The sequence below is a fragment of the Labrus bergylta genome, chromosome 21, assembly GCF_963930695.1.
Source record: "Labrus bergylta chromosome 21, fLabBer1.1, whole genome shotgun sequence".
In the NCBI taxonomy this organism is placed as follows: Eukaryota; Metazoa; Chordata; class Actinopteri; order Labriformes; family Labridae; genus Labrus; species Labrus bergylta.
In genome coordinates this window covers 8,365,210-8,497,467 of record NC_089215.1, presented here as the reverse complement: position 1 = coordinate 8,497,467, position 132,258 = coordinate 8,365,210, and the positions used below count along the sequence as shown (strand labels likewise).

Below are 132,258 nucleotides of genomic sequence, written 5' to 3'. Positions count from 1 at the left end.
GATTACAAAGCTTAGCAAAAACATGGAAATGGAAACTAAAGAAAACAGCTAGCTTGGCATTGGCTAACAAAATTTGCTGAACAGCAGTAACTATAAACATATAAAACACCTAAAAGTGACTGTTTCCTGGCTGGGAGAAGTTGGGGAGACTTTTTTTTTTTAAGTTAGGCTACTGCCTTTTAGCCATGCCAGGTTAGTATGATAAGCTAAGCTAGCAAAGCAGCAGCCGCAACCCCAAGATTGGTTGACCCATGTAAAAGACAAATCGATATTGAACTTTGAGTAGTGGTCAAGTCGTGGCAGAAACATGAATTGGCATATACTCACAAAACATGGTTGCAAGCATGTTGTATTGTTTTGATTGGTTAACAGGACGGGGATCTTTCAAAAACAGGAGATATTCATGTTTTATGTTTTTTTTTATAGGACTTGGGACACTGAGCTTGAAAACAGGACAGACAAGCAGGCAGTCGGCTGTATGAAGTGATTTCAGTCTTCTCGATTAACTCGTCACTAGAATGTGTAAAAAAAACAATTTCCCCAAACGTCTTCGGTTGTTGGACCACACTCCCTCGGTCCTGTCTTGGAGAGAGTTCTGGTTAAAATCCAGTTGTTAAGAGCTGTTCAAATAACACAAATCCATTGGGTTTGCTCTTCACATCACAGCTAACAGGAGGAGCCCATTTTTGCCCAAAAAACACCTCTGACCACATTACAGTTCTTTGAAGGTATGGAACAAGATTATGTGTGTTGTGGATTTACTCTTTTAACTGAAAATACAAATAAGTATTTGATTACATTAAAACAAAGAACAATAACTGTGTACTCCGAGAGCCAATGGTGTGTTTTCAGGTATTTTCATACCATGAGAGTTACAGATTTTACATAAGACAACTGAGCTGATATGCCACATTCACTTACCTCTGAGTTAATGAAGGAACTGAGAGTGAAATGGAGCTCATTTTAAGCTAAATTTAACCTCATTTTCGCAGAGGCCACTTGGGAGCCTCTCAGTGACCCCCAGCAATCCATGGGGCATATAGTTTTAGCATCACTGGCTTATGGCATTAACTCAATTAAGCAATCTCCTCCCTCTTAAATTTCATCCAACTTAATCTTTATTGTTTTTTAGACTGACTCATTCACTGACATTGGCTTCCTTCCAGAAGCATTTTAATATGACAAATAAAATGTGATTGATCATCAGCACAGCAATAAACATCTGTTCCACTTGTATGATTCATTTGCAGTGAGCTGATCAGAATGTCTGCGTGTGTGTGTGTGTGTGTGTGGGCTGCTAACAAACAGAAAAAAATCCCCTAAAGAGAAGAAAATAATGAAACCAAGTGAGCAGAAATAAATGATTAGTGCAGGATCTGATCTCCCCTTTAACTCTTCCTCACTCCCTCCCCTCCCTCCCCTCTCTCTCTCTCTCTCCCTCTCTCTCATTTCCATTCAGTCTGTAGAAGCAGCAGCAGCAGCAGCAGCAGGAGGAGGAAGGAGAGGAGATACATCCCCATAAAAAAAAACAAAAAAAAACTGCCCGAGCAAACATGGTCGTTGTGCGGTTCGTCGCGTGCCTGTGCCTGCTCGTGGGCTTCACGCTCCAGGTGGACCTCGTCAAAAGTGGGAAAGAGGAATCAGGAAAAGCTGGGAACTTTATGGAAGATGAGCAATGGCTGTCAACCGTCTCCCAGTACGGCCGGAAGATCAAACACTGGAATCGCTTCAGAGACGTGAGTGTTCAACGTAATGAAACGAGCGCGTGCTGTTTCTCAGGTGCTTCGCGCGCAGTTCACTACCACTCTGAAGTGCACGCGAATGCAAAAATAGCAGTTTGTGTGGAAAATATACTTCAACTATTTTTCAATTCATTCAAATTCTTGTATGTCCTCGTGTGTCAAGAAATTATTGATTATTTGTTTTTACATGGCGCTTTATTTTTTTTATTTGTATTTAGTGAAATAGCAAACCAAACATGAGACTACAAAATTATGAATTTGAACATTTAAATCTACAATTTATTCTTATATTAATGAGAGTGAATGAATTACAATTAGGCTATAGGAGAATCTACAGCCAAAGCCATTTTCCAAGCTTCTTGTAGGAAACTGATTTTCGAAGCAATGTTTCTATTTAGCCTACTAATCAATACAACTGATCTTACCATATTGCACATAAGGGCTCACAGTTAGGAAGCTTCCAGAGCTTTCATTTCCGTAAAAGCCACACAGCCAGAAACAAGTTGTGTGTCCTAAATCATAAATATGAAGTATAAGGGGGGAAAGATCTTGTACCCCTGTGGCTATATGGCCGGAAAAGAGACACCAGTGTGAGCTCTGTTTGGCCACTGTTCACTAGATATGCACACAAAATTAATAAAAATAATTATAAATCTTGTACAGATTTACTGAGATTGTCATTAGAGCTATTACATAATTCCTCATTCATTCACAGAATCAGCTCCTCCTTGATCATCAACCTTATTGTCAATGGATATTTAAAGATATATGTTTGGACTTTTTGCCTTTATTGGATAAGATAGTGAGTGGATATAGGAAACCAGGGAGAGAGCGAGTGGGGAATGACATGCGGGTAAGGAGCCAGAGGCCAGACTTGAACCCGGGGTTGTCTGCCCGGTGGACTATAGCCTCAACACATTGGGCATGACCTAACCACTTGACCATCTGCGCCCTATGTCTCTATATCTATAGCAGATAATATTAGTATTTATACACTTCTAGCGGCTCACCAAAAGGGGATATGCAGACAATGGGGAGGCCAGGTTTCACTCATTGGTGTTGGAGTGTTGCCTTACTGATACTAAAAGGACTGACCACCATATATGTCATGAACCATGATGTTAAAGATCAAAGTCAGGTAGCGTCAGCTCTCATAAGGCCTCATCTTGTAGAACTGAATGTTCATTTGATCTTGTTGCGGAGACATATCACCTCAGACAGAGTTGTTATCAATGTCGACCAGACGGCTGTTAATTCGGGCTATGCTTTGTGGTATGTAGTGTCCATCTGCACAGGAGCCCCGAAGGTTCAGAAAGCTGGTAATTGAATGCAAATGTCTTCTGTCATGCAAAATTATATATTATCTTTGCTGGTTTTTTTTTTACCTAACCTCTCTGATGGAATCAGTTCTGGACAGATAAAGATGAAAGAGGCCTCTCTGTGTAGCTTTAGGACGCATGTCTTTAGCATGGACAGCACCTGCTCTGTGCTGAGAAGTCTTTTAAAGTTAGAATGCAACATCAATGCATTTCAATTGATCTGCATCATGTTTGTAATTCAAAAAATGCAAAACAAGTGGTAAAAATCGTTACCTCATGCAAATCCACCCCTCCCCCTTCCAAATAAAGACTATTGCATTATTAACAATGAGATGAAAAAGTGGCAGTGATTGGACCGACCAACAGCTTAACCTTTGATGGATTAAATTATATATTTTGATACTTAACAAATAACATTATTAATAACATCGGGCTTCAAGTAATAAAGTATTCGGTCATCACATTTACCAAGCTCAAATTTAAACCTTAAAATGAGGCTATTTATTTTTCCAGTATAGCCTATTAAACATCTGAACCCAAATGATATTTAATTATTCATTTTATATCAAATGATTTCACCAATATGTGTCTTTACTCCTTAATGCCAAAGTGAAAAAAAACAACTGTTGACCAGCTTCATAAAAGTTTAATTAATGCGCTGTGATTTAATATGATAAAAGGATAAATGATGAAAGAGTCTCATCATTTATCTTGGTACACTCGTTCTTGTCAATAGAAGAACATGGAAACTATCTTGCATCTTTAGGCTAGTTAAATAGATGAAAATAGCATTCAGCTTAACCCTGACAAGAAACAACTGGAAACAGCTAGCTGTACCCTTGAAAATGATCAAATCAAACACTGAAAAAAAGTTGTGGTCACAGTTTTATGCTGTATCCTACATTTCTTGTTGCAAAGCGGACTAGTTGCGGCCTAGCTAGCTTTACTGCTATGATCTGTGTTAATCATCTCATTTAATTGTTGACACGAAAGCTAAAATATATTTAAAAAGAAGGTTGAATAAAGATGCTAGAGCTAGCAGACAGTTAGCTAACCACAGAGTCTATAAAGGAGAGAAGGCGTTGTTGCCACTAAGCTAACGACCTTTACGCTGTATTCTAGCTAAATGCTATCTTTACACACATTTTGCTTTGATCATCACTCTTGACAAAATAGCTAATTTAGAGAAATGTTCAACTCTTAAAGATGAAATGTGTGTTTTAGTTTGTAATTTAGAACTGTTTTACATTTTTTGTTTTGGGCCTTTTAGCTTTGGTTAAAAAGAAAAGGCTTACATTGTTCGTCATGGTCATCAAGCATGGAAACGATTTGGTGGTATGGCCCTTGTTCATTTCTATTTTTTCATGTGGATCTAATGAAAGCAATGTTAAACGACATCAAGGAGAAGTGTGATAGTATTGGGAGACAGACAGCTGGTTCTGCTCATATAGGATTATTCTTTGCTGTATATACAACATCTGAAATGTGAAAGGTTGGTATTTGTTTACGAGATGTCAAAGGAAACAGGTGGCTGGAAATCAAAAAGCTAGAATATTCAAACTGCATCTAAATAAAAACAGGTTGGAAGAGCAGTATGTGGGCTATAGAAAAAAACTGTGAAGAGTTTGATTGATCTGACTGGGGTTTCAATCAGACTCATGTCGCCTACATATGATTATCTGGTATGAAGACATAATGAGGAAACGTTGACAGTAGAACAATAACGCCAATAGCTGTAGAGGCTAAATGTGTCCAGATAATCCACAGCAGGTTAAAGCGTTAGTGTTATACAAACTCTGCTATGACACCTATAGTGAAGTTGTAATCATGGCAAGGAAAATGTTGAGACGTCAAAACTCCCGCTACAGCTTCCCCCTGCTTTCACGTTAGCTTTAAATCCGCCCACACTGTGGACTAACAGGTTACTTAATACAGAGGTTATGCGCATAGAATTAGCTGGCTCTTCCTGAATTAATCATCGAAATCTTCAGCTAAGCCTACTTGATGTAATTTTTCACCACTTTGCATTGTGGTGTGTTCAGGTGGATGTACTCGACGAGAGCTCAGGCCACCGTTCATGTGAACAATACTGTGCTGTTCATTCACAGCCATCCCTCTGAGCAGGGCAAAGAGGGAACTCATTAAGGAGCCGCACAGCCTTTCTGCCAACCCCAGAGGTCCGTTTAAATTTTGCACCTGCTCTCCTGCCAGTTTCATCTTTTATGAGGGGAAATTGCTGTATTTGTTTCTCAGCTAAATGGCTACACTGCTCCTTTAGTTGTTCAGATTAGCCCTGATATAGGCAAAAAATATGAGGGCTCATTAGCTCTTCAAATTAATTTCATATAGGACAATGATAAATGCATTAATTAAAGTACTATGTACTATCACAAATATTCACCAGAAGTTCATATCTGAAACTGCCCAAATACACTTGACAAGATTACAATGGAATAAAACGTTTTTTTAAAAGTTGAAATCCTGCAGAAGCTGGAATCAGAGAATGGACACATTTCTTACATTACAAGATTGGATAATCAGCTATTGAAAGACTTGACTTTTAATTTTCCTTTTTTTTGACAAATGGAGCAGCTTACATCAGCAATAGAGACGTATAAGCACTCTAGCATTTACAGTCTACAGGGACAGTAACAAGCTTGAGTGAACCAATTGAGCTCTAATGAGCACCCTGGCCCTGATGACACATCCAGTGATAGATCAGCTTCATTATGTATCCATGCTGCTGTGGACAGGATGATGGTGATAGCCTGGTCACTGATCCTACATTAATACAACTCCTCTGTGAGAGCTCTCAGATAAATTCAAGACCAGGGTTCACTCTATTTTTCTGCTGAACAGGATGTTTGTGCATCTTTAGTGACACTGAGCTCCTTTACTGAGCTCAAAGACATGCTGCCAGCTGTGTGCTTTTCTGCTCCTGTCATCAACCTCAGCCATTTACAGTATTAGCCTCCCACAGGATTTATGCTGTAGCGCTAACAACCAGTGTAATTACGAATATGAAAATGTGCAAAAAATTAGAGCAAGAGGATGATGTGCAATTGTAGAAAATATGATAATGAGGCCTATTTCCAATTAAAAGCAAAAAGACAGAGCGGGGGTTGAAAATTAAGACGAGAGAAACCGTAATGAGCTAATTGTTTTCTGTATTTCTCTTCTATCAAATCAACCATCAGTGGCAGCCTCTTCGTTGCACACTAATGAGTCAAAAATGGCTGAAGTTGTGGAATAGGAGCCGCTTTCTTGTCCTCCTTGTCGTTACCATGCATGCCACTTGCTGGAGGTTAATTTTGAGGGGAAATTTGCTGCAAGTGCTTGGACTGCTCAGATACGATTCAAAGTGGAAACAGAGAAGAAAGGAGATCCTTTTGGCTTCCTAACACAAGCGTGGGTGACTCCTAATTGAGCGGAGAGGCTGTTTTGTGTTGTTGGTCCTGTGGAGAAGCTCTTCATGCAATTCATGCCGCTGCAAAAAAAGGGCAAAAGAGAAGCTCAACAGCTTCCTTTAACACTGGGACAAGCTTTTTGTGAACAAAGTGTGTTCCACAGCTTGTCAAAAGATACAACATCCCTTGCTCTCTCTACGGCTGAACCCTACTTGTTGTGTTAGGACGGTATATGTTTAATGTGTTTTATGATGGAGAATGGCTTCACCTTCTACATTAACACTCCCACCCCCGTAGCATACAAGGACTGAATTCATCTTTTTTTAGCCATTAACTTCTCTCTGAGTCGCTGAAAAATGTTGGACTGAATAATTAGCTGTTCCAAGGTTCTTCTTCTGGCTTTATTGTTCATGCATTATTTATAGTGGCATCTGCCTGAGAGTTGTCTCTGTACCGGTGAAGCTCCTCTATGTCGTGCTGCAGGCAGAGCGATAAATGCTGCCAGTCTGCTGCTGTGTCCGTCTGAATTCAGAGGAAAAGCCAATGCTCAATCAATGATAAAGCATTTAAAAAAAACAAACAAAACTATATCATTGCTTGCTGTAATTTGGGAGGATTGGAATTGACAAGTTGCTGGTATGCCTTCACAATAATATGTTGATAATTAGAATTCATTTAAAACATATATGTACAGTATACAACCATTTATTTACACTCAGCATGAAAACAATCGTCATGTCAGATAAAGCTCCAAATTACTTTTATGTAGATGAAGTTAGAATGGTATATTTAGCTATCAATAGGTGGATGAAAACCTTATAGGGAAGAGAAGAGCATTAGTGTACTGTGCTATATTTCCTTCAAAGGTACTATAAAATATGATCCATGAGGCTGCAGAAAGTTAAGCTATGCGAAGATCCTGCCAGTGTATGCTTTTTTCCGTACACTTTTTTTCTTCATGCACCACTGAGAAAAGTTTGAACCAAAGAAGATCAAAACATATTTAGTAAAAGAAAAAAAAGCTATTTTAATTCATCTTGCAGATGACATTTTAATGGTTATCAATCCAATAGTTGTTGAGTTGTCCCAAACGGAATTTAAGTATAGGGAAAGACAAAATAACTGTTAGTTCTCAATTTCATGTCCAACCCAAGCGGCAACCTCTGGCGATGAAAAATGAAGCCTTAAATTAACATGTTTACAGCCCGATTCAAAAAACAAAAGAGCTCTGATTAGCTCATGTCGACTGGCACACACTGTACGGGGGTTACATTTTTTGACATGTCATCTGTTTTGATTTCATGAAGGATAAGCGTTACTCTCAATAAGGTGTGTAGCTGACCTGAGTGACAGGTGGGCTCGGTGTAATGGTTTGTCGAAAGGCTTAAAACCCTCAGCTTCAGCTCTGAGTCTGTCATTAGGTTGACTGAAAGTTGGGCTGAGACAGCATTTCCAGCATGGCGATAGCCATCAATGGGTCTCTAAACACCCCTACAGTAACAGATGGGTGTCATCCCTCAAGTTCCGTCCATTAATATTTACAGTCTATGGTCCAACCATACAGTAGTTGTTGAGAATTGCCATCCCTGGAGCCGCACTGCAAGTCTAGTTGAAAAAATGAAGGAAAAAAAAATGTAAATGACCACATATAAAATAATAAATCCAACTTGCATATGTCTTGAAAATACAGTACATAATGTAAGAGGTTACAGGCTCTGAAGAGCTTTCAGATAATAATTCAGTAATTCTTTTTTTATATTCCATATATAATATCCTGTATATAAAAAGCAAAGGTAGCTTGATGATAAGAAATACCCCTTCCTTTCTGTCAACTGGAAATTCAAATGCCACTTGACAACAATGACATCTCCTATCTGTTTATCTGCATTGACCTTTTGCTCAGAGACAGGAGGCAAAAACCCCCGTTTACCCTTCTTTGAGTAAACACTTCAGGATGGCTTCACCTGCTACATTCACATCACTCTCCAGTAAAAGTAATGTCATGGGACCTGTTATTTGAGTGTAAATTATTAAAACTGAAAAATAAACACTGCAAATATAGCTGTGCATATAAGCCAGTTGGAAATATATTTATCCTGCGGAAAGGAAATAGTGGTGTTTATGAAACGAGTGTGTTGTGGGGCCAACATGATTCACCATGTTCACACAGGAGCTCTTATCTTCTGACATCACGCACGCCATGGAAGCTTAAATAATATAAATTGTGTAAATATCAGGAATCAGAAAAGTCCTTTTCTTTTCAAAGATCTCACATTGACCAGAAACTTAACAGACAATGAATAATGAAAATGTAGAGGGACATCTGGCCATACAGTTAGACAACCAGCCATTTCAAGCTAACTTTACCAATTTACCCCTTTTCTATCAAACGGTCATGCTAGCCTTTAACAGTTAATTGTAACACTAGCTGTAATAGTAGCTAATGAAAACGTTTTACTTGAAGTTTATAACATTACAGTGAGATGTAGTGTAACATGGTAAAGTAGGAGAGGTGTGTAGTTGTTGCTAACTGTAATGTTAGCTTGGAATAGGTTTAGCGCTTACCAGATGTTCAGAAGCTGGTGAGTTTTACCTGAAACACAGCAATGTATTTACAATTTTTTTTACACTAGGCCTATTAATTCGCTTTTCAGGTGCACTCCAATCTAAACTGATGAAATTATATTGATTTATAAAATTCCCTAAGCTAATACTTTCAACAACTTGACAAACAGGGTATTTAGGCTTTCCATCTTTAGCTTGCCGTCAGAGCAAATTGGCTGCCAAAAAAGTGAATATGTTGCAGAGTGGATGGACCTGCACTAAACTCACAGCCTGAGCAAACAGAGCCACATCTTATGTTCACTTCTACTAGAGAAATAATGTAAGGTGCTCAGGTTCAACCTGGCATTGATCAAGTCTTTGCTTTAGGCTACAAATCACTCACCGCTGTAACAGCAGGGCAGGTATTGTACAGTAAAAGGCCGGGCAGCTGCAAAAAAAAATCAAGGACGAGCTCTCGCCTGAGGAGAATCTCCCTCTTTGACTGTCTTCTGTGTGTTTGATTTTAATGTTGGACACGACGGGTGCCTTTTCGTCTTTGGCTCGACTGTCCCAGAGCTGCATGTGAAGGCGCAGGGAGAGCCGAGCCTCCTCTCGGTATTAACTGTCTGAGAAAGAAGGAGGTGTCAAGGACATGCTTGGAAGGGACTGTGATCCTGTCTGTGAACAAGCTGTATTTAGCATGTGAGGCATGTGAAGGATATTTGTGTTTGTGTGTGTGGGAAGGACACTGTTAATTTGTGGAGTTGGCAGTGTAATGGATACAAACTACAAAGTCATATTGAAATGACCTTAATCAAGGAATTCATATAGAAGAGATCGTGTGGAGAGCAAAAGTGCTAATAGCTTTTTTCTCAGTTGAAAGAACTCAACAGAATCTCATTTATGTGAGATGTAGTCCTTTTCTAAAGCCATAAAGTGACATCTCAATGTGGCTCCCTGTTTTACTGTAATATCCCATTGACACTGCTGGAGATTAGCATTATCAGCAGCCACAACAACCCAATTTGTTCTCATTGCCATGGCAGACGGGGGGAATTAAATGTAATCAGCCAGCTAGCATATTTAACTTAGCTATACCCCCTGTGAGCTGTCTCATGCAGATCCCCTCGGCATTTCAACCGGCTTGGTAATCATCAGTTTCTTCTCCTAACCATGCTGCTGGTTTCTAGACTCACGTGTCTGACAGTTTAAGCAGAGCTGGTTGGCTTCAATGGACCTGATGTCTTTGTCTGACATTCAAACAGCAGGGGGGGATCTGTTTTACTTAGGAAAACTGAAAATACATTCATAATCACAGGATCATGTATATTGTCATTTTTGTAGGATTGCTGACACATGCTGGTATTGCAGAACAGCACATTCAAATGGTTACACAGCTGCTCAGTATGAACGTCTTTATGCAGGTTCTGTTTTTTTTTTTTGGCAACCACAGATCAATCCAGTTTAAGGAAAATGGATGGATGGATTGATATAGTATAATATCTTGAAGAGGCTTGGAAATCCCTCAAACATATTGGCAACAGTCGTTTATATCAAATGTAAATCAAATCAAAGAAGCAATTGGGACTATTTTCAACAGTGGATTAATACACACTTGTTTTAGCCTTGTTTAAGGCTCTGAATCACTGCCCACATATTAGATTTTTTTTTATTGATTATGATATTTCTGGATTGTGCCCACTGAGAACCAGGTGGGGAAACAAATGACCAATCAAAGCTCTTAGGGGGGGCGCTGGAGGCGCAGTGGTAAGTGTGCGCCCCATGTACGGAGGCTAAAGTCCTCCAAGCGGGTGGCCCAGGTTCAAATCCCACCTGTGGATCCTTTACCGCATGTCATCCCCACTCTCTCTCTCTCCCTGATTTCCGACTCTATCCACTGTACTATCTCTCCAATAAAGAAAAAAATAATAATCTTTGAAAAAAAAAAAAATGCTCTTAGATGGGATTTAATTGGACAAACATGCATTAATTGCTATCAACCTATAGCTACATTCATAAAAAAAAAAAAAAGCATGGACAAAATCAATGCAGCTGTCGAGCTTGTTGGTGGTACATTGACAGAAATAACAACTTGCTTGCAGAAGCTTATTGGTAACATATGAAAACAGAGAGATTCCAATCAAAAAAGTAAAACTAATCAAATCAGTTAAAATACTCAACTTTTGTCCATTTAGATTTTTTTCTTTCTTGCTGCTTTTCAGTTTCTTTATACTTTGAATTAAGATTCGTAAAAGAGAAGAAGACTGTCAGCATGTTTTATTTTAATGCCTGAAAAACATCTGAATCACTCACAGCTCTGTGGTAGCTTGTATTTTAAGTTGTAAAACTTGCCTGCATGGCTTGTTTTCTTCTTGACGGCAACAAAATAAATGTGTTCATCTATTGGAGCTGAATATATTTTCTTTGCCTCCCCTAGATTCAATATTGATTTTAGTTTCCTGCTGTGGATAAGTATGCTAACACTAAACAAGATTGAAGCTCATTTAAGTATTTATGTATGCCAGTAGGTTTTTGTGTTTGGAGATCGATGATGATAATAAATGCCAAAGTGAAAAATAACACACTGGCATCAGGTATTTTTGTTTTTGTGGAGCCACATGCTTCAGCTTATCTTATCATATTTTTATGTCCTGCTACTCTCGTATGCAGAAGCAGCATGGCTCAGCACAGCAAAAGACGGCCCTGCATAAGCTGTGGGTTCCCTGGGGCATCTGTGTGGAGCTCAACCTGAAGGCTCGCCTCTTCTCTTTCTGCTTCTTTGTTTTGCAAATGTTGGGGAAGTGGGGGAGGTAGCGCTAAGATGCTGCAGAGACTTCAGGGTTCTGCTTGGATCAGCAGCAAGGTCCAACAGAATCCATTTTTTCTGCATCTACTCCATCCTCCTCCTCCTCCTCTCCAATTACTGCATCTCTCAGAGCATGCAACGCCTCGATTCAAATTCAGAGTCTGCTACAGCGGTGTGAGCCCCGGCCACTGTTTGATGTGTCTCTTCATCAGTGATTGGAGACCACAACTAACGGGCTCCTGAGAATGAAAAAAAAAAAAAGGTTCTTTTTTTTGTGATGCAACTTCCTGAAATATGGTCTTATTAGTTAAAGGCATCAGCTTGGAATAAAATAAAATCCTCCTGTCATGTAGTCTTAATAATTTCAGACTCTTGTTCCAGGTTGGAAAAAGGCTTCTTTTACATGATCTTTCCGTTAATCTTGCTGTGCCTTAATAGAAGGAGTCTTGCCATAAAGATGAATCATCTGCATTGTCTACAGTCAGCCTGATTAATTCTGCATTTCAGCACAGTGCAAATGTCTCAGATGGATGCACACTTGACAGTCGGCTACTCTGTGGCTTGGGCTCGAGAAAAAAATTTGCCCTTCAGTGTGCAGAGACGGCTGCAGATTGTGCTGTGTGCTGTACTGCATTGCAGGCAAGCGTCTTACCTTGTGAAAAAACATGTGTCCTTTTTGCCTGCAGGCCCCCAAGCGCTCCAGTTCGGATGATCAATTTGATCCAGCTCTATGTTGCTCGGCTGCGACTTAATCCCGTAATGCTCTGGTGTTTGTTGCAATCAGGACACCCGTTTCTCTATGTGGGTTTCTTATTTTTTTCTTTAAATTGCGATGAAAAATGGTACGCTTCTGTTGTTTACAGGGCATGTAATCAAGTCAAACTGCCTGTAATACAACCCCTTGATCGTGTCAGCGTGTGTCAGAGCAAACATGGTGCAGAAATCTTAGCCCTGTCACAGCACCATTACAGAGAACAGTGGAATTGTTTTCTATACATACAAAGGGGAATCATTATTGATATCCAGGGGTGTGAAAATGCATCCTTGGCTGTTTCTTCTGATTCCAGCCTCATGTTAAAGTGAAAAGTCTATGTTTTGCCACTCTAAAGCCAGCAGGTTCAAGGCTGAGAGACTCCCAGCATCATTTTGGAACACTCTAATGCATTTCTAAGTGGTTCAATCTGTGGTGGGCCTTCGCACATTAGTGTCTCTCCCCATTCCTCCCGACGTTTTCAAAGATATTGGTGGGAAACAAACAGAGAGAGACATTACCTCCACCACTCAGGGCCCAGCATGCTGACTCCGGCTGCCATAATGACATGGCAAAGTCGAAATGCACTCCCGCTGCTCCCCGGTAACTACAGAGCCGCTGAGGGTGGATAGTAGATTGATGAAAAAAAAAAAAAAAAACCTCAGCCTGTGTGCCCTTTTAGCTATGAATTTAAAGTTACACACTAATACAGATACATTAATCACAGAGACTCTTTTGCGGATGGCGCGCGGGGGAATGATGAGCTGACAAATGTCCTGCCTGTCAGAGAGCACACACACCCGAGTGATGACACAGCAGAGCGGAGCAATCAGCTGAGGAGAAGCGTCCCGTTCATTACAAACATGACCCAGATCATCAGTCCATCCATCGGCCCTCGTTTACCCAGTCACAGCCGGAGTAAATGACTTCATGAAGCTGACAACTGGAGGAAATGCAAAAATGTCCAGATCGTCGTTTAACCTCGAACTAATACCCTGCTGCTTCAGTGATGTCTCAACTGCAAATATCACCTGCGGAATATCAATGAAGAAGGATGAAGAAATGCCGTTATTGCCCCGAGAGAGAGCTTTCATGTGAGAAGCGGAGCATCTCATATAACGTCAGAGTTCAGCGATATTGGTTTTTTCAAGATAGTTCAAACACACTGTAGGCTGTTAGGACAAATCTGTGCAGACATCTGAAAATCTGCATTAAATTAATAAACTTGTGGTAGACATTTGAGTTTGCAGACATGAGTATCTTAGACAAATATTATGGCTTTGTAGATGAGCACTGATATTGCCATTGAAGTTCTGAAATTAAATGGTGAGACAGCCGAAATCCAAATGCCATAATTTATTAGTAAGATTTTCTGCTATTTGTGGCAAAGTACAGAGACCAACAAAGTCTGTTCTGGGTGGAAGTCAAAGGGTGATCGATGCGGTTCAAACAGCACAGGACCATAACACAGGAGTTAGTCAGGGGTTTGAGTCTTGAAGTCAAACATATTAATAGTATTTTGTACTGAAGTCAGCGTTGTAGTTTCGATGTGTCCTTGGGAAAGACACTTATCCCCAAGTTGCCCTTGCTGCTTCGGCGATGAATATGTATGAATGGGATTAGTTACTTCTGATAGTCACTTGACAAAGCAGTGTGTGAATCGGTGTGATGTGACCCGCGGTGTAAAAGCGCTTTGAGTCCTCAGATGACTAGAAAAAACGCTATTCAAGCTCAAGTCCATTTACCATTTACAAAATCCAGAGATTCCATTCAGCGGTTATGAATATAGTTTTTCAGAGGGATTAGTTTTGGAAGCAGAAATGACATAAAGGTTGATAAATGCAACTACGAGCTTGCCAAAAAGATTGCCTTTACTCCTGTTAATAAATTCAAAGCGTTGAATGAACAGTTAACCTTTGAATAGAGCCACACCAGCTGACTCCACCTGTAATCAGTCTTTGGGCAAAGATAGGAAAACCAGCATCAATAAGCTCTCAGCCAGATAATAAGTAACCAAAAAGAAACTCTTATTAAGGCAGATATCAGTCTGTTTTGACTTTGTCAGTAGATTAGGATTAACTTAACGAGAATGTATACTATTCTCTGTGAATAAGATCAGAAATATGATGTTCTGTAAAGGATGAGCTAATCAGCTGTCGATGATCACGGTCTCATACATAATAATTATGTCCGTGTGCGTATGCAGATATTTGTGTGGCGGTGTTGTGATCTCTAAAGTCTCCTGTCCTTTCAAAAAGCTCTTGACACCGGCTGGGTTCGATTTCAGATGTTTCCTCCATTTCCAGCACATTCTTAACAGCAGACACAAGCTGAAGCTGTGTGTGTGCGTGTGTGCGTGTGTGTGTGTGTGTGTTTAAGTGTCCTTTAGAAGATAGACTGTACCGATCCTGTCATATTACAGGGACAGATGAGCTGCGGTGATAGAGCGAGCGAGCTGCGTGCACGTGATGGATCATTGCAGCAGGGCGAGCAGATGCAGATTTTCACCGTGACATTTCTTTTTCTCTGCGGGCGTCTCCATGAAGTGAGGTCGAGCTCCTGCGGCTCTCAGCTTCAACACTATAACAGACTCTCACAACCTTCATGTTTTGAGTTTTTTAATTCATCTTTTGTAAATCCTCTCTCTGTAGATTCCTTTTACTAATAGATCACTGCTTTGTTTGTATGTTGAGTTAAGAGGAGTCAAGGAGGCAGGGCGTCTTCTGTGAAAAGCACTTGACCTCTAATGTTGATGCAGTGAAGACATGTGGAAATATAACACCTCCTCAACCATTTCAGACATTTTTATATAACATTGGGATCGTTCTTTATTGAAACATGCAGTACTCCTGTTTTCTTCTACTGATTTGTAAATGAGCCACAAAAACACTTTCCTTATAAATAGGTGTCTGATAATGTCATGAATACATTAAAGAGATCCCAATACTGGAGTGTGAATGCAATGCAATGCAAAAAGGATCAAACAAATTAGAGCAAAGTATTTTCCAAGGTTACTTTGGCTACTTGGAAATATCCAAAACCAACAACTCAGAGAAGACATCTCAGATGTGCAGCTGGATTGGAGCAACAGGTTTTCAAATGCAGGCATGTTGCCCATGTCCCTTCTGTTTTTTTCTGTGCTAAATAAGTAAAACATCAGTCCTCAAATGTCAGGGGACTTGACATTTTTATAGCCTGAACCAGTGAGGCTTCATCAGAAAATATAAACTGTGAGAGGACTTGAGAAATAATGGTGAGAGAAGAACAACGAGGCATGTTGAAAGGCGTGAAGTGTGAGAAAATCCTCCAGACAGCCACAGCTGAGAAAATAGTATTTAATTATTTATTACAGTACTAAAGAAACAACCGGCTCCATCTTTACTCATGTAATGTTGCCTTTAGTTCTATACATTTTCAATTACAGCTTTAAATGATCTGATCTCTTGACTGTGGACACACATTCTTTCTGTTTTGAGCTAACTTTTTAACCATTGTTTTCCAACTCTATCAAAGCAGATTAACCACCCAACTCTGACCAAAATCTTATGTTTTATCTGCCATAACTAGACTAGTTCCCCAACCTTGGCTATATTTTGTTTTCTTGTATCCATTTTTTTCTCGGCCTTACCCCTCCATCCTGTGCTGCAATTGGCTCTTACTGCAGTACTTTGATTGGCAAGCAAAGTCAATAGTTACATGTATAGCACAGGACTTCAAAACAGGAGACTGCTGTTCTTGTACCGTGTGAAAACCAACCTTCTGTATTTCAACCTAACCATGATGGTTTCCAAAACCTTACCATTATACATGGTGAACTGTGTGGAGCAGTTGTAGTTTGTGAGGTATAGGTACCAGCATTACTTAGTTCAGTTCATGAAATATCTCAGATTTGGATACTGTAAATCATTAAGTCATTTGTGAGACAGTACAATGGTGATTTCCTGCTTTCATCAGCAAAACTGAGTATTTCTCTAGAATGACAGAGCTCATTGGTTTTGGCAAACCTTGAGGCAATGAGCATCAGCCAATCATAGCACAGTACTATAAGCCAATGACTGCCCATCAGGAAAAGATTTGGTAGAGATCATAAAGAAATGGTGGGGATGGTGCATGTCACTTACTCATATTAGAAAAAAAGCAGAGCTATAAGCCCGCTAAGGAACAGATTGACTCAAGAGGTGGACCTCTTGTTTTACCAGAGGATCCAATGCTGAACTGCCCTAAACTGCATTTTGTCTAATGGTCAGCAGGGGGTGGTTTCAATGATAGAAGAAATGCAACAGGAGTTTAACGTGACCCCACTTGTCATTGTTTTTAGACTATTTCTGTGATAATGTTGTGCTCTCTATTGCCTGTTTCAAGTTCTCTTCAGTCCAGCATCTTTTTTTATTTCGTGAATTATGATCTCGTTCAGAGTAAAATTTACCATAAGGAGTGGTATTCTTCCGGGTGTGTATACCTGTGATGGACAAGTAGATACCATGATGACCTGTCAATCAAAACATAACTGGGTATATCAATCCTGTGGTCCAAATATGGTCAATTCTGGTTCTAGAAACAAAGATATTGATGGGCAAAAATCTAAAGTTGAGGCTTTCAAAAGGAAGGTTAACAAACCAATTAAAACCCACTTCTTATAAACAACAACAATGGTGTAAGAATGAAAAGCTGAACTCACCCCTGTGGTTGTTGCAGAGCTGGTGTGTTTGGATTGAACATTTTGGCAGCAGGGCTCCTGATAGGTGTGCGCATGTGACGTCGGGGTCGGGTGGTTCAGGGTTATCTGTGGTATTTATGTCACCAGCAGACGGGGGCTCGGTCTGGTTGAGATAGACGTTAACTCGGAGGAACGCAGTCAGGCTCGCGGCCAAACGCTGTCAGCTTAATACCAGCGAGCGGCCCAGGAGGAGCAGCCACAGCATCTGGATAGTCAAGCTCCATTAGCCTCCAGGCTGTGTTTTACACCGGCTGCATTACAGTCCTGTTGACAAATGGCATAGAAGGTGGTGTGCGTGCTATGAATCACATAACTCAGGGGACCTCCACCATGAATAACATACCCCTGGTCTCCCTGATCTTTCCCACCCTGCGTCCCTTCTGGGCTGTTGTCTGGGCTCGTAGCACCAGTCTGGCTGGGATTCAGTGGGACAGCATTAGTTCTCAACCTTGGTGAAGGACTAAAAAAGCAGCCTGAGCCTGGTGTCCTTGCTGTCACACTGCTGCAGGGAGAAGATAAGCACTGAAGCCTTTAGGACATACTATGAGGCCCCTATCCCATTGGCCCCTGCAGCAAAGCCAGCAGGACACTCAGAGAGCACTCATTTTGGGTGACTCTCTGATTCTTTACCTTTTTCAGAATCTGATTTAAGAGCTTGGCAGTTATTTAACTCTTTTTTTTTTTTTTTTTTTTTTTTTTACTGCTGTGCCACCCTGAAAGTCCAACGTCACAGCAATAACCTTTAAAAATGCCGTGTAATGATGCAGATCTAGAAAGAGGAAGGGGGGTGTTGACATATTCAGACTCTTTTTTTTTTTTTTTTTCCCTCTTCTCCTGTGACCCATCAGAGAAATCCTGCAGGTTTTAAAGACCAATCTGCGATATTGCGTCCCGTATATGTTGCACCTGGACATTTTCACTGCTGCAGAGAAAACATTTACCTCCAAGAATCGGCCCTCGGAGGTGAAATCTAAAGTCTGCCAGCGACTCTGTGATGAATTCCCGCCTTTAAAAGCCTTCTGCCGGCTCTTTGGCTCGTCCTTGTGCGGCCTGTAAATTGCATGGAGTGATATATTAAGGAGACAGGTATGTGCGGGAGAATTAGGGTTTATTTACTGGGTTGAGTTGCAAAAGTAAAACCATGCAGTGCTATATTTCTCTCCAGCACAGCGCAGCATTGAATGATGAAACACATGGGAAGAGAGAGAGAGAGAGAGAGAGAGGTTGTGGTAGGTATTGATGTGTAATGCCCTTGGACCGAAGCCAAGACAATGAAATGAAATGAAAGGAAAGCAGTCACTCCCCCTGTTAACTCAAGGTTGTACTTAACAGGAGCTATATCTGTCTGCCTTGTCAATGGTACGCTGAGTAAATGTACTCTGCGTGTCTATGAAAAAACCTTTAGATCACATCCCCCTGTTGACTTTCAAGATTCCCAACAAATTTTCTTGTATATTTCCAATCCTGATGCTACATGTCAAAGCTCTGCAAAACTTCTAAGCAGGCAGGAAGCTGGCTTTTTATTTTTTTTAAAAAAAATTTACAGTTTTTTTCTTGTAAGCACAGCCGCAAAATGAGCCTTTTCCTTTTTTAGAGATCAGGACCCCTGCCAGCTCATAGAAGTGGCAGCGGATCATCCTCGGCTAATAGGCGCTCATAATCTTCTGTGAATGTCTTATGTCGTCCCCGGAGAGGAGCGAGACTAAGGCGTGTATTTGCAATCAGCGTGCATTAAGGGCTGACAGTTTAACTGCTGCCATGACTGTAATAAAACAAACCCCTGTTTGCATACTGAATGAAAACTGCAAAGTGTTTTTATAAATCTCTTACAATGCCTCTGTCTTTCTCTCTCTCTCTCTCCCTCACTGCTGCTTGTCCCCACTACAGGAAGTTGAGGTAAGTTGAACAATAAACTGACTTTCATTTGACATCTTCTTTATGTTGTAAGTGTCACCTGCTTTATGAGTAAAAGTCCATTTTAGAATAAACACCGGTCATTCCACCTCATTGCCTATACATTTCTTTATGACTAAGGTGAAATTCATTGATTTATTCATGCTTTTTTTTTTATCTTGAGGATTGAGCGCACCTTTTAAATGACATCTAGAGTGCATTTACAAGAAATTAAACTCATACACAAAAAAATTAAGCAACAAGAAACCGAATGTGCAGCGAAAAGCAGAGCACAGTCAAGAACATTTACATTTTATGTGTAGAGTAGTTTGTAACCATGGTTTAAAATGGACCTGCAGGGATGATTGTGTTGAGTTCTAATGTGTTGTGGGATATTCTAAGTGCACAGCGTAAAAAAAAAGTATTAGGTTTTTCTCCTAAATGTAGTGGGGACTTGGAGCATTAGCTAATCTTGAATGCGCCGACTAATGACTGTTTAATGAGGAAGTGATAGTGTGCAGAGCTGATATGTCCTTTGCAACATAAAAACCAATGACATTTGAAACAAAATTAAACAGATGAATAGCGACAAATCTACGTGTACAGCAATATAGTATTTACTGCTTCCCAGAAAATAAGCGGAATTAGCCTTAATAATAATAGATGGTTTCAGGATTTGAACTATATCATTCTTTTTACACTGCTAGCGATCAATTCACTCCAGTAAAACAAGTATAAGCACAAAAATACCCCCTTAACTCTTCGCCCTCTGCACAATATTTAAGATGCCTTTGGCTCTTCTTGTTCAGCCTGACTTGAGAGCTCCGTCTTCGCGCACCCTGGAGCAGAATAAGACGAACAGACCTGATCCTCAGGGTCCTCTCTGGGCCCCGTGCCCAGTAGTAACCACTTTATAGTTGATCCTCTCCGTCCTGAAACACACACACACACAGAGAAATGGGTCAGAATGGATACACAGCAGAGGGACACTGAATTTTATCATCGTTCCAGCGCAATGCCGCAAGGGACACAATCTAAGAAATGGAGTTAGTTTGCAAATATTCCCTCTGCAGCAGTGCAGGAGTGAGTTAGTCCAAGTCTTTTATGATTCTTTTAAGTTCTCAGAGTCTTTCCATTTCCCTCATACTTGCATACTTAATGCTAAAAGCTAGTTCTATAACCACAATAACTGAAAGCAACATTTTGGATGGGGATTTATGTAGAACTTTTCAAAACAAAAAAGGTTTAAAAGTCTGATGAGAAGGCAAGTTCTTGTAAACATGTTAACACTTTCTTACTTTCATTTCATTTCACAGTGTGTACTTCATGTTGACAACAGCGTTTGATAGAATATTGTCAATTCAGGGTCTTTTTAGTGGCTGTCCTTGACTTGTACTGCTTTACATGATTCTAAAGTAGCATTCGGCTATTAAAGATTGGCAAAAATATAGAAAGCAAACTATTTAGAAAATCATAATGTCTGTAATAAATATTTTTAAAAACTTCCTAAGCTACGTAAAGCTGTGTGATTTATTTTCATGAAATTCCTAGAAGTTGTTAAAAATGGTTTGTAAACTAAAGAGGCATAAGATTGTAATTATGCTGTATGGAAAAAATTCAGGAATAGTTTGACAGTTTGATAAAGACTGTTGCCACTCTTAAGCTAATTTGATAATTATTCAGCTGTAAACTCAGTTTGGCTCAATATAATCCCTGAAAACCTGCGAGAAAGAGGCATCGGACGCATAGTGGTTAGTGATCATGTACCGTGTACATAGCTGTGTTACTCCATGCTGGAAGCCTGGGTTTGAGTCCTACTGTCCCCATGGCTCCTTTCCTGCATGTAATTCCCCACTCTCTCCCTGACTCCAACTCTTTCCACTGTTCTGTTCCTACAATAAAGGCAGAAAAAGGCCCAAAATAAATCTTAAGAAAGACAAAAAAAACGGATGAAAATAGTTTTGGGCCTGCAGCTGTGTAATGGCTCCAAAGGGCCTATTCAGACTACCGATTCAAGGCACAATGTTTACGTCCCTGTAACGTTCCGCCTTCACTTTGAATGTCACAGAGGCTTTATGTGGGGGATGAAGTGTTCCCCCCTCTGTGCTGGCATCACACTCTGAAAGGGCTATAGTCTGCATAGCACAAAAAGCCAATTCATTAACACCTCATATATCTTTCTTATGTATATGTATAACAGATAATTTGTCATTATACAGAGCTAGGCTTTCAGGCTTTATGCTAAAGTAAGATTTTCAGGGTTCAGTTGGAATTGTGTCACTCTTTTCATTTAAAAATCGACCAAAACCTGTTATCTCCGAACTTGATGATTCACAGTTTTCAAGTTTCCACTTGACATTGAAAGTATTTTACAAGAAAACAAGTTTTTCATAAAAAAATGTAGTGCATGGGAAAAGATAGGGAAACCTTGGATGCCACAAAGCTTTTAAAGAGGATCTTGCAAATGTCTTACAAAAGTCTTTTCCAGAGTTTCTTGTAAGAGCACACTGAGTCTGTCTGATCTCCTCAGAGAGTTCACACTGAGTGTACAGGCCTCTGGGGGTAAAGTCACCTCCAGGAGTAATCCTATAGTGGGGAAGAAGGAACATTTATGATGATTTCAAGCTGATCCCTGGCTCAGGTGAGGACATCAGGTCTGAAATCAACTCTGCATTTATGTTAGTACACTTAAAGGCAAAGGTCTAGCCTTTAATGATCAGACAGAAAACAAGTATATAGCATGATCTCATCTGCAAATCGTTGTAGAAGAAGTAAATGCACATTTTACACTTTTTAAAAACTGAAAAAAGTGCTACATTTTTGTTTGAATTAGAAAGTGCACACAACAAAAGATCTATTAAGTATTGTTCAAAACTTACATTTGAAACAGAGAGATGAAATCAATTCATTGATCCGAATATTTAGTTCCATTAAACAAAAACAGAAACAAACAATATATCTGGGAAAAGTTAACCAATATATTCATCCAATGTTTTTTCAATCGTTGAAGATTTTGGAAAGTAAACTAGAGGGTCATCTGCAAAAAGGCAAACTACTGTATAAAGGAGAGATATTAGCAACAAATGACTTGTGCAAGAAGCACGGCTGACTATATTTTAATCATAAAAACCATACTTCACATTTACATTGTCATTGGTTGTGTGTAATTAATTTTCTGTATTATAATGCACCTCTGTTAACTTCTTCCATTACTTTGCTCTTCTGCAACAGTATTCTTCTTCCATTGCTTTACCCAACATGAATTATTTAATCCAAGGACACAATAATCTTTTGTCTCCAGGATGACTACATCAAGAACACAGAGGAGAACATGGGCTCTGATGAAAGTAAGTCAGAAAAACAAAGATTTTGTGTGTGTTTAAAAGGTTTTTCTGAGGACAAATGACGAAGGCTTTGCGGTTTTGTTTGAAGTTAAGTGTATTTTCCACTTACAGCCTTGAGTGTTTCCTATTGTATTTTATGTAAAGACAGTTTGCGCAGGCTTTCAATATGTAAATGGTTTTACTTAAATGGCATGTTTCTAATGCATAGACAAAAAATGCTGTATTTTACATTCAAACAGCATAATCAACGATAAGTGCTGTCTGTCTTTATATATCGGCTCTACACAGTAAAATAGTAGAACTCATTTATTGGAGTGCCAGCTTCTCTTAATTGCAGCAGTTGTCTGAGGTCATCCAGTGTGTGTTGAGCACTGGTCGGTGGTTTCACAGCTTATAGAGGCTGAGAATGCTGTTGTGATTCAGGGAAAGGAGAGGCTGAGCCTTCAGTCGGATCCATTAGCTTGAAAAGCCGCCTATAATTGCCTTTGTTGCTGAGGGCTCAGCTCAGAACTCCCACCAGGCGCCACTCACCTCCAGAGGGTCCGTTTCCTGTTTGAAAAAAAGTGTCACTTTTAGAAAGCTGTGGAGGATGAATAAAGAATATGTGTCAACGTTCAACAGCATGTTTTTTTTTTAGAAAAGCGTTCCTGTTGTATCGAGCAGAAATGATAAAAGATTGAAGAAAGCACCACATTTGGTCAGTTTAAATGGTCAGTTAACAAAAGCCATATATCATTTTCAGCAGGGCATTTCAAAAATTTCAAAGCAAGTTTTTCCCAATTATCTTGCTGGCTTCTCTGAAATCCACTTTTTTGTATTACATTCATTAGAAAATATATTACAAACAGAAATTGCAGAAGTCCAAAACATGACCTGGGTATCCTCTGGGAAAAAAATATTATTCCAAACCTATCTTATATATGTCTCTCCATAATTCTTTTATGTTTAAACAACCAAAGACCAAATAAGCCATACAAACTATAAAAGTCAAATTTGACAATGATGTTTTCTTAGCCTGTTTCTTCAGCACCGATGGGACCAAAAATTTAGTTGTTGAATGTGCAAGATTTAAAATAACCAAAAATGACAGAGGTTCATTTAGGACCTGTTTTTTTTTATAAAACAACGTGTGAATACAACAATACAGACACAAGTGTTCAATAATATTAAACAGATATAGCCCAGTAATAGTCTAGAAAAAATGAAGACAAACCATTGTTTACAGATTTAGTTGTACCATTTTAAGTTGTGTCTTAAAGAAACCAGCAGGGGAGTTTTGCAGACCAAAATTCTGGAGGGGCACAATTAGAGCAGGAAGCACAAGGTTTAATTAAAGATAAAGGGAAAAAAATGTATTTTTAAATTATTTTCATGTAAAATTAACGTTTTAAGGACAACAATCCAAGGATAAGACTATCCACAACATATATTAATTAAAAGAAGACAGATGATTAAGCCGCCTATGAAAGAAACCGGTATGTAACCTACACTAATATGTGTTAACTATTCAGTTGTTAAGTAATTGTTGGAGTTGTTAAATACAGTGAATATGTTAACATGAATCAAACTAGATTGCACATTTGTCTGGTTGACAGGGATAGGGCTCTTTGGGTGAGCAGTGTGTACTTGCTGATGCAGGGTCAGAGGTCAGGCATGCTACCACAGCCACATTGCTTTACTTAAAAGACACTAGTCGTGTATCAAAGGAGTAAGATGTTGGAGAAGCAGCTCAAGACATCATTCCAGTCCTCTGTTCTCCCAGCAGTGGGAATAACTAATGTATTCTGAAGAAAACGCCTCGCTTGCTGTAGTGTGGGCGATGTTCATTTGAATACCATTGATTCCATCCCCGTCCCAACTCCCATTGGGACTAATTCTGCAGACCTAATTGATCCAGGTCCTCTTCGTTGCAAATTCAACGAGACAGAAAAATCTCAGACGAGGTGTAGGACTACCTGCAAGCCCCGGATTGAAAACGACCTAAAAGTAGACTTCAGACACCTGCTGTGCTTGAATTGATAGAGACATCAGCTCAGCTCTGCAGAGGCTGCCTGTTTTTTTTAAAGGTACCATTTCAAAAAGATACCGCTCTGACTTCTCCGAATTGCTGCCATGTTTGACCTTGACATCCTTTGTGTAAGCAAAATCATAAAGCGTATTTTGTGCAGGGAGAACATAAAATGAAGATAGTTGTGCTTCAGTTTGAACAACTTCAGAATATAATTCAGACATGATCTTTCAAAAACTGTTATTAGTGTCCAATTAGCATGTTGAATCCTTTATGATTTCAAGTAAATAATGTTACTGCTTCATTAGAGTCGAATAAAAGCTATGGGCTGCTCGAACACTGCAACCACCAATTAAATCTGACGGTATAAAAAGTCTTCTAGGTTGACAGTAATTGCAAATCCAGTTGAAACTAATTTACTCAGAGCTGTCAAATGGGTCTGACTTGCTCATGCTTTTAATATTTATCGGGGCTAAATCTTTTCGGTGTCAGACAGCTGGTACAATTTCTCTGCAGCCCAATAACGGCTCTTTTGCGGATTATCTTTTCTTTCTGTCCAGAGCCACTTATAGGTAAAAGCTTGTCTGACAATTTGAATGTAGAACAAATGGTTGATGAAGGCCTTGATGGAGGATTCTGTCTTATCTCCAAGTCTTTGTCCTCATTGATGTGATGTGAACACAGACAGCAGGGAGAAAGCTCACCATTGACCACATAGCCTACACACAGTGGTAATTTTCCTCTGCATCAAGCTCAGGTTGGAAGTATTCTGACATATTGTTACAACAGCAACTGAAAAGAGAGTTACCCATAAAAAACTTAGACAAATTGGATTATATTCAAAACAACATAGCTCACAACAAAGCTAACATTAGCCTTCTATTTGATAGTGTTGCATCATAAGATAGGAAACATACATAATAGAGTCCTTGCTATTTTTAATGTTTACTAGCTAATGCTATTGTGCTAGCTAAGGTAATAAGGAAGGGTTTGAATACTGACATTAGCTAATGGGTTATCAGATATGTAGCCTACTTTTTACACATGTTGCTTTTCATGACATGATATATCTTAAATCCCATAGTAGTAAGGAATCTAACAAATTGTAATAATTTGACCTATTCCTCCATCAACATACTGTCTCTAATCATTTAGCGCGGCATATAGGTAACAACTAATGCTAGCATTCCAAGCTATCATAACAGTTAGAAAGGTGTTGCTATTGTATTTTGTAACATTACTTAGCGTTTTTTTGTTAACATTTAACAACTTCCTACATTAGCTACGTCAAGGTTAAAACTAAATATTTGATAACCCATTAGCTAGGCTACTTTCACAACATTTATCTTATATCCTGTTAGCTATCGTTGCTGAAAGCTAACTACCGTTCCATAGGAAAGGTGAAGTACTTGCTAACTAAATTTGCAAGCTAACAGAAATGTTCTAACTTTTAGTAGCCTAAGTAGTTGATTGATTTTTTTTGTTCATTGTCTTTAGGGATTAATTAACCTGGACGCATTACACGATGATGACGATCAGACTTTGCAAATATAGCCTATCTTTTGAGTCCAGACATATGAGGATAATCCATAGCGCTTTGCAAACTGTGTGTGAAGTCAGAGGATAATGACTGTGAATATGGTGAACTGAGGAGAAGGCATCCATGTTCTGTGTTTTTCCCCCCAGCATTATGATAAAAAAAAATAATCTAGGAGAGAGTGGACACGCGCTCAGTGCAGCCCACCTTTGTTGACAAGATTTCAGGTGGATTTAAAGCCCTGCCGATCCAACGTGCAGGATATAATCAAAAACCAGAAGAGCAGGCGAGGTGGAAAGCACACTTAATCTTCAATGCAAATTACAGCTTGTGTTTGGTTTTCAAATTCAGTATGTAGGAGTCTTATAAGAATACTGCATGAGAGCCGTCTATGATTTTAAGCGCTTGCCTGGAGGCAGACTTGAAGGTGCTCATAAATACTGAACATATGAGAAGATGGCGCATTTGAAATTATACTAAAAGTACCAGGCTTAGTTTCTATGGGAACATACAATAAAGCAATATTGTGCACTTTTTTATCATTACTAAGGAAATATCAGCCAGTGAAAGGTTAAGATGAAAACGATTAATAGGATTATTTGCAGTGAGTATGAGTTGTGAGTCATAAAATTAGATTCTTAGTTTCCTGGATACCTCAGTTTAAGACTGCTAAATTTAGAGATGCTATAACCTATATGAATATATGAATATAAATATTAATAATGAGGAACTAATCTACTGACCTGTGTGTAATATATATATAAAACAGGGTGTTACAATTGACCAAGTGAGAACAATGATTACAGCTTCTCTTAGCTCTGCAGCCTTTAACAATTTTTAGTTTGTTTTGGTTTTACCAGAAGCAACCGTTACAATTTTGTGTCATCAGGAAACCTTTTGGAAAAAAGGGTGAGCATTACCTGCTCAGCACTGAACTGCAGACAGTTAGAGTTAAAAGCTTGTTGGTGGACATAGTGGACGATTTAGAGGCTTAAAAGCTCCAATGCTTCTCACCTCAGTTGGAGGAGACCAATGAAAAGTCATTTTAGCCTCTAAATTCACAGGTGGAGCTGGAGCAATTTAAAAATGTGACTGTGGTTCTGACTCATGGTAAACACAATTCATACAAAGTGAAAATATTCTCAGAAAGGATTAATTTCTAAAAAATGATGTCTTCCTTGAGCTATTGAGGATTTTTATGAATTATATGTACATTCATCTTAATTGAAAGCTGTCTTATTCCTGGAGTGCATTCATTAGGTCTCACTATGGTAACAATCCAGATTCAGATCCATATTTTTGATTATTAAACTGATACATAAAGAGGATTGTGGAGCTCTGGTACCTGTGTGTGCTCTGTGAGTTGGTTCTTCATAAATTAAGTCTTTTCAGTGAGATGTGTGGTGCACAGACAGACTCTGCTTTCTGTGGGAGTGGACAGCAGGTACAGCGGCTGCTCAGTGGCCTAAAGATAATAAAATGGCACAAAAGAGAGAGGGAATAAGGTAAAACAAAAAGAACCCATAAAAGTTGGTTCCCTGCCACCATAAAGGTTTATGGTCCATGACTGTTAACAAAATGAAATGCTAAACCTTACATGACAGTCCCTGTAAGATGAACCAGGAGAACGCCTGTGGAAAGCCTGAGTGATGACTTTAACTAAAGAGAAATGATGTGATCTATTGAGGCGTACATAAACTATGAGACATCATTACTCTCTAGAGTATAAAAAGTCACAATAGTGTGTATGGCGACAGTTTGAGGTGAATTGTTTGTGTCCTAAATCTAAAGAGAAACGGCAGACAAATGTACCAGCAGCAGTACAGCCTGAGTATAACTCTCCCGCTGGGGTTAAATTATGACTGAGCAGATATCCAGATAAAGAGAATAAAAGTCAAGCTGTGACAAAATATGGTTTAAGAGCGACTTAAAAGTTTTATTCAGGAATCAATTTTTCTGTGAAGCTCTTTGCTGAGCTCAAATGCTCCTTCTTGTTTTTGTCTTGAGTTCATTCCCAAACCAGAAGTAGATTTTACTTGAATGGATTTTCAATTCAATTACGTTAATAGGAGAATGACACTCATTGATATGAATTCAGTGTCTCTTTAATATTTACTAGTCATTGCTTTTGATATGGGTCAGTTACTTTGGGAGCTTCTTTTAATGGTCTACTTTGGAGTAAGCGATCGTTTGTGTCGCTCTGTGGTTGAAGCTATTTTACAAACAGCACATGGTTTCTTTGAACCATTTGTCTGTGAAGATAAGCGGTGGGATTTTCTGCATATATTATAACAGCACTTACTGGTAAAGTTTAACCAACTTAAAATAATTGATATTCCCGTCACTACCGTCGGCTGCAATCTCTCCAGGCTGGACTAACAACCATGCTGGCTCCTTTGCACTCGCCGACAGAATCAAAATAATAAGCTCTGAACCAGGGTTGGGCAATTAATCAATTTTCAATTTCAATTACAAGTTAGTCTTCCCATGATCATGAAAAAGATAATTGAGATTAAACAATTACTGTGCTGCATGCTGTGTTGCGCTCGTTTTGTCCAAAGGCTTTGTCACGCATGGTAAATGTTTCAAAGAAGTTTGTTGTTACAATTTTGACCACAAGAGAACATCATGACTACCTTAAAATCATAGTTAATTCATTATTCATTTATACTGTGTATATTATTATTTTCAAGCCAGTCTCAAGTGGACAATAGAGGAACTGCAGTTTTTGTTTTCCACCTTGGTATTTTTCAACATTGGAGGTTGCCACTTGGCTCTGACAACATGTCTTTTCAGCACCCTGTGCAGCAGTGCTGAAGCATGGTTTCTATGTGGTACCATGTCACATCAAAGTATGCTGGAGTGGATCACAAGCTAGCTGGAAAGTTGAGCAGAACTCCCGTCTTTTTATGAACTCCAGTCCCCTGCTCAAACTCATACCTGCTCTTACAGAACAAAACCGCGCCACTCGCACTGAGTCTCTTGCAGGTATTTTCGGATTCCCTCTGAGTTGTCATGTCATCCACTAATTCCATACAAGTCCACTGTTCCCTCACACCTCTCAGCTGTAAGCATCGGAGTATCACCTCGTCTTGGGCTTTGCAGGGATGTGGTTGGCAGCAGCTTCGTCTGTTGACCGTGTTGACTACAAAGCAGCTGCTCAAAGCTGACTCAGGATTTCACAGCTTAAATTTCTCTGGGCTACCGCCGCTTGTCACTCACTCTTAGATTTATCAAAGCTGAGTTTTTTCCGAGGTCTCTCCGGCAGGGTGGTAAATGAACTTGGACTGTGTGACATCAAGTTTCTGATGGCATTGACCAAAGGCACGAAGAAGGTGGAGGACGCAGTTCTATTTCCATCTCAATCCATCAGTAGGAAAGAGGGTGGCATTGAACATTTCAACCCTCCAAAGACAGAGAGGGAAGAGAGGAGGGGGAGGAAGAGAGCGAGGAGGACAGAAAGTGGGGGGGAGGGAAAACCAGGGAGACAAAGATAGAGTGCGTGTCTATGTGTGAGAAAGAAAAGGCACGGCAGGGAGAGACAGGGATAAGTTGACACGAGGGAAGTGAGATGTGACAAACCGAGAGAAAGAGATGCTCAATCAGTGCTGTCAGGTTTTCTCGCAATCACAGACAGCCAGTGGAGACTGCAGGTTGTACTACTGACGACGAGCTGCCTCGCTAATGACAGCAAGGCGTCCATGTTTTCAGCTATAAAATCAATGGGCTCATTTGTGCACTACAATTTTCAATACACATTTAATGATATTTATTGCACACAATTGTGTAGAAGATAGTTTCATGAGGATGGGCGATGATATTTAATGGTGTTAATGTACAGAACTTGCACAAAAGCACATAAAAATGCTGCTTTTTTGCCACATCCTATCAAAAGCTGGTACGAGTGCTTGTGAAAGGACGTGTTAAAAAAACAGCCGTGAGCTCTGTATTTTTCTCCTGCAGGTGACAAAAAAAATAGAGAATTACAGCAAAACACCTTAGGTTGGACTGACACTTTGGTTTCTTAGTGTTTTTCTTTTGTTTTTGCAGCCGTGGACACCACCAAGGACCCTTGCCAGAACGTGAAGTGCAGCCGCCACAAGGTGTGCGTTGCTCAGGGCTACCAGAGGGCCATGTGTGTCAATCGCAAGAAACTGGAGCAGAGGTAGGCGGGGTGTTTTGCCCTAAAGCAAGAGGGAGAATTGTATTTGTTGTTGTTTGTTTGCAGGACATGTTGCCACTCTTCAGGTGATTTTCATGTGTACAGGACAGACGTTTCTGTGCTATTCATGTCAACAACCTACTGTAGAAGTGTGTCAGTTAAAGGTTTTCAGTGTCTGCTTGGAGAGGTATTGACTGAACTCAACAGTGGCAGAGAGTGTGAGGAGTCCAAAGTGATGTCAGCTGGAACAGTCATGCTAAGCAGTGACTAGTCATTATGGGAATGGAAAATGACTAAATTGAACACATACAATTGACCCTTTGTTGGCTCTCTGATTGCTGACCACCAATCAGAGAGCTCCCTCACATAGCAACCGTTGCTAAGTTACTTCCGGTTAGACAATCTTTCGCCTGGGCCGAGTCTTTTCAGTGCATCACTAAAAAATTGTGATCTTAATTTTGTTACTAAACATGCAGCTCAAGGGTTTGCTTGGTGAGTCACTTGACTGCTGTCTGCAGAGCTCTGATTTTACCAAACTAAAATGAATACCACTTAATTCACAGCACTGAAATGTTTAGCTGAGGTTAAATATTTTGACCTTAAAGCCAATTTGTATAACCAGATATTTCACTTTACTTTATTTTTTGATCTAAATCATGTGTAATATTTTAATATTGGCAGTAAATACAGGCTGGTTAATTTTTTTTGTTTGAATTCATAAACCATACAACAAACCCGAAATGTTTTTGTTTATGTTAGACCAGTTTCTTTAAAAGTTTAGCTTAATTTCATTATACACCAAGTTGGACCTCATACCGTAAATCATTTTTAAAGTAAATTGTTTTGGGGTTGTAAATTCAGAGGTATTTAAATTCTAACATGAATTATTCAGCATTCATTATATTATGAAATCGGGCATTATAATGGACAAATTGAATTTGGATGCCTCGCTTCCAAAAAGCAATCACTAGACTTCTTTGAGTCCAAAGAGATACAAGCTTAATGGGTAAATGTCAAGGGTACAAACCTTATGATTTATTAATTCATAACTAATACCTGGATCATCATGATTTAATCTAATGCATGATGTATCATGAACTCCTGTGACTCAGTTTTGATTAATAATGAAGCCACAATTACTTGGTTTAATTACTTCAAACTACATGGATCAGTAGTTAGTGAGCTCATACATTTATGCACTTAACTCTGATTTAAACTAACATCATCAACAAAGATGAAAGTGGACCAAGGCTCCTCAGCTCAGTGCGTTTGAGAAAAATAGCCCATAGAGTTTGAGGGGCTTTGATCAGCTTCTTCTGATATTCTGTGTTTCTGTTTACCCCCAAACCTTGTCTTAGGTCTTTGTTTATGCATTGGTGTAGTGTGTTTACAAAGTGACCAGAACTGAAAGCAGAGTTGATCAAATCCTTTGCTCATGTGTTATACCGTAAATATGATTGGCTGAGGGGTAAAAAAAAAAATCCATATCTGCTTTGTAGGCCAAATATAGGATTTTTGGACAGCTTGGATATCTCCCACATGACCAAAAAAAACTGCAAAGCTGTCAACAGTGTGGTGCCAAATTGGCTGCCATAGTCGAAGTAAATAAAACCTCAAATATATAACACAAACATAGTGATGCCATTTTTTTTTTTAAAAGCAGCACAATATCCCACCCAATTAATTTGCACCCAGTTTTAACATGATAAAGAACGGTTTTATTAAGTAACATAGAATTTACATTGTGATTGCTTATTTCTATACAATATTATATTGTTATTTCTTGACAATAAATCAAGCTGTTTATAAAGGGGTGAGGAATCAAGAAATACAAATGGATTGACTCCCATCAGCGACACGCTGAGTTTATGCCATTGGTTTTGTTTCCCAGCCTGCTACTTTGATGTTTTCACTGTGAGTGAACCTCACAGTGCTCTCACAGTGTCTTTTCAAAAACAGGGGGGGTTAAGTTGTCTTAATTGAATTCACTGAATGCTACCTGCTCAGCACCAAACAGCAGGCAGACAGCAAATACATAGCAGAACACTTAGCAACTGAAGGACCAAGAGACCAAAAATAGAACGTAAAGAGAGTGAATATGGGCCTCAAGATGCCCAGAAACATGACTGCTAAAGTATGCTTATGTTGCTACGTGCCTGCTGGATGTATGAATATTAAACAACAGTTTGCTAACAACCTCGTCATATCTACTTAAAAGGTGATAATTTGCTGGGTTTACAGTTTGTTTTCACTGTCCCCAAGTGGCAAAACATTTTTCATCACGTTTAGCTAATATGGACTGGATTTCCATTAATTTGGTATGAAAGAGACCTAGCTGTGGTGGAACCATCTTTGAACGATATTACATAAACAGAATGATTATCCTTAGCTATAGTGATTTTTATTTTGGGCCCCCCTAAGCATTATATTATGTGAATGCAGTTGAAATGTTTCTTTCCCAGTTCTGAACCACCACACAAACACACACACACACACACACACACACACACACACACACACACACACACACACACACACACACACACCTGTAACACTTCTGCGTTAAGTCTCATGATGTGTGAATCAGGAAGCAGAACAAATGAGGTAAAAAAAAAGAAGGTATTTCTGTGGTCAGATTTAAAGTCAAAGTCAGGGTTACCATAGTGAGGTTGAAGAACAAAAGGCTGTGATGAACAAAAAGTATTGATTGGAAACAGACAGCAAGTCTTAAGAACAGGTAAAGACGAGCACAACTGGAAGAAGACAAGAAAATGAAGGCAATGTAGGTAGTCTGACAAAGACTGAGTCAGTGCAGAGCAGTGTGTGATTTGACTTTGCGTCACAAACACTCAGAGACACATGGCACGCAGAGACACAGCACTATTTTCGCCCCGCTGTCTCTGAAGCTTTCCCCCTCTGTTTCTACCTCCGATGCCAGCTCCGCAGCGGAACATCTTTGCCCCACTATTTCACCTCTGTGACATTCACATTGATGGTGGGACTCAACAGAGGCGTAACGGTCCTGCCTTAATGCAAAATAGTAAAATGGTCATGGACTTGAGTTTGTATAGCGCTTTTCTAGTCTTCTACTCAAATCACTTTTGTAAGGTGCATGTCTTTAGCTTATAAGCTAATATTCAGTACACTCATCAGTGGCCATTTTTCCTCTGACGTCATGCTGTATGGAGGAAAGCTCCATTTTTGTATTTCAATTGGAAGTTATCACACGACTACTTGATTGATTAGCAACTACAAAAAGCTTCTGATAGTGTTAATCCAGAGGGACACTGGGCAACACTTTAACTTAAAACAACATTATGATAGCTCTTAAGGTAGGCTATGTACAGCTAAGTCACATCAGCGTAGCATTCAAACAATTCCACGCTAACTCTACTGTTAGCTAGCTAGCATAACTGTTAGCTATCGTATCCTGCAACACTTTCAAATGGTTATTTTAGCTCGAAAGTGGATGAGTGTTGTTATTTATTTATTTATTATTTGTTATATTTGACCTTGACCTTCATACAACCCTTGATTTGTTAACTAATAAATGTAGAAGCTTTTAAAAAGTTACAAAGAGTTCATGTTGAAATGACCTCAAACTGAATAAGCATTTTGATAAAAGGTGAGTTTTAGAAAAACAACACATAAAGACTTATGAGTTGAAGTTTTACACATTAGGCTTTTAAACCGTGTTATATAATTCTTGTTATATACTTTGGTTTGAAGGGTTTCAAATGTGTGTCCTTCACAAAGACCCTTTTTATTCCTCTGATGAATCCAACTGAAACGTATTTATCAGCTCCCTTTGCCCATTCATTCTGCCCTGACTGAAAAACAAATGAGCAAGGTTGCAGTCTGAAAAGAATTAATGGAGTGAATTATTACTACCTGCAAAGTCTATCTGCTGCGACAGGCATTTATCTTTCTCTCTTAAGTGCTTCATTTACGGAGTCACTCCAGAGATGAGAGAGACTGTGTCGAATAATGGGGTAATAAGCACGAACACAGGCACGCTAAACCATCCCGGCGTCATTAAGAAGATACCCGAGAAGTCGTGCTGCTTGTGCTCACTGAACATGCAGTCAGTCACCGATTGAGCGGAAAGCAGGGGAGATGGATTTTAAGAAATTCATCCAAGTAATAAGTCAATGGAGACTTTTTTTTCCTTTTTTTAATCCAGGATCTTTGAGTTCAGCCCATTGATCAATTTACGTGATCTTACTCTTGACAGAAACACAAAAAAAAAAAAAAAGTTTCTCTCTCCATTACTTTTTGCTTTATTAAGACCTTTATGTGTCAGGATGTAGTCTGAAAAGGTGAGCATAACCTGCTGCAGTTCCTCTGCTGTTCTATCATCTTTAGAGGATAAATTCAACCGCTGTAGAAGACTGATCTGTTATTCTTCAATCCAAAATACCTCTCTGTCAACAAGTTTCTCGGAAACGACTTTCTACAAAAGAAACAGTCTGAATCTAAAAAGCTGTTGACAGAGTGAATCAAGGTTACTTTTTCTACAAAGACTGTGAATTTTTAGCTTCACTGGCAGCATGAATCCTGGGGAGGTGACGGTCGTCAGTCATTCCATCACTTTGAGCTAATAGCTCAACAACATTTGGAGTAATTGCAAAAACATTTTGAACAAACATTCAAGATCCTCTGTGTATAAAGCACCCTGACAATGATCCCTACATTTACTCTCGTGCAACTGTGAGAATTATATTTTGGAATTTTCTAATGAAATGTCTGGGAATCTTTAAGTTTGTGCTGCAAAAATTATTATTGTTCGATAAATTAGTCATTTAAAATAAAAATCTCTGGATTTTCTTCCAGCATCATCTTAAAGTCAAAATCTTACCTTTTCTGATATTTTGGTTGATACCCATAAATACTCCCATCAGCATGAGCTTACTTTATGCTGCTAATTGGCCAATATTATCACACTACATTTAGATGTGTAATTTGTTAAACAGGTCGTGTTAAGCAGGTTTAAGCCTCCAGAAAAGACTACCACTTCTTAACATTAAATTCCTGGTGGTAGCCTTGTCACTGTGAACTTGTTGGCATGCTGACGTTAGCATTTAGCTTCAACATTTACAGCCTTGTGGAGCTGCTGTCGTGTGTCAATTTGTATTTCCTTGTATTTTGTTGTTTGTAATTTTCAGAACTGCAAGCAAAATACACAACAGTGATCTTATCTTAGAGACATTATGTCTGTATAATTATTTAAAATGATTTTTTCTTACTTTTTCTCTTTCATGTTCAGAGTAAAACAACCCTTGCTGTCGGAGGCCCATGAAAGCAGCTGCAAGCCTTGTCCTGTTGTTGCCTCCACCCCCGTATGTGGCTCTGATGGACACAACTACGCCTCCAAGGTAAAGAAAATATTCCCCTCCAGCACACCTGTTTGAAAGCATTCACTTCTATATCAGATCATTCTTCTTTTTTTGCTTTATTACTGAAGCCTGTCGCCATAAAATCCCTTTGAATAGAAATGGAAAGTAGCCGTGTCATCGCTTTAAATAATGAGAGGAGCCCAGTCAAGTGCTGTTTCCTGCTGGGCTGACATATACGTGGGCGCAGCGGGGCAGCACAGTTCATCACTGCTCGCGGGAGGACAAGTGCATCAGCTCAACGCGTCCGCATGATTAATGACCGACGCCGTTTTGAGTGGCATCACCGAACACTGGCCGCTGCCAGGACTCTTTATTGATTTATGTATGGTTTTTAATTTTGACCTTGCATGAGAAGGCAACGGAAAATGACGACTCATTCTCGGTGCCTTTCTCTAAGTGCAGTGTCTCATCTGAATGAGCAATCTCTCTTTTCCTGCGGTCACCCCCATCAATATTTTAACTGCATCCCTCTCTCTCTTTCTCTCTCTTTTCTCTCTCTCTCTCTCTCTACAGTGTAAAATGGAGCAGCAAGCTTGCCTCACAGGCAAAGACCTGAGCATCATGTGCACTGGCTTTTGCCCCTGCGCCACAACCCCTGTTTCCACAGACTCAAAGCGTGGCAAGTACCATTACTTTACCTGCTTTTATGAAAACATCTCAATTAAGTGATTTACGCCTTCCTTTCTCCACTATGCCAACACTTTCATGACTTAGAGTTTCAAGAAAAGAAAGTTCTGATGCATACTGTCGGCAGGAATAGCTTCCTATTTGCCCACAAAACCAATCAACCCAATGCTCAAGGTTTTGGATCAATACTCAGCAATGTCCGAGATTACTGTTATCCAAACATCCCCCATGTGGGTCAACTGCTCTTTCAATCATGTAGTAATTAATTATTTAGAGTGTACACTATCTATCATTGCAGCCAAACAGTATTGATTGTGCAGGCTCTTGGGTATGTGGAAATGCCAATTGATCAAAAGGATGAAATTCTGCTCCTGTTTTTCTTCTGTAAGTGCTTAGCCTGCGACTGAAAGTGGATTTATATTGGATGACAGGAATTTTCTGCTGAAGAGATTATTGCAGAATATTTTCTTTGAAAGGATCATAGAGTTGTAAATATGGCAGCATGAAAATTCCACCTCTAGAGCTGTACATCGAGGGAAACGTTTCATTCTGCGCACTATGCTTCTGTAAGAGCCGTATGAAGCAGCGCCACTTTGTTGGAAGGTGAGTCAGATTGCTGTTAAGTGTCTGCCAGGGTTTTGAGTACATGGTTTCCTCTTCTTTTTTTTTGCTCCCTTAGAGAGCTGCACAGGCCAGGACCTGGCAGACCTGGGCGACCGCCTCAGAGACTGGTTCCAACTCCTTCATGGAAACGCCAAGCAGAATAACTCTGGCAAGCTGAGAGCTGGCACTGCTTCAGGTTAGAAAACTCACAAAGCAGCTTTATTCTCTCGAAACCTACAACTCAATAGTCTATGCAAAGAAATGTGGTATAAACACAAAGAAACTAAAGTGCTATGCTAATTGTTTCTGACAGCGTTGGACAGGAGCCTTGTGGCAAGCTGCAAGGACTCCATTGGCTGGATGTTCTCAAGGCTGGACACAAACAGCGACCTGTATCTGGACCAAGCTGAGCTGGCTGCTATCAACCTGGACAAGTACGAGGTTTGCATCCGACCCTTCTTCAACTCTTGCGACAGCTACAAGGACGGGAAGGTCTCCACGGCGGAGTGGTGCCTCTGCTTCTGGAGGGAAAGTAAGTAAAGGAAACTCCACTGAAGAATCATGAAGGCTCAGTCTATTTTAGGTCTTATCTCTGAATGAATGAATTAATAGCAAGGTTACGTCACAGGGGAGCAGAGGGTTTGCTTTGGTTTCACCTTATTTAACCCAACCTACCATTGAGCAGAAAAAATAGCATGATAGAGCTGCTATGAACAGTTCCAAAGAACAAGTATTTCACAAACTGATTAACTGGGTGTTTATGACTAATTTGTTTTGATTTTATGAGGAATAAGAGTTACTCATGATAAGGCATGTGGTAGAGTGTAGCTGTTTGTCAGGGGGCTGAAGATCCGCCTCAGATCCAGCTTTTTTACCTGGTTTTCGGTTGAAGCGAAAGTTACTTAGGTTGAGAAATTTCCAATGTGGTAACCCTCATCAGCAGGGTTCAAAACCGCCCTTCAGTAACCAATGGGTGAAATCACTGAGACATATGCCATATTTAGATCAGTCTACGCTAAAAACTGGTTGTGATTAGTTTAGCTTAGCGAAGCTAGGTCTAACTCCTCCTAAAACATGAACTTTTATTTCTAGAGTTCCGATCCTTTACAAATCAAACAGAGTAGATACATTTGTTCTTTTAGTAGTGACCTTTAAACAAATGTTATGATAGAGCTAGGCTAGCTGTCATCTCCTGTTTCTGTCTATATTCTCAGCTAATTGCCTCCTGGTTCTGTCTTCAGATTCATTACAGAGATATGAAAGTGGTATCAATCTTTCTATCAAAGTCCCTGCAAGAAAATGTTCAATCTTGTTTTCCAGAAATGTCAGACTATTCCTCCTGGTCTGAAAGCCTGCAGGCGGTTATGTTACAGCAGTATTTGCCAGACTAATCAAAAACTTTAAAGCACATTCTGGTTGTCTGTTGCCTCTCTTCTCTTCAACCTTTTGGCAGTTTGCACTCATGCTTGAATTCTCTCTACATGCGTCTATATTCCACCAACTGTCCAGGTCTGATGATATTCTGAGATGTGATCAGCCGCTCAGCCCCCCTGCTGAGAACAATCTCGGCGAGGCGTCTTTGATCTGACTCATCTGTCAGATTGCCAGAATCGCTTTCTGGCAATTCGAGAAGTCCTTCTTCGCAGCTTCTCTGAACTCTGCCCACCACCGAGTTTTGTCTCTCCAATTTACTACAGAAAAGAAGACTTCACCTAAATTTAACGTTCCCCTGAAAATACTTCTTCAGCTAGACAGATTCATTTGTTACTAGTTTAAATCAGTGATTTCTTTGGATGTGGCCACAACAGGCACCAATGACTTTCAGATCACAACATTGAGGAGTCACCTCAGAAATATTTCAACAGTGTTTTAATGTCCTTCCCAAAGATGCTGGTGAAAAATTAAGAACAAAGTTTACCCTCACCCGCTTGCTTTGATTCGCCTCTACTGTACACATCCCTTTGGACAGCCCAGTAACAAAAAGCATCATTGTGCTCAGATCAGACAAACTTAAAGAACTACCTCCTGGTTCCTTTGTCACTTTTCATGTGGGTGTTGAAGTTCCACACAAACATAGTTGTCTTGCAATATGCAGTCACACAGATGTTTCTTTAGCGAAATAGCTTCAAATCTAATGTTTTAATTTTCTTTTCCCTTTTACATCTAAATGCACGATGGAAGAATGTAGATGGGTATATCATGTTTTAATTGCTTATTTGAGGTCATATAATTCCCCAAGATTTAAGGGTTGTAGAATTCATAGATGTCTCTTCAAACTCTAACCCTTTAAAGGAGTAATCTGTAAGATATCTACTGAATTAAATCATAAAATGACCATGCTATATCTTCAGACATTAGGGAAACATGCTATGTTGAAGTGCTGGCTTTTCTGACAACAATGCAGCAGCCAGTATGTCCTCCTTCTATGTTTCGATTCTGGTCCTGAATGGTCTGTATTTGTTTTGACCAGAGAAGGTAGGCGGTTTTAAGGCTCCCCCACACGGCCGTTTTGGACACCCCTCGGTTTGCCAGGCATATGACAAGCCTGCAGGTGTAACATAACTGATTCTACACAACCTATAAAGTCTTAGCAATGTGGTAAAACTAATCCAAATATTTTTTTTAAATGCAGAGAGGTTAGAAAGCATTTGGACTACAGTACCCATTTTAAACTCTAGGTGTGAGTGTTACATATTGCGCCTTTAAATACAGACTTTTAGTACTGGAAACACCTTCAATAAAACCTAAAATGTGTGACTGGTTTACAGCAGATACACCAGTTTGTGTACCAATTCTTTAAGGTTGTTTATTTCCAAAAAATAACCTGATTTACTTGATTTCAGACTTTAATGGCATGTTCTTCTCGCCATTAATCTGTAACCCTAGAAAAGTTGTACTTCTCTTTATTCCCATAAAAAAACATTGAAAGCTTTGTTCACTTTACGGCTGCAGGGATGTTGAAAGCACTTTCTCGGTTACATGGAAACACTGTAGAGAAGAGAAAATGTCAGAAATGTCAGACACAATGATCCCAGAATGAATCTTCAAAACCCCCTTTGAATATTCATGTTGAAATGAAGTGGTCTAAAGAAAAAAAGCAGTATTCCTGACATTTTGTGTGTTGTTAAGTGTAAAATGATCAGTTATCTTCATGGACTCAGTCAAACCTTCATTCACACTCACAGGGCTATTGAAGCTTTGCACATGTGCTGTATCTACATCTGTGCTATTTGACCTTTGCAGAGCAAACACAGGATATTTCTGGCAGTGATCTCATTTGCACACTGATTATGCCATCGATCAGGCATTTAACCTGCATGCAATAGATTGCACTGGCTCCCTAATCAATTTTTCATTATGAGCTGGTGATATTTAGAAACTGCTTCACACTCAGGCTTGAAATTGTAATGTTTAAATGATAATGTTTGGACATAAAACGTCACACTACACGTTTTTTAAAATTCCTTTGAACAATGAGGTGTCTATAAAGAGATCTTTTTTTTTTTTTAGGGGCTCATTACAAACTGTTTCATCTTCTTTGTTTCTTTTTTCTATCTATTGTATCTGGTCAGCTTGTTCCCTTGTCTTTCTCAGACTATACTCAACACCTAAGCTCTCAACAGTCGATTAGGCTCTTGAGGGAATGAAACACAAGACTTCTTAAACAAATCAATACATTAAAAAAAAGGATAATAATGAAGAGCATTGATTGGGATAATGTTCAAGCAGAACAGATTGAAGTAAGTTCTGTCTGTCATCACTCTCTTTTGTTTGATTCTGACAGAGCCGCCGTGCCTCGCCGAGCTGGAGAGGATCCAAATGCAGGAGGCAGCCAAGAAGAAGCCAGGTAAATGCATCGATCATTCAAGCAGGGGCGTGTCCAGAGAACGACCTGGGGTGGCATGGGCCCTCCCTGAGAACTGATTTGCAACCCCAAGTGCCAGCCCATAAACTAGTACATGCTATCTGCTTGGTTAGAGGCAGGACTAATGATCAGACAAACTGATTGCGTTAGGCCCTGTGTCCACCTAGCAGGTTTTTTTGGTCGAGCAGAAAAGCGCTGTCTGTGAACATGAATGTACCAACTGGATCGACTCTTTCACGCAAACACTGCACTCCTGAATTTTTCTGACATTGTCTGGGTGGGCTTCATGTGAAACTAAATCTGATCACCTTGACTTTTTTCAGCCAACCCCCTTAGTCTGCATTAAGTCAGGATAAATTGATGTGTGAATACAGCAGGTAATAGCCTGGAACATTCACTGCAAGCAAGTGGGTGAAGCAAAGTCGTCATTCATGTTGAGCAGAGTTTCATATTTTATACTCTATTATTATTATCTATAATATTATTATATTATACTATATTATTTTCTACTGTTGAGTTTGTCCTGTAGACAAGTTGTTCATGTTTAAGTCATATTAGCCTAGAAACAATGACCACTGTGGAAAACCAATAATCTAACACTGTGACGCATACAGTATGTATTTCAGGAACCTAACGTGCTGAAATTAAATTCTTTAATGTGTAAAAGGAGCTTATGATACCTTAATGTGAGTACTGATATGATTATTTGAGACAGAATCTGTAAGAGAGTGCTAATGGTATAATACGATGTGCGCACACATACTGTATGCCAGCAATCACCTTGAAGTCTGCGCTCAAAGTGGGCCACCCCAGTCAAAAAAAGGGGACACACCCTTCCATACGACAATCGGAAGATCAAGACATGTTTGCGTGAACGTTTTAAATATAACCCTTGCATAAAACACCTTTAAGGCAGGAAATCACCACTGACTCATTCAGAAGTCAGACTGTGCTACCATGCGGTGCACCGTCTAGGAGCTGGTGTGTGCCCCCGCACTCGCTCCGGGTCTCAGGTGTACTTGCGTAACAAGGTGCATCGAGCAAGCGAGAGGAGCAGGACGAGGCTCATTTAGGAGATCAAAAGTGCACGGCTATAGAGGGATTAGACCTTAATCAGGCTGATGGTGGGGGAGGGAGGATGCAGTGGTGTTGGGGGGGGGGGGGATTAGCTCTCTGAGAAACCCTGGTAAAGTATCTTTTATTTATCCCGCTCTACATTCTGCACAGCTGCTTTTCAGTTTTCGGCTCAGAACACAGAGATGTGAACTTCCATCCCTGAAGCCTACTTGTCTCATTGTTTGTGTTTTTCGCTAGATTTCAGAGTCGGAGGGGGGGAGGGGAGGGGGGAGTCAGGAGGGGTGTTGGTGCTTGTTAGAGAACTTTGCTTCGGGTTTGACAAGAGGGTCCTGAGGGAGGCTAAAACAGAGCAGCACTGTCACCAAGGCTGTCCCTGCATCTCAACACGGCACTCTTAAAAAAAGAAAGAAGAAAAAACATGCAGACACTCCGTGTGAAATAACATCCAGCTGCATATGAGAACTTTTATAAAACAAATGGCGAAGCTTTCTCTGTCTCCATGGTATTCTCCCCATCTCTATCTCTATCCTAACTAAGAAGTCAGCATGAGGCTGCTACGTGTGCTAAGTATTCAAGAATCATTCCTGTGTGTGTGTGTGTGTGTGTGTGTGTGTGTGTGTGTGTGTCCTTGCAGGGACATACATCCCCAGCTGTGACGAGGACGGCTACTACAGGAAAGTACAGTGTGACCAGAGCCGAGGGGAGTGCTGGTGTGCCGACCAGCATGGGGGAGAGATGATGGGCACCAGAATCCATGGGAATCCTGATTGTGGTAATAGAGGGGGCACTTTAGGAAACAGATATTTATATTTCTATCAATGTCCACAGCAGGAAAATCCTTCTTATTAAAGACATTTTTTGTTTGGAACTGATCATATTGGTGTCATTTGGCTCTTTGATAAGAATAATTGAGTATCATCTGCATAACAATACATTTAAAATATAGTTACTATTGATGAACAGAAAGTATTTGCATTTGCGGGACAAATGATGCCCTTTATACCTAAATATGATCTATATTTAGCTTATTTTGAAGTATTATCACAAAATCGATATTTGCATACGTTCCATTTTGCAGATGAAGTCGCTGGATATTCTGGAGATTTTGGGAGTGGAGTGGGATGGGAAGATGAGGAGGAGAAGGAGGCGGAGGATAACGGAGAGGAGGCAGAGGAGGAGGAAGAGGAGGAGGGCGAGGCAGACGATGGAGGATACATCTGGTAGAACTGTCTGACCGCTCGTAAGAGAGAGAGTCAAGTCGCAGCTGCTGGTCTGAAAAATCTACAGGGACGGCTCTCTCCTGACAGCAAAGGATTTTTGGGATGGGACTGGGGTGTCATGGAGCTGTTTATCATCCTGGTGCGATACGTGGTGCTGGTCCAGTGATTACACAATGACCAGTTTTTGTCTTAGATATGTGTAATTGCTTCATTATCCTCTCTGTTTTTTACTGACAGAGCTTTTTGTTTTGCTGTCCTGAGAAGCAGGACCCACCGACTACTGCAAAATAGGTAGCTATAAAGTCCATCAGAGTTCCTTTCTTGTCCAACGGCCATCTATGCATATAGAGATTACCAGTAATTTTGTATCGTGCAAAAAATTCTCTGAGTATTACAGACGCCGTCACACTGGGATCGAAAGAGATCAGAATCAAGTGAGGATTTGACATAAAGGGAAATATGCTTGTTTGCTTTTTGATCTAATGTTTGATGCAACCTGTGGTTTAGATATGAAGCTAAAGTTAGGAGAAGTGTAGCTCAGCTTAGCTTAGCATTGTTGAGATCTTTAAAAAAAAACGAAAAAACAATCCAAGCATTGAAAGCTCACTTATTAACTTTTTCTCATACCTTGTGTTATCAGTACAAAAGCATCATTTTGTACATGCATGCATGTTGTGTTTTCTTGAACTGTTCACTATACAATACAGGAAGTCTCTGCATCGGGAAAACGAGAGAGAGAGATGATCCACTAAAACACTACCCACAATTATTTATTTTTTTTTACAAATCAGACATAAAAAAAAAGGTGTTGGAGAAAGGCTCTAAAGATACTTTGAGGTGCTTTCTGTTACTTTTGGATAGAGCTATGCTAACTGTTTACCCCTGGTTAAGTTCATTAATGCTAAAGTAAGGGGATATTTTTAGGCAAAGGAATTTACCAGCTTTCAAAGGGTCGCTTTGGATGACGAATGGAAAATGATCATCTTTATCTGAGTTTACTCTTGGCTGTAGAAATCTCTTATTTGAATCTTTCTGCTCCCAAACATTATTTTCAGTAACTTTCAGTAACAACCTCACTATACACTAAATGCACAACTAAATGGCAAGCAGACAACATAGCATCAAACTGGTCAACGAAGCGACGCACTTAGTTGCTAAAGAGATGGATACTTTCTCCCAGGAACTATATCAATAATTACATATATTAATGACGTTTTCCTTATGGCTGTAAAGATGACCCCGAGTCAGTGTGAGAGTTGCTCCATGCATGCTTGGTGTGTAAATGAGTAACTCTATGCTAAAATATTTAAATTAAGATGTTTACAATATGGCTTCATATCAACCACACAGACCGAGTTCGATTGAGCTACTTATCCGTGCCAGAGAGTTAATGGGCATATTTCCTAAATGTCAAACCTTTCCTTCAAAGCCACTCTGTCTAATGATGTTATGTATTTCCAAACTGATTCTGTAAATAAATCCATTGTAAATGATCAAGTTAAGCAGATTTCAGGTAACAACGGTTTCGAGCTACCTTTACGTTTAAGGTGTAGCTTACAAAGCTCTTACAAAGTTTTTCAAGATTAGCCTAGTGTACATGCTTTACAAATTAAGTGGCGACACAAACAGGACCTATATTTCCAGTTGGATTTCTTTGATTGAAAACCTGTAGAATGTAATTCAATGACCCCCAAACTGCACCTACAGTAGAATCCACTAGCTGCTGTCCTCTGCTAACTCTGAAAATCATGTCAAAGAATGTGCCATAAATATGTTTTCTTCTGTTTGCAGCTTAAAAAAAAAACTGTATTTTGTGTTTATAAAAAAAGAAAAGTGTGCATTACTTGAAGTTCTTTGTGTATACTTGAATTCACATTGTAATTTTTTTCTATGAGATTATCGTTGCCATGGCTTCATTCATGCTATTAGTAGGTCAGACATTTAGTAGTTTTTAGTATTGCATGTTAGGAAATAAGAATGTACTCCTCGGCTGAGCACTTTACTAATAAAGGCACATGGAGCCAAGCTGTATGTTCCCTTCAATCTCTTCTATCACAGGAATGAAAGATGGTCACCCAGAGAGAAATTAGATTGAGTTTATCGCTCCTGCAACAACCAAGTCACACTCTATCATCCCCTGTATTTAATTATGAGGTTTTTTTGCAATAATCCTGCTAGAAAAAGAAAGGAATGCTGTGCTCAGGGGTGCCTGGAGGGAAATTAAATGAATTTGATAAAGGCAGGTTGACACACTGTAAGGTAGTGAGGAGAGGATATGTATCACAGACTGCAGCTTTCCGCTTTCTCTTACCTCAGGAGATCAAATTTATTTTTTGCAACTTTAGCGTAGGCGCTTTTAAAACAGATGTTGAGCACTCTTTTTCCAAGAAATAACAATCTTCCTTAAGTAGATTATACTTCTTTTAAACTGGAGTGTAAATATGAATAATTTTCTGTTCTAAAAAACTTTCTCAGGACCTTTGTGTCCCCACCAGGTGTGCGAGGCTGATTACTAAAGTGTATTACGGCTAAAGCTGCTAACAGCCGCAATTACATCTGATTATGTTTGACAAGGCATTAAGGAAATACAGTTTCATCATCAACGACAATAATGGAGCCTGCTGTGATAAACAAGAAGCAGAATCTGAGTCTCTAGCAAGCAGGTGGGGATATTAGCAGGGGTTGTTTTGGTGCTCAGATGCCACCTCATGCTAGAAGACCAAAAAACAGCCACATGGCAGACTACTAAATGACCATCAAATCTGTAATGAATGGGCCTGTACTACTTCATTTTAGCACAAATAGCAGTCCAAAAGTCCCAAATTAAAGTGCACGACTAATATTCTTATGTCAAACATTGTAAAAAGTAAAAGTAAATGCTGGGTACATGATTGTATTTAATTAAAACTCAGAAGAATTGTTATTAGTGCTAATGCTTACATCACTTAACTGCAATTTATTCAAAACTAGAACTTGTATCATTTAATATCTAAATTAGATGTACGGCAGAAACAAATTTCGTGTTATAGTTATTGTTTTTCAAATTCAAAATTTTAATAAAAACCAGTAGTGCTGCAAAAAAAATAAATCCCTTTGAAATGTAGTGTAGGAAACTAAACGGTTTCTTTCAATTGAATTCCAGGAACTCTAAACAGTTTTGTTAATGCAAAAGTTGTCCCCAAACATCCTGGTACACCATCCATTAGACAAAAGGTGTTATTTACATTTTAACAAGACCAAGAGTCCAAAGCCATACAGCCTTCTGTGAGATAGACTTCCATAAACCAGGCGTTTGAGCTGACTCCTACTGTCTGCATGCTAGGAAACACACTTGTGCTTAAATTGACCTTGTTATAACAATTTATGTCAGGGAGTTCATAAATTTTGGAATCCATAAAAATTCCATGGGAGTCCTCCAAACAATTGTCAGTCTATCCGGTAGATGTTGAAATATTTGCGGTGACAGGCAGACAGTGAAGGGCAGCTAAGAGTTATGCAGTAACTTCTCTTCAAGAGTCTAAATAAGCCTAGAAGCAGAGTGATACACATAGTGCAGTTTGTTGAAATAACAATGCACATCAATATTTAAGCTTGAAGATAAACAATTGTTTTGGCAAGTGAACAAAAAATGTGGAAAGAGATTGTAGAACCAAACCTTGTTTCACCTGTTAAAATGTTTTTTCCCCCTTATCTGTTCATACCAATGAAAAAGTAATGAGCTTGAACTATTAAGCAATATCCTGCTTTTTTTAAATTCCATTTTCTTTATTCATAAACAACATTGTAGTGAGCTTCAACATTTTGGTTACTTATTCTTATACCGTCTGGAATTAAGAGAGGTGACCCAGGATAGAGCCTTGGGGGACACCACAGCAAAGTGTGACACAAGAGGACAACTGTCCTCCAAGCACAATAGAGACAAGCCGCAGTATTGGTCAAAGTTTATGACCTATTGTGTCAGCTTGTTTATTTTAAGATACACCCCCCTCAGGTTTTATTCACACTTTCTTTTTCTTTCAGGTCCAAAATCAGATTCTGAGCAAATGATTGGATGTGACAAGCCCCGAACAATGAGCAAAGGTCATTAATGCAGTTTCTTTTTACCAATGAAGATAGACAGTGTTGATTACTTGAAAACCCTGCACACAAAAATGACACATGGCCAGTTGAATCCAAAAGAGGTTGATTTTATTACAACACTTAAACACTCATCAAATAGCTTTATCATAATATGTGGATGCTGTTTTCATGTTTAAAACATTTGCACAGGCCAGTGCTACATATAAATAATTTCAATTTATATTCAGTTATAAATAACTCACATACATTATTATTATTACAGCTAAAGGACAGCTACTGTACAAACATTTACAACTGTGTTATACATCATTTACAGGAGTTGTGCTACTGGCACAGAACACTTCTAAAAGGAAAAGCAGTTTGTTTGCATGCATACTCTCCAACACTCTTAGTATAAATCAGTTTCATATCTTCTAATCTTAGTTACAATTATACCTGCATTTTTCAAAAACAGAAATGTTGTCCGTAAACAAGTGATGCACAAAACAGATAAAAGTGTCTGTTCCCCATAAACATTTCTAGTTTAGCAAAATAAGGATACAGGCCATAAAAATATGCATGTTCACATAAAAGGGCGCAAAGGACAAAAATATGTTGGAATCCATAAGATTAAAACACAATTTCAAATTTTAACAAATAAAGTTTAAAAGTGCACTCTCATATCTTCACAGATAATCAAAAAGTACACCTTCTACCTGCAGCACTCAACCCTGCTGCAGTGTTTACAAGCTGAATCCATTTCTTCATATTGCTCAGAATAGAATAAGGAACTAAATAAAAAATAATAATTAAGAGTTGGTGTTCATGAACAGGCTCGTAAATAAGGTCGTTATTACTCAAAGAGTGGAGTTAGATTGTCTCTTCTACATTACCGTTGGCCATTCCACTATCTGCTGTTTTAAGGGTAATGCATACTTCCTTCATATTATAATAAAACAAGAACAGCCTGTTTAAGGTTTCATCTCTGAGTTATCAAAACTCGAAATGAAGAATTATTTTAGTCAAACTAACACACCTCATATTAGCTGCCTTCAACGCAACATGTAACAGCACTGAACAAACTCCATCATGACACTGACACTGAGGTGCAGATTATCAAAACGCATCAGTGAGTGGCTTCATTTGGCTCAGTTAATTCCATCCGTTTTGCCTGTATTTGTGCGATGTTCTGTCTTTTCTCATTTTTTTGATTAATTTCCGAATGATTTGTTTTGACTCAGTGTGAAAGAAATCTTTTGTGCAGTCTAATTGTTTCCCCTAGCAATTCTTAAGTAATTACCATACATCTTTGGCTCTGTGCTTTGAAGGCAATGGCTTCTATTAAATTAAATTAATCATGTGTGTTTAGTTATTTATCTTTTTTTTAAATCTCAACCTGATCTTATTTATATGATGTCAGATAAGCTTTAAAATACCCAACGAAATAACGACTAACTTGATTCTTTAGATAGCTCAGTTCCTAATGAATCCAATAAAGGGCTGTCAGTCTGTTCCATAATAAATAAAGCAACACGGATATGTACATATCTACATGGTTGCATAATGTATGACTTCTCATTTACATTTCATACAGATTTCACATTAATAACACAGAAAGGACAGACAGTTCACCATGAACCACTTTTTAAAAGTTTGCATAGAAACCTTTAAATCCCGAATAACTGCTTGAAGTATTCAAAAGAAAATATGCTCTTCATTATGCTGTTTGAATTTTGGGCTGAGTGACACTATCAAAGGCTCAAAGTCTTTGTCATGCTTTGTGAAAACGTGTCAAGAAAAATCCCCTCTGGTTACACTTCAATCCGGTGTCAGTCGATGTACTGTGATAACCATCTGAAACCTTCCCCGTAGCCTTGCTTTTTCAACACGCTGCACATGAAAATCTCCAGCGGTCGGGCATTCAGCTCCTTCAGGGAGACATTTCCCTGTCGATAACAACACAGATAAATTAAGGCTCAACACATCAGGCACCACACAGACACACAGTGATTCTTACTCTCTGATTAAAAGACCGGCTCTGTGTTATACCTTTCCTGTAACTTGACCATCAAGAGCAAAAGCGCCTCTTAGTCCTCCTTCACTGATGGCCTCAGGGCGGTCAATTTTATTACCCAACACCAACACTGGGACATTAACTATAGTCTCATCTCCAAGAAGAGCCTGGGGAAAAAAAGCACAGTCATCAACATCAATCTACTGTTAACAAAGTACAGATAGTGGTCCGTGGTGGAAACAGCTTGTATCCGTGGTGTTTAAACTTACATCGAGTTCAGTCTTGGATTCTGTGAGCCTGTCGTGATCTGCACAGTCTACAAGAAAGACGACTCCGTTTATAGCCGGGAGGTAGTTCTTCCAGACTCTTCGAGCTGTCCGCAAAGGAAAAACAGATTGTGAATTAGCTAACTAACAGCAATATGACAGGAAGCTGTGTCCTTAAATGTTCCTGTGTACAATAGTTAAGAGATACTAGAGTAGTGGTATGTTTGTATACGGGACGTTTCAATGAGTACATTCGACTAAATACCCATCCTGACGGACATCAGGCCAAGTTTAATCAGCCTAGATAGAACACGTGTTGGAGCTTTTTCTTATTTCAGGATTTATATTTGTGTTTACAAGGAAATACATTTTTATTTTCCATGATATGTAAAATCCAGTCACAGTTACAGCATAAGAACTCATCCCCATTCCTATGCCTTCTCTCTTCCTGCTCATTTCCTGCAGCATTGGCACATCCTTTATATTTCCATTCAATGTGCTCAACGATCTAGGCTCACTAGTTCCATTACAGCTGATCTGAAATCACACATCGACACTGCGATGGCTGCAGAGACACCATGTGGCAGCAACGAGAACTGAGATTGGTCCTGCTTTTCTTCAGCACGTTTACTGATCACTATAGAGATGACTTGTGCTGAAGGCAACAAAGAAAAGGTGATGATGACTCTACAATTGAAAAGTCCATTACTATTGGCTAAAATGAAAAAGAAGTCACCTTGTACATGTCCTCCCAGATCAAATGTAGTGAAAGTCATCCCACCGATTGTCAGCTCTTCAGATGCTTCAGGGAAAGATTAAAAATTGTTTTTAATTCAGGTGCTTTTTGGTCTGCACAGAGGAACTTGCGAGGCTGGAAATGTTGAAGGAAGTACCGATATATCACTATCACAATGTTAACACATGCAAAGATATCAGGCAATTCTTTAACATGACACATTTGCAGTACAGTCATCTGCTACAAAAGATGTGTAACGGGCAACTAGATGAAATAACTTTCGCAAACTAGAATCAAACATTTAGTGTTGTTGGTATTCTTTAACAACAATCACAGCACTATTGCAATGCTTCCTTACTTGGATGCAGCGTCGGCACGTGTTGGCCCAGTCGGTCATCTTTCAACATGTGTAGAAGAGTTGTTTTGCCGGCATTGTCCAGGCCCAGGAAAACCAACTTCCCACTCTTTTTGTAAAGACCTGGAAGAAAGATTTCACAAATGAAAGAACAATAACCTACATTTTTAAATCAAAGGCTTAATGCCCAGAGGGCGAACGTGACCAAAATATTAACATTTTCCTTCTATAAATACTGGTGGTGCTGTTACTTCTATTCTTACAAAACTTAAATATTCTCCAACACTTTTTACTCAGCGCAAAGCAGAAGCCAGAACTTACCTAAGAACTGTAAGACACTACTAAACCCTTTGTAGATCCAGTCAAATAAAAACGACATCTTGTTGGTTTCTGACTAAAACAAGAAAGAGGAGAGATTAGCAAACTTCATTTGAAACTATATGTGAAAACAAAGGGAGCATTAATTTGGTTTAATATTTACGTCACAATGCAGACTATACGGGCTGTAGCCGCTGATGTTGTACTCGACTAATTACACTTCTCATGACATAGTTTAACACTTGATGTGATTGGCTGAGTGTGAAACCAAACTAACAGTTTTTTTTGGCTGAAAAAGAATTGAATGTAGGTCTTGTCTGACAGGAGAAGTCTCCATTTCATTGGAGCTGATGTTTCAGTATATACCTCACATATAATCAGTACACCCAGCTCTAATTATAACACATTAGATTGTATGGTAAATCTTTTGTGCAGTCTAATTGTTTCCCCTCGTAATTCTCAAGTAATTACCATACATCTTTGGCTCTGTGCTTTGAAGGCAGTGGCTTCTATTAAATTAAATGAATCATGTGTGTTTAGTTATTTATCTTTTTTTTTTAAATCTCAACCTGACCTTATTTATATGATGTCAGGTAAGCTTTAAAATACCCCCCAAAAAAGATATATTTGCAACTAATTACATGTAAGAATGGGGAATAGAATACCAGAGTTATTCATGAACTAAGCTAAAAAAAAAATAAGTCAGAAAAACATGCCACAGTATTATTTTAGATACTAGGAAGTAGTATTTTGCAGATTAATAGTCCGGCTTTCCAGCACACCTCTTGGCTAATCGTAGCAGAAAGGACAACTAACAACATTAAGACAGATGGAATCCACTGAGGTGCTACTACAGTGTTCGTCCTTACTCTGTGAAACTTCATTGAACTGATTCAATTTATTTCAGACATATCAAAAAAAAATCAAACATATCAAAAATACAAAAGAAAATGAAAAGCACGAAAATACAATAAACAAAAAAAAAACAATGTTCAAATTATTTCACAAAAAAAAAGAAAAAGAAAAAGAACATATATTCAATTGATATGCCTGAAAAGGAGTAGTATAAAACTTATTTAATCCTACCCCTTTTCCACAGCTCAATAATTATTATCTATTAAACTAAATTCCTGTGTTCCTTATAAGCTCTCTATATACACAATTCGCAATACTAATATTACTATTATTATTTATATATATATTTTTTTCCTTCTTAATGGAACTGAGCCACCTTTAACTAAATCTATTTCTTCCCGTGTTTATCTCCTATAACAGCGTCATAGCTGCCAAACGAGTATATGGCGTCTTTACCACCTGCGAGCAAAAGTGTGGCTATTGTTTGCAAAGCTTGGATAAAAGCAAAGGTAGTGCATGCAAACACCTGAGGGGGTTGCACATGTTTTCGACTGTGCATAAAGCATTCGACCATTTGGACGCAACAGGTTCTGTTAAACGATGGACCTGTGGTGAGATTATCTAATTTAAGGTAGAAGTCATCATCGCTCCTGGCAGCTATGATCATCACTTTTTGTTTGTTTTTGTTTTGCTTTGCAGCTACATTACAACAGCTGGACGCATGATGTTTACAGGCGACAAGAAAACTGTGAAGCCTCTACTTTAGTATGCTGTAGCATGGTTTAGTAAATCCACGGTGTTTATCGAGATACCTTCTCTGAAGCACATTAGCTAACATTAAAGCTCTGGTACTTTCTACAGTCTGACATGTGTTATCGTTTAAAGCCACACGGAACTCTCGCACAGTTATTTTTCAACTACTGCCAATGACACAATGTGTTATATTGTCCTTCTTCAATCTGAATTTGTTCTCTACCTTTGACGTTAATTGACTTACCCTCTCTGCACGCCCCGGTAGCCTAGCAGCTCGGTGGTGTTGGTGGTCTCCTTGGAAACAGTCAATCTCAGTTCCGCTTCTGCTGCTGCTTCTTCTTCTTCGTGACGTGAGATTTAGCGTTCAGCATCCGTGTACTGCTGCGGTAGCGCCCTCATCTGGACGGCGGGGAGATTATTCCTCCAGTGGATAAACTTGTGTCGCCCCTCTTATTTACTAGTCTGGTGCTCCAGCGTCGTAGGAGAAATGTGAACTGGTGAATTCGTAGTACTTCTCAGGGAATGTGTGGAGGTGGAAGTGTTCAAAACTTTTACTCAAGTAGAAATAGAAATACCCGACTGATGAAAAACTTAACCACTGTCCCGAAGTTATAAACCTACTTAAAAAAGTATTTGGTTTAACAGAAAAAAATTAAATTCCTATCAAATTAGCTCTGAAGTTAAACACATACTTTTTTAACATCACATTTTATCGTTTCGGATTAAATTCATGTCAGAAAAAGAAAATGCAATTCACAAAATCATGTGATAATTTGGTGTTTTTATTGTAATGTAAGTCTGAAATCAAAGTACGGACCCTAAAATGAATGAAACATTGAAGTAACACACAAAAAACAAGCAATTTTTGACAACAACGGACATAACAGACGAAAAACGTGAACAAAAAAAGCGACTAAATGAGACATAAAGCGACATAGACTCAGTTCATTCAGATCATGGAGTGATGTGTTGATTTCATCAGATCAAGGAAGGAATGAAGGATTTTCTTCTTACTACTCATAGTAGAACCATTTGTCAACTGAAAAACAACAACAACGAATTACATTTTATTTTCAAAAAGTATCAAAATATGAAAGCTGAGATTAAAAAAAAAGAATGTACAAATGCCCACCTGAAGTTGGAATGGGATCTTCAGCTCCAAATTCAGATGCCTGTAAAAAAAAAAACATCAGATGGTGTTATTTTCTGCTGATCATGAGGATTACATGTACATTTCTGTGATATAATTCATAAAGTACAGATGTTGCAAGGCTGTTTGCTATATTATAAATGCTAGTATCCGGTTTGTGGAAAAACTGGTGTAAATTGACAGATTCAGTCTTCAGCATTTCTCTGGATTTTTACAATTTAATCGTGCTCTCCTCTTGCTGGAGGACTTTTTTGTGTTATCAGTCCATAGAGCACACTGTTGTGAATTGGTAACACACCATATCAATATTACATTTCAAGCTGGTAAAATGAATAAAAAATTAAAGCAGACTTACAGACTTAACCACAGCCTCTGCATCCCCTGTAGAGCAGTGGAACGGACTGTCTGAGACACTGGTGTTCATGCTGATTTAAGATACAGACAGAAAATGAAATCAGTTTTAATACCAAAGGACCTCAAAGGCATTGCTCACATTACTAAAATTCAACTTTTTAATGCAGAAAGATCAGTCTATTTCAAACGCTCGCGTCTGTGTTCCATCAATCGATGCTTGAAAATAATGTTAAAGCTCCTGTGAGGAACTTAAAGCTTGTTTTCTCTTTCAAAGCAGTGTTATTTAACCAACATGCTCATCCTCCTTTTTTTTTAACAGTCAAAGGTATCACTCACTTTACAACTTTGCTGTGTAATTTTTTTTTTTTTTTTTTTTAAAGGGCTGTTTCATCAGCATTCAGTTAATCACCTAGTTTGACACTCGTCCAGCAGTGGTTTCAGGTTTTAATAACAACAATATAGAATTTGTCTTTCTTAATGCTGATGGTCTTGTTTACTTTTGAAGATCATAAAAAGACATCAGTGTTAAGTTTAGTCTACTTCATAACCAACCTGAAACAATGATATACATAGACATATGAACAATATGGAGCTCACTGTATGATGTTAAGTTAAATTCTGAACATGAATCAAACACACCAATTTAGCTCGCCAGCGTTGGTCTTCTTGGATATTAGTGCCTTCCAAAACTCATGGGTGCTCTTGATTGTTTGAATAGCAAAATCCTGCAAAAACAGATTACAGTCAGAAAAGACATACTTACTTCATCAAATAGATATGCTCAAAAGAAAACATCAATATTCAGGCTATATCTTGTGCCATCTTTTAAAAATTGTTGATTGTAATCTTCCATTTGTGATTTACTTCTTTATTCGACACAACTGTTTCATCATGTAAAGTTTAAAACACGTTCTAAAGCACAAAAACACGATAAAGAAAGTTTTAAAAGTGTACCCTGTCCTTAAACTCTCCGTTGAAAGCAAACTGGTTTTCAGGTTTCCCATCTGGAACTTTGTATCTTTTGAACCAATCAAAAGTTGCCTCCAGGTACCCGGGCTTGAGTCGTCTCACATCGTCAATGTCTGCGATGAATCAATGAAAAGCAGAACTGTTAAAGTCTGAAAACAAACCATTGTAAATGAAGGCATACTTTTAGTGCTAGAAGCTTGTATTGTATGGCGTCTCAATAATGAAAAAAAGAAATCTAAAAAGGAATGAGAAAAAACATTTGAAAATAAAAAAAGGAGTAGTGTTTTATTAAATCAATAGCAGAAAAACTAGGTTAAAGAGTTTAAAAAAAGGGAAATGTTTGAAACCCTTAATTTTACATTACTCTAAATAAAAAATAAAAAGATTAAGAAACAAACAAAACAAAAGAAACACATGCCCCAAAAAAATATACAAAGAAGAAGAAAGAAGAATAGACTCATTTGTATGGATTATGAAGATTATGAAATCATATACTTGAAATAGACATTTAAATCTTTGCATGAAAAAAAATAAAAATAAATTCATATACTTTGATATTTGTATTTACGTTTCCAAATGTGTATTTCTCATGTTTTTAATTTGTGTTGTTTTTACCACTCAATACCCAAATGTATTTTTACTGTTCTTCGTGAAGATGCATTCTCTTTTTTGGAACTCCTTTGACTCCGTACTTTTACACGTTTAGCCATACCATTAAAGTCGGCGGCTTCAGGGTCCTCTGTGTTGATCACAATGACCTTCCAGTCTGTTTCCCCCTCATCGATCAAAGACAGAGTTCCCAACACCTTCACTTTGATTATTTCTCCTCGAGAACACACCTGAGAATTAAAGACTTGTTTAAAAAAAAAAAACATTGAAAATGACTCGGTCTCCCCAAAGCCTGTAGTCAAAGTTGTTCCAGAACCTTATTTCCTATGTCACATATATCGATAGGATCATTGTCTCCACAGCAGCCCGTGTCACTGTCCTTATGGTTGGGGTCTTCCCACGTCTGTGAGAGGGAAAAATCACAGGTTTGATGGAGCAGAGAAACAGTTTTTTGTATTTTGAGTCTGATCAGAGTGGAGACTTGCCTGTGGAATAGCGCCATAGTTCCAGATGTAGCCTTTGTGAGGAAAAACATTAGCTACAAATCTGAGATTCCCCTTCTTCAGGTCTTGTTTCAGTGGGTTAAGAGGATCTTTGGTGGCAATCTGATAAACAAAAAGACCACCATTAGACTTAAAACAGAAGCAAGCAATGACCATGTGGTCACTGTATGATTTGAAGTCATAATCATTTAAAATAATACAACATATTGCTATTAAAAGAAAAAAGTGTTATACAAAATATCAGTATTGGAGAGCAGATTCTGTCACATTTATCAGCACATTTACAACAGGTAGAATCCTATCATTAAAAACGTTTAATTAGCACATTTTCTGATTTACATTTTTTTTTAGGGGTACATACCTCCATTTTTGCATTTGTCCATCTTGGGACCTCGATAACGGCGTGGAAAATATTCTGCAAGATCAACCGAAATACAGCATTGTCACACCAAGAATGTCAAACTTATCCTAAGACGACTTAGCCGTGATTATGCATTGAAACATAGACCAAAGCTTCGCAACACAAAATAAGAATGAAGCTGAAAGGAATAGCTGATGTCAATAGTGCTGACAGTGATTAAAAAAAATGTTTAACCAATGGAATAGTGTAACTGGAAAAGTGAATGAGCCCTAGATAAATAACTTATTGCTTGAGAAGCATTAAACTTTCTGCAGAGATAACTATATCCCACATTTAATCTATAGCAGTGGTTCTCAACTGGTGGTTTTGGACCCAAAAGTGGGTTTCTGAGCCATTTGCAGTGGGTCACATATGTGTCCCTGGAAAAACACGTGTACAAAACAATGCAGCAGTGCTTGAGGTCTGAGGTCTGAGGTCCAAACTATAATATTTTTCATTAAATAAAATCTGATTGGTTGAAAAATATCAGAGACTTTTGTCACAGTTTGTCATTGGGGAGTTGAGAACCACTGATCTATAGAAGGCACTTAATGGACACTCTTAAGCCTATGATGTGTATTGTATTTCACCCTAGAGGCCCAGGGCAGTAATTTAATGGTGCCATCTTTGCCTGGACTGAACGTACAGGTACTAAAGTCAGTTAAGGACACACACACTTTGCCCCCAAGGTGGTGCTGAGAAAAATCAGCTCTCTACCACTGAAGACAAATTGAAAATGGCTTTTTGCTGAATGTCTCCTGAAGCAGGAATTGCCACAATTGCAGGGCAGAGGCATAAAAAGCCGTGCAGATTCTTCCATAATCGCCTAAAGTGACTCTCTTTGATTACCTGGAGTAAATTACTATGCTTTAAAACTACAAAATGGTGGTTGCAGAGCAATTGCCTGCGATAAATAGTAGAGAGCATGAACACAGCACGAATCACTCAACAAGCTTTTTGTACTTCTCTAAAGGTATGAATACAGATCTTCAGAAGTTACACGTGATGCTCACCTCAGCTTCATTTGCGTAGACAGGTATGTCATGGAATGGAGAGATGTATTCACCTGCTGAGTTTTCTAATGAAAGAAAAATCTGTTTTTAAACAACTACATATCTTTAACACTCCAGTGAACTAAAAAGTGAGAGCTCAACAATTACTTGTCAGTTGTCAATACAGCTAGTAGTTATTGCTAAAGCTACAAGCTAATCAAGCACCCATGCATAACCCAGGAAGGAATACTGTAAGTCCCCACTAACAGAAAATATAAGAAGTGGTCTTACTGAAAAACACCCTGTAGTCCTGAGTGTTTGGCCTGCCTCTCTCTTCGATGGTAAAGCTCATGTCTGTTGTTTCTGAAAGGACTCCCTCTGCGGTCTGAGCACTAATTCAGGGAACTAAGAAGCTCCAGACTGACAGACAATCACTGAGGCTGAGGCACCAGGCATGCGCCCTACTTACATTAAGCCATGGTTAGAGACCTGACACCTGCCTGCAGGTGACCACAGGACTGCAGTATGGACAGATGATGCAGCAACGTTAGCTTCAATATGCAGCTCTGTGGTTGTTTTATTTGTGGCAAGCTCAGTTAACATACCTCTGAGAGAAGCACAGTGTGCTCAGAATAGGATTCAACCACTTATCCTTACTTATTACAACTTTCTCTGTGGCTGCCACCGGTTTCCTCATGGCATGGTTGTAAAGTGTGTACCCTCTTTGCATGTTGAGTGATTTGTTTCCATTTCCATCATGTAACCCCGAGTGGCTCTTGAGAGCTCTTTTCAGGCAGAAACAGATGGAGCTGACTGGTGTTAGCAGTAAACCAATTAACAAGGCAGGATTAGCTAGCATGCTTGTTCTTTTCCCTGAAGTATCACTGTAACTACTGGATAACATACTTATTTGCCATTTTTAGAAAAGTGTAAAATGATGTTACCTAATCTCTTTTTGTCTTTAATAGCCTCTACCTTGGAAGCATGGTTAATACTGGTAATGACTGGCCTTTACTTGATTCAAATGTTGAATAACAGTTAATCCGGGTACCTTATGTGGCCTATCGGTTAGCTTTTATTATATATATATATATATATATATATATATATATATATATATATATATATATATATGCATTATCAGGACACACAAGCAGGGCTTAAATAAGTGACTTGAGAGGTCATCATAAACACAAAGCGATCTGGCAAAGGCTTGTGGGAGCCACTACACATCTAACATGGTGCCATTACATTTGACGTGTGAAATACATGTTTATTATAGCACTCATTTACGCCTCCAATGAATACTGCCTGTTAATGAAGTGTTTATTACATCATGTCAGAATGATTACCAGGAAGCTGGCTAGTTGAAGAAAGTGCAGTTTTTTTTGTAGCTAAATCACATTTCATCTAAAATTAACTGCTGAATACAGTTAAAAAGTTGCCACAAAGAGAGAACCAAACATTTAGATCTGTAAACTACGAGTGAAAGGAAAACGTCAAGCACTTTCTTTGGTACTGTTGGTACAGATCAAAGAACTGTGAGTCAGAGAGGTTATTATTATGCCCACAAGGTCAAAAGCAGGGCAGCAGAGGAGTCACGTGACACTTTAAGCTTAAATATTACTCTTGAACACAACCTGTTCCTCTTTTGCTCATTTGTAGGTTTTTAAGATCTGAATATTATAGGACTTCACCCAGAAAGGGCATGTGAAAAACAACTTTAATTACTAAATCTCCCTCAATCTCTCACAGTGCTGCCTTACTCTTCTTCCACAAAAGCTCTTAATAGCGAGCCAAAACATCAGCTTATAGCAGATCCAGACGCAGCAGATTTGCTATTTAAAGAATTCCTGAAAAGCTCGAGCAAAACACTTAAAGCCTGTGACTGTGGAGACTTATAAGCAGAGTTATTCATTTAAGGAGAGATTAAGGGCTTGATATGTATTTAGGTGGCTTTCAGTCCAAACAAATGTCTTCAGAGCTTCTGGTGTGCTACTGGGCACCAGACAGTTTCAGAAAATGTTGCTTATATCTGGATTTGGTTCACTGTTGTGAGTATAAAGTGTTCTGATGGCTTATTTATGCCTTTATTTAGAGATAGGACTGTCGATAGAGTCAGAAATCAGGGAGAGAGAGAGAGTGGAGAATGACATGCCGGAAAGGTGCCACATGACAGATTCGAACCTGGGCCGCCCGCTTGAAGGACCACAGCCTCCATTTATGGGGTGCGCTCACGAGGCTACCGTTGACCCAACTGTTGAGATTTTTTTTTATCAAAAAATATTTCATTTAAAAGCTTCTCTTTAGGTTCAGATAGATGAGGTGGACCTCTATGACTTTATTTTAGCTGTCATTTTTATATTGGGGGTTCCCTTGACAAACCTCTGGAAACACATTTAATCATTTTCCATATTTCCAAACAGTCCCTGGTGCCACCTTTTTATCTTGACGATGAACATATCTGGTATATCTGGCATATCTATTAGTGGTTCAGGAATGTCTTTCAAACTGAACATTTTCAGGAAAGCACTTGAAAGATTGAAGTGATGATTTTCTGACACTTTTTTGTACAAAGTGAATCATTCACTGTAGATAATTATTTCTCTACTGATCGAAACTGGAAAGAAATTAAAAGTTGAAGTCCTATTTAAAACATTCACTCTCATATAAGCCACTTATGTTTCTGCTCAAAATATTGACTCAAGCGCACTATAGTTTCAGCGATATAGTTTGATCGAAACTGGAAAGAAATTAAAAGTTGAAGTCCTATTTAAAACATTCACTCTCATATAAGCCACTTATGTTTCTGCTCAAAATATTGACTCAAGCGCACTATAGTTTCAGCGATGAATCTCTCACCAGTCAAAAAATATGAACGTCAGACTGCATTGTTTCAAGTCCATACATTTTAATTGTAAAAACCGTTTAACACTATCAAAAGTAATAAATAAGTCATTCTTTCTGGCTTTTGTCTGAACTCAGATAAAATCATGTCAAGAAAGAGATGTAGAAAGATGAGATTGATTTCACCTCAAACAACAACTCCAAAATTTTGTATCTGAATCGAAGAGGACGCCATCTTTACACACCTCTGTTTCCCTTTCTCTTGTAAACTAGCTTTGATATCTTCAGCTCATCATCTTAAAGTATTGTGTTTTTATCGTCTTTCAATCTTTCAGGCACACTTAAGCATTCAAATGAAGTAGTTAAAGGCACGCAGCATCCAGCCTGTAGATATGTAGAGACATATTTTAGGACTCTCTTGTCATCAAGATGTCAACACTGTTGGATGATTGTAGAGCAGACTGAGTGTTTGAGTCCAAAGGATTCGACTTCATGTTGAGCCACTTCAATGCTGGCATGTTAAACAACTTATCCACTGGTATCTCTGTAGGAGAATAAGAATAAAAAATACACTCAGACCATGTCATTTAACAGCCGAAAATGCTTTGTGATACTATATTATTCTTACCAGAGATGCTATTTCCCTCCAGGTTAATCCTCTCCAGTGTGGCTATTTCTGTGAGTTTATCAGGGAAGATGGAGAAGCTGTTATTAGCCAGATTGATGCTGGTCAAGTGCTCCATTTCTCCCACGCTGTCAGGCAGTTTGGTGAGGACGTTGCCCTGCAGGTCCAGTTCTGCAAGACAGTTGAAGATATTAGTAAATTGGGGGGATTGCTTGACTGTTCTGTAATCAGGGAATAATTTCAGCTGGCAAACACAATCTTGTCTGAAGAATTCACTACTTTAATCAAATATCTGCAGTCTGTTATTATCCCCCACCTCTCAGCTCAGTGAAGGTTGAAAAGACCTTGCTGGAAACGGACTTCATCTCATTGTCGGCCAACGTGATAACACGGATGTTTCCTGTGACACTCCTCAGCACCTTGAACACACCGTCAGGGAAAGAAATGAGCTTGCACCTGGAAAGGTCTGCAGAGAGAATAACATAATGATGGCATTATTAAGAATAAAATAAACAGTTAAATGTTAAAAAGTATAACTGACCAATGTTTTTTTTTTTTTCCAGACTTGTGGTTAGTAATTTGAGCAAAAATAAATTAAACCTCTGTCACCACCTGCTGGTGAAATCCAAAATAACATTTATCAGGATAGTGAATCAGGGTGTTTCATTCATGAGAATAAGATATATAGAGAAATATGTGATGAGAAGAGTCTTACCCAAACTATCTTTCCCCTCCTCAACTGTTGCATTGATCCTTCTGGCCACATTTGCTACTGCCTCAGCCATGTTTCTGTTGGGGCTGTTCCTGGAGGTGGGGGGGGACAAAACACATTTTATACACATAAAAGATGTATCACAGACATGACACGACATAATTACACACATGTATCCACTGTCAGCTCCATTTAACACATTCAGCTACACAACAGAAGCACCAATTTGTGTCCATTTATCACATAAGTCTGCTGACCTATTTCCTGTAATTTCCAGGAAGCTGCACCGACACACAATTCAATTATTGAAGACAACAATGCAAAAACGCCCAAATAGAAGCTTTTAATCAACTTTTTCAGGTTCACAATATGATACATAGACTACTTACAAAAAACACTAACAACTTGAAATGATTAGGAAGTGCCCCCTGTAGGCCTGTAGCCTGTTCTTTATTGCAATGCTTTCAGATAACTTCAAGGATAATAATAAAGGGAGTACTATGTAATATTCTGAAGAATAAAAAGGTTTCTATCCCAGTCAGTTCAGTAAAGTGTAGAACTGGAGTAATAGAAGGATGTCTGTCTCCAAAACACGTTGTTATGGGTGCCAATTTATTTCAGTTCTGGTTTACAGAAGTGTGATATGACAGTATGTTATAACACAACAGCCACAGGCCAACACTGCTATCCTAATACAAAGACAACTTGTTGACTACTCACAGCCATTATTTCGTTTCTGTTCGGTTTAAACCAAGCCAAGAAGCCACTTACCCAAACTAGCAGCTAAGCAGTGTTAACAGAGCAAGACAGCTGCCAGAGTTAGCTCCGGCAGCTAACCGACAAATTTGGTGAGAGTGTATTTTTAGACCCGGAGAGGCAATTCAACTGAGTGTTGCTCCACTCATTGGAAAGTTTAAAAACAAACAAACAAACAAAAACATCACTAACACCAAATGCAGCAACGTTAGCTTACACTTGCGTTGTACATGTGAGGCATATGTAAGGCTACTAGCAAAAAAGCCGGCGTTATGGTCGCACATTTCGATGGGTAGCACTATTCGTCATAACACCGGCTCGAAAATATTTATGCAACTTCATCAGAGTCAGTGCTGCGCTTTCAAGTTGCAGAAAATGAAGCTCAACTTTGACAACGCAGTAAGTTATAATGATTAAGTTAATTGTATAATGTATTACTTTACAATTAGTATTTTTTCACACATTAAGTTTAATATCCAAATCCAGCTTTAAAGGAAATATAGCCTATGTGGCACTTAAACCAGGTCGTTGTTAAAGACATAAGGGATTAAATGAAATGCAATTTGACATGCCAATGTCTTTACATTAGATCTCTGACTATTTTTTGTTTTTAGATATTTACCTTCAGAAAAAAAAAATTGCCTTACAGTTAGTTGCATTAGGAAGTTAAATGTTGTCTTACCTCTGAGTCCTGTTTCAACTAGCCTATTTCCAGTTTGAACACTGCCATGGTTATGGCTGTAGCAAATTCCTGGTTCGTCAGTGTATTATTCAAAGGACAATGAGTTCTCTGGCTTCACAAGAATAGTTTACCATTGTTACAACTAACTGCCAGTTTATAGTATTTGCTGGATATCCCTGTGCTGGCCCATACAATGCTGTGTTTTTTGTTGTGGGGTGTGAGTTTGACTATGGCTCAATGTGGACGACTGAAACACTCTAAGACTGGAAATGTCCAATGTGTATGTGTTTTGGTGTGTTTTCTTTTATATGACACACAGCAGTTTCAAGTCAAGGTATGACGTGATGTTTATTTGTGGAAATGTCTGTAAAAAATGTGTGTTATATTGTGTTAGGACTGCATGCACTAAACCAGTCAGCTCTGAGGAAGCTGAGCGATTGGATGGATTTAATTATACTGCAATTCCTTACTTTTAGGAATACATGACATAGCTATTTTTTCTTACCAAAACATACTGAATTTTAGAAAATAAATCAAGTTTTTAAACCTTAAGACAAGCAGCTTCACCTGAGCTTGCATCAGGAATTATTAGACCACAAAAAGGCCGACTAGAATCTCCCAGAAGAAAATCAATGCAAGCTTTTAACACTTTCCAGTCTTTGATAAATACTTCTCAAAGCAACCCTTGATTAAAAAAAAAGCCCAAATCCATATCCAAATGTACATAAATACATGTTTTTAATATATACAATAAATATACATTAATTTACAGTCAAACAAATGGCAGTGTACAATAAAAAACAGTGCTGGAATATACAACAATATTGTCACATCATTTACATTAATCAAATTGATAGGGCGGGATAAAGTTGTACACAACTGCACACATAGGTGACATGCTGTTGTTGAGTTTGAATTTCAGCACATTTTAAAAATACTAATTTCTTCACAAATCAGAGCCCACATCACAGCTGGTAATTCCATCTCTGCACACAGATCCATTCCAATCTTACAGTGCACAGTGAGAAATATCAAAGAGCATTTTTCTTTATTTTGTTTTTCAAATCAAGCTAAGTGTTTCCTTTTGTTTCTTCAGAGCTGGTTGCGTCTGCAGGCTGTAGAAGCTGTCACTGGCAGCCACACTCATCCACAATCATGTCCTCGTGATGTCGAAGTAGCATCTCTCCGCTCTCGTAGTACAGCATACTTAATGGGCTCATTTTGGTGGGGGCGCAGCAAGGCGAAGCCACTCTATCAGGGTGGTAATGTTTCAGTAAACTCTGGTTTAAAAAAAAAGAAAAAAGAAAAGAAAAACAGAAGACATTTAAAGATTATTCCAGTCTCAAAACATCCACTTATTGTTAATAAAGATACCAAGACAGAAAAAGCAGATTCTAAGACAGATAGATAAAGGGCTTCAACGTATGGATACTTCTGTTATGTATTGACTGCTCGTTGTTGCTGGATTAATAGTTTTTTCTACAAAGTATAATCTTAACATAATTCCTTAAAGTCACAAGCAATAACCCAAACAGGTTCATCAACAACATATTTCATCAAATTGGGATGAAACCATGTGCAACAGCGGTTTTTCTAGTGTGTGTGTATCAGAGGTGACACCCTATCTGTAGCAAAGTATATCTGTAGTAAATCTTAGATAATGCAGTACACTTGGGCAGTAAATAATACATGACTGGGTGTTCAATGCACAATTTGCTTTCACACAAAGATTTAGCTACATTTGATCTAAACACATCCCTGGATGTCTTTTCAGCTCACCTCCTCACCAAACCTCATTACCTCAGTGTTACGGAGGATGATACATACATGGATGATAGATCGATAAATAGATACATAGATGGATAGGTAGGTAAGAAGGTAGGTAGATGGATAGATACATAGACGGATGGATGGATAGATAGATACTCACTTGCATGTAAGCATGATTTGTTGGATTGAGCTCTTCTCCAAGGGGACCAGGGCACGACCCTTCACAGCGGTAAGCGTTGTATCTTTTAGGAAAGATGATCCAGGACCCCCAACCAATTTGATTAAAGTCTACATGCAAGTCCACTCTGCGACAGAGGGGTTTTTCACCCTCTCTTTTGGACGCCTGCAGACTTCTCCCTGTTTGTTCTCTCTGACCCCGCTTGCTCCTGCGCCTTTTTTGCCTGCGGGCCTTTTTGATTTCAGCAGGGGACAAGAACTTGGATTGTTCAGCTGTGTGGAGTAAGCTCGCTTTGACCTTCGAGTTTTCATCAGAGCCTGTGTGTGAGAAGATGACCAGCAAGGCCCGGTCGCTCACTTCCTGCTCTCTTCTCGAGCTCGCCACATAGACAGAAGGATCATGAAGCCACAGGCCCCTCTTCGTCTCCACCGCCTTCCTTCTTCTGGACACTCTCTTGTGTCGTATCCTGGCTGTTGATTTTTGCCTGAGCCAGCTCAACAGAGGTCTCGTCATGTTGAACACCTTCCAGCTCTGCGATGAAGTGACCAGTGAAGACTCGGTGAGCAGCCCCACCAGCTGCTGCTCCTGGCAGCTCTTGTGCTGATGGCACGTCTGGTGATAAACCTCCACGCTGATGTTCGCAGGACTCTGTGCCTGAGGAAGTCTGATTCTCAGCTCTGCTGCCTGGATCTGTTTGTCAGCCAGCAGAGCATGGAGGTCAAATGTTGCAGCCCAACGCTTGTGTCTATACGTCAAACCTAGTGTAGAGAAAAGTGGAGAACACATTATAGGAAAATTATTATTAAGGCCAACAAACATGATTAATATCAGAGTCATAGCACGGTGTCTCTCTGATAAGAGAAAATAAATTAAAATGTATCATTCCAGGGAAAGACAAATCCACCTGTTCTGCAAAGGAAACACAGAATCATGTTGTATTGTCACAATGAACTCAGTTACAGCTAGAATTTGAAATGTGTTTTCCACATGCTATTTCCTTCAGTGATTTAGGAATTAATCGGGACAGTATTTGGTTGTAAAAAAAGAGACATGTAGAATAGCAATGTTCTTTTTTAAAGCGATTGTGTAACTTCAGAAAAAGGCCCACCCATGGTGCTGAGATTGAGCAATATGGCTGTACATTTTGTTTTGTCTTTATCGAGTAAAAAGTGGTAATCTATGAAATGAATTAGGACAGTAGTAGTTGTCATTTGGAGGGGGCGTCTATGCTGCGATGAAAAATTCATTTTGAGCCCACCAACACTTGGTGGTATTTTTTTCTCAGTTTTTGTCAACACATATCAGCAAATGTTTAACATTTGTTTAGAACTGTTTTTCTTTCAGGTTTAAAACCATATAAGGATGGTTGTATCCCGAGTGAGTGCTATTTTGAGGATAATTATGATGGAAATTGATGCCATTTTCTATCCAACCTCTCTTTTGTGATGCAAAAAAAACCATTGCAGAGAATTATAACTTCCTTTGATAACTCCTCTGACTTCATGATCAATGCTTGTATTAATGCATTTTGGGCTTCTTTAAAACAATCCATTGTTCTACAGTAGGTAAGCCTGTGCTGCACCCACATCTGCAAAGAGCTCCATTGTGATTTAAAGAACAGGTGTGGCTCAAATTAATCTGAAGGATTAAAGCATGTTAAACATTTCAATTCTGTATTGTCTAGTGCATTGGCCCATTTAGCTTAGACCGTTGATCAAAAGTGCAAACCGTGCTCGCTATTAATCCACTCAAACCAAACAGCACGGTCGAAACCAATCATTTAACACATGCCTGCTTGTCCTCCTGGCTTCTGCATATCCTCAGTCAAACAAATAGGTAATAACTCTGACACCTAGCAGCGATGTGGAATTAAATTCAACAGCAGGGAGGGCTGTCCTCTCGTTGGCTGCTTGTGCCATTAAATCCCGAGCTCTAATCTAATCAAGCCAAGTGTGAAAAAGAACTAAGGGAAGTTGTTGATTTGCCTTAACAAGAGATTTGTATAGGGGGATGTCTGGCGAGGTATCTAATCAACATCACCTATTTAAGCGAGAGGAGGTTTGCTTTGAGAATTAGACAGAAAAGCGGCCTTTTCACACGCTGATCCCAGCATGGTTATTCAGATACTCGACTGGGATGTGGATTCAGACCCTCTGAGGTCGTCTGGCACGCAGCTTTGACAGGACAACACCTCACACTCACCACCAACAACAACAAAAAAAAACAACTAACATTTCAAGATGCTTTTTAAATAATCTGATTTAACAACACCTCCATAAAAATGACTATTTCTTCTCGTGTTCTCTACTTTAATCCACCATATTCCCCCCACCCCACCACCCTCGCTCATGTAGACTATGTCTCACTTAATGCCTCACTTTTTGAAGAAGAAATAAACAAATTCTTACTTCTAGCCATTACACTCTTCACTGTGTCTGCTTGCTTTGAGGCGACTTGCTCCATAGTATCCAAAGGCCTGGAAAAGTTGGACTTGAAGTTCCTGTACAGATGCATCATGTAGGTGGGCAGGTGGTGCCCGGTTGCTCGATCCATGAGAGAAAACCGCTCCAGCGACCTCATGTTTGAAACTCCATCTTTGGTTTTTTGGACCCCATGAGCCACCAGCACGAGCAGAGATGCGTTCAGCGCGAGAGCCAGAGGTCCCAATGAGCGCATGTTTCGGACCGGTTAATGACAAATTCCTCTACTGGGAGATTAGGGGTGTCTTATATACCTTCACCCACCCCCTTTCATGTTTAACAAGTAGCTGAGAACATTAAAGGAAATTGACATGCGTCCTCAAGACTTGTTACCTGACAGCTCATCAACCATTCCCTTGGTAATGAGGCGCCTGGGTGCTTGTTTACAAGGAGAAAACTCCCTTTGTTTGCACCATGTTCTGCAGCCCCATGCCCCATCCTTGGATACATTGTTCCACTTATTTAACTAACACTAATTGTTAGGCTTTCCCAAAGTGTTTAAGGCAGTCTGAATGTAGTCTGAATTGGAAGGAATTGACGACGAATGTATGTATGAAATACCACAAAAAAAAACATTAACACAAAACACATTGTTGGGACAGGTTTCGAAAACAATTTGTAACCATCGTTATCATATCAGTAGGCTGTTGTAAAATAAAACGTAGAAGCCTACGTTATGACATCATGCGCAATTATTCTCTTTCTTTAGGCTACATCAGGCTATTTTATATAGACTAACTTTAAACTAATGTGTAGTAGGGCCTACCAAGATAAAGGATGAACATCTCGTTAAATACAAGAAGTCACTGCTCAATATAAGTCAGACCTAAATATCATTATAAGCAATGTTAGAATTAAAGCATTATATCGCTGTTTAACTTCACAATGTTCACATGTAGGCTAACATTATACACAGTTTATAGAAAGGTATGGCAGTAGCCTAAACATAGATCAATACTGAGTTTTTAATCACCTTTTTATGCTTTATATGATGGGGGAAATTCTAAATGTCCCTTACACATTTGAAATGGACATTGGTATTTATTTGTATTTTTCAAGGGTATGATACTCTAAATTTAAATATATATATATATATATATATATTTGAAGCTTTTCACAACTTTTGTCTAATGTTCTTACACACAAAAAAGGAGCAATGCCAAAATATTTTCTGTTTCATGTAGGCATATATTACAGTTATTTATAGTACATGTTTTATAATATATTTGATATCTTTATTATGGGTTTCATACTTTAAATTCAAGTTTATTGACTGTTTTTTTTTTCAACAACAAAAAAATTAGTGACTCAAAATTGAGTAAAGATTTGGACTTTTTTTTTTTTTTCTTTCTGTGAGACCATCCGAGAGCATCCGAGGATGACCGTAAGCTGCGCATGCGCTGTCCGCCTTGCTCCACATAGCGAAAATCTTTCCCCGTAAATGTCCTGAGAAAGGAACGAAGAAAAAAAAAAAAAAATCAATGGATGCTTTTTTTCTCGCGGTGTAAACAGAAGGCGGTGCACCTCGGCGACATCATCCGAACTGGAAAAACCTACCGCTGAAAACATGACTGTTACTGGGCCGGAAGCCTTCCCACCTACCGTGTGCTGAAATGGTGAGTTTAGCTTTAAAGTTTTTAAGGGTCTTGTTGCACGAGCCAGGGGTGCCTAAAAGTTTCACGTTCACACCTGTTCGGATGCTAAGACTCTGTACGGCTTGAAATACGCCATTGTTGATTTGCATTTTTGACGTTTTTACAGCAGAACTCTTTGACCAGGAGAGGATATGTTCATGGATGTGAAGTGTTTGTGTGGTTGGTGATGGGGGGGGGCATACATGTGCTTGGCCCCCCCCCCCACTCTCCATGCCTGCACTGAATCGAGCCAGTGGTTTGGGCCAAAAAAGCTTCAGGCAGAAATAAACGATAGCATGCTAGGTGACACAGGAAAAGCTCCATAGAAACAAAGACACTTGCAGAAAAACGTGAAGTTATCGATGTGTTGTCTTTAATAAGACTCAGCGGGTTTCTCTTTTTACTGTTATGAAAAGTGTGCGTGAACACAACATTTGCACACATGCGCAAATAACGGATGTACCCCTAATAAATATTAGAGTGAAGGTAAAACTTCAAAAGAGACATTGAAAACTTCAATTAGCAAATTCACATGCACTAACAAACTTTACATATAACCAAGAAGGTTTACCAAAACTCCACTGAGAAATAGTAAAAAAAAACTTTGCAACAGTTAATAAACTTGAATTTAAAGTATGAAACCCATAATAAAGATATCAAATATATTATAAAACATGTACTATAAATAACTGAACTATATGCCTATATGAGACAGAAAATATTTTGGCATCTATTGCTCCTTTTTTTGTGTGTGAGAGAACATTAAAATATGTTGACGAAAAGTTGTGAAAAGCTTCAAATATTCTTTTTACACACTGTTTTAAAAAACAGCTCCAGTCTCGCAATGTTACAGCCGACATGCAGATACCTTTTTGGTCCTCAGTTATATGACTATAAAGTAGTTTTTTTCTTTTTAGAAATCAGGGAGTATTGTGAATCAAAGCCATATGCGCAAACTGATTCTTTTATCTATTTTTTTATAAAACCAGGATTCCTGACATTTTGTTACATAAAGTAGAAGAAGTCTATAGAGGACAGTAAGACAAAGCACATGATCCCCTTTGATGTACTGCAGCCCCGGCCCTTTTGTTTGATTCAGCCGTGTGCAGCTGGGATCAGTCTCCTCTCTTCATATCACTTTACCTCACATCCTGGGGGAAGACAGAAACCGGCAGATCAAACTGGAACGTCACAATTAATCAAGAGTGAGAGCGTGAAACTCCTCCATGAATGGACACCATGGATCATAACTGATTGAGCTTTTTGGTCACGCTTTATTCAGGACGAAGTTAATCTTCCCAGGGTTTGCTTGAGAAGTTTGCATGTTTATGCGTCACAACCTTTGCTTTATTAGGGATAGATCTTTGAAACCATTATGTCAAAACAGGCAGCTATTTTGGCCAGATAAACCCCCTCATATAAAGAAAAAGAGCTAATAATTTCAAGTCTTTTATGGTTGAACCAAGCCTTAAAGTGTCCGCTGAGTAGTGACGAGCGCCTTTAGAAACAGATGTATGAAATAGTCGATTTGCAATAACAGTACTCTCTCTCACTGGCTTCATTTATTACTGCAATAGAATACTCTTACCACAAGGTGTCATATTTCATCATTGAGCTGATCTTTTTATTTATTTTATTTTTTTTTATCACTTTATTGCAATGGTCAAACACAGTCATCATTCCACACAGTTACCTTTTCAGAATGCGTTGCCATATATGTACATCTTAGCTGAAATTTAAAAAAATGAAGAACAAAGCAAAAAAAAAAAAAGACATAAAAGACAACAGAAGCACAAATGAATGGACTGAATTGAATGTTAAAGACAACCTAAATATATCTGATCTCTCATTGCGGTTTTTTTTTGTGGTTTTTTTTAATCATAGGAAAATTGAGGATTTCTCTCGTAATGCTTCAGGAAAATAACCAAAAGTGTTCCACACATTCTGTATCTAAAGAACAGAAATGTAAACACGCTCAAACTGTTCTAAGGAGTTGTACTCGTGCTGAAGGGAGACACTGCATTTCCTTAACTATCTCTTCTTTCCTGTTGCTCTTAAAAGCTTTTAACAAATTGGCTTTTTTTTTTTTTTGCTGGGGCGGTAATAAGACAGACACCAGACCTGAGGAAGGATTTGGACAGGTGATATTAGCAGCATGCTCCTTTTTTTTTTTTCCATTCTGGTCGTTTAGCAGAGGAAGTTTCCTCTCGTGTCACAAGAACATCCTCCTTATATTTCAAATCGTGTTCTGCTTTATCGCCTTCAAATAAAGATATGGAAGGAAATGAGATCTCCCAGTTAAGTGACTTTGACGACTCCTTGCCCCCCGCCCCCCTTCCCTCTTAAAGAAAACGAAATCAAGTGTCAAGATTGATCGCTCGTAATGATTCATTCATGCTCTTGAGGTTTTTTTTTTTTTTTTTCACAGCCGTTGTTTTGCAACAACATCAGAGTCTTGGGGCCTGCATGCCGGAAGGAAGGAACAGGTGTGGCAGCTGTAGATTTGACATCCATATCTTGAAAAGAACTCGTTACTTTTGCAAATAAGCTTATTTTGGACTTCAATCTTGTGACGGACTGTTGAATACACGTACTTTAGTGAGAAGTAGTCCCACAAACAGCCACTCACAAGATAGCCTTGATGTTGCCTTTAAGCGATGTCATTTTTGCAGAAACCGTGATTTCGTTTTATTTTATTTTTTCAATGTAAGCTTTTGTCTGTACAGCTATCATATCAATGGCCTTTGTTGTGTTGCTTTATAGCGCCCACAGGCTGTAACAGGACACTCAGTGCATGATGAGGTCCTGTGACATCAGGGTTAAAAGAGCACACATCCCTCTGCAGCTCAACCTGGAGCTTAAAATGGAAGTATTTGCCCAGCTGTAAGCCTGTGTTTGCCTTCCACATTGCACGTGTTAACTGCTAATGAATGGAGTAATTAGAGCATCGTAGTGAATTAGGCTTACGCGACGTCCTCTGTTCTCACTGATTGTCCGCCTCCCGTCCCGGCGGGTCTACGGATCAATGCGAGGTGAGCAGCTGCAGCCGAGTGTAAGAAGTTGAATAAGTGCAGGTTTTTAATTTTCTGTGTTTCGAGTGTTGTTTAAAGGTCTTCCATGTGTGGGAGGCACTGTGCTGCCAGGAGGCTCCGGTAGTGATTGAACTGATGAGTAAGCCTCTCTCTCGGCCCGCCTCCACATCCTCTTTACACACACGCACACACACACACACACACAAATCCTGGCATGAGTGAGCAGTATTGCACCTCATGCACAGGGGATGCACGCAGAAAAGTAACAACAGACAGGGAGCTTTGCACCCCCCCACCCCCCCCACCACCTACCTTCCTCCTCCTGAGTTGCTGTCTGGGATCCGTCCTCACTGAAGGACACCCTCATTGACTCGCTTTACGAGGACGCCTTAATGAAGCGAGACCGCCGCCTGCTGTAGTGTGACCGCGGAGAGAGATTGGCTCACAGATCAGAGGGAGAGAAACCAGCGAGGAGGATGTATGACTGAGAGCGGTGTTACAGGCTACAGGAGGGCTGTCATTTTTCTTTGTTGATCTTTTTAGCCAACAATTCATTTTTTTTTTTTTTTTTTTTTACTGTGTTCCTTTAGAAACTCGAGCGACTCTCAGATGGAGGACTGATCAGCTCAATGTAAGGTATAGTTTTGATACTCCTGTGTTATGACATTTGAGTCCGGCTGCCGGCTTGTGGTTGCGAAAACATGTCATCATTTTTTTTTTGTCTCTGAAGGCTCAGAAAGGAAGCGTACGTTGTTGTCTAAATAACGCTTCAGATTACGGGTGTGATTTCTCACTGAGATTTTGAACAGAGCTTTGCAACCTTGTTGGAACTAAACGCAATTTACTGAATCATACTACTTCCGTTTTTTTTTTTTTTTTTTGCAGAAATATCACATCGTTCACTTCCCCCAGTCATGTTTGATATCCACATAGCTGCACAGATTACATTCTTCTTGGCATGTGATGCCTTTATTCGCTCCTCTGAAGTGTTTATCAGCTCTCATTCCTGCGCCTTGTTTGACAGGATTCAAGTTTCCTATGCAAACTTAGCAAACACAGCCGCCAGTTTTAGAATGTTTTTGCACACAGAAACAAGTTTGCTGCTTCAGTGTGAGTGGCAAGCGAAAGGAACAAAAAATGCTAACAAGTCGGTGTGAGATCTGTCCGTGGAGAGGGTCTTTGACAAGCAGGAAGGCTGTCAGTTGGCAGGCTGGTGCTGACAGAATATTGCAGCCAGACAGAAAAGCCACATTTCTGCAGCCTTGAAATCACAAGGGGGATACAATTGTCGGCTAAAATTGAAATAAATTACAGGCAGGGCGGGCGGGGGAGGGTTTAGAAATAGATTTGCACTCCATTTTTTTGCAGCCCAGTGTAAGGCTGTGATGAAATAAAGAATGCTAGGGGCCAAAGGTGATTCATGTGATTTGTGTCATGTTCACTGCAGTAGCAGAGTTTGTTTCAAGACATCCTTGTAGATTTGTCTTCTGTTAGGTGGGGGGAAGAAGCTCTTCACAGCCTGTTGTTGTACAGTCAGTGTGTGTCCTGCAGTGAAATAGCTGTTTAGGCTATAGTTGGATCAGTTTTGGAAATTGCATCCTTGAACAAATGAATCACAAGGCTTCCCCCTTTTAGCCACCATCTCTCTTTTAGAGCGGTGATTTCTGTTTCAGAGCTGTGAGTTGAAACAAAAAAAATAACACATTTTTTGAGCTCTTCATTGAAAAACAATAAGATATTCTTTTTCTGCGGAGGAAAGCACTGAGCTCATTTCCGCGCCGCGCCGTTATTTTGCTCGGGAACTACAGCGATGTCCTGTGGAGTCACGCTTGTGTGTAACCCTTAAACCTCATTGGTGAAATATGTGTACAGCTGCAGGGAGGAAGTTGAAGAGAGTACAACTAAGCGTTTCCTGTCAAGGTGTGCACCCTCTTTCCTCTGCTCTGGGGTGTGTGTGTGGTTTGTGTTGAATGGTTTGGGGGGGGGGGGGGGGGGGGGGGGGGGGGTGTCTTAGTTTCCTGTGATGAGTGAGAGACCGCTGGCCATTGTGTGATTTCAGGTTTGATTACAAAATGTTAAAGCTTTCAATGGAGTTCTTTAAATTAACTTTTTGTGCAAAGCCGGATTGTCTTTTCCACTTTCATCAGAAGATCTCAAAACTGTACATACACATGGGTTTATTTGGCGTACGTCAGCCTATTTTATTCATCTACTTTTGTCTTATTTTGTGCAGCCACGAGGCTTTCAGACTTAACATTAGCAGACTGAATGGGTTTGCCACCATGGAGACCAGAAATACCCAGGGTCCTTGAATAAGATGAGCAATGTTGCCAAGTGAGCAATCTGCATTTGAATTCTTGTGTTTTTTTTTGTTTTTTTTTCCTGCAACGTTTGCAGCTCTCTTCTCCATGTTGAAATGGGAAAGTCCTGTTGGAAATATCTCTGTGCCCCCGTTACAAAAAAAATAAAAAAATTGACACCAATCTTTCCCCTTGAACCCTTGCATCTCCTGTGAATGAAGAGCGCTCTGCATCCTTCCTCAGTGGCCACCTAACAGATGCATCCTGCAGCTGCACGCTCCTTCCTGTCTGTACTCAGGCGCTTTTGTCTGAAGACGTTGCTACAGCAAAATTGAGACACCGGCTGAATTTAAATGGGGCAGCCCTGAATGGAGCCACAAGGCTGATTTGCTTGCAGAGGTTTGCAGCTTCCACGGTTGTTGATTCTTACCAGTGCAAACAGAAATTTTCAAAACCAGCTTCTTCTTTTTTTTTTTGTATCCACTTTTCATGTCGTTGTCCCCCTTTGTCTGAAACTCTGAATAATAAATCCTAGTTGTTGTGTGGTTGTTGCTTTATTGGCCTCTCGAGCAGTGTGACGCTTCTCTCGTTGACATGCGGGATAAACAGCCTCTCTGATGAGTTGCCTTGATTGGATCTCCAGGAGGATGTTTATGACTGAGGGCTATTTCTACTCAGGCCTCCGCCCCGGCTGCCTGCCTGCGCAACACCAGGCCTGCCCGTGAAATCAGTGTGTCTGACAAGCTAGAAACGACTCTGTATCGAGGTGTGTGTGTGTGCAACATGGTTTTGCAGCAGAGGTGACAGAACTACAGAAAAAGATAGAGGGTTTGCTATAGAGCAGCTAAACTAACAATAAAAAACACTGCATTGGTTTAAAAGGTGCATTGGGTTAGGGTTATTGTTGGTAAGTTACTTTCAAATTGAAAGGCTTTATTTCATTTGAAGGCCTATAAAACAGCAGCCTCTTTCAGGAAGTGTGTCTGTAAGCTTTTTAGACGTCTACAAATAACAACAGCACATGGGATATGAAGTTCTTGCGTGGTTGAGGACATTCGGAGAGTCTGTTGTTGTCAGTGTTTTATAGCCTTCGACACAGCCACATAGGAACATGCACATTATCATGCATGACTGTGGTGGAGGGTAAAGGAAACCTACTGATTAAATGTCCTTAAAGTGACAGTGATTGAAAAAAGAAGGGTTTGCTGTGTCGATGCCCTTCACTGAGAGGAATGCACACACTGTTAACTCTGTTTTTAGTCCAAATAAAAGTGAAGGATATCCTGAACACATCTCGTATCTTTGGTTCATATGAAACCTTAACTTTTTATATGACTAGTACAGAACACTTAACACTAGGGTATTTTTTTTCCCCCTTTTTTCGATGCCAGGTCAAGTCGGATACACTCTTAAAGCACACAAGTTTTAATCCTTGGGTTGCACTGTACAACCCAGCTAGACTTTTGCATTGGACAAGAAAAAAAGTCCTGGGGCTACGATTAAAATGTTTTACTTTTTCATTAAAAAAAAAAACAAGGGATCAGAAATGCTGAGATGCTGGTTAAGCTCAGTTAGTAGAGCGGGCGTACTGACGCTACAGTCCCAATCACATGTTCGACTCCCCATGCCTGTCGCTGTTCGAGGAGGCGCTGCTTGTCAACGGGCAAGGCAGGCAACTTTTTGAAATCCTTTCTTGGCCCTCTTCTTCTGCATGTGATTAATTGTTTAATGTAAACCTGACCTCAGAACAACCGTCGCTTGCTCCTTCTATTGGCATGGCAGTAGTGAATGGAAACTCTGCTCTTATTTCAATGACGTTCTGTTAAATTTAAAAAACAATGTGTGCTAATTTTTGATTGACACTTGGAGAAAGCTAACAAGAGTAAAATGACAGTATTGAGATACAGAATGAGTCTTTTGTTAAGTCTTTCAAATGGCAGAAATACTGTTAAATGGTCATTACAAAGTACCGGAGACAGTCATCCCCCTGGAAACATATATATTACACTTCAGTTTAAAAACAACAAGTGATACATCCTCACATTAGTAAAGTTGTAACCAGTGAATGTTTGGCTTTTTTTGGGATAAACGAGTAAGATTCATTCTTGGTCAAAAGAGTAATATTAGTGTGTTCCTTTGCACTGCCTACTGTACAGTAGAAGTCAACTGTGTCGTCTTTGTGCACAGCCTGTCCCTGTGAAAGCGAGCTGAACTCTAGCCATCTGGCTGCCAGATGTACCACTACTTCCCCCGGTCCCCTCCATAGAGACTTGAGTCTCTCGCATGAACCTACTCCCCGACATCAGACGGGAGATAGGATGAGGAACGAGGAAGACGCTTTCTGATAGTTCGAACACTGCTCAAGTTTTTTTGGTTGCTAAGTGAGTGCCCAGGCAGCCGGGCACTGTGAGCTCCCTCGAGGGGTGTTTCCCACCGGCCGGGGGTGGGTAAGAGGATTCTAAAAGAGGGAAGATTTCTTCTTTCTCTTTTTTTTTTTTTGGATGTGATGCCAAGTTCTCACACTCCTTTTGGAACCATGGCGGATAACAAGCAGCAGAGAAAAGGATCTCGGGGCTCAGATCGCTCGTCATCTCAAACGTAAGAAGAGACGTTTTGTGGATTCTCTTAAAAGTGGAGGCGTTTGGGTTGTTTTTCTTGTGTGACTTGCAGGATTTTGGCAAGAATAAGATTCTTTTAGTGTGTGGTGAGGACTCAAATAGATTCAGGCAGCCGGGGCATAGTACTCTTGAAAACTAAAGTTCCTTTTATGGAGCTTTTATTGAGATTCTGCTTCTGTTTTCTCTTTCCACCTCTGTAGTTATTTCAAAGTAGCGTCTACTTAACTCAATGCAAGCTGTAAAAACATTCAAGTCATTGCTTCTGTATTATTATTTTTTTTTAACCATGCCAGGAGACAAAGTAACAAGCACATCAATATGTTTTTGGTGCAGCCATTGTGCTTGTTAAAAGAGAATCTCCTCCACCAAATCAAAGGGTCTGGGAGTAAAAAGGTTGACCTGCCCACTCAGATCCAGACGCAACAAAGAGAGGAGAGTAGTGGTGACTCAGCCGGCACTCCTCTCGCTCTCTCTCTCTCCGCAGAGCCTCTCTCTGCACAATGAGCGTCCACTCTCTTCAGAGCTGAAGATCACACAGAGGTGGTTTGAGCCCAGTCGACCCTGACGTACCCCCTCAGCTCCGTCATATCCACACGATTTAGATGTTGCAGCTGCAGTGTTATAGAATCGTTAACTGTTTTTGTTCCTTGGTGCTGCTTTTTAGCCTCAGTTTTCCTTGATAATCTTTGGTTGTAGCTTTCTGAAACAAAATCACTACATGGGATAAGTGAGAGAGAGTGGGTCAAGATCAAATTTCAAACCCTTGGCCTCTGCGGTGAGCGCTATAGCCTCTGTACATAGGGCACGCAACATATCCACTAGGCTAGGGCTGGGCGATACCTCAAGATATATCGAGCAAAAAAACGAATGAAATGAATAACAAAACACCCAGCTGTCTGTATTTAGTTATTTTTCAGGAACATTTTTATTTTTTAATTTCTCAAACAGGTAATGTTTTTTCATTTCGTTTTTAATTTACAGTACATGTGGACAATGTGCAACTGACCGTTAATAAAAGACATCGATATATATCGAGTTTCACCATTCAGCTCAATGATATCAAGATGTAAGTTTTGGTCCATATCTGGATTCAGACACCTTTTTTAAACATGTTCCATTTATTCTGCTTTTGTTCTCACGCGATGAATCTAAAAGAAGACCTTCAATTACAGTATCCTACCTGTGAAGAATACTAACTAGATTTAGCTGCTTGATAAATCATTACAAGTTAACCACAGCATGAATGTTCAACATTAACACAAACGTTTGTGAAACACCATTTGACACCCATGTTTAAAATATTTAATGTTTACGACGTGGCTGTTATTCAGACCAATGATATCACCAAAGTTTTTGATATCAGCAATGTTTTTATCCTCTGTATAAAGCTACTGCGCGCTAATGTCACTTTTCTATATGTGGTATTGGCTTGACCGCTCTATTGCAGTATGGGAGTGGCAGTAGTCAATCAATCTAATACTAAAGTTTTCATTTGTATACTATAGGGCCAGTTCAAAACAAGGCTTGATCGTACTCTTTGGTATATCATTTGTAGAGACCAAACATGAATGTTGAAGTTCTTGACTTTGTCTATGCCGAAACCCCCATAGACGGGGTTTTTGGCTGAGCGTCATGGACGGGTTGTGTGAAAGTACTGTGTGCCGTACCGCCTATGTTTGTGTCTTTAACCACATAATCACAGGCAGAAACTTGCTCATGAAAATTATTTGGTAATTTGCATAATGAGGTGTAAATGTCAACGTTTCTGTAAGAACTCCTCTCTTGGAGATGTCCAGGGTGACAGATGGCTCTTACACACTGCCAATTGAACGTGGGATATTTGCACCCCTGTTATGTTTTGCCTTCAATTTGTAACCTATGAAGGAGATATGTTTGGGCAAAGTTGTTCTGACCCTGATCCTCCAATTGGAGTTAGTAACAGAGACGTAATGGGGGGGGTGGGGGGAGAGACGGTGGCAATGTGTAACTTCAGGCACTGATGACGCCTGAGTGTGTATTTATGTGAAGCTCCCGCTGTGTTTTCACACACTGTGCCCCTCAAGCGACCGCAGCGCCATAATACAATGTGAATTCAAACACTGGGACACCAATTTTATGCCGTTACTGATGCAGTGTGTAAATTGAAGGCGTAATGACGGCATAACTTTAATTCACATCACAGTCAGTCAAGGACTAGAGTAAATACATCTCCTGTTTCAACGTTACCTATTAGTATTGGCTCGGCCCCTTTTAATATTAAGATTCTGCTGAGATTCCTGGCTAGCTCCGCTATCTCAGTGACTCTAGTAAAGGTGACCCAGTGTGTGATTTTACACAGCGAGAGAGGCATGATGTTTTAACCACCGTTACGCCTTTTGTGACATTTGCATTGATGGCAAGGCTTAACAAAAGTACAAAGTCCTGTTCTAAACTGGCAATGTAAAAGGGGCTAGCTTTAAGCTTTGATAGATCATCTTTGAGTGTATGAAAATAGATATTCGAAATCAATAGTCTTGGATGGTTACCAAATGGTTCCCAGCCAAGCTGTAGCCTGCAGGGGAAACAATCCCGAAACAATATCTGTGCATCTCATTTTTTTGTAATTGTGTGTCAATTAAATAATATCCCCTAATACAAGATTGTATTAAATTCATTCAGTATTGAAGCCTTTAGCCATCACCACAAATATCATTTCACACATTAGATATGTCTTGTCATCATAATGTTGTGTATCCCCCACATGTACTGTATGCATTGCCACTGTGTTTGTGTGCTTCCTGTTTCTGAGTCCTCTGCGATGTCATTCACAGCTGCTTGTGGAGCATGGGTACAACTGCCAGTGCCGCACCACAGCCTGTTTCCGTAGCGTCGCCGCTTGAGAGTGTCCATGGCAACGGGATGGCCGACAGCAGGCAGTCTCTGAGCATGAGCCCCTTTCAAACCGTCAACATTCACAACAACAAGGCCAAGTCCATTATCACCAACAAAGTCGCACCTGTCGTCATCACGTAAGTCCCTCCCCGAATCCACGTTCTCACAATTGTGCGTTAATCCTCTTTGATCACTGCTAAGACAACCCCCACTTCCCAATAACCCCCCCCCCAAGTGTAAGTGTTTGCCCCTGTTATCATCTCATTTGTCAATCCTGGCCTGGCAAACAGCAGCTGATAATTGAATTGACCCCCAGACCTGCTGTTGTTCTTTGTTTTTAAGGTATAACTGCAGACAGGAATTCCAGATTCACGATGACATCCTCAAGACCAACTACAAAGTGGGTCGGATATCAGACAGCATGCCCGAGCACTACCTGGTGCAGGTGAGTCCTCCTGCCGCACTGTCGCCGGAAGACGTGGATTCATCTCACTTGTCTCTAAGCTCGTCTCACATTCACAGTCATTTGTCCACATTGCAGAGCGACACAGGGACATTGTCATGCGCTGTTTTATGATGTGGGGTGGCCATTCAAACAGGAATGTTGTCACCCTCCTATCAGGGCTTTGATGTGCTCCATCACTTCTGCTCTGTCTGTTGAGGCAGGCAGGGTTAACACACGGCTTCTGTTTACATCAGAATCTGAATCACGTCAGGTTTATTGTCGAGAGGGTTTACACATACAAGACATTTGTCTTGGGGTTTATGTGAGTGGCAATAAACATAGAAGGGACAATAAAAGTTAAAGGCATGTGCACAGCAAAGCCACGACAGTCAAGAAACATAAATAATAATAATAAAAAAAACAATGCTTTCTTTTTATATGTATTATATATATATATATATTATAAGAGCTGAGAGTTTGTGCAGGAATGTGTTAAAGTTCACAGTACAGGCAAAATATATTATGTTATGTACAGAGATAATAATCCCATGTGTCAGCAGTTTTACATGCAGTGAGATCATGTCTTCATTAAAACTAAAACTTGTATATGCTTGTCTTTTTCTCCTCTTTCATCAGAACATCAGCTTTCTTTTTTTCCTCAAATAAAATTTTCTGAATTCAGATTTTTTGAAAACACTTTCCAGAATGGAGGGCTTAATAAAATACAACGTAAGGCCAAAGATCAGAAAGAAAATAAGTTAGGAGAACTTTGCAATATGTGTGTTCACTATTGTTGTGTATCCAAATGAGCAAATGAATTTAAAACATTTCAAATAAATTCCTCTCCCGACTATTTTTCTTGTACTGTTTGGAAAAGCGTCTCAGAGGGGGGCTGTGGTCATTCATACATTTCCATATCCATGGTTTGACTTTTCTTTCATGATGGATGATTGATGTGTATTCAAGCAAAAGCTCTATTCCAACTTTATTGTTGGTATATTTCCTCAAAAAACTCCCTCTAAAAAGATCCAAAAGATTGATAATGAAACATCCAAGGAAGGATTTGTTGGTGGTGGAGCTCCCAAGTTAGTCGTGATCTGTTTATGTTGTCAAGGCTGAAAGAAACACACAGTAATAAATGATGGAGACATGGGGGTGACGACTGTGTCATGTTTGGTATTGGCAAACTAAAGAAGCATGAGGTAATATATATTTAACCATGTTCTGATTTTTTTTTAGATGCTGAAATGTGGTAGTAGAACAGAAAATGCAGGACATTTTCAAACTAGTCTTAAGTGTTGGTTGGCATTTTCAATCATCAGAATTTAAAAATGCTGATACATTCTCCAGCGGAAGCTTGGAGTTACTTTATGCCATGCTTCTAGATACATCTGTTACAAGTTTTTTTTTTTTTCCACTTTCCAGGGGGAGTACTTCATGGTGCAGGATGTGTACAGCAAGGCAGATGTCCTAAATACCACGGGGAGCTATGGGGCGCCCAACTTCCGGCAAGTCAAGGGATCGTACCCGCTGTATGGGATGGGTCAGCCGAGCCTGAACGGCTTCAAACAGGTCCTCCAGAGGCTCCAAGCGCAGGGACACGAGGTTATATATTTCATTCATACAGACACAATTCAGACAAATACACAAACATGAGTTCCCTCAGATTCTTCCTATGCTAACTTGTTGTTTTCATGCCCTTAATTCCTCTCCGTCTGATGCCTGTGCATCTCTGCTGCCTGCCCTTCCTTCTATCTGTGTTGTCTGTAAATATTTGAGGAGTCAAGTGCTGAGAGGAGGCTGTGGCTGAATTGTGGAACTGAACAAACAGAAAGTTGTGGTCGTGTGTACCAGTGGAAAAAGAGTCTCTGCTTACTGCAGCAAGAAAATGTACCCTAATTAAAATGAAATTTGCAAAATTATACTTCAAACCTCTCTTATACACTTACTTATGGGCTGCATGTTATAAGACGACTGATTGTTTCCAGTTGCTCTTGGAAGATAGTAAAAGGAAACAATTATTGTCCTAAAAAGCTATTATTTAAATTCTCTTTTTTTTTTGTGTGCTTTTGCAACTAGGAGGTCATATTTTTCTGTGTGAGAGAGGAGCCGGTGGTTTTCCTGCACAAGGACGACGACTTTGTGCCGTACACCCCCAGGAGGAAGGAAAACCTGCATGAGAACCTTCACGGCCTGGGAAAAGAGGAGCTGGTGGAGAGCCTGGAGCTCACTGTCAGGAAGGAGGTGATGAATTACTCAGCATCTGCATAGAACACAGATTTCAGACACAATGCAGTTAACACAAAGCAAAATCCTGCGACCCTTTTTCCGCTACAGCTCCATGACTTCGCAAAGCTCAACGACAACTTCTTCTACGTCTACAACGACATAGAGTTCTTCAAAGATGAGCCCCAGAAGATCACCATCACATGTGAGGAGGACATCCACGTGACAGAGGAGGTCTACAAGAGGCCCATGTTCACCATGCCGGCCTACAGGTTGTTTACATTGTTCCTTTATTAGCCCTTCAGCTCACACATGCAGTTTACATGCGTCTGCCTGCTGCAGAATAAGCAGGGCAGGTTATAAATAGTGGTGGCTGTTCGTGCGAAACCTTGTTGCCATGCTGTTTTTTTTTTTTGTTTGTTTTTTAAGAAAGGGGGGTGAGGTGGGTTTTTATTTTTTTTATTTAAGATTGCAGCATCCTGTTTGCAATCTGATCGGCAGCGTCAGCTTTTATTGAGATGTCATAAGCTGATCATAACACTTGTTCGGCATCGTTTCTGTGTTTGTAACCAAAGAAGAAGCAGAAGGTTTTTTTTACAGTCTGGAAATGCAGCTGGTGCCTTTAAAAAAAAAAGAAAAGAAAGAAAATCCCATTATTGTAACTTTTTTATCATCATTTAACTTTCATGACATTCATAAACCACAACATGAGGGAGCTCAGCTGTCTATTCTAGGTCAGATGTGTGTGTGCATCATGCTATGACCTATATAAAGGCAGTATTTACACAACACAGGCGACAGATCAACTTGCGGTGACGATCCTCTTTCCACTGCAGGTACTACAGATTACCACTGCCAACGGAAGGAGCACCGCTGGAAGAAGATTTTGACTCATTTGTTAACATACTCAGGGTAAGGTTCATGTAAAAGCACAAATCGTGGCAACTCTCCACCTGTTAAATAAACTGTGTTTGGCTGTGGGATCTTGTTTTGAAGTGCAATGAAGTTATAAATGGCTAGACTATTTAGAGACCTTCTGGATAGTCTCACTCAGGACAGAGCAGCTTTTTTTTTTTTTTTTAGAATCCGAATGTAGCCTTTGATTCAGTCCTGATCGTGTAATCAGTCATGAATAAGGATGATAGTAATAGAATAAATGGTGGAAACCTGCAGTCTGTACTCACTTAATATCTGCTCTTTGATCATCCGCTATGTCTGGTTTCCATTCTACCCTTCACTCACACAGGATGTACTTCTCCTCTTGTTTGGTCCTTTTTTTTTTTTTGGACTGACTACAACCTGTTTAGGTCACGGACTTTGGAAAATGTCTCTTTCATCGCTTTGAACAGTGTTTGAATCAGTGCATTTGGCACCTCAACATTCAATCTTTCCTTTAATTGTTAAACTCCATTAGGGGGTTGGGGGTCTCTTTTGTAAAGATTCCAGGGAGGGCAGCCCCTCATATTTTCCAGCACTATTTAACTTCCTGGATGTTCCCTCACTTCCTGTTTCTGTGGATTAAAAAAAGGTTACAAAAGAGCAGTTTCCTCATTTCAACTTGTATATTTCCCCAAAAAAAACATAAGGGAACAAGAAGACTTGGTTTTTAGATTTGCAGCTAGAGATATTTATGCTAAATTTGACAACATAATCATCCTTAGTGCAGCACTTTAATGCCATGTCACTCTTTATCTTTGTTAGGTGATTTAAAACCAGGCCATCTGTTGGTGTTTCTCTTCTTATTTGTTTTGTCTGTTTTCTAGGAGAGCACCAGCTTGTCTCGGGGACACGATGCATCCCGGCGGCTGCCCGCTCTGCTCTTCAGCTGCCAGGTTGGAGTCGGACGCACAAACCTCGCCATGATCTTGGGCACACTGGTCATGAACCGTCTGCGGGGGGATTCACAACCAGAGCTTCAGTAAGAACTCGAATAGATCACAGGATATACAATTTATTTCATTCAGGAATGTTTTTCTAAGCTAGATGAGTCAGAAGTTGACTGTGTTTGCTTTTTGTTTTGTAGAGCTGAGGAGGCAGCAGCTTCAGAGCCTAAACCACTGTTCCAGGTCATCCAGACTCTGATCAACAAGCTGCCGAATGGGCCGCAGGTCATGGAGGAGGTAAGCAGATGAACCTCTCCTTTCGTAGTTTGTGGATTAAGAAAAAGTCACAGAGATAGCATCTGTAGGTTTTAACAGCAATTTCTTTGAGTGTCTCTTGACTTAAAATGTGTTTTGTATATTTAATACATCACTTGGTACTTGGCCATCACTGTGCAGATTCATGTTTTATATCTGACTCCCTCTAGTAAGTTGTTGAACAATGTAAATCACTGGAAGTAGGGCTTCAGTGTTTTTCTAATTGATTTTTATAAAGTATTCAGTTCATCTTAAAACATTTCAGTTTAACTATATGTCCTCATTAAATTATTATTTATTAAGATGTTCAATCTTTAATAAGGTCAGTTTAGTTTGAATGTCATTCTTATGGACCAAAAAATACAAATTTGTCTGAATTAAAAAATGTTGATAATATGTTGTTTGTTTTTGACAGGTTGATCAGGCAATCGGACTGTGTTCAGAAATGCACAACATAAAAGAAGCAATATATGAGAACAAGAGTAAACTGGAAGGGATTGGAGAAGATTATAAAATTCAGGTAAGAAATGGTCCCTTTTTTTTTATGTGGTCTAAAAAAACTGTATTTTTGTCTTAAGAGTCAGTAGTGCCGGTAAGTGACGTAGATTGCATTTGAGCTCTACCTGATGCATTTATGTGCTGCTAAAAATCCTAATTATGAGCCAGAAATCACGGTGATGATGCTTAAGAAGTCCTCAGAATGTGGGCCCTCTCGCTTATCTGGAAATTAAAAGGATCTTACACGCAGGTTAAGAAGAGGTGTTTCAATAGAGAAGCAATGAAACACTTTTTCAGAGAGTAATGCTAATAAAGCATTCCTCTTTCTTAGGGGAGCAGTACCAAAGACTACTTTCTCAACAGAACCATGCAGAGTTTGGAGCGCTATTTCTACTTGATTATATTTAATGCATATCTACACGAACAGGTACTGTAAACACATTTTCGGGAATACATCTAAATACGAACTGCCACAACCCAAAAAAGTATATTTAGAGTTTTAACTGTTTTATTTTTTTTGCAGTATCCTCTTTCCTTTATGTCCAACTTCAGCCAGTGGATGTGCTGCAATGCATGGCTGTACAGGTTACTGGCCTGCATGAATGTATCAGAGCTGTCAGCCCCAGCAGAGCTGGTCACCAGAGGAGCTCGGGTCCTGGTAAGAAAATCAGGCGTTGATATTGAGTAGTTCTTGATTAAATCTGTAATGCAAAATCAAACCCTCAATGACTGAGGACACACTTAACTTGGATTTTTATCAAGCTGTCCTCATCATCTTTTCTCATAATATCTTCTCACTAAATCATGTAATCATGTATATCTTCAAACACACTGTACAATATATGTATGAATAATTTATGAGGACATGTTTCTGCACAGGTTGCTGATGAGCGTTTGGCTTCCGACTTGCTCAGCACAGTGAAGGAGATGAAGGCGGTCAATTTCAGACGAGTGCCTAAAATGCCTGTGTATGGAGTGGCTCAGCCAACATCAGAGGTGCAGCAAATTCACTTATACTGTCATGTTATTCATTCAAAAACAAGCAATACTTCAAATGAAATTAATATTCAACATTGCCTTTAAGGATTGAAAAGGGTATTATTTCTTCTAAGGACTACCACATCTAGTGAGGATGATTTGTTATATAAAGAGCCATTTTTAGGGCAGAAGAAACTATTACTTTGTAGTGACTTTACACATCTCCCTTTTCAATAAAGAATTACATTTGAATTTGTCTCTAAAATGCATCCCTGTCGTTATGAATATTCATGCGAGTACAAATAGACTCGAGAGGAATGAGTCATGATGATTTCAGACACACTTGCGCGCCCACCTTAGGATGCTTGAGCCGGACATACGGCTCCTTTACCATCTAATCGTAAACTTGTGCCGCTCTATGTGCAGGCTACCGGAGCAGTTTTGGCTCATCTGACGGACGAGAAAAGGAAGCACAGCCATGTGTTGTGGGTCAACCTGCAGGAGGAGCTGGTGCTGGAAGCAAACGGGCAGATTTTCACACCGAGGGAGCCTTCATGTCTTGACCAGCCCATTGATGTCCAATCATCTGCTGCACAAATAATTGAGGTAGAGTAAAAAACTGTGCTTTCAAGCCACTAGTCAAAGTGACAGTCCCACAGCAATAGTCATAGTTCAGGTGAAAGCGCTCTTGTGTCTCCTCCTGGGCTGTAGAAACTGGAGACGTCTTTGAAGGAGGAGGTCCTGCGGGCTCAGAAGTGGCTTGAGGTGACGTTGGAGCAGGAGAAACAGATGAAGATGTTCAAAAGCTGCCTGACTGTCAAGGAGATCTTTAACCAGCACAAAAGCTCACACCAAGGCCTCGACTACAAAAGAATCCCTCTGCTGGACTGCAGCGCACCTAGGGAGGAGGTAATGACGAACAAGGATGCATTAACACACACATACTTGTCCTTCTGTGCTTGCGAGGACCCTCGTTTTTTTTATTCTTGGCCCCTATGCCCAACCCTAACCATGATGATGCTCATCCGTCATCTTAACCTTTTCCTAACCTGGACATTCAAACAAAATCTCTTTCAAAGATTGTTGAAAAGTGAGAGCTTGTCCCCACTGTCCATAATGTCCTCGAGGTTCGAGGTTGGTTAAATACTCATTGGTCCTCACAATGATAGATTTGTAAGTACACACATGCAGGCTTAAGATGCAGAATTTCCTATAGGATAGCTTGGTAGAGGTTTGTTACAAAGAAAGGTAGCAATGAATGGGCCTCGGGGTCCCTCTAGTGGTGAGGAATGTGATTACTGCACTGATTTCTTCACGACACAATAACAAGTCAAATGTAATTAGGTTGTACTTTTTTCACAAACTAATCTGTTGTCTTTTATCACTTTCTTCAGGTTTTGTAGACTGTGCCATTAATGTGAAGTTTAATTCATGGAATTGTGTATTTAATTAGTTAAAAGGTAGATTTATTTAGTAAATACTTTACGGTTATTTATAATATATGCAAGACATCAACTTATTTTTACTATTCTACTATAGGTAGATATTGTCATACATGTCATTGCTTTCCTTGTGATACATGTTATATGAAGAAATACTGTATATGGATTCTAGATGTGTGCTTTTGTACATGAACTCTGTGTGTCTGTTTTTTCTTCAAAGGATTTTGATAAGCTGTTGGAGGCCATGAAGAGCTCCTTGGCTGAGGACTCTCACTCTGCCTTCGTTTTTAACTGCTCTAACGGCAAAGGCAGGACCACAACCGGCATGGTTATTGCTGTTCTGACTCTCTGGCACTTCAATGTAAGATGTCTCCATGAGCCTTCTGCATCCTGATCATTAAGCATTTCGATAATATCAACATGAAACTACTGACGTGTTTCTACAACGTTTTCATCATCCCAAATATATACAATTTGTCCTTTCCACCTGCAGGGATTCCCGGAGTTTGCTGATGACGAGATTGTGAGTGTTCCCGATGCCAAGTACACAAAAGGGGAATTTGAGGTATGTACACTTGGTCTATATTTCCCAGCTTGATAACATATTATAACTGTTTATTCTCTCCTTTTTTATCAATAATTCTAAACAGAAGGAACACAATTTAAATAATGTTAACTAAAACAAATGAATTAATGACTAACATGTGAGGAGTCTTTGCTTTTCTTTGCTATATGTGACGGTTAACTGAATAGCTTTGTGATTGGACTGGATGTTCTGACAGATGCAATCATCAACTTGACTGTAGTTCATAATCATTAATCAATCAATCGTACACATTTTTGAAGATAATGTCATAGACAACTTGATTGTTGTTTTTAATTTCAGGTATCTGTGGGTTTCAACCCTAGAAATGTTGCAGATGCAATTCAATTTTCAGTTTGATGTGTCCTTTCAGTGTCATCATTGGTTTTAATTGCAGAATTTAACAACCAGTTCTTACACAGAGACCTGATATTGAAAATGGTTTAATTGCCAATTGAAATGGGCTGACTTCTTATTTTATCTTCTGAAGATAACCTATAATTTTCATTTTAAAAATTTCAAAAATATCAATATATCTCACTATAATCAAACTACAGAAACAATGGGAACATTTAATGCTAAGAAGTGGTTGCTAATGAGCTCACCCCAGCTTCGTTTCCATTCAGTTTAAAACTAAACCAGAATAAATGCCATTTTAAAAAAAAAAAAAAAAAAATCTGAAAAAGCAAACCCAAACAGATTCTATTGAAGGGGTGGGTTGTTAAATCCTCTGTATAAACAGATAAAAGAAAAAGCATGTGAACATTTGACCTGATTACTCTTTCTGTACAAGTGCTTTGATTGGACGCATTCCTGCTGACACACAATGTTTGAAACTATTGTTTGATTAAAAGGCAACAATTTGTTAGGGATGAATGGTAGCCCCTCGAGAAAGATTAATGTATTATTTATTCATCACTTTAGAGCATTTAATCTAGCTGTTCATAATAAATACATACAAAATACCAGTCTGTAATAGATCGCCTGCTGTGTAAACAATCATATTCAAGTCTGGATGAAAAAATATGCATGTTACTACAGCTACTGTACCAGGATTTTTTTTTTTTTCTTTAAACAAACTCACTTAATAAATCCTATCAACACATGTAAAAGAGATTCTTGATCTCAATGAGACTTTTACTGGTCAAATAAAGGTAAAAACAAAAAAAAAAAACGTTTTGAATCATTTGCAGAGCAGCCTTTTCTAAAGTTCCTTTTCTAAAATCAATCTCCCTGCCAGACAAAAATACATGGTATACAGCTTTATTAGAAAAGCGGTTCTATGTTGCTGGTTTTTTTTAGCGCTCCAAACTCCAAGTCTGCACCTGTGATTGAAAGAAGCCAGAGGCGTTTTCCTCTGAATCAAGAAAATCTTCCGGCAGCTCTATTTAGAGTTGTGAAAATGAGGTAGTGGTTGGAACCTGCTGGCCCTGTCCTAAATACTGTAAACATGGACACACAGAGAGAGGCCACATTCTGCAGGCACACAATACCACATGCCAATCACAGCAGAGAGTCCACCACAGTTTCTGGGATACACAGAGCGGTCGCCACGGAAACCTTGTCTGCTTCCAATTCAGCCTCTGAAGGATGTTTTATGTTGACATCCCCATTGCTTTGTCTGCTAAAGAGGTGCTACAATGACTGTGAGGTCCAAAACATTGTGGTACTGGTGTTACGTAGAAAACTAGATTATCCTGTTATCCATGCACAGGTGGATTAAGCTTCTTTAGAGAATTTGCCACCTGCTGTTATAATTTTATAAGAGGCTTTTATCAACAATTTCGACCATAACACACTCTTCTTCTTCGGCTCCTATCAGCTTTTTGAATCTAACAGCTTGTTGTTCAGCCTTCAGCCCACATCTTAACATATTTGATACCTTCTGATCTCTCTCATTACATTGCTATCAGCGGAAGCAAGCAGTTGTTTAAGATAAAAAAGCAGGGTAGATATACATTGCTTCATCTCTTTTCTTGTTGAAAGGCATTTTTTAGAATAAAGATTTAAGAGGACGTCTCAAAACTAGCCTTTGATAACATAAAATCAATATGAACACATTTTCTAATGTAACAAATCCAGTGAGTCAAATGTGCTCATCCTCAAAGAGTTCCTTACTAAAGGACTTATTTTTGTCACCAGTGCAACTGCCACTTGCTGGCCATTAGAAAGACTGCAGGTTGAGGACACTTTCACATTAAGTTATTATACAAAGAGGCTATGTCTACTTCTTAAATACAGAGGGGGGGGGGGGCTTTAAAATGTGTAATATTGTTAATCTGTTAGTGCTAAAACATTTGTTTTCCTTGAGTACCTTGTGTCTACTGCCCCCAGGTGGCCAAAAAAAATCCAACAATGACTAAGCTAATAACTTGAGCTAACATTTTCTTTAATCTTTCCAGTGCTTTAAGAAATTATTTGTTTTTTTTCTCCATTGCTGAAGTAGGCACTATAAGTAATGTTTTTATTCATTTTGGTTTATGTTGCAAACGGTCAATACATTACTGGAGCTTCAGTTTAAGACAGGAAACTGCAGTTTGTCAACTTATAAGAAATTCAAAGCATTTTCCGTTTTATCCCACTATTTCTAAATATTATTTGTGTGTGAGTAAACCATTTAAGAAGAGGATTACAGGGATTTCTGGGTTTTTACAAAGTCAGTCTGTGTATTGAAAAATACAATTTATATTGGATAAATAGAACAAAAAAAAAAACCTTAAGAGAGGTTTAATGCAACATTGCACACATTGTGTTTTGTCTTCCCGGAGCACTTTCAGGCTGCTTGCTGATAATGCTGCTGTTATAGGGTTTATTTTCTCACGCCTGTTGTCGTCCTCACAGATCTCTATCCATTTGATTTTCTTCCCTCTGCCTCCTGCTACCTATTAGTATTTTCATTATTACCGGAGTAAACAAGCTGCACACGTTGCACCAACAAAGCTTGCTGCTACACAATGTTGATGGAAACCAATATAAGCTAGGTCAACACGGTGAGCATGCTCAGACACAAAAGCACCAATAATTAAAGTAGGTCATGCCTGACAGACTGTTCTATATGTTTCTTTCACAGAGATTGCCAGTGTGTGTCTGTTAGTATAAATCAGGTAGTAAGAGTATTTCTGATGAGGATATTGTAGAGATCTCCACAAGTCAGTGGAGTTACAAACCAAACTTGAAACACATTTGTTAGCATGCAGGGAAGCTCAGACATTCTTCACAGGTTGCTGCAGACATGATTGTGTGAAGGAAAAACAAATATAACCATAAAATCCAAACTTGAGGAAAAGCGGTGTGTAGTCCTGACATGTAACGCTTGACTGACCACGATATGACGGGGGTTATATCGATGTTTCAACCTTTTAGTTACCATGGCAACCAATATAGACAAATAATATTTAAAGAAACAGTACACAGAGAGGCGATCGCTGCGATTAGGGCTGGGAATCTTTGGGTGTCGATTCTTGGGTTCACGATTTGATTCAGAATTGATTTCCGATTCAGTACGATTCTGGATTCATGGATCCAGGGATTCAAAGACTATTTATGAATTAGTACATATTTCAGGATCTACTCCAGTCATCTGTGAGACTGGCTGAATTTGTTGTTAATCTATTTGGCCTTCTACTGAATTTAAGAGCTAGCCTTAGCACTTAGCAGGGAGTGACTGATTAGTTATGAAAAGATTTTAAATCATAAAAGAGAAAAATCTCGATTTTTACATACATCCATTTTTTCCCCCCCACCTCTAAATACAATATGTTATTCCAATTTGACCAAAGTATATATTTTGTAAAGGCACAATGACACCACACACTCATTTCATACATGAAAGGCAATTCATATTGCTTTAAAGAAGGCATGAAATAACAACTACACGAATAAAATGCATTGAAACAAACAAATTCCAGGCAAGAAAAGTATCTTTTTTTCCAGCATATTTCATGCAACATAAACACAATATCATAATACAAATTACATCAAAGAGTTAACAGGTGTTGAAAAGGTGTTCGTGAAAAAAGTTTAACAGATGGGATTTGAAAGCTGTTTTGTCCTTCAAAATACGAATTGACATCCCAGTCTAAACACGGGAGAGATCAAGTGACTTCAAGGAGCCCGGACAGCTGCTAGATAGACCTTTTAGTTATGATTGTTTTGTCAACAAATGTCAAGAATTAACTTTGAAACTCAACCTCAAAGCTGACATCAGTGAGACACTTCAAAGAGGTTAGAAAAGATGAACTTTTGAGATTTAAAACACCCAAGACATCTGGTGGGATTGCATCTGCTGGGTAATCATTTATAGTACAATAAAAGGCTTCGAAACCGCAGTGAAAAAGCCTGTGTTTGAAGGTTATTTTCAGCCACTTCAAAATTGATTAAAAAGACGAAAACAGGAGGAAGTGGAGTACCCTTTTTCTTCTGCGTTGTAGTTGTATGTAATGTGAATTTGCCCTCAAAAAAACAAAGATGCCAAAGAAACAGAAGAAATAGAGAAAATGTATGTTGTATTTTTTACAAAGCAAAAAAAAAAGAAAGTTCCAGCAAACAATGTCAAAGCTCCAACTTTCTTCTGCAGATGCAGAATACGTGTGTCACTCATTTAAATACAATAAGGCAGACATGCTAGAGTTCTCAGTGTTTGTTTAACAGTCTTGTCACAACTGTTTGGCTGGAGACATGCTGTATAATCAGAGTCCATTTCTGTTGTGTAGGTCGTCATGCAGATAGTGCGGCTGCTCCCCGACGGCCACAGGATGAAGAGAGAGGTGGATATGGCCCTCGACTCCATCAGCGAGACCATGACCCCCATGCACTACCATCTGAGGGAGATCATCATCAGCACGTACAGACAGGTAAGGCATAGCTCCCAGTAGTGCTCATTACCCGGTCCCTTAGACACAGGACGTCAAATAATAGAAACAGGTACAAAGTTCAGACTGTAGAGCAAAAACAAAAGTAGTTCATATATACATAAACCCCCCCCAAGGTAATTCAATTGTATGTATCTTTGTGAAGACCTGTTTGATTTTTGACTGTGTGAGTGTAACGCTTGAGGACATCGTAGGCCTTTTTAAATATTAAAACATGTTTCATTATAATTAAGGTCATAATAAGGGTTAGGGATGAGCTCATGCAAAAAAAAAAGTTTTAAAAACAGAAACAAAGAATTTGTACGCATACCCCCCAGCTGCATGAACTGTCAAGTAAATCCTCAAATCCTCAAATCCTCATTTGTGTTGCTGCTCCAAAGAGGTTAGCAAGGGTTAAGATGCAGTTCCACATGAGCCCCATAGATGGCGTCAAGGACATATTAAGATGTCTTTCCCAGCCGCATCTTGGATCCCAAAGAGAGATGAGTGAGAGAGTTTCAGAGCATGGAACGTGATTGTGGTGCTCTTTAACTTATTTGTAATACTCCTTTGGGTGTAAATGGAAAAAAAAAAAAAGGCGGGAAAATAATTGATTACATTTGGATTTTTATGCATGACCTGTTGATATTTCATCAAGCATGCCTGCTATGTGGAATAATTTCTAGTTATATTGTGGCTGTGGCTCATGGGGGTAATAATAGTATATCATCTTATTAACAGCAGCTTTGTTTTCTACTTGCATGAAACGTCCTTGAATGCCAAGTCCATTCATGAGCTGAATTTATTAAATAACCATTTTTTCTATTTGTTTTTTAACCACAAAGCAGAAATGTAGGAAAGTAAAAATGCATCAGTTCGAGAATTTGATCTTTACATTGTGAAACTAAACATTAAAAGAAGCTTGAACTTCAGCTCAAAGAGGTTTCCGTGCTATTTCAGAAAGGTTTTGTGTTGTAAACAAGGCATAAATAGAACAGTCTTGGCTTAGATTTGGGTTTCAAAGTTCCTATCTAGACAAGGTCTCTCCTGATGCTGTGGCCTCTGCAGGACCACGGCTCTGTTTTAGCCATTTGTAATGCAGACTGTAATCATTGTGCCTCTGTGCACCGTCAGCCGTTCTCAGCGTGCTGGAGGCACCCGGTCCTGTCTCCGCTCTATCAATGGGCCTCATTGTCCTGTGAACCTTGTCTTTCGCCTATATTCTCTCTCTCAACCCCCCCCCCCCCCCCCCCCCCCCCTCTTTCTCTGTCTGTCACTTCTGATGCCAGGCTCCAGGAAAAGGCTCTCCACCAGCTTTCCTTTAAATTAATTAGCTAATTCATGAAATAATAAAAAAGTCTTGTTTATATTTATATATTCTACCCATACTTGCATTAGTGGTATTGTTGTGTTGTAAGGCCTAACTTTAATAGTATTCACATTGGAGTTCTGGGACGTCAGATTTCCTTATTTAGTCAATGTTGTGATGGTGAGTGTGAGGAAGCTGTGGGAATCAAAATACATTGCTATTATGTAATCAACTAATTGATTTATGGATTGGTTGAAAGAGTTGGTTGCTTTAATACACAATGCAGCGTACGAATGCTTCAGGAAAGGTAAAACCAAAGAAAGCTTTTCAAATGTTTTAAGAGGAATGGTGTGCTCTCAATGTGTTTGTATAATTTTTTTGTAATGGAACGTAAAAAGGCAATTTAAACTTTAAGGATTGCTAAATGTGCAAATGTTGCTATGAAGAAGTCCCACAGGGAGAGAAGTGCGATGGTTCAGTCAATCCAACAAGCTTTAAGTAAACTTCTAATGGTGTTTTCTCTCGTGCATGAAACCCCTTTTCTCATCCAGAAGTTATTTTGGATGCACACGGCGGATGTAATAGCCAAGGGCCGAATTTTTCAGTCCAACTTCACCCGGAATTTTACCTGCCAGCCTGTGGTAAAATTTCTGCATGAAGTAAAGGTGAACCAATGTGTAAACGTAGCTAGAATTTTTAAAGGAAACTCCGCCACGAGCGAGTGGATGGGACTTGGATGTAGAAGTCACACGGCAAGAAACCTGCGCGATCTTTGCTCACGTTACGGAGCTGCATAATACGCTCTTCTGCCGGCCAGTAAGTTATTTTCCATTGATTTGTTTGTTTCAGTGTAAATATCGAATTCAATGTAAGATTAGCTCTGTCTCAATTCGGCGGTAGCATCCTTCGAAGGACCACTCAGAACTTACTGAAATGAGACGGTGTGGTCAACAGAGGATTCCCTGTTTGCATCACCAGCTGTCTGAAGAGCTTACGTTGCCTAGCAACAGCTGAACTAGAATGAACTGATGGAAATAAATTTAAAAAATGGCTTTTTGTGCCTTTTAATGGAGCGATAGGACGGTGGACAGAGTTGGAAATCAGGGAGCGAGAGTAGGGAATGACATGCCACAGGTGGGATTCGAATCTAGGCCGCACGCTTTGAGGACTATAACCTCCATACATGGGTTGCGCGCACTAACCACTGTGCCACCAGCGCCCCTGCTCATCAGACTTTTAATCCTTACTGGATTTTTTCTTGATCTCATTTATTTATGAATAATAGAAACGACAGCTAAAACGACACAAAATTGAAACAAATTCTAATAAATAAATAAATGAATTATAATTTAACCCTGCTATGTCAGACCTCCGGTTGGCACCATGTTCCCCTTTCAGCCTCTTTCTTCCTGCCTCAACCAACAGGCCAGGTGATAAACAGTGCCAGATGTTAGAAATCGGCAAGCAGCGGCAGAGGAGAGAGGGGGGAAGAAAAGGGGGGGGGGGAGAAGAGGGGGAAAAAATTCTCCTCTCTCTCTCTCTCGCTCTCTCTCGCTCTCTCTCTCTCTCTCTCTCTCTCTCTCTCTCTCTCTCTCTCTCTCTCTCTCTCTCTCTCTCTCTCTCTCTCTTGGTAGCCCTCCCCCACTTAAAGCACCCTCCTCCCATTTAACAGTGGTTGGAAAATGTGTCTTTGATAGAGAAAAATATATTTACACTGGGACCCGAGCCCTCCACCAGCTCCCAGAGGGGCCTGGGAAAGGGGAGGGTGGTTTGAGGGGCAAGGATGGGTTTTTCTTGAAGGTGCCTGTAAATCTGCACTGCCAACCAGGCGTGAACTAGCGTTGTCCTCTATCATCAGGGCCATCTTAATGGAGAGGTTATTTTCTCCTCTCCTCCTCAGCAATCAGTTTCTGGGGCCTTTCTCTCCACTGGTTACCAATTTGAGGGCGATAATTGCCTCGGGATCTGTGCACACTGTTGTTTCCGTGAATTGAGTTTATTCACAGGTGTGTTGGATTTATTTTACCACAAGAATAGAATACATCGAGTATTTGGAGTAATTTTTGAGGAGAGCATTAAGTTTGATAATAGAAAATATATAATGGTTTAGATCTTTTGAAAAATTCTATACACAGAAAATATTCGGGAGAGCTTCAACTGAAAAGAGAGCAAGTTGCAGAATAAAGACATTTTAATACACCATTCTCAGAAACCAAACTTCTTATCATTTTAAATGTGTGAGCAACATCACCTATGCAGGTAAAATTCATAGAAATAGACTGAATGAGCTGTAAATCGTGTGTGTGTGTGTGTGTGTGTGTGTGTGTGTGTGTGTGTGTGTGTGTGTGTGTGTGTGTGTGTGTGTGTGTGTGTGTGTGTGTGTGTGTGTGTGTGTGTGTGTGTGTGTGTGTGTGTGTGTGTGTGTGTGTGTGTGTGTGTGTGTGTGTGTGTGTGTGTGTGTGTGTGTGTGTGTGTGTGTGTGTGTGTGTGTGTGTGTGTGTGTGTGTGTGTGTGTGTGTGTGTGTGTGTGTGTGTGTGTGTGTGTGTGTGTGTGTGTGTGTCCAAAGAAAGGCCCTCATGGTCTGGACGGGGCAGTGGAAAAATATTTTTGGAAAGAGGAGAATGCAGCGAGCAGGTTTTCTTGAGGAAAGGTCGGCGATGTCTTATGAGAAGACGAAGTTGGGGAAGAACTGGTTTGACGGCGGATGACGGGACCACCACAGCTCTGACAGCCAGATGAATGTTGCAAAAAAAGACAAGTGGGGTATTAACAGAAAACAGTAGATTTGTTAGGTGAAGTAGTATCAAGGTAGTCATGATGTTCAGACCACATGTCTCACTGTACAGCCCAGCTACCTTTTTAATACCTTTTTAATGGCCCGAGGGTTTTTGTGTTAAAACTTTTCTTCTCAATTAGGACGACCACTTGACATAAGTGGCCAACAAGATGGAGTGGGTGACGGCCAAGGGAAATATTGGCAGGAAAATGAGCCCACCTGAACCAGAGACAGGTTCTTCTTCTTCTCCCTGCCTGTAGTGCACGTTGCCTCCAAGCTCCTGAAAAGAGGCTTTTATTTAGAGTCCAGCACAGAGCGGTGGAGGTTGGGGGGGGGGGGGGGAGCGGGACCCAGAGGTTGTTGTTTTTATTCATAATTTCCAGCGTCTCACATGCCAATGCCAATAGCTGTGTTTGCTGCCGACGTTTACGAAATGATTTATTTTGACTGAATCGCAACTGAGCAGGTGCATGCAGCTGAGTGGTTTGGACATGGACAACATCAAATCTCTGTGCCCTGTTACTGCGCAAAGTGTTGAGTTATAATGCAGTTATTCGTCTGTATGTGTTGCAGTACATGTAATGGTACATAAAGCATCTCTGGGGACTTTCCAGAGGGGTTTAGTGAGCTGGGGAGGGGCTGCAGCTGCTTCAACTCAGTTTCTATTCAGCAGCCCACTATTTATAGAGAGTTTCCACTGCTGTAGGGGACTTAAATGAATATAATACATCCAGGGAGTGTGTAATGTGTCTTCTTACTGTATGTTCAACATGACAGTCAACAGAAAGCTGCTGAATTCACCTCATTGTGGCTAAAATCACGTTTTTCCGTCATGTATGGTTTCTGTTCTTATCTGAACCCTGAACAGTAGTTTGTGGTTCCTGCAGCCGGCTGTTTGATCATTTTAATGACAGATTTCTTTCTATGTCATCGTAATTCCAATGTTTGCACAGTTTTGTTGTCGCAGCGAACTGCTTTGAGTGATTAGCACATTTTCACGCGGAAAGGGAAAATCAAGGGAAATCACCTGCTGCACTGACCTGCTTTAAACATGACTTACTTAGTGGACAATTCAAACCCCCATACAATTATGATACTTGTAAGGCTACTTATAAGTTATAATTCAAACTTTTGCTACCACCATGCTCTGTTCGAAGTGAAAGCGCCATGTAGCCAATTTGCTCTTTTGTTCCCTTGTTGTTCACATAGCACTGATTGTTAACATCAGCGATGCTTGTTAACATCAGCGATGCTCTAAAATCAGAACTGTGCACACGCTGTTCTGACTCTGCACTTGGCTGATTTCTTACATCAGTTAGTCATCAAATGTACCCCTTACTCATGTAATGCTGGTGAACGAAATGTTGGAAACCCATCAGAACCACAAAATACCCTGTAATTTAAATAGAAACTTCTCAAAAACCAAACATTTTAGAACTCTCATTAAAAAGCAGGACTTATTTCAAGGCTTTTGTGTGCGACTGCATCCGCTTTAGCAAGAAACAAGACAGCAACCTGATGATTGACTATAGTTGATAAAATAATTAACATGTTTATTTTAATTTATTTCTCACACGTAATAGAGGCAGCAGACTTTATGGGCTTATTTTGTTGTAATTGTTTAATTACCGTTGCCTTCAAACAAACAAAAACACCAGTATTCTGTTGGGTTTCTTGTGTTCACCCCCAGTTTTTATAAATCATTATTTTAAATCCATGATTGTTCTAGTCCACCAATCCCTGAAGAAAAGTATCTAAGAGCAGCCATGTTTTAATGAGCCAGCTCTGTTTTTTTTGTCGGCCCAGATTACGAAAGCAATTAGCTGGAAGTCGCTGTCGGCTGTGAGTGGCTGCAGGGAGCCATTTGATTCAGTTACTTTAAAAAGTATTTCCCAGTGTTTACAGGCATTAGCTAATTAGTATCCTTGTAAGCATATGCCAGAGACATTTTAAGATTAGCCTCTTAATTGCATGACTTACTTAATTAAAATGAACCACATGCATTGTAACCCAGTTGAGTACACTCAGGTTCTTTGCAGCCATGGCTTTAGGTTTAATCTAACTCAGTGCTCACGATGACTGATGCCAGCACATGTTAGCACACTTAGAACATTTTGGACAACAGACATTACTGATTCAGTGCTTTACTTTCATTTCCTGCGCTGCTCATCTTCCTATTTTAATGTGACTCTTTAATTGACTTGAACATCAAATCAAACTTTGTATGAAGAAAACCAATAATCAAGGCTTTCTCACATTAAGGAAAAGTTGCTCTTTCTTTTAAATTGTAATTTTAAATTCCAGTTCTTGAACCATTTCTTTGCCTTAGAAGTCATTAAGAAGTACTGCTATATGATACACTCATGCACAAACCTAAATGACAAAACTATAAAAGTCAAGTTTTATACTTGAAGAATTGAATGGAGTTTGCAATTATAAAGATGTTTTCACACACACAAAGCTCCTGAAAAGTTCACAGTTGCATGTGTGAACACAAACTGCCATGCATGTCATCCAGACTTTTATCTGGCTGCCACCTGGAACATTTGTGCTTGAAGTCGGGGGTGAGCTGATGTGTGCATGCTGCTGGTAAAAGTCAGAAAACTTCACCATGGGTGCCTAGTAGGGGAGATGAATTTTTATACTTCGTCTGGTGCGATCCATAAGCATTTACATATTAAAAACTGTCATTACAGGGTCTGACTCTGCCCCGATCTGGGAATAACTTGTACCTTTTACAATATCAGTGTCCTTTTTATATCATGTCCTGCCTCCTGGAAGACGCCCCCAAACCCCCCAACCCTCCCCTTCCTGCACAACAGCAAAGACGTCACAAAAATGTCAGCTGTTTGCACTTGTGATTTGCTGCAGTCTCAGCAAAAAGTCCTCTTTTGCCATGATAGGGTTGTTTTATTTATTTCACATTCTCCCTTTGACTCATCCTCATATTACATGTTCTACATGCTAGAAACACATATATTTCCCTCCTGCTCTTTCCCCTCATACTCTGAATACAGAAATGCTCTGGCCTGCACCTTTGGCTTGACCTTCCTAATGTCCCCCACCCCCCTTCTTAAGCACTGGCCCCAGGACAGAGCTTACCAAGTACTGCCACAGACGGGTTGCACATTTCCTGCCCCCGCATACTAGACGTGTCATTGCCCCAAGGCCCACAGACCGAGAATAACTATTCCCAAAACCAAGCATGAGTGTTTAAACATGCCCCCAGTAACTGTGGTCGTGGTATCTGACAGATCCTGCTAAGCACCAAATCATTTCACAAGGAAAAGGTCCACCTTTCTTGTCTGAGCTTTCACACTAGCTTTAGCTCCTGGCAGTGTACAAATACCTACCGGAATACAACCCCAATAGGGAAGTCACTTAAATGCCAACCATGTGGGATATGCAGGAGTCGTGCCTGGGCTGAGCCATCTTTCATACGTGAGGACAGTTTAAGCAACACATGAATCCTGTGTTAACAACGCCATAATTACTCCCAAAGTGCCAACAGCTCTCACAGTCAGCGGGACATTCAGACCATACTCGTCCAGTGTATTGTTCTTTACTTGTTTCTCACAGAGGGATATCACAAAGTGTCTTCTCTCTGCATTCTTTCTTTTCAAGTCATGATCTTGATTATATAGATTTGATTTGTACTGGCATTTAAAAGCTGTGAACAACTCTCTGCATGAGTAAACGGTGTGCACGAAAAAGTTTCATAGCCTAAATATATTCCAAACTTACAGGAACTGAAACAGCTGCTAAAACCCATTTGTGTTGCTGTTTCTTGGACTCATGTCTTGAATGGCATAGTCAAAGATCACACTCTTGATAGAAAACAGAATACAAATAAAGTAGCTCCTTAAGGATTTGACATTTACAATACAACTTGAGGTCTCAAGTTGTCTCAATTCTTCAGCAGCATTTGGTTTCATTTCTTTACAGCCAAAAACAAAAAGTTTGAATGAATGAGTTTGGTCCAAGTGTAGCCTGGTTCCATGTTTGGCTGCCCAAATCTGGGATTTGTGAAATGAATTCAACACATTGGGTGTACCGTGGTCATTGATGACTCTCAGTCTCTGGTTGAAAGAACAGTCTTGCCAATAACAACATTGTAGTCATAATTACAAAATGGTCATCTCATGTGCCATAATGGCTTGAGAAAAACTGTCACAAACATGCTCAGTTTATGAGCACATAGGCATGCTATAAAAACTCACTTTAAAGGGCTAACACAACCCTTACATGTGCATTGTTTTTGATTGGCACGACAAATTGGAATTCAACAACTTCTGTCTGCAGGCTTTTTGTTGAACTTCAAATGTCACAGGACAGATATATCACTACTGATGGGAGGTGCAAATATTCCCCTTTCCCAGGTGTACATAGACAAAATGCCAGCCAGAATAATTAAAGCTAATATAAGTCAACGTTAATATCAAATTATTTTTTTATATAAACAATAGCTCACACGACTATTTATGATCCACAGAGAATTAACAACAAATGGAGCCCAATGGAAATCAAAGGAATGTTTCAGGTCATTGTTTCCTTTTTTATTGGCTGCTGTAATGGGTGAAAAAGGAAAACATCAGTGATGTGCACAAATTAAATTTTTGGCTGCCAGCAAGTGACCCAAAAGATTACCTATTGCAAGTTGAAATTCATTTAAACTGCTGGTTTAAGCTAGGTTAAGCAACTTTTGAAAGAACTTGCAAAGTAAGCTAGGATAACTGACCCAAAACACATGGGTGGCACTGCCTCAGGACAAGGCAACGTAAGCATTTGGGAGAGGAATGCAGGGGATCCCTTACATCATTAACTGTGTCCAACTACCGTAAATGGATGGTAAATAGACTTCAGCTTGTATAGCGCATTTCTAGTCTTATGGTGCAGGAACTGGAGCATCTAGATGATGCCGATGCCATGTTGGGTCCAATCGTGTCCAATTGAGGTATATACATGCAACAGAACATTTCTAATTGCATGTAAACTAATTCTTGTACAACTAGATAGCTAGCTTTAAATTGTGGACGACTGCACTCGTCAAAATGTTCTCATTCAGGTAGAAAGGCTGGTTCGACATCCTGCCGTCCTATTAAGTACACTCAGTGCATCAAATAAAGCCCTGTAACAGCCATGGATTAATACATGATTTTTTCATTTAGAGCATTAGATTCATTGTTAGCTGTTGCTTAAGAATTTAGCCCTTTAGGAGGCAACTGACAATTCTTCAGGGTTAATTCGATGCCTGTTTTGATGTCATGTTGATAAAGTGATGGAATATACGATCAGGAGAACGTATATTTGTGTTCTATTTTGAAATTGCCCAGACTTTCTGTGCATATCCTTTGTCTTTCTTTCTGTCTGGGTCGATCTATGCTGTCCAACTTGCAGGGAGCTCCGTCAATAATAGACTCAGAGCGTGTTTGAAACAGTGCAGAGCATAGTGGCGCTGCTGGCATGCTCCAGAGATGGAGGCTTGCTGTGGAAACAGGAGCATTGACTGGAGTGGCAGGCAACGGCGGCTTAGTGCGCGGCGGTGACGGAATGTGGTGCGCACGGACTACATGGAAATTTGCAGTAACTAACAACATGTTCTTTTAATCTCTGTGGCTACCTAAATTGAAAAAAGAAAGCCATCAATACATTTGCTTTCTATTAACATCCACCTTCACTTCAAAGTAGAATTTGTGACCCAGGGAACAATTAGATTAGAAGAACTCCAGTGGGTTTTGAAATGTTGAATGTTTGATTGGTTTGCACTCGAGGACATGTCATTTTAATGCTCTCGTGTCGGGGGTTTGCATACACAAAATATTTGTATAGCTCAGTAAATGATTGATTCTCAGTGGGAGTCTCCAGTGCTCCGTTGCCAGGCATGCGAACGTACAGACTGTACCATAATGCGTGTGGTTAATGTGGGCAGATATTCCAGTCTCTGTGTAGGCTAAGTTGATGAGCCCTGTCTCCTCGTGTGGCTTTTCTAATCTCTGCTCACCAGACACGTGATGAGTTTCTGCTAGTCTTTTGTGAGGAAATTGAGTTTTTCTAGTCAAATGCCTCAACTATTGATGATACAGTGAATTCCTCATTTTTTTTTAATGATTTTCTTGGTTAGTTTGGAGGCTTATTTTTATTTTAGACACTTCCGTTCTGAATAAAGCTCCTTAATATTTGTTTTATTTTGATATAAAAGTTAAATCCATGTTCTGATAGAGATTAGAATTTTCAATATTTTGCCTCTGACGTAATAAAAAGCCCATGGCTGGATGTGCAGACTGGTTGATGGCAGATCGACTGTATCCAGACTGGTTGATGTGTATACAGTATGTGGATTGACACAGATTGCCCCTAAAATCCACCTCAACCTCGCCTTCATGGTTTAATCAGCGTAGTGGGGCTAAGCGACTGGAAAAAGACAGACGTAGGATTGGAATCTGTGGAAACCATTAACATGAAGGCATCTCCTCTAGCCTACCTCTCACTTTCTGCTACACAACTCCAAAGGCCCCTCTTTAAAAACGAAGTCCAGCCACCATCTTGATCTATAAAGATCAATTCTGCAGCTTGAAGCCAGATGACATATAAGTTAGATCTCTCTGCTACCGGCCAACCTGGCAGACGGCACGCTAGGTGAACCACCCAGGGGTCAGCTTTTCCAAAAAAAATTGCATCACATGTGAAAAAAAACAAAACACATGTAGACTGAGAAGGTTAGCCTGAAAAATATGAAGGAAACAGAATGTTAACATGATTCTCTTACGCAGTTCCTCATGTTCCTTTATTTGAGAGACAGACACAAAAAGATGCCAAACGTTTTAATGACACAGTGCCAGTGATGATGTGTTACCTTAACTTATGTCATGTAAAATGGCTCCATGCATAGATTAATCATGGCAAAAATGGGAACAAACTGGTATTTTAGTTGAAGCTTAAAGAATTTGAAAGAAAAGTAACAATAAGTGCATTCTGTTGTTAATAATAATAATAATGTTCAATAAGGTCGACAGTAATCTAAGCAAACTGAGATTTAGTGATGCATGTCAATAATTTCAAATATGGCTATAACAGCTTCTTTAGCCTGAGGAATCCTCTTGTGGATTCAGCACACGGTTGGAGAAAGGGAAAATATTCATCGGGATGTTCTCGCTCAGTGGTAAATATTACAATATAGTAAAACATCCTGCTAATTACACAGATACTGATTCAGGAAATTAATCATTTACATGCAAACTATGGATTTGGGAAATTATTTAATTGATTTAAAAGTAATTTTCTTCCACTTAAACATAGTTGGAATCTACAGTTAGAGCTGTGGCTAAGCTACGGTCAACTCTGTAGTATTGTTAAAATGTACCAAACTAGCTTCTTCTACTCACAAACTGAAACTGAACATTTACACTGATGCCAAAGTGACACGAGGTGAACAGGCCTACACGAATCAGCACATGCAAAAAAAAAAAAAAAATGTATTGCTCTTATTGGTAATCCATGGATGAAAGGTTGAAATTATAAAATAAAGGACTTAGACAAAAGGACAAAAGGTACATGAGAAAGCTGCTGCAGCTGGTATGATCTGTGACAACTCCAGAGGCCAACTCTACGATCAAGCAGCTGAAAGAAATGCCACTTTTCATGTTCATTAAAGCTTTGTTTGCATTATATACTTTTCTGTAACTTTCTTTGACCTTGTTCAGTTGAGCATAACGAGAACAGTTTGATCAGTCCTGGAATAGAAATTGTACAGATCATTAACCCTTCTGATTCATGAACGTATGCAGTCGTCTCAAATGGCAAGATAGAATAATGCACTCAGGTGTGGATGGGTCACCTGAGAAATCCATTTGATCTGTGTGCGTGTGCGTGTGTGTGTGACAGTGTGGAACTAGTTTCAACACAACTTTTAATAAAGCATTCTTTTGATTGTATATCCACTGTGGCATTCATGTTATACATTATTCAAATATGACTGGACTGGACTGAAGTGAATGTCGGCTTGAATACTTGACTTTGACTTTTCTGTACATTGAGTCTTGAAGGCATGTGTAGGTAGCCTGTCCACTCTAGACAGGTCGGGGTTTGGTTTAGGATTTGGGTGGGAGGTGTTCTTGCAAAATCGGATGAATGGCTGCTTGTGTTAACCTGAGTGGGAAGGGCCAATATGGATTGGCCTTTTTACCTCAGCAACCCCATCAGCTGGTAATTGGCACCATATGTCAAGCGGTTGAACTTCTCCGTAATGTGCACGTCTCAGTTCAGCCCACAGAAAAGGTTGAGCCATTATCATTTGTTTGCTACCGATCAAGGGTTAAACTCAGGTGCTGCCTCCTGCATCAATGTTTTACTTCTCTACATATATGCCATTTGTACATTTAACTTTATTAACTGACAGCTAGTATGGATTCAGAATAATTACATTAGAATGGCACTCGTTTATTTAATAGAAGAAACCAAGATTTAAAGAATACATTTGACTCCATTCATGTCAACATTTTTCTTAAGTAATCATTGTGATGTATGGTTGTCAGAGGATTTGTTCTTAAATGGTTGAGTAGTTGTTTTTTTGGAAACAGGCATGAATTTGTTAGGATATGTGCATCTATGTAAACATGAATGGATATTTATTGCATTGATCCTCAGGGGTCAATATACCCCAAATTCTTCTAATGGGCATAAATGATATATGCAGCATGGTGTAAATAATAAAACTTGCAAACACACAAATAGGATTTCATAAGGTAATGGGAGTCTGTTTTTTAACAAGAAACAGAAGAGCCAGCTTAGAGAAGTCTCAGCCATGTGGACAGACAACAAAGTTGTGTGATCTCTTCATTTATCTTCTCTTTCCCCAGACTGAAGAACCAAACACAAAGCTCTGTTTCCATAAAACATGCTCAGCTGGCTAAATGGCTGCCAGTAAGAGAAGATTGGTGGTAATGCTCTCAGACACCACACAGAAACTTGTGGCAAAGTACCATCCCAGCAGTCCACATAGACAGACTGTGTAAACATGGACATAGTCTCAGTGACATCACCCATTGGTTGGGATAATGGGCTTTCAAATGGGCTTTTTTGAATGATTGTGTATGTGGCTTCTTGGCCTTTTGCAGCCATCCTCAATAGGACACTTGATAACCTGCAGGGTTTTTACACTTTATCATTGGCTTTATTTTAACAACAGAGGTTTCTGCTTGGTTCCATGGCTGTAAAAAAAAAAAAAAAAAAAAAAAGGGCTTTTGCTACATGATGTATTAGATTATTTCAATATTGCGGGCAGGTATAAAAGATTAATGACATCTCAGAAACACAAAAGGTGCTTTTCAAATCGTATACTCAAATTATATACTAAAAGGCTGATATTTTTCTCACCGTTCATGCTGTAAAAGGTAAAAAATTAGAGGTTGTAAAATGCTGTCAATGCTTTTAGTACAAATGGAAAAGAGATATTTTGTTCTGTAGGACATTGACAGAAATATAAATTTCCCACCTAACACCCTGTTAAGCAAAACGTTTGTTCTTAATGCAGTTTTTTATGACATCACTGCCATTTTTACATCAAGGTCTTATATTTGCTCAACACTTGGGACCCTTTCATGTGAAACACCATGACTTGAGGTTATCCTGTTTACACAAGATAGAGGCAAGTGTGTCTCATAGGTGGGAAGTGTTTATCTTGAATATACCTTCAGCTGCAGGCAAAGACGCCTATCCGGGGATTATTTTGAACTCCTGTTTCAACCTTGGTCTTTGAATTTAAAGGCTGAAACTGCAAAGAGCTTGCCTAGGGCTAATTCACACACGAACAAACATCCAGTGCAATTATTTTGATTAACAAAGTGAATTGTCTTGTATTTGATTGCTTCAATTACTTGTAGCTTCAAGAAGAAAACGTTTAACAAGAGAGAGAGTGTAAGTCTCAAATTTAAAGTTGTCAGATATTGATTTGTCTGAAAAAAACAATATGCCTTGTAAAAATGAATAAAGAGTAATCTTTATGAACTGCCTGGTCTAGGAAGTCCCATAATCAATACGTTAAAACTTCTCAGAAATTATTTGCAAGTCTTTAAGGCATATTAACCAAAATGTTGAGTCAAATGTGCTTTTGTTTTGCTTTTTTTTTAATCATTTGGAAAAAGAAAGCATTTGAGAAAATAGATAAAGTTTCTCTCAAAGTTTCCAATGTAGGTTATTTTTCTAAAGTTGTTTGTTTTAAGCGGGGAATTGAAGGTTTGCATCTCAGTTGTGGTAATTGATGCTTTGTGGCTGACTTGATTCACTTTAGTGGCAACAACAACAACAACAGTTTTTAAAAACTCCTATTCTCTATCTTATAGGAGGAGATGATTGATTATGAAGCTAAAACCAGAAGACCTTTAGCTTAGCTTAGCATGAAGATTGGTCCCTGGGGGAAACAGCTGGGCTCCATCTAAAAGGAACACATTATAACTTCAAGTACCTTGAAAGATGATAAATCTTTAACGGGATTGAAATGCAATTATCAAAGCTTATTAGCAAATTGTTACAAAAATAATGTTAAAATTATGAATTGACAGTATCATAAAGTAGCAGCAGAGAAGAACACTTTTGGTAAAGCTATTGGTAAAATAAAACTTCACACACTTTTAAAGATAACAAACCAACAATTATCTTCTCATTCATCAAATAAATGAAAAAAAAGTTTACAAAAATTAGTTGGATTTAGCAAAAAGACTAGCATCAGGTTGAATCAGGGCTCTTTTCATGAGAAAAGTGAACTTAAGGTTATTTGAATAATGACTTTCTAACATGTTTCTTGGCATATGACATTAATTTAAAGAAATCGGGTTACCAATCAACCAGTTGAGGCTCCAGTCAGTTGTTGATCTGCGCCAAGAACCCAGCACATAGTTTTTAGATTCAGGATTTGTATAAGATACAACATGCTTCTTTATGAGTTCATTGAATTTATGTTTTTTTGTTTGTTATTTTTCGAACTGATCCAGGCTGCCTGTTTTCCCTCTGTTTTTAGTCTAGGCTAAGCTAAATGTATTATAATAACTGTCCACAAAGGCTCCAGCTTCATATTAAACTGGAAGAAATAAAAGTAAAATCAATATCCTCACGTCATTTTCCATAACATCTTAGTATTCCTTTTATGCCTGCTTTGAAAATGCGAGCATCACTTTTTAAAAATACGCCACATAAAAGTTCTGCTCTCTGGTGCCTGTGCTATGGAGACGTAGGTACATTTTTTTTCCTCACAGGTGTTTTTGCAGTGATAACATACCGGTACTTTCCTCCACCCTCAGTTTTTATTGTCCCCTTCTCTGCCTTTCACATCAACATTGCTCACAGCGCTGCTCAGCACAAAGAGAATTCCTGCACTCTCTTGATATTGATATGTGGTCTATGTTTGGCCTCCCTTTTACTGTGATCCATACAGAGCTGAGGAGGATCATCATTACACCTTAGAACCTTCTGGAATCAAAGCTTTCACCTTTTAGAGCTGATGTACCTTTCTTTAAGCCTCTCTTTTTCCCGTAGCAATTTTCACCTCAGAACATAAATAAGAAGACTTTTCTTCTTAGCTCTTACGAACATAATGCAGAGAAGTGGATATGTGTTGAGCACTGAACAGGATTTTTAAACCCTTAAAAATGTTATTGAAGATAATCCAAGGCTTTCAAGGCAGTCCCTTCTAAATGGAATGGAAATACTCTACTCTGTTCCTTTACCACATCTTTCCCCAACATCGTTTTGTGAAGGAATTTCTGCACGAGAGGCCGCTCAACCACACATATGGCTCAGTCTTACGCAGGCAGACAGATGGCAGCCACAGTATTAGGATTCTGCAGATTGCAGAGGTGTGAATTATGTAATCTTTGCGAACCGACTTGAGCATTTGTGTGTTCTAAGCCGAGTTTTTGGCCACTGCGTGTGCATTAACAGCTGCCGGGCTTTTGGCACTGTGGATTTTCAGGCTAAGAGTTGAAATGCTGAAAAGCCCCCTTGGGTAGCAGGGCGCTCAGGGTGATCAGGTTCACCTGCATCTGCCACTGTGGTATATGTTAACTGGGAAAGATCAGAAAAGTGACATGTGTGCATGCTGTTTTTCTTCCACTGTGAGCTGGGGAGAGTTGCTGGACAAAAGACAGCACATCCTTTGTTGGCAGAGGTGTAGTTTTCTCCTCCGCTTGGAAAACTGGGATCCAACTAAGGCTGTTTGGGAATGGACAGGAAACCCCACTCATTCCCCCTCTTTCTCTTGCGTCATTCAGCTCTGGAATGATCGTATTATAGCGCGCTGTGCACATTTCAAATTACCTTGAGTTCTAGCCCACCTACTTGGTGAATTTTCTTTCCCTCTGTACAGCCCCCAGAATGTCCCTTCTTCCCTTGATGTGATGCTATGAGCTATGAGCAGAAAAACCGCAGCCAGTCTTAACAGCTCTGTGAAGGCTCATCGGGATGCAGACAACATTCTGCTGAGAGAAACTGTTGACACTTCATCAGGCTGAACTACATCTTCTCAACTTCGATCGACATTTTATTTGATACCCGCACACACCTTGCACTTAGCCACACAGGCATACAGCTTGATGGCAGACCATTTCACCTCATCAATTAGAAGAAAAAGTGCGACATAGATAAAATAGGAGACGAAGAATGAGAAAAACAACTTGACACCGTGATGAAAGCCTGTCTGCATGTACCTTCCAGCCTGTAATTGAAGCGCATACTAATTAGTCACATTACTTCCTGAGAAAGAGCATGTGAAAGTGCTGTGAGCAAACGTATGCTGATAACTTCCTCTTCCTCATTCTGACCTAACCATGTACATATAGTGTGTTTTTATGAAAAAAGCATGGTTTAATGATATTTGGCAACACATTGGTTGAACAACAACTAAGCATACTATGATGGATAATGCATAACAGTGTGCATTGGGTGTCATTTTTGATGAATGGTTTACCAACATATATCCTTCCAAATGTCAAAACTTCCATCTGCAAGTGCGACTCTGAGGCAGATGTAAGGAGAGGTGAATAAATATGATATGACGGGATGTTGTGCTTTGAGAGCATAACAGCTTATTTCCCATATTTTCAGGTTATAACTGTGATACAAAAGGATCTTTGAATCACGACGTATCTGATGGTTCTTTAAGGCTCAGCTGTTAAATGGCAGGGATAGTGAACGTTTCCTTACATACAGCATGTATCAACTATTTCATCACATGTAAAGCAGTGAATTACGCTTTTTTTTTTTTTTTTTTTTTTTTAATAAAGCAACACGAATAGAGATACTTTGATGTTTTCAGAAATGCACAAAGCTCTTGAAATTTGGGTTAGTGACCAGTATGATCACAGACTGGGATACCAATTTGATGCTATTGCTGAATGGCGAATGTGCAGAGCTTCCTCACGGCACTGTTGAGGATTCACACTCTGAAAAGGGCTACTATGAATATGTCTTGTCTCCTGAGGCTCCCTCGCCCCGTCACACTATCAGGTCCATAACTGAATAAGCATCTCAGGAAGATTTCAGAGGCATGATTTAGTGTAACCCATCCCTGGGTGTAATGCAGTTAGAGTCTCTTTTAGCTCATTGTTTTAAATCTGACAAAATTTTGCAACTCTTTGGGCGGACTTAGAAGGATGGGTCAGGAAAACTTAGACCTAGTCTAGTTGTAGTCTAATCTAGTAGCCTACCATCATCAGAATCCACTTTATTGGCCAAGTGTTGGAACACACAGGATTTTGACTTCTCTTTGTGCAAAGAATTCACAACAAGAAAACATTTGAAACATGTCAAAAAAAAAAAAAAAAAAACCTCTAGGAACTTCACAGCATGTGCAGCAAACAGAATCTTCCCTCTAGCGTAGTGGTTATTATGAACCTGATTGGTCAGCAGAGGCTAACCAGCGCGAGCCGGTAATTGAAGTTGTGTATCGTTATAGATTAATCAAAGCTGTTGATGTGTGACTCACAATATGTGTATGCATCTGTGCCTGCAATCTAGAGGACACAGACCCTCTGTTGTTGGAGCTGGTGGCCTGAGGCAGACTAAGACAAATAATATTATGTCGACGCTAAGCGGAAATAATAGCCATGGAGGGGGGGGCACAAACACAGAGCAGGAATGAGGATGTTATATAAGCTGATGCACGTTTGATTTGATGTCATTCGTTGTAGTTTCATCACACAGTGACTTATCCACCATGATTAACCTGAAAGTGATGAGAAAAGAAATGTGATTAATGGTGTCCAAATGGAGAAGCTTTGTGCGCCCCAGCTAATTTGCTCCATACAGAATTTTGTTTTATGTCTTTGTATGAATTGTTCTCTTCTTTTATTGACAGATTGATTCATATCTGTATTTGTATTGTGTAAATAAAACAAGAGTAGATGAATTACCCAACAAAAGAAATGAAAAGAAAACCCATTTTCAGTCTCAGGATTCAACAGTACATCCTCGAAAAGATGGTGATGTCATCCGTTGTTAGAAGAAAGTGATATAATGTGTCCGCTTGATATACCTCTATTACATTGTTTTTTGTTTTTTTGTTTCTTACCTCTGTCCTGTAGATCAAAAGTGGTAAGACGGAGAAGGAGCAGCAGCTGCTGTTAAGGAGCCTGCAGTACCTGGAGCGCTACATTTATCTCATCCTCTTCAACACATACCTGCATCTAGAGAAGAAAGACTCGTGGCAGCGCTCCTTCTCTCACTGGATGGAACAGGTAAAAGATGTCTACCTCTACCTCCTCCCCGCTTTATTCTCATGTCATCCTTTATTTATACTGCTTTTTCCCTGCGGAGAGATCCAGCTGTCATTGGGCGAGGGGCGGGATTCAACCTGAACTGGTCGCCTATCAATCACAGGGCTGATATACAGAATGTAGAGTGCCCATTAACCTAACGAGCATTTCTTTGGACTGTGGGAGGAAGTCGGAGCACCCGGTGGGAGCCCACACGCATGCACAGGTAGAACTTGCAAACTCCACACAGAGAGGCTCCTCTGTCTTTTTTTTAATTTATTTTTATTTTTTTAAAGATTTATTTTTGGGCTTTTTGTGTCTTCTATTGTAGCGATAGGACAGTGGATAGAGTTGGAAGTCAGGGGGAGAGAGAGTGGGGAATGACGTGCAGGGAAGGAGAGGCGCAGGTCAGATTTGAACCTGGGTCACCCGCTTGGAGGACCACAGCCTTCGTACATGGGGCGCGTGCACTAACCGCTGCGCCATCAGCGCCCCATGAGGCTCTTGTATAACAGGGAATAGAACCAGCACCAACCACTGCACCACCGTGCAGCCCTTTCTTTTCTTTTTCTATCTCACTTTGATAATAACAGACGTGTTTTTGCTTTTGGATGTATTTTCTTCACACTGATACAAAGAAAAACAGGGAACATAACAGAAAACTTTTACTTTACAGCAAGACAAACTAATGACATGCAACAACATGCAGTGTATTATATTGCAAATTGAACTCCACAAAATGAAAATGTCAATTAAGTGCTTCCTGATGAGCAATACAAGCTGTTTCAGTGAAGTCTGCCGTAGCATTCAGGAACTCAAGTAGGATTGAAAGACTCGTTTTGACATTAAACTCTAATTTTGTGCTTTTCATTCTCCACTCTGCAGGTGTACGGTTGTCTAGTTATTGCTGTTCTATCTGCTGTTTCTGTTCTGCGGTGTGCAGGAATAATTCAGGCAGAAAAACAAGACAAGGACCTATTATTATTATTATTCCTTCCCCCCCCTCCCCACCCCCATACTCATTTTGTGGACAAGAATTTACAAGCTGGTTCTGGTTGTACTGTGGCCAGCTTCTTCACACACTCAACTTCATAATGTCTCAGCTCTGTGTTTTTGTTGGTACATTAATCGTTTGGCCAGCTGTGCCCCTACAGTAAAGTCGAGAATTTATGTGCATTCCAGACAAATGATTAGTCTGCGAGTGGCAAGACACACACACACACACGGACACACAAACACACTTACTTACACAAAAACTGCAATTAAAATATGTTGCAATATGTGAAGCTCACATGCTAGTTAAAAAACAAGCAGTTATTGGCAGGTAAACTCAAAGTGTGATCAGGTAAATGCTGCAGCTCACAACGTACATTTTAATGTAAACAGATAACACCTTTGTGTTGTATGGCTTCATTTATATTTACATGCGTTTGGTTTTAATTACAAGGTGTTAGCTTCCCTGTTTTTATCCCAGCTTTCACACCAGGGATCAACATGTCATTTTTTAACTGAATGAAGAAATTCCATAACAAAGACAGCATCAGCAGCTTAGGAGTATGTTTTTCTTTTGGCTTAGCGATTAAATCTTTTATGTTAGTATTCTCACAGCACCAACATTGAATGTCTGGAATTTATGCTAAAAGCAAACAAACAAGCCTGAATCGTAATCTGAAATCCTGCCTGCTATTTAGCAGGTATTCTATTTTTCTTATTTTCCAGCAGACAGTGTGGAGAAACATGGCCAAGAGCCTGGAATATTTGAAATTTATGAATGAAAATCTCTTCCCTTCTTTGTCCTTATCGAGCTGGAATAAACGCAAAGCAAAAACACGGAATTCCAAAATAGTCCAGAACAATAGCTGTGAAAACAGTTGTCAGAGAAATATGCACAGGCAATTGGGGCATATTCTTCCTGTTATGAATAGCAAATATATGTGGTGCATCAGAGTGACTCCTAATGGCTCAGATATGCCATGAGAAAATAAAGACATGCTCACAGGGATCAGGAATGCTGGAGGCTAAAGAGTGCTTTTCACTTTAGGATATTTGAGTGTTTTATCAACTGGATAGGCTTTCTTTCCTCATTTTGAATAAAACTGCTGTCATGTAAGGAAAACTCAGAAAATAAAAACGTCCCAAAGTTTAAAAAAAAAATCACTGAAAATAAGATGCCAGTGCTTCTGTTTTATATGTAGAAAAACTTTAGGGAAATCCTGCAATTTTGTGTGGAGTGGAAGGTATACACTCATCGACCAATTTATTAGGAACACCTTGACAGTACCAGGTTGGACCCCAGAACTGCCTTAATTCTTCGTGGCATAGATCCAACAAGGTGCTGGAAACATTTCTTTAGAGATTTTGCTCGATATTGACTCGATAGCATCACACAGTTGATGCAGATTTGTCGGCTTTACATCCATGAGATGAATCTCCCGTTCCACCGCATCCCAAAGGTGCTCTTTTGGATCGAGATCTGGTGACTGTGGAGGCCATTTGAGTACAGTGAAATCATTGTCATGTTCAAGACACCAGTTTGATATGATATGAGCTTTGTGACGTGGTGTATTATCCTGCTGGAAGTAGCCATCGGAAGACGGGTACACTGTGGTCATAAAGGGTTGGACATGGTCAGCAACAATGCACTTAACACTTAACTATATTTTTTATATTTGAAATAATGTACACAATCAGCTATTTTCATCTCTACAATAATTGCTTATTATATTAACATCATTTAGGAACTGAAGCATTTTAGAACATGTGATTTATTTAAGCTGTACTAATGGAATTAGTGCTGCAGAAAATCATACTACACTGATTTGACCTAGACATCAAGTAAACATGGAGGACCTTTTGAAATTCTACAATCTGTGGAACAATGAAATGTGTCTGTCTGATTCTCCCCGCCAATGTGGTTGATAAAAGCACTATTTGATTTATAAACCCAGAAACAGTTTTCTTCTGTGAAGGGAGGCTCAGAGTTCGGTTGTAGATGTTGATTGTGATGCTGGAGATGATTGTGATCATCTTGTTCATCGTACGGGATGCATCGGTTCAACATCGATATCGACCGCCCTGTTTTTCAGACATCGGCAAATAATGTGACACGAGCCGATGTCAGTAGCTGATGTTCGTCTGTTGTGCCAAATCAATTTAATGCGGACATCTAGTTCTCCTCCCCATCGTACATCTTGTTCATCGTACATCGTACATGCTGTGATCTCATCATAAAGTGACCCTCTCCACTGATTCAAAGTTTTCCAGATTAATCAAAAGCTTGACCACACATCTGACTGAGCCCTTGAATGGAATTACCTCAAACTCCCGCAGTGTTAATATGCTGGAAACCTGCTGGGCATGCTCTGTCACTGCCGGCTGAAACTCTTGTGATGATCTATCAGTATCTTAAAACTTTATTTTCAACTGGTTTATAGCATTTGTATTGTTGTACATGTATTTTAATGTATCCTCATATGGTGCTATGGGGTTTTATGTAACCAAATGTTGTACATTTTAATCTGATTGTTTACACAGGCCCAACTGGGGACATGAGTTGGAAATTAGCAATAGCTATATACTCTTTATGCAGCACATCAGTTTCATGCTTTGTATTGAAATTATGTTAAATTGCATTGTCCCTATTGAAATAAATACATTCAAATTCAATCTCATAAAGAGAATCCCATTACTCTCACTCTGAATGAAGCTGATTCAAGAATGACATCCTTTGCTCACAGACTGGCACAGTTGAGTCTTGATTAGTGGGCTGCTTGATGCACAGTCGTAGACTCTGATTATGTTCGTAGGAAGCTCTGTGACTGATTCATGTTTTGGTGCAGGATTATTTGTAATTTTTAGTACACTTGAACGTCATTACCAAATGCATTACCAAGGTTATACTTGTAGACTGTATAAAATATGGACTTGGTCTCAGTTACATGATTTCTGAAGCAGAGTTTTGAAGCCCAACAATGGCAGCCACCATGTTGGAAATGCTGTTTCAATCTAACTTTTCATCAACCTAGCAACAGGCAAAGAGGTGGAGTTGAGTCAGGCTGTTAGATTCCTTGCAAAGCACTACAACTGGCCTGCGTGTTAAGTCAGATGAGCCATGTCCCTAATTCTGCGTTACTCAGCATTTCTTAAAACAGATGGGTTATGATGAAGAAATTCACTCCTTGTGCATTCACATTGGCAGAAAATTCCTGATAAACTCCTGCTGTATGTTTCAACACAAACAGCCAAATGTTTCACTCTGATTGTACCCAGAGTTTCTCCTGCCTGCCCCCTTTTATATTTTCCGCAGCAAGTTATTACTATGCTGCAATTTTATTTAAAGTGAAAGGGCTGTTAAATGAACAGTCACTTTACATGTTGTACTGCTCCCTAATTCTCCCATATATTAGTTACTGTGTGGAAGTGTGGGGGAACACGTACAAAACAAATACAGAACCAGTCTTCATTCTCCAGAAAAGAGCCATAAGAATTATAACTAACTCCAACTACAGAGAACCAACCAACCCACTCTTCATCAAACTTAAAACACTGAAACTCAAGGACTTGGTCGACTTTAAAACAACTCAAATCATCTACAAAGTAAAAAATGATCAGATACTGAACAGTATCCAAAAGTTTTTTCAGCAGAGGGACAGTAAACACAATCTCAGAGGAATATTTATGTTAAAAAAAAGAAAAAAGCATTAAGGACCAACATGAAACTACACTGTATTACAATGAAGGGTGTTAATTTATGGAACAGCTGCAGTGATGGAATGAAAACATGTAAAACATTTGGACAGTTTAAATACATTTTCAAGAATAACATATTTAAGTTATAAAATTTAACAGCCAATGGGAAAAATGGAATCAATATCAGTTGTAAGGTCTGTACCGTCTACCAATTAATATGTGTAATACATTATATCTGTTGCTTTTGTTACCGTACTTAGTTATCTGTATTATTCAACTTTATTTTTTTTTTTAAAGCTTAGCCTTGGATTAATTTATCAAGCTAAAAAGATAAAAGGGGTAGGACTGGATAAATTATTTAACTTCATCCTACACCCTTTTCGAACATGGACTGGTTAAGGAAAAAAAAAATCGAGCCACTACAGAAAGTGTGCTTTGATTGCTGTTTGCTTTGTTTGTAATGTATATTTTTATTTTATTTTTCAAACATGTTCGAATTTTTTTATTATTATTAATAATAATAATAATAATAATAATAATAATAATAATAAAAAAAAAATTCAAAGTGAGCTGCTGTGAGAATACAGCTGGAAATAATCGGGAGAATTCACTAGAGAGAGTGGGAGGGTGTGGTGGTGACGTTTATATCCTGTGACTAGTGCACGAGCCAGATACGATCTCAGTGAACATACTTAAACAGCTGCATTATGTTTTCATTTCGCCAGACGGTTCTTCTCCGCTCTTTTGATATAAAGGACAATATTCTCATTATTGTGTCGTATAGCGGACTCTGGTACATTGTCTGCCACTTGTCCGCGTTGTTTTTTTTTTTTTGTGTTTTACATCACATCTTGTCTCAGGAGACGTTCCGCCACCCCTCCCATCTTACAGGGATAGTCTCCCGCTGCGAGGAGCATGTGTGAACAGCCAGGTCAGGAGAATTTCAGCAGCAATCTTTCTGAAATGATCTAGATATTTTCAGGGGGTGCGTATGTGAAAACGGCTGTTTCTGGGTCATGCAGCTTTAAATGCAAGTGAGCTGCGTTTGATCTAGCTCCTCTAGAAGGGCTTGGGGTGCCTTGGGCTTTCTTTCACCATGCCTCGTGGTTTACAGTGGAAAGGCAGACTCAGAGGGCAGAACAAACACCTAGCTGTGGGATGTCACCCACCTGGGGGAGGGGGTTACTGCCCTTTTGAGATGTCACAAAGGGAAAATCTTTAAATGGCCTGTTTGAGCACACATTATCTGAAAAGTAGAGCAGGCAAAAGACATAGTGGACTTTTTTTTCTCAGAATTTGGGAACTTAATAGACGGACAGGGACACAAATGAGTGAACACATTTTCTTATGTCACCTTATTTTTCAAAGCAAGTCTGATAAGCACCTTTAGCTGTTGACGTGGACCTTGAGAATCACATCATTTTAGTCTTGTTGGCATTAAGTGCAAATCTGAATGTACACTGGTTTTCTCTTAAGATGAAATGCATGTAAAAGTTATGCAATGCGGTCATTAAGGAAGACAAAATATATTTTCACATAAAAATGAAACTTTGTGTCTATAACATCAATCCTCGATATGGTTTGTTTTGTATTTCATAAAGAAAAACTACGCTTCCCTTTTATGAGTTTCCTCATATGTATAAATGAAACACACTTGGAGTTGTCTGAGAATGATGACTAGATTCTGGTGACAGTAAGCAGAGCTGTCAAGAGAGAGTCGTCTTTGATGCAGCCTTAAAGACATCACTTACGTCAATACTCATTAGGCAGACGGAGCAACTGGGGAGGAGCAGGGGCAGTGAGGAGGCACTGGTCTTTCCCACCGTCGGCTATCTCAAAGGCTGCACATACTGGGGCCTGTGCAGGGGGACAGGGAGGCCTCTGTGCCACACATCAAAACAGCTGGAGTGACTGATAGGGTACCTCTCCTGCAGGCATCTGTGGTATGCACTGTACACAAGTCCTGCCATTGTGTAAAGGGACGTGTTTTGGATTAGCAAACATGGATTTCAATTCCAATAACTCCTCTGATGTTTCGGCTCTGATCTCGCTACATGGCCACGAGGCAACACGGGCTAATGATGCCGGGGACAATATTTGTTCAGCGTGTACAAAAGAGTCAATAAGTGGGATTTACTTGAAATATATGCAGCATATATCGCCTAGAAATAACATGCAGCCGATTCCTGCATGGTTATGCAGCAATTAGTTTTTGTTTTTTTCCCTCAAAACTTGCTCCTGTGTTCAATTAATATGACTAATCACAGCAACATCATAAAGGTTTGTTTCCCCTTAACAACTTAAAGCCCTGTTGACTTAAAAAAAAAAAAAAAAGTCAGTTTATATATTTCTTTCAATATGCAAAGCTGACTGCTGCATCTTTGTTAGCAATTAGCATCTTTTATCCGGCAGAGAAACAGCATTTAACACGTGCAGTTCTATCTGTGTTCAATCAATCTGACTGATCAGAAATAAACAAGATGAAATAGGTCAGGGGCTACTTGTCAGCTGGCACAAACGGCTGCCCTGCATGACTGGGAACAATGTGCTCCTGCTGCAGAGCTGCAGAGCTCAAACTAGTCCATGAAACCGACACATGGAAACGCCCGGCGTGGGATGTAAACTAGCCTGGGCTGCTCAGATCTCAGATCAGCCGGGTTGTGTAACAGAGGCTTCAAATGCACGACAAGGGGAGGTGATGACCCCCTCATCCGCCTCCGCAGGCGTTCACAGTTTGTCATTAAAGATCCTGCTACGGTCACTGGTGATAGGCTAATGATTGTGCCTTCAGGGTCGGTTGGATCAGATTGGTTGGGCGGCTTGCCAAGGTTTTTTGCTGCAACTGGGCCACTAAATACATCGCAATACCGCGGTTAGTGTGGGCAAAGTGAATCACGTGTGGCACAAGTCTACCCCCAACATATTTGTATTCAACCTTTTTCATTTTTTAAATGGTTTTCTGGTCTTTTATCTAAAGGTTATGTGATGTCACGTTACACAGACACAGAGAGTCACTGCAGGGGGACCTTTATTCAAATGCTGCCGAGTTGTTTCAAAAAGTAGTGTAGAAAAACATAAATAATATAGTAAAGGAGGAAAGAGAGCAATAACTTGTGGAAAAAATATTGAGGACGGATCACATAATCCCTGAGGACAGAATGAACAACAAGATGTGCTTTCAACTGACAAAACAAAGGCGAGATATTTGGATGCCCGAGTGTCCGTCCAAGCTGCCGCTGACATTCTTTGTTGTCCTTTGTGTAAGTCTCTCGTGGGCTCAGAAATCAATCAGAAGATGCCATCTAATCTGAAAGCTCATGCCAAGAAGAATGGTAGCCACGGCAACCGTTTCAACTGTCAAGAGTCTGATGGATTCAAATCTGTTTCTGGCTTAAAGAGGTGCAGTGTGACTTGGGGACAGTTTGCCTTGAAGATGCAAATCTATTTATTTTGATGGGAGGATTGGCTCAACAGTTCTTTTGTGTGTTTGTTCTGTTTTGTTTTGGCTGAGCACTAAAAATCTCCTGCCAATCAAAGAGTGCCTGGGGGCTGTCGTATTTTGATGAAGCCCCCCCCCCCCCCCCCCCCAATCCAAACAAGCTGAAAATTACTTGTTGTCCAAGTGTTTTTCTGAGATGCATAAAAGAGAGGATATCAATGAAACGTATCTAAAGGAGACAAACCTGTCAAAAATTGAAACATCAACAAATTAAATCAAGGATAAAAGCATTGGGTTTGGCATTAAGAATCAGCTTTTTACTGGTGTGTTTTGAGGAGTGATTTAAATTGAGGCACCAATTCAACCCACCTGAATGAGAGCATCCAAAGTCTCGGGGCTCTAAAAGAAGAAAAAACAGTAACCTTTAGATTTTAGTCATGTTTCTGGAATGAATAACAGCCTTTTAGTTAGAAGAGAGAAGAGCAGGTCAGAAGTTGCCAAACCTTAGAGGGTCTTATTAGAAGACATTGTTAAGTGTAAATATAAAATTCCGGGGCGCTAGTGGCCAGGGGGTTAGAGCGCACGCCCCATGTACAGAGGCCGTAGTCCTCAAAGTGGGCGGCCCGGGTTCCTTTCCTGCATGCCATTCCCCACTCTCTATGTCCCTTATTTCCAACTATATCTTCTGTCCTATCTCTACAATAAAGGCATACAAATCCCCCAAAATAAATCTTTAAACATTTTTGTTTTTTTAAAATTCCATCTAAACCCCTCGACCTCTGCTTTCTGGAGATTTCGAACCTCTTCACTACACCACCTAAGGATGGGGCCCCCGTAACCCGACCATTCGCCATGTCAGACTCACTCATCGTCTATTTAGACAGCTGGGCTTTGGAGGAGATGAGTCAGGTTAAGTACCCTGTGTAATGGCTCAAAATCCAAGGATCTCCTCAGAGTTGCATCCACTGAGTAATTGTTCCGTTGCACCCACTCACTCTTCCCCTGCAAAGAGCTCATTCAGCTGTATTCCAAGAACCTATCAGTGGTCTATCATTGTATGGTTTTGATTAAAACACTTAACAGCCATGACAATACAAGCTGCTTGAGTATTTTCTCACACAAGTACTTTTTACAGGATTGGAAATATTGTTTGTCATATCTTCAGAGCAAACGTTTTTAGCGTTACATGAGATCTCTTGTAAGATTTGATTTTTGCATAGTCAGCATGTAAGTAATCTAACCACACTTTGTGGTGCTTTTTGCTTATTTCCGCAAGAGCCTGGCCAGCTAAACTATAATCTTTGTCAGGGGAAGTGATATCTTGATACTATTATTCCTGTTCATTGTTCCACTTTTGTCCGGCTCAGCGTTCAACCTGACGGTGCAATTTTTTAAAAGCATCTTCGTACAGGATTACCTCACAGCCTCCAGAACCAGACCACAGTCATATTTCAGTTTTGTGCCCTTATCCACCCGGATGTTTACTCCTCCAGCACATTCCTCCTCGCCTCCAAATCTGCAGACTCCTCGACTGCCTGGGGCTAGGAGAGAGAGAGAGAGAAGTGAAATTTGCTAAGAGTTTTAGGCCATCTAACCCTCCCCTGAGTCATTCTGTGAATGTCTTCTCGGGTCTTACAGACTCGACAGCAGGCAGCGGTGAACTTTAACGGTTCCAAACTGAAAGTACAGACTGCAGGAGGTAATTATTCTGCTGCTTTTGCGGACAATTTTAAGATGAAAGCATCTGTTAATGGGTCATCATTTGAAAATCGATGTCTCTCTCTGACCCTTTTGATAGAAATTTCAGTTTTGTGGCCTTTCATTTTCCAATTTAATGGCTGCACATCAAAGTCCAGCACAGTCTTTTAAAAGCCTCTCCTGCAGAGCAAACTTTGCAAGCTGTCGCACTCATAACGAGGTATTGAATCTTCAGCGTTTTGCGGGGAAGTCTGTGTCTATTTGTATTTGTTTGTATTGTTTTTGCTTTATGGCCAGATGTTTCTGGTTGTCCGTGGTGCTCGCCATCAGTCTTACAGTGTTTGACAGCCACAGCAGAGCATGAGTCAGCGTGACCGGCTGCTTCACACGAACACACAGCACTCCCTCTGGGGACGTCTCCCGCTGTTCATTCAGTACTGACTCAGGCAAAGAAACGCTAAATAACACACCGTTTCCATGGTGTTGTTCCATCTCTGTACTCAAGTACAATTATGAGGTAGTTGGATTAATTTTGATGCTAATTTCCTTCTTTTCATGTATAAAATCAACACGAGGAGGCTCTTTAAAGTGTATAAATATCCTTCAATAGGAAATTAGCTGTATTTCTATAACCCTTAGTGATCACTCACACATGGATGGCATCGAGTGAACGTGCCAGACTGAGCTCACTGCCTGAAAACAAAGTGTACAGTTCGCTTAAGGACACATCATTATGTTGTCAGGGGAAAATAGAGGTTAAACTGGGGTTCTTCTGCCTACTTTAAAAGACTAAGATGAACTCTGGATGCATGTTTTTATGCAGGATGATGTATTAACTCCTACTTTGTGGAGATGATTCACTCATTAGAACTCTTCATTTTGCTGTATCTGTAGTTTCTGGATTCAGATTTTATACTCAAACCCCATCTGTTCAGTGTATGAACTAGATGTGGAGTCCTTGATAAGGTGCCTAATAGAAAGAAAAGTAGCTTGAGTGAATGTTATATCCCTTGCATTAAGTTAACCCTGTACGTATGGCTTTGCTTTGGGTCCTTTCTGCCCTTCAAAACGCATCCATGAAAGCCTGAGGCGGGGTGAGCAGCAGCCAACACAAACCCCTCCAGGGTACAGGACAGTGTGGGCATTAATAACAACATGACATGGGTCAGTGGCAGAAGGAGAGACTGAGAAAGAAGGAGATGGCTGCCGAGCAGCTTAGGCAGAGTAGAACATTTTTTAATCAGAAGTCTTGTACGAGGTGAGCCATCAGCTGATGTGGACTGCTTGAGAACGGTTGATATCAGCTGGTGCAGATGGGATTGTGAGCATAAAAACCCTTTCCACAATTTACCAGTTTGGCATCAATAAAGGACACCTATCTTTCTATCTATGTATGAGTCAGCGTTTTTTTAGTTAACTCAAGTCTAAATGTTAAGTAAACATTTCATTCCTTGGCTTTCTGCTTGTAATGGAGTAATTTTAACTTGTGGTGTTATTTTCTGACCTTAGAGACGGATTTAAATTCGTCTACCACCACTTCCCGTTGTTTCCAAACCCGCAGTAGAGCCCTATTGTTCCAATGCAACAGCTGCACATGTAGGAAAACATCAGACAACATGCTTGAACCGTTAAAACGTGGTGGTCAGAGCCTTTGTGAGGTCATGACGGACGAATAAAAGAATGACTGGCTCGCTGTGTTGCCTCTTCATTAAAATCACTTTCCTGTGTTTCTGTGATCTTTAGGTGGCTGCCAGAGCCGGAGTTTATGACATCCTCAACCAGCTGGGCTTCTCCGAGTTCGAAAACCCGAGGGACACGTCGCTGGCCAGGCTGCGTTACCGCTGGCAACAGAGAAACATTCAGTCACTTCCTTTCCGTGGGGAGTTCATCTGAGAGGGGATCACTGTGAACAAACCAGGACAGTTCTGTGCTAGTCAGAATTGAAAGTTGTTATGCCTTCTTTATATAATGCATGTCTTTACCTAAACATTTGTTTTTTTTTTCCAATCTTACTGGCAATGTTAACATTCACTGTTTTTATGCTGATTTAAGCAGAATAATACTTGTATATTTAGAAGTTCATATTTGTGCCTTTGCCTTGTTTCTGCTAGAACATAGAATTTCATTGAACTAATATTTGTAACATTATTATTCTTTTCAAATCAAGCTTCAAGGAGACACTTTTAAACTTCTGTTGGGACAAGACCAGAGTTAAATATTGTTATGGAGGAGAGAAATTCCACTGTGTTGCCAGCCAACAATTTTGGCTGTATGTCACAACTGTTTGCTGTTGTGCGACCTGATATTTTTTTCCTGAGCCCTGTCCTTTTCTCCTCAGCACAGCTGTCATCAGTGGCTGTGCATTTTGCTTTCTGTTTTGAAGAGGGTTCCCTGTGTACATATGAAGGCTGTTGTTATTTAAATGTTAATGCTACCTTCTGGTTTTTAAAGCTCACATGTTTTTGAGGAATGCTGCAACAAAAGGCTCTAACATATCTCTCAATATAACTCCAGAAATCTTTCCATCCATTGTACCTGCTTGTTTTAACATTAATTTTTGTTTATCATGATACAGGTACTAACAGTAAAGCATGTCAGTATTTGATTTTTTGTTTGTTGCATTTTTTAGATTTTTTCCTTAGAGCTATAAATGTGTCCATGTATTTTTGTTTTATAAACAAAAATTGCAATCGTAACACTTTTCTTATGTGATGTTGACGGACCAGATATGTGATCATTTTTATTCCGAGGTCTTCTATGCCAAAACCTGGAGCCTACATTACCCACAATGCAACCTGGCTATAAACTGTGGTTGGGGCTTATGCTAGAAACGGCTAATGTAGCCCAGAGTTGCTCGCCTTAACTAGAGATGAAGAGTGGCCAACTCTCCAAAGTTGTGTTTAGCTCACACAGCAACCTCCAGACAAATGAAGTTAAGTACAGAAAACCTGCAGTTCCTTGATTGTCCACTTGAGGCAAGCTTTAAATTCCCCAGAAGTTACATAGAGACCTATTACTAAAACGCCCATTTTTACAGCAGAATTAAAAACTTTCACAGCCTGCTTCAAAAAAAACGAATTTGGTGTCATTAGCTCATTTCTATATCAGTACACACTACTGTTTTTTCTTTTTTTTTTATTATAACTCATTGTTTGTGATTGGATGAAGGATATGAGGGTGTGGCTGATCTGGCCGATGGAAGGGCAAGTTATAGCTGTATCTCAGGTGGTGTAAGGCCCATCTCAGCTTGAGTTCTTTGCCAGTTAACAAGTCGTCCCAAAGAAAGTTTGAGACAGCATTTCCAATATGGCGACCGCCATCGATAGACTTTGAAAGTCTGCTTCAAAAACTAATGGGTGAAGTCACTGGGACAGTTTATGGCTGAGGCGATGAATCAGATTCCACTCAGCTACCGACAAAAGACTTCACACAACGATTTCACACATCCGCTCATGCTCCTCCACACTTTGATGTGTGACATACAGTAGAAGGAGTTCCTCTTCAGTTGTCTCGGCTCTCGCAGACTCCACTACCACTGGCAGGATGCAGTTATGGCGCACAGCCAGGCCTGCAAATACTTTGTGCAAGTGGGGTTATAATCACTCTTGACTAATTGACAGGGCATACGTACGCTTTAACACATCTTATTCATGCTGGTGGCACAATTGGATGGAATCAAAAAGCTGCGTGATTCATTCCTTTAGATCAATAATTAATTAATTCCATTGTTAGCCAAACGGAGCAACATTTACGCATTTGTTATTGTCCAACACATTCCTCTCATTGTTCAGAAATTCTACATGTCTGGAATGATTTTAACTGTACAGTGTTTCCTTTTCAACACATTTCTTGTTTTAATTTTTTAATTTGCTAATAATTTGTTTAGTTGTAGTGTAACTTTAAACTGCAAATGTGCTTTCAAAATCATAATTCCTGCCTTAAGCCCACAAATCCAGAAGAGAAGACATCCTTCCTTTAGATGCCTCTTTACATGTTACATCGGCCTTGAAAACCTGCTCTGTATATAATTCATGAAATTGATCTGAAGGGCTTTAAGTCCAAGAGAATTACTCTAAAACTCTTATTTTTATGACTTAAAACTCGGCAACATACACGCGCAGAATGTAACACTGTGATGTGTTTGCTATGTTTTGTAATTTAATTTCTTTTTCATAGATGCCGTGCAGTTCCCTTTGCTCACTTTATATACCATTCTTGTACTATTTTGTTGGGGGGGGGGGGGGGGGGCTTAAATAAAAGATTTCAGAGTCCATTCCTTCCTTTGGTGTCCTTTTATTGCCAGGAGAAACAAACTGATCTATGTGTGTCAGGGATCTGGCTTGGAGGATTTTCAATCAAACAACACCGCGCAACAGAGTCAAATAATCGTCTCTTCCCTCCTCAGCTTCCTGTCTTTTCCCTTCTTATCTCAGCCTTATCTTTTGCTCACTACGCTAAGACTCCACATGGATATCCGGACGGCCTCTTTGTCTTGTGTCAATGTCAACCTCGGGCAGCAGAGCAGGTTATGAGCAGGACGCAGAAAACAGATCATTGATTGTTGGGCTGAAGTCTTAACATTTTCCATATACAGTAATAAAGAGCTTAGGCAGATCAAAGGACTAATCTGAGTTTCCTTTTGATGTGGACAGGTAAGGTCTTAATTAAAAAAAAAAAAAAAAAAAACATGGCGAGTCTCTTTAAGAATGGAGGCCTGTGTGGGGATTAAAAGCTACTGGCCGGCACATCAGTGAAGCTCACTTGGCTTCGCTGGCCCGCTTTGAAAGGCTGATATCCCAGATCACTTCCCGTCTTGTAAGACCATAGCAGGCTTATCTCTCGGAGCACGGAAGTTGTTAGGATTTTATCACACCACGGCCTGTCCTGGATTATTGTAAATGGAAACCAAGTCTTCCAGATTGAAAAGCTTCTTCTTTTAAAATGTATTACACACGTTTCTTTTCTAAAATGATCTCAGTTTAAAGGCGTCTTTAGCTGCTGTCTTTGTCGGAAAATATACAAATATATGAACCTTTAGAATGTGTTAAAGCTCCTGTGAAGAGTTTTTAAATCATAATGAAACAAAATCAAATGAATACTGATGCTTCTACTTGACTACCAGAAGCAAACAAGACCATCAGAGATAAAATTGACGGGTTCTAATTGGTAACTTTTTGTCTCTGAAACCACTGCCCGGGGGTAGGTGTCAGACCTAGTAAGGTTAAATAATGCGGCAGACTGTTTTTTTTTACAATTACCACAGCAACTATTCACAATAAGTGACGTACAGGATGTGATCAGCTAAGGTATAAGACATACTACTTTTTCCTCAGGGGAGGCTAAAATCAGCACGAGCTTTATTATAAAGAAAAAATTACAGAGACATTTTCACCATACCAGATACCTTCACTTTATAGCCGCAAACAACTGGTTTGATAGTGCGTTATTTTTAGAAAAGTGTAAATATAACATGATCATCTGTAGAGCCAAATTAAGTATGGAGGCCAAAGTAAGCCTGTCATCTTTGAATAACCATGTCCACGGAGTTCAATTAAATGACCTCATGCTGTGAATTTTAAATCATTCTTTTAAGCACATAGCAGGTTAAAGTCTGAGATTGCAGAAGTTGTTACGATTGTATCACACCATGGCCTATCTTGGAATATTGTAAATGGCAAACATTGCATTTGCACCCATTTCCTTTTTACAACTATTCAGTTTATGGGCTGATTTATCCCTTTTCGTTTGATGACAAGGATAGATACATAATTAACAAATGCTTTTATATTTTTCTTTACTCTACCAACAGAGACAAATAGCTTAAAACAACATTTTGGATATTAAAAAGGGCTATTCAGGTGCATCATACAGCCAGCTTGACTCCAGGTCAAGATAAGACCAGGACACGGGGACCATGCTTGGATGATATAGCGGCCCCTTCTCCTTTGAAATCCCTTCCAGACTCATTGAGATACTCCCCAATGTGAAACTCAAGCTAGCGGTTCTGCAGGATCCCAAGATTAGGGCGGACAAAGAGCGGCTTTGAGGAGAGAGCGGCCTGAAGGGATGTAATGAACTTCATGTGAAAAGCTTCCCTCTGCAGATGAGAGAGCTGCTCCGGAGAGGAGGCATGATGCCGGTGTGAGGGGTGCACGGGTCCACTGGCGTACTCTTGGATTGTTCTTGTGAGGATAAAGGCAGAGTTACAAACACCTCTGAGACTCAAGTGTGCTCTCTGCCCTCTCAGGGATTTCATCAATTATAGCAAAACCATTACAAAATATATTAAGGGATCTATTTAAATCTGTGTTGGCAAATACACACATAGGTACTTCTGAAAAGCTCAGTATTACACACTCTACTGAGCAAGGTAATGAAAAAAGTCTGAGTAGAATTGATGGAGATCTTTTGAGTGCTTTTTCTCCCTGCATAAGATCTTTTCGGTATTTATCACATTGATTAAATTTGTGTTACTTAAAGACTTTCATTCAACCTAGAAATGGCTCATTATCTCATTGATATCAAAGTCCTTTTCTGCTTAATTGTTAACAGTGTCAATAAATGAGCCATGCTCAATACCAGTCAAATACGACTTCACATTAGTATGAATGTGTTCCTTTAATCATTGGCAATTTTGATAAGTAGGTAGGTATTTGTATTTTACTGTTACTATAAATTGTCAAAAGTGAGAGCTAATAGGTCTGAGTCAGCCTTGACTGAAGTGACAAACTTTTGACATCTGGCACTAATGTAAATGTGGATTACTTTTAACCCTTCTTCGTTTCTTAATTTCAGAGGTAACTAATGTAAATCGGAAAGGACAAAAGGCACAACCACAGATTCTCGCTCAGAGGCCAATATGCGGTAGGCCTACCTCTCTAATGTAGGCTATTTATTTTTTAAAGGCTACAGCCAGTAGCCAAGCTTAAAAGAACAACTTGACACAAAAAAGGAAAAAGCTAGCTTTAATCTGTCCAGATCACCAGCACATCAAAAGCTTAGTTCAGGTTTTTTCTGGGTTATTTGTGGAACTATATATTTTCCGGGTGCAGTAATTTCCTGGAGTCTCAGCTAGTTTCCTGGCAAGCTCAGGACAATAGGACTCCATCAGATATGACAGGACTGTCAAATCACATTAAAAAAACACCAGTACACTATCAGTCTTTCATCAGATGTACCAATATAACATCCTGTGGCTTAATTAGTTTCAAATTACCCGACAACGCCCTATTAAGTTACCTAAAATACTCTTTTGTTAATGCCTATTTATTTCTTAGCTAGGCTAATTTGTAAACCTGTGTGAATATTTTTGCGGACATTATTAATACCTGTGCTTTTACTTTGAAAGGTTGAGGCCAGTAGAAAAAAGGCAGAACTACGGTGCAACGGTACGCGTGTCTTCCAAAAACATTATTGATAGGCTACGTGACTTATTGTTGGTTAAGAGCATGGCTTATAATGGCAATAGGTTTGCATATATTTAGTTTCTTATGCCGATTAATTAGGTGTGATCTTTTGACCTCCTTTTGTTGTTTTGAAAAGTTTGAGGTGTGGAAGCTAGCAAGGATGCCGCATTAGGTTTTTAAACAGGTGTTTTATCCAGAAGTGCTACCTGACGAGATGTAGACCAAGGGGTGTAGCGCATGCGCACCTTTTCCAAAATCCAAATGAAACATGGTCATGTAAAAAAAGTGCAATAGTAATATATATTGAGTGAGTTTATAAAGTAGGTTACAGTAATATTTGTATTTGTTTGTGTTTTTTTTTTTAGCTCTTAAGGTGTTAAAATAAAAAACAAATAAAATGATAACAAAATAAAGCTTTGAGAACCATTGGTCAAAGACTTTTTTACTTAGGAACGTGGTTAAGATTGGAAAAGAAAAAACATTAGACCATAACAAGAAAGACAGCTATTTTTTTTTTAGAGAGATAATAAAGATACTTGTGGGCCATCTTGCCTTTACTGCTATATAGGAAAGGAGAGAGTACGGAAAGGACATGCAGCAAATGTTGATGGTCGGAGTTGATGGACTGGCCTCTGTGCATATGGTGCACAATGTAAACCCTGAACTATTTGGACTGCATTTCATTTGTTGAGTTTAAGTTTTCTTTAGCAACTTTTTTTTCAAAGCCATGACGCTGATCACTCCTTAAAGATACAGTACATGTAATGTTTTGCCCATGACGCCAAAGATCTCCCAACCTAAACGGTATGCTTTAACCCAAACCCTGATCTTTCTCCAATCATATCTTTAATTTATATACCTAATTCTCCTAACCATAGCTTTCTCAATTCATAAATTATATTCATCGTTCCACTTTTGAGGGAGAAAATGCTGTTTGTGTGACAAGAATTATCTGACCTTTGGCAAGAAAACAAGTACGATCACATTCCTAATGTTGTAAGTCGTTCAAATTTATACAAAAAGTAACTTGAAACGGTTGTTTGTGGTTGTAAAGGGACATAAAACATTAAGATCATTGTAGGAAGTAATGATTAGACCTTTGACACAATAAAACAGAACTGCTGCAGCTGCACATAGACACAAGACTCCCACACTCATTACAGATTAATCACATTTTCCTATACAGAAAGTCAAGTGAAACTCAACGAGTCCCTCCCGGGTCATAACTCAGTGCTCGTTCTGAGCCGTTCTGTCTAAAAGCCTTCTATCCACACAGGCAGAGGACCATAATAACAACGTATTCCAGTCGCTGGTTTGTAACTTGGCAAATGCAGATGCTCCTCTTCCCTCAAGCTGCCGGGCAGACCAGCAGCTGCTTTGCATCTCCCTGCATCTCAGAGATGAAAAGTCACATATTTTCTCAGCACGCTGGCATGGCTAGACCACATTACAGCACACACTGAGGCATCCACAGCTCCACAAACTGTACTCCAACTTCTCCCCATGGGAAGACAGTGGGAGAAGCTTGATTCGTTGCAGCTACAGCCTCAACGTCTAGGAGAACTACTGTTGGGCAGATTTCAACGGTCTACTTTGGATTTTTTGAAGTTTCACTTAGCAGATATTTTGAGTTGGACTTTGGGGCATGTTTCTGTGGGGCTATTTTCAAGTGTTTATAGTACAGTAAATCCCATTGACGAAACATTTCTCACAGGAAAATCTGCGGTGACACTTTGATTCAATTTTAGACAGGAGTGTATTAAAGTTTAGCTCTTAATCTGGCGTTGTGAAGGACAGAGTGTTCTAATGCAAGCACTGTAGTAGAAAATTGTTCTGGTGTGTGGACATAACCACAGGCTGTGAGTGGAGCTATTCATTTCAGAGGGGAAAAAACAAGGCTTCTAATTGAATACTATGCTATATTGTGGAATTTTGTCCTGGCTTTAAGACACAAACGAAGAAAAAAAACAAAAAAACAAAACAGAGACCAAACGCTATGGGTGGAAAAAGAGCATAAAACTTCTTACAAGTCAGTTAATGGTTTCCATCTTATAATGCTGTGGTTAGTTTCCATAGCTTATTAATGCACAACTCTGCATCTCCATCCTTGGGGGGATGAGTGCGTAAAACCCACACCTGCTCTGCATTGGCCAACCTGGGAGTATGGAGGTAATTAGCAACAGAGTCAGTGTGTGGGGGAGGTAACGCACACACACTCAGACTGTTGAGTAAGAGTGCAGGGAAAGAAAGTGCAGTCTAGACACCTTTTCCCGTTGAAAAAAAATAAAGGAAGAAAGAAAAACTACCTGGCAGTCAGAACTCAGGGCAAACCCGGCCCCGGTCTCTTCGTCTGAGATGGATTCCAGAGTTGTTGGTTCAGACGTGAGCACGAAGAGCTCATGCCTGGTTAAATCGAAAAACTGTACGAATGGACCAGGGCCAGAGAAGTTCAGTCATCCAACGTTTGAACAGACCGCCATTCCACTGATGAAACTTTTCTCGCCTTCTACGCCTCTAATGATGGTGTTGGATGTGTCACTTTGCTGTAGATGGATCATATGCTCACAGTGAATTCTGCAGGGTTAGGCCAGATTATGGAAACTGGTAGATTCAAACTGTGTGAGGCCATCAACTCTGATCAACAGGATTGTCTTTGTTGATGCTAGATTAAAATCAAAAGCACGCACGTGGTTTAAGATTTGTCTTTTCACAGAAGCACTTCATATATAGAGTCAAACTTTCTGATGTCTATTTTAAAATAACATGTGACAGTTTCATTTTAAGCCTGGTGGATATAAACTTTATTTATATACTTCAAAATGTTGAAACCTGATATAAGCTCTGGCTTTAAGGCTTTTATGATGAATGTTTGCGCACACAAAAAAATCCTCTAGGTTACCATTACAGCAGCTAACACAGCATCAGGGGCATGTGAGTGTGATTTTAGGATAGAATTTAGAGTAGAGTGAACTTTTTCCTTTAATCTTTTCTTTTGTTTGTGACAGTTCAAGCTTTTTTCCCCTATATATTACATATAGATTCTTTCTAATACTGTATTTCTTTATTTTATGCCTGAATTGTTTGGACAGTGGGTTACTACTTTTTGTTTAAATGGTTGCACATATGATTGACTAATGTTCAACTTATCTGCACACTAAAATCAACGATAGTGACGAACACGTA

General features: G+C 39.6%; 6 protein-coding genes across 12 annotated transcripts; 2 read left to right on the top strand and 4 right to left on the bottom strand.

Annotated features, from left to right (window-relative positions):
* The first annotated feature begins 22,367 nt into the window (after nt 1-22,367).
* On the top strand, nt 22,368-45,043 carry LOC109996059 (SPARC (osteonectin), cwcv and kazal like domains proteoglycan 2). The gene is made up of 9 exons (XM_020650001.2): nt 22,368-22,526; nt 30,119-30,233; nt 35,497-35,605; nt 36,140-36,245; nt 36,933-37,052; nt 37,170-37,388; nt 40,641-40,703; nt 42,433-42,570; nt 42,877-45,043. Exons 1-9 carry the CDS (start codon nt 22,511-22,513, stop codon nt 43,020-43,022), a joined length of 1,032 nt encoding a protein of 343 aa, XP_020505657.2. The 5' UTR covers nt 22,368-22,510; the 3' UTR covers nt 43,023-45,043.
* A 2,146-nt stretch (nt 45,044-47,189) lies between these two features.
* Nucleotides 47,190-52,700, bottom strand: sar1aa (secretion associated, Ras related GTPase 1Aa). Of its 2 annotated transcripts, none has more exons than XM_020649988.2 (7): nt 52,619-52,700; nt 50,770-50,842; nt 50,452-50,571; nt 50,094-50,159; nt 49,361-49,464; nt 49,127-49,258; nt 47,190-49,023 (listed from the first exon to the last, which is right to left on the bottom strand). In XM_020649988.2, exons 2-7 carry the CDS (start codon nt 50,825-50,827, stop codon nt 48,907-48,909), a joined length of 597 nt encoding a protein of 198 aa, XP_020505644.1. In that variant the 5' UTR covers nt 50,828-50,842; nt 52,619-52,700; the 3' UTR covers nt 47,190-48,906. The 2 variants fall into 2 exon arrangements, with proteins under 2 accessions (XP_020505644.1, XP_020505645.1); XM_020649989.3 differs by having other exon boundaries at nt 50,770-50,838; nt 52,619-52,678.
* A 438-nt stretch (nt 52,701-53,138) lies between these two features.
* ppa1a (inorganic pyrophosphatase 1a) lies at nt 53,139-58,046 on the bottom strand. The gene is made up of 11 exons (XM_020650003.3): nt 57,643-58,046; nt 57,373-57,437; nt 56,321-56,374; nt 55,942-56,061; nt 55,773-55,859; nt 55,560-55,686; nt 54,833-54,960; nt 54,518-54,603; nt 53,880-53,949; nt 53,507-53,546; nt 53,139-53,413 (listed from the first exon to the last, which is right to left on the bottom strand). Exons 1-11 carry the CDS (start codon nt 57,701-57,703, stop codon nt 53,388-53,390), a joined length of 864 nt encoding a protein of 287 aa, XP_020505659.3. The 5' UTR covers nt 57,704-58,046; the 3' UTR covers nt 53,139-53,387.
* Nucleotides 58,047-60,242: 2,196 nt separating this feature from the next.
* On the bottom strand, nt 60,243-63,025 carry lrrc20 (leucine rich repeat containing 20). 3 transcript variants are annotated; one of them, XM_065949582.1, is made up of 5 exons: nt 62,974-63,025; nt 61,539-61,627; nt 61,140-61,289; nt 60,827-60,994; nt 60,243-60,742 (listed from the first exon to the last, which is right to left on the bottom strand). In XM_065949582.1, the coding sequence occupies exons 2-5, from the start codon at nt 61,606-61,608 to the stop codon at nt 60,606-60,608; spliced, it is 525 nt and encodes a 174-aa protein (XP_065805654.1). In that variant the 5' UTR covers nt 61,609-61,627; nt 62,974-63,025; the 3' UTR covers nt 60,243-60,605. The 3 variants fall into 3 exon arrangements, with proteins under 3 accessions (XP_065805654.1, XP_065805653.1, XP_065805652.1); XM_065949581.1 differs by lacking the exon at nt 62,974-63,025 and adding an exon at nt 62,509-62,608; XM_065949580.1 differs by lacking the exon at nt 62,974-63,025 and adding an exon at nt 62,307-62,579.
* A 658-nt stretch (nt 63,026-63,683) lies between these two features.
* ndr2 (nodal-related 2) lies at nt 63,684-67,742 on the bottom strand. Its single transcript, XM_020650007.2, has 3 exons — nt 67,330-67,742; nt 64,904-65,679; nt 63,684-64,253 (listed from the first exon to the last, which is right to left on the bottom strand). Exons 1-3 carry the CDS (start codon nt 67,595-67,597, stop codon nt 64,101-64,103), a joined length of 1,197 nt encoding a protein of 398 aa, XP_020505663.1. The 5' UTR covers nt 67,598-67,742; the 3' UTR covers nt 63,684-64,100.
* A 1,082-nt stretch (nt 67,743-68,824) lies between these two features.
* Nucleotides 68,825-124,747, top strand: pald1a (phosphatase domain containing paladin 1a). 4 transcript variants are annotated; one of them, XM_065949577.1, is made up of 21 exons: nt 68,825-69,017; nt 72,658-72,698; nt 79,796-79,993; nt 80,199-80,301; nt 81,727-81,906; nt 82,381-82,545; nt 82,639-82,799; nt 83,364-83,439; nt 84,291-84,445; nt 84,551-84,647; nt 85,081-85,185; nt 85,495-85,590; nt 85,687-85,821; nt 86,043-86,159; nt 86,568-86,747; nt 86,853-87,050; nt 87,804-87,944; nt 88,077-88,148; nt 92,879-93,019; nt 111,673-111,825; nt 123,413-124,747. In XM_065949577.1, exons 1-21 carry the CDS (start codon nt 69,015-69,017, stop codon nt 123,560-123,562), a joined length of 2,667 nt encoding a protein of 888 aa, XP_065805649.1. In that variant the 5' UTR covers nt 68,825-69,014; the 3' UTR covers nt 123,563-124,747. The 4 variants fall into 4 exon arrangements, with proteins under 4 accessions (XP_065805649.1, XP_065805651.1, XP_065805650.1 ...); XM_065949579.1 differs by lacking the exon at nt 72,658-72,698; XM_065949578.1 differs by lacking the exon at nt 68,825-69,017 and having other exon boundaries at nt 72,376-72,703.
* The last annotated feature ends 7,511 nt before the right edge of the window (nt 124,748-132,258 follow it).

What these genes read in the sequence shown, in the direction of transcription:
- ndr2 (XM_020650007.2), bottom strand. Translation starts at nt 67,597, where the DNA reads ATGCGCTCATTGGGACCTCTGGCTCTCGCGCTGAACGCATCTCTGCTC. An exon ending in GAAGAGTGTAATGGCTAGAA is followed by an intron (nt 65,680 to 67,329) that starts GTAAGAATTTGT and finishes TCTCTACACTAG; the next exon opens with GTTTGACGTATAGACACAAG. An exon ending in CAAATCATGCTTACATGCAA is followed by an intron (nt 64,254 to 64,903) that starts GTGAGTATCTAT and finishes TTTTTAAACCAG; the next exon opens with AGTTTACTGAAACATTACCA.
- lrrc20 (XM_065949582.1), bottom strand. Translation starts at nt 61,608, where the DNA reads ATGGCTGAGGCAGTAGCAAATGTGGCCAGAAGGATCAATGCAACAGTT. An exon ending in GGAGGGGAAAGATAGTTTGG is followed by an intron (nt 61,290 to 61,538) that starts GTAAGACTCTTC and finishes TTCTCTCTGCAG; the next exon opens with ACCTTTCCAGGTGCAAGCTC. An exon ending in AACCTTCACTGAGCTGAGAG is followed by an intron (nt 60,995 to 61,139) that starts GTGGGGGATAAT and finishes ACTGTCTTGCAG; the next exon opens with AACTGGACCTGCAGGGCAAC.
- pald1a (XM_020649992.3), top strand. Translation starts at nt 76,874, where the DNA reads ATGCCAAGTTCTCACACTCCTTTTGGAACCATGGCGGATAACAAGCAG. An exon ending in AGCTCACTGTCAGGAAGGAG is followed by an intron (nt 82,546 to 82,638) that starts GTGATGAATTAC and finishes TTTCCGCTACAG; the next exon opens with CTCCATGACTTCGCAAAGCT. An exon ending in TCTCTCACTGGATGGAACAG is followed by an intron (nt 111,826 to 123,412) that starts GTAAAAGATGTC and finishes TGTGATCTTTAG; the next exon opens with GTGGCTGCCAGAGCCGGAGT.
- LOC109996059 (XM_020650001.2), top strand. An exon ending in CCTCTGCTTCTGGAGGGAAA is followed by an intron (nt 37,389 to 40,640) that starts GTAAGTAAAGGA and finishes TGATTCTGACAG; the next exon opens with AGCCGCCGTGCCTCGCCGAG. An exon ending in CCATGGGAATCCTGATTGTG is followed by an intron (nt 42,571 to 42,876) that starts GTAATAGAGGGG and finishes TCCATTTTGCAG; the next exon opens with ATGAAGTCGCTGGATATTCT.
- sar1aa (XM_020649988.2), bottom strand. Translation starts at nt 50,827, where the DNA reads ATGTCGTTTTTATTTGACTGGATCTACAAAGGGTTTAGTAGTGTCTTA. An exon ending in TCTGGGAGGACATGTACAAG is followed by an intron (nt 49,465 to 50,093) that starts GTGACTTCTTTT and finishes CTTTGCGGACAG; the next exon opens with CTCGAAGAGTCTGGAAGAAC. An exon ending in AATCCAAGACTGAACTCGAT is followed by an intron (nt 49,259 to 49,360) that starts GTAAGTTTAAAC and finishes TTTTTTCCCCAG; the next exon opens with GCTCTTCTTGGAGATGAGAC.
- ppa1a (XM_020650003.3), bottom strand. Translation starts at nt 57,703, where the DNA reads ATGAGCTTTACCATCGAAGAGAGAGGCAGGCCAAACACTCAGGACTAC. An exon ending in GGACTACAGGGTGTTTTTCA is followed by an intron (nt 57,438 to 57,642) that starts GTAAGACCACTT and finishes TTCTTTCATTAG; the next exon opens with AAAACTCAGCAGGTGAATAC. An exon ending in GGACAAATGCAAAAATGGAG is followed by an intron (nt 56,062 to 56,320) that starts GTATGTACCCCT and finishes TTTGTTTATCAG; the next exon opens with ATTGCCACCAAAGATCCTCT.